Source organism: Marmota flaviventris, chromosome 3, assembly GCF_047511675.1.
Source record: "Marmota flaviventris isolate mMarFla1 chromosome 3, mMarFla1.hap1, whole genome shotgun sequence".
Taxonomy (NCBI): Eukaryota; Metazoa; Chordata; class Mammalia; order Rodentia; family Sciuridae; genus Marmota; species Marmota flaviventris.
This window is the reverse complement of record NC_092500.1, coordinates 177,879,614-178,020,089: the sequence shown is the minus strand read 5'-3', so window position 1 is coordinate 178,020,089 and position 140,476 is coordinate 177,879,614. Positions and strand designations below refer to the sequence as shown.

General features: G+C 55.5%; 2 protein-coding genes across 4 annotated transcripts in view; both read left to right on the top strand.

Annotated features, from left to right (window-relative positions):
• Positions 1-3,540, top strand: part of Kbtbd11 (kelch repeat and BTB domain containing 11) — a 7,875-nt gene extending 4,335 nt beyond the window's left edge. Inside the window, exons 1-3 of one of the 3 annotated variants that reach the window (XM_071610635.1) lie at positions 1-1,208; positions 2,505-2,648; positions 2,741-3,540. The exon at positions 1-1,208 is cut by the window's left edge and continues 4,335 nt beyond it. The gene's annotated coding sequence lies outside the window, so the exon portion shown is untranslated. Of the gene's footprint in view, positions 1,209-2,140; positions 2,381-2,504 lie in introns of those variants that run through there. The other 2 variants (XM_071610634.1, XM_071610636.1) reach the window with 2 other exon arrangements.
• A 19,130-nt stretch (positions 3,541-22,670) lies between these two features.
• Positions 22,671-84,958, top strand: Myom2 (myomesin 2). The gene is given in 36 exon segments (XM_027952120.2): positions 22,671-22,808; positions 24,014-24,163; positions 28,225-28,363; positions 28,482-28,639; positions 29,678-29,770; positions 39,397-39,485; positions 39,566-39,616; positions 40,409-40,573; positions 42,644-42,805; positions 44,783-44,924; positions 46,723-46,922; positions 47,524-47,577; positions 51,776-51,903; positions 54,290-54,473; positions 55,604-55,778; positions 57,210-57,331; positions 58,872-59,059; positions 60,584-60,710; positions 61,723-61,901; positions 62,938-63,052; positions 64,242-64,398; positions 64,486-64,592; positions 66,651-66,695; positions 67,120-67,256; positions 71,117-71,261; positions 71,356-71,415; positions 72,305-72,372; positions 75,026-75,139; positions 75,329-75,416; positions 75,925-75,963; positions 77,536-77,641; positions 81,077-81,240; positions 81,479-81,515; positions 82,474-82,496; positions 82,994-83,049; positions 84,641-84,958. Coding segments are annotated over 36 exon segments (4,392 nt in total). The 5' UTR covers positions 22,671-22,701.
• The last annotated feature ends 55,518 nt before the right edge of the window (positions 84,959-140,476 follow it).

Below are 140,476 nucleotides of genomic sequence, written 5' to 3'. Positions count from 1 at the left end.
GGCAGGTCCCCAAGGTGGAAGCAACGACTGCTTCCTTAGTAGTTAAGGGATCCTGGCCAACCCATGTTGGACCATCACGTGAGAACAAAGGCGGAGACCCTGACACCTGGAGAGCACCAGGCTGCTTGCCTTTGTGGGGCCGGGCCCTGCGGTGTGCAGCAAGGGTAGCACCCATCAAAGACCCGAAAGCCACGCCCTCTGACATTGCTGAGACTTGCCCCCGAGGCCTGAGGCCTGAGGAGGTTCCTGTTGCCTTCGTCAGGTGTCTAAGTCTTCGTCCCACACAGTTGAGGAAGGTAGTTGGTGTGAACAATTGCTGATCACTGGGGCGTGGAAAGAGGTTTCTAGGTTTAGGACACCCATGTTCTCCTAAGGTCAGCCTTCGCACACTGGCCTCTCCTGCTGGGAGGACAGTGCTGCTCTCAGGAAGTGTGCACACGAGGGCTCTGTCCTCTGGGTAGCTGGCAGGCATTGACTCTGGGTTGTCCGTCGAGGGCACGTCTCAGCGCAGCCCTGTCTTCCTTCTGTTTTGTGTTCTGGGGTGGGAACACCCCAACTCTAACTCTTGACAGATCTCTGGATCTGGGTCATGGTGATTTGATTTTTGAGGCTGTGGTGACTCCTGTTTCTTTTCCTCTTCAGAAAACGCTGTGCGGATTGAGTTGCCCTCAGTTAAAACTCTGACCTGTATTGGTCTTGCTGCAAATACTTAGGCAAGAAATGAGCCATCTGCTCCACTTTGGTTAATTCTGGGCCTTCAGTGATTCTGCTGGCAGCTGTGAACTCTCTGGGTCTCTTAGGAAACTTCCTATTGCTGTTGCTGTTGATGTCCGCAGCTCTGGGCTCTTTGCTGAAGTTGGGACAGTCGGCGCGCAGTTGCTCGTCACCTCTTGGCAGGGTGCTTGTTTGTGCTTAGTCAATGCCTCCCTGGCTGACGGGGGCTTTCCTTTGCGGTTCAGTGTCACTGTTTTAACCCCTTCTTCTGCAGTGTCATTATCCGCGAGGAGGCGGTGTCAGGGGCTCCAAGTGGAACAAGAGGTCGGAGCTGTGTCAGGGTTCCTTCCAGCAGCCACGACATTTGTGCTTTCTTCACGTCCACAAAGACGACCGGACTGGGGAGCCACGGGCCCTGCACGGGGGCCAGTGTGGAAGGTGCTCTGGGTGGCTGGTGCATGGATTCGGATTGAGTGAAAGCCCACAGTTGTACTGTGAGTTGAATACCTCGATGCTTGGCAGAGCCTACCTAGTCCCACTAACCAGTACTTACATGCTGCCCTTTACTAATGACCAGCTAGCTGTGCCTGTGTAAGGCAAGTTCAGAGCAGCTGTTACTGTGTCTGTTAATGTGTTTATCAGCGCTTGAGCATCAATGCTGTAAAACCCTTATGTGTGTCCATCTATGCAGAGGTGAAATAAACTATGTGGAACGCCAGTGCCCCACAAGTCTGTGTGTGCTTGCTTCTCCCCCGCTCGGCAGCAGGACGCCAGGCTGGGCGTCCCCCAGGGCTGGCATCCCCCATCTGTGAAGCAAGCTGTCCAGCTCAGAATGCCCGAGGCCAAGTTGCCCCTCACAGGTCCTCACGGGGTCCTGCTCCTTTGACCCCCTTCCTCTCCTTCCAGAGAGGCCCACTGATCTGAGGACCTGTCCGCGGCCTGTTGTGTGGTGGGGTCAGCTGGTTACAGGGGGAAACCAGTTGAGGCTTGGGAGGAAGAAGTTTATCACCTGCCGAGGTCTCATGGAGGGTCACTTCATCCAGGCAGGGTCAAGGGGAGAAACGCCAGGTGGTCAGGACAGGGGAGAGGACAAAGCCAGGCTGGGCCCTTACCTGTGCTTCTGTGAGAAACAGCCGGGCAGAGCAATCAGCTCAGGATTGGCTACTTTCAGTGGGGTGAGCCATGGGTGTCTCTGGTTGCCTGGTCCCTGGCTCGGGGGTTTTAGGCATGGAGCACCTTGGTTGGTGTCTGAGTGTCGGGGCAGAGGTAGGGTGTCTGAGGGGCATGCCCTGGGCAGGCCTGCGCTGGCTGGAGGAACCGGCTGATGCTGAAGGTGGCCGGATCTCCCCAGTGGCGAGCTCTGCAAGATGCCCAGACCTGGAGGGACCAGGGAGTGTCACAGGCTCCCCTGTCCCCTTCCCCCCAGGAGCACCTCCTCATCCCACTGGAATCCCAGAGGGCCTGGGGCTGGAGCCAAGGTGCCTCCCTGCCCCTGTGCACCCCAGCTCTTCAGAACAGACTGAGAAACAGGCTCAGTGGGGAGCAGAGGAGACCAGCTGCATGTGCACCCCCAGCGGCAGAGCAGCACTGGCCTCTGCAGATGGGCTGCGAAGCCCCATCAGGTGGGCCCCAGCGCACTGGGGTGCAGAGCCTCAGGAGCCTGAGGTGAGCCTCAGGACAGGCTGCATGTGAGGAAGGGGCAGTCCCAATATTTTCCCAGGGAGAAGGAGCAAGGAGAGTGAGTCTCAGCAAGGCCAGAACTGTGACAAACTCCCTACATTTTGGAACAGTTCCGTGAGTGGCCCTTCGGAAGGCTCGCCTGTCCTTGGGAGCAGCAGCTTTTCCTGTGTGTGACAGGAAGTGACCTCTGTGGCCCAGAGCCCTCTGAGCTCTCAGGTCACCGCACACTTGGACCTGAATTCCAGAGCTGGATGGTAGGTCATGAGGTCATATCTGGGGTCCCTGAAAACGAGGCTCTGGGTTTGCTAGGCCCAGAGCCCTTGGCCCCAGCCTGCGCCACCCACAGATCCCCACAGAAGGGGAGGTGCGGCTCCAGCCCAGCTCAGCGGGACGTGTGGACCCAGGCTGGCCATGCCCAGGAGGAGAGGGCTCCGTGACAAGGCGCAGCACTGCCTGGTGTCTGGAGATGGGTCGAAGCTGATGCACACGCTGGGGTTGGCCACACAGTCACTGCACCATGAGGTAAGTGTTCTCCTGGTCCAGTCTTCACCCTGGTCTGAGTGACAACCATCCTGTCACCACCCAGCTCCCCTCCAAGTCGGGGTCCACATCCCCTCCTCAGCCCCCAGCCCTGTCTCCACCTGTCAGTTCTCCTGTGAACGGGAAGTGAGCACTTGCAGACCCAGACCTCACTGCTCAGTGGGCACTGGAGGACCCAGAGCCACTGCTGATTGGTGGCAGTCGGTCCAGACAGTTTCCCTCATGGATCTCTCTTTACTCAGAGGGGACAGGAACGTTGCTGAAGGGCGGAGATGTGCTCAGTACCCCAACTGCTGTCTCTGTCTCTCTCCTGCATTTTCTTCTGCAAAGATATTATTCAATTTGAACTTCCCTGAGCCTCAGTGTTTTCCTTGCCAAGTTTTAGGATTTGGATAATAAATCAGAGTGGTTTTCTTTGCAGCCTTTGAAACTAGATATAATGACAAAAAACATACAGGCTTTTCAGACTGAGGTGATGAATCATCTAGCAGAAGTCGGGTGAACGAGATCCAGGAGAACAGTTCACATAACTCTAATAGTCTTGCTCAGTGAGAAGAAGGATTTTAAACCTCTTTAGATAAATGAAATAAAAGCTATTTGTGCAAAGAGGTGCATCCTGTGTGTTGTGTTGTGCTGAACAAGGCGCTAATGCGGCCTGTGGGCACTGAGGCTGTGCCAATCGCAATTGTGTGGCAAATACCTTAGAGCTATCACATGGTGACAGTGTCTCCACACACTGCAGTGGCAGAGATCAAGCCATCGACTTGTGGACAGGCTTGGTCTCCAGTTCTCAGGGAGGGTACAGGCTCATGGCCCTTGGAGTGAGAGGGACAATCCTGGCTGCTCATGTCCTAGATACCTGGTTCCTGATGCTGGGTGGCATTGCAGAGGACACAGCACCCCTTGAAGCAGCTCTGCAAGGCCGGTAGTTTATGAGGCATAGGTCTTGAAATGAAGCAGAAGTGACAGTCCTGCAAACATCCAGTGAGTGCCACTACCTGACTTCTGCATGGCACTGGGACGTAGCCGGCAGATGAGACTTGCTTTGCTCAGAGGACCTCAAGCGGCCGTGACACGTGCCGACAGCTGCTTGCTCAGTGCCAGCAGGTGTCCTGGAGTGCCGACAGGCCACGCCTGCTCCAGCACTGTGTTTGCACGTGGCAAGGCTGGAAGTCCAGAGCAGCCGCATGCCACACTCACCTCCTGTTCTCCTTTCTGGGCTGCACACTCATGTTCAAGGCAATGTCTGGCTGACAACTCCTGTGGCTTTGCTGTTACCATTGACCTCTCCAGTCCACAGTCTGGGGTCAAGGTCACTGTATCCACCACTGTGAAAGGAACTGTGGCTCCCAGATGGGACACCTCCCTTAGGAAGCTTCTGGTGAGTGTCAGAGCCAGGATAGCACATGGGTGACAGCAACGTGAGGCAGGGAGAAAGTCTTCTGGGTGGCACAGATGCAGCCAGGAGCCTGCCAGGAAACAGAATGGCGAGTCCTGGGATGTGAGAGCGGAGGCCCAGGGCTGGCTGCGCCCTCCCCCTCCCCCGTGTGACATTGACACCATCCTTCTGCACTCGGAGCAGACAGTTGAGAACAGGCATGGTGGCCTAGGGACCCTGCAGGCTGACTTGAGAGGAGCCCACCAAGGAGAGGGAGGACAGAGGGAGGGGCCCTGCGCCAGGCGGCCACAGGACCGGTAGTGCCGGGCGAGGCTCTGAAGGGGGACTGCAGAAGGGAGGGGACGGCAGAGGCTCCTCAGCTCGCTGTGAGGCACGAACCAAAGGTTCTTAAAAATACCCTGTCCCCCAGCTGAGCCCAGCCTCCAAAGCAGCACCCCTTAGAGCCGAGTGTTTGTTGGAGCTGGTGGGCTTGTGAGACCCCCTCCCCTAGAGCCCACAGCCGACGGGGGGCCACGTGGTGCTGGAGACGCCCTGGGTGTGGGCACATGTTTGCTGACTCGTGTCCCCTGCAGCACCAAGAGAGCCTCTCTGCCCTAAAGGCCTCTGTGGCCTTGTTCTCCTCCTCCACAACCCTGCTGACCACTGGGCCCAGTTTCACCTCTTCCAGCATGTCCTGTGTGAGACTCACAGGGCACCTCCTCCCCTGGCAGGCGTGGTCCTCAGGTATCTGTCCCTGGGGAGATCCCCCAGCCGCCTCCAAGCTGCCAACAGTGTGGCAGTGTCTTGATGGTATGAGCTGGAATACTGTTGGGCACGAGCCATGTTTCTGTTGTGTTTTTGCTCACACGGCACAGGTAAGACCAGCCATGCCAGTCCCTCCACGCTCTAAGGTTCCTCTCAAGTCAGGTACAGGACCAGGGCGAGGTTCTGGGACTTCCACTTAGCCACCGTGGAACACCTCCACATGCCTGGGTGGCCGTGCCCTCCCCCACCTGCCAGCATCCAGGAGCCCCCCTCCCTCGCACACAGCACCCCCTCGTTACGTGCCTTATTTTAGTCAGCCTGTCCTTCCCCTGGACAGGAGGTCATTAGCTTCACGTGCCTTTTCCTGCCTCCTCTAAGCCAAGAATCCCTGCATCTGTGGGAAACCACTCACTCTGGGACCTGCCAATTTAACTTCTTTGATCTTTTCATTAAGTGTTTCCTGTTGATTTGTCGAGCTCCTTGTAGACTTTAGAAAGATCACTTTATTCTGGATATTTTTAGATATATTCTCCCACCTACCAGTGGGCACTTTTGGTGGGGACCTTTTACTGAATAGCAATCCTTAACTTGAATGAATGTCGAATCTATTAACTTCCCCAGATGGCTTCTTATTTGGGGATCAATCTTTAATAGAAGAACAATGAAAATGTTTAATGTTTGTTAACAGAAGTGTGTAATATGTAAGCTGTCTAACTCTTGATTCATTGTCAGGATTTCCTATAAAAGGAAATAGTGTATTTTTTTTAAGAAACCCTTTTCTAAACATGTTCTCGTAACACACGGAGCGGTGGAATCCTACCATACAGCATGTCTCCTTACACTGACGTGGACTTAAGAAACCAGAACCAAACAGATGCCAGGAGGAGGAGTCGGGTTTGGACGAGCAGAATCCCCGAGATCTAAGGGAGAGTGGACAAGGCGTGCCTTGTGGATCTGACTGAGAAGCAGCAGGGGTGGACCACACCGTTCACACAGACACGGTGAGCACCAGGGGCCACAGAAGGTGCAGCAATCATGGTGAGCACGAGCCAAGATGGAGGTCCTACAACCCCCAAGCTGCAAGATGAGCTCAGTTTTCAAGCTTAGAGCCAAGTGTTCTAATTATGCCTGGGTGAAGCACAAGCCACCGTGGAAACATTTAAAGACTGGATGGCTTCTAGGTGGTGACGGACAGGCAACGGGTGCATCCTCCTGCAGAGCCAGTGTGATTGCCAGGCCCAGGAGCAGCCTGCCTGAGGGCAGGCACCAGCCCTTGCCCGAGGTCCCCTCATTGGGCCCCTGCCTCCTTGCCAAGGGGTCCCAACCATCCTCCCCCCACCCCGGGTCGAGGGCAGGTGAGCAGGTGAGTTTCTGAACTTCAGAGCAGACTGAGCAGCTCATTTGGAGCGAGGCTTGGAGACAAAGGGGTTGAAATTTAAATCTGTCCTTTGACCTACAAATTTGACCTTTGCAGCAGTCTTACACGGTCTGCTTCTGCTTCCAAGGTTTAATTTGGAACCTCTAAAGCGTGGAAGAGGACTGGCATAGCTGGTCTTGCCTATGCATTATAAGCAAAAATATAAGAAAAACATGGCTCGTGCCCACCAGCAGTATTCCACGTCCTATCGTCATTTAGGGGCATTGCTTGTGGCAAATGCGCAGTCATGTTTTCTCTTGGGTTTCAGACCCCTCTGGATTAATATGAGTGCCTTGGTACAGGTCTGCGGAATTAAAAATGCTCTTCCAGTCAGAGGATTTCCTGGGAATCATGAGGTCAAGCATTGGGTCCCACTTCCAGCAGACTTGCTTCCCAACAGCTGGGGCTAGTTAGATGTGTTTACATTTAGAGACTGACTGGCTCTGGGGTTCAAGTGGGAGTGGTCGGGCCGATGCACAAGGACTTTCTGAGGCCTGCTCCCACCTCCACCTCCCTGCAGTATGAAGGAGACCACGAACAGCAGAGCTGCGCCTTCTCGGAAACCCCTCTGTGCAGAGAGCCCTGTCCCAAGCCCAGCAACCTGGGCTGGTCCCAGTGAACCGTGTGACCAGGTTCCCACAGTGGCACCAGGGGTAAGGATTTGGGCACCCAGGGGCAGCTGGTCCAGGACTCCAACTGCATAAAAAGCACCCCAGGTTTTCTGCAGAAATGTGCCTTGGGAATTCCCATCTGTTTCCTCCTGCACTTTTCCTGCCTCCCCAGCCCCCTTCCCTTCTAAGGTCTCATGGACAGCGTCGATGGTTTCCTGGGCTGCATTGCTACACAAGATGCTTTCTTTCCTGCATCTTGCTGGTCACAGATTACCCTCCGTCCAAACGCAGAAGCGGAAAAACAGGGCAGAGAAGTGCCCATTGTCCTGCTGGGTGAGGGGAGGGACAGGCTGCAGGATGCAGCTGCAGACAAAGGCTCCTTCTCTCCCTCCCTGCCTGCCAATCGGATTTCCTCCCAAGACAGCGGCCCAGCACTGGCCTGCCTGGCGCGGTGGTCAGTTTGAGTCACGATAAAGCACCGTGGCCTTACTGCTTGTCCCACAGCTCTGGAGGCTGCAAGCCCAGGGACGTGGTGCCTGCAGGTTCTGTGCCTGGCCCACCTGGATTTTAGAGGGCACCTCCCGGTGTGACCGCTGGGAGGAAGCGCAGTGTCTTCCTCTGAGGATACCAGTCCTACCTACAGGCCCACCTATGACTTTCCTCTTTTCCTTCCTGTGGGCCCTGACACCAAACAGTCCTATGGTGGGGCTGCCACCTGTCTTGGCCCAGACAGGCTCCTGACGGGAGGAGACAAGGGCCACAGCGCCCCAGTCTTTGTAGGCTCCACTTTCTCACTTCCCACTGTGGGCCCCCAGCTGAACCACCCGCGGAGCCGCCTCCTGTGTGAAATAACCGTGGTAATGCGAGCAGAGGGAAGCCTGGGGTCCACTCGGACTGTAATATTCAGCCTTCATTGGATCGGCCAAGCGCTCAGCTGGTCCTCCGGGTTCTCCAATTAGGGCGCAGGGCCGCAGTGGTCAGGGTGTGAGCCTGCGGACTGGCCAGGTCCTGCTGCTGCCCCTGGGCGGGAGTCCGCGCTTGCCCACCCACTTCAGAGCAGGCACCTCAGTACTTCCAACAGGGAGCTGGGTGGCTCAAAAGGGCCACGTGGTCCCTGAGCGACCTTGGGAGCGCCTCCGGATACAGGTCTGAGGACCCCTTGAGGGAAGCAGCCGCCCGCTGCTGCTTTGCCTTCAGTGCCAGGTGGGACAGTTTCTCGAGGATCGGTGCCCTCCCCGCGGTGGCCGCGTGGCCTCCTGCTCACCCAGCAGACAGGTGCCCACGGTGCTTCCTTAAATCCGGGCCACCTTGCCAGACCACGTGTGGCTGTTGCCGTTCTGTCAATTTCGGTGCGTGATTCATGTACGTACGTGTGTGTGTTGACCTTTGAAAAGCTCGTGGGGTTTTGGTTCTGATACCTGCTCTCCTGTTCTTCAACTTCTCGGGTCTCCTTCTTGGGTTGTACTTTTGTTTTTTTTTTTTCCTTCATATTTTAACTTTCTCTGAAAAATCTCTTTTTTAAAATTTCTAGTTGCTTATGGACCTTTACTTTATTCAGTTATTTACATGCAGTGCTGAGACTTGAACCCAGTGCCTCTCACACGTGAGGCGAGCGCTCCACCGCCGAGCCACAACCCCAGCCCTCTTAAAACCCTTCTGTCTCCTCCTTGCCTTCTACAGCTTTCCCCCTCTCTTTGGCCTTCTATTTCCTTAGGGCGTTCTTTGCTGTTTTCAACCTTTTCTTGTATTCCTATGGCTTAGTCCTTATTTCTAAAATGATTTAATTTTTTCCCAATTCTTCCTTGTGCTGTTAACTTATTCTGACTTTTCTTTTATTTAATGATCTTCTATGAATCACATTTTTCTTAGTGTCTTTCACTTTCTTTTGAAATCTAGTCTACTTTTTTAAGTGTGATATGAACTGTAGGGTGGTCTATCTTCTATTTTCTTTACGTAAGAACTTTGGTGAGACATTCGGATTTCTCTTTTTTTTTTTTTTTTTTTTTTTGAGATATCCGGTGTTGCTGGTGACAATGGCCCCCCTGTGCTGTAGGATGGTGGGACCTGTTCTCTTCCTGCCATTCTGTACCCATTGTCCACTTCTCCTGTCCTGTCCCCTTCCCAGCTCAATTGAATTTTTTCTACATTGCCATATTGTTGGCGATCATTGTGACTAGCTACAGCCGAGTTACCATCACATGATCATTTTTTCAAAATCACAAAGTATTTTCGGTAATCACATTATTTAATTTTTTTTTTTCTTTCCTGGCTGCAGAACCAAGCTTTGGAGTTTTGGTTTGGAGCTCCCTCTCGTGGACACAGTGACTATCCACGGGGGCAAGGTTGGCAGGGCTTCTCAAGGTGTGGACCGGGCTCAGGACCAGCAGGGGTGGAAATGAGTGCCGTGACACCCAGGGGTCGGTGGCTGTGTTGAAAATGTGACTTCCCGAGTTCATGCTACTGCCCAGTGAAGGATGGACACTACCATTTCCCAAATGACCGGTGTCCTACATTACAAAATCGCCAATGGGAAAAAAAATGCGAAATGCATGAGAGTGTGAAGGATTTTAATGTGACCAAGTATGGGAAGGTCACTGGTGTGCTCGGACTGCAGGCGGCAGCTCCTCCTTCAGACACGCTTGCTCCTGTTGTTGGTGAGGTCACAGGTCAATGCACTGTTACCCGGCGAAGCGGGCATCCATGCAGGATGGATGTTTTCATGTTTCAACCAACAATTGCATGCGAAGCCATGTACCAAGTGTCTCTCCCAGAGCCAAGCACCAGAGAGATGTGTGAACAGGCAGGAGTTCCACATTCCCGACCTGCTTCCTGCTGCGGTGGGGTCTTGCTACGTGTTCAGGCCCGCCTCCAACACGTGTCCTCCTGCCTCAGCCTTCTGAGTCGTGGGTTACAGGAATGCACCACCTGCCCATCTTTCTTTTTGTTTATTTCTGTTTACAAAATATTTATTTTCAATGTATATGATGGCTTCATGCTTATTTTAATTTATTAATACTGAATAAACATCATCTTTTAATTTATTAATACTGAATAAACATCATCTTTTAATTTATTAATACTGAGTAATTTCGGGTCCCAGGTGTGATGGTAAGCATTTTGTGTGTAATGGAGTGAAATCAGAATTCCATGTGAATAACCTTTGCAATACCTCAGGCCAGTTTAATGGCTGGCATGCTGTTTCAGTCAGCCTCTTCACCACCTCGTCTAAAGGACCCGACCAGAACCATCGTAAAGGAGGAGAGGTTTATCAGGGGCTCAGGATTTCAGAGGTCTCCATTCATAGACAGCAGGCTCCATTCCTCGGGGCTCTGGGTGAGGCAGGGCATCATGGTGAAGAGTGTGGCAGAGGGAAGCCGCTCACATGGTGATCAGGAAGCAGAGACTCCACTGGCCAGATACAAATATATACCCCAAAGCTACCCCCAGTGTCCCCTCCTCCAGGCACACCCACCTGCCTCCAGTTACCACCCAGTTAATCCCATCAGGGGATTAGTTCACTGATTGGGTTAAGGCTCTTGCTACCCAATGATTTCCCCTCACAGTGAGCTCTTGGGGACACCTCACGTCCAACCCTGACACCTGCCGTCTGCCACTTCCTGTCCGACTCTCACTGAGGAAGCCTGGGACAGGAGCAATGACGGAGGGCCCCGCCCCCGCCCCCACCCCCGCCCTGCCCGTGAGCGGCTCCGTGAAAGGTCACCAGGCTGAGTTCAGTCTGGGACGGTGAAGACACACCAAGTCCCTGTTTACGGAGCTTTTACCCATGTTTACGGGAGGAAGAAGAATGGTCTTAGGGAAAAAGCCAACACAGAGAGGGAGAGAGAGGCCTCCAAGCGCTTCCTTTTTCAAATGTGTCCAGATTTCTAAATATCTACGGTTCTCCCAGGTGCGAATGCTCCGGCCTGTTTGGGCGGATAGAACAGAATGCACACAGAGGCCCCCTGAGCGGCAGGAGCTCGCTCTCACCACGCGGGGCTGGCAGTCCAGGGCTGAGGTGAGGCAGAGCCCTGTCAGAAGGCAGGATCCTAGGATGGAGGTGGGGTTCTCAGGTTGGGGGGTGGGCCGTGGCCCCTGAGACCTTTTTATGAGGCCACCCATCCCACCATGAGGGTGCCCACTGGCCTCAGCACCCCCAGCGCCCACCTCCCGGTGCCCTCCCCTGGGCTGAGGATGTCAACACACCCGGTCCCTGAGCGTGGGCACCGGCCCCTAGTGGAGAATCCCGGCTACCCTGGCTGCTCAGTGCTTGCCTTCTGTCGATCATGTGCTGTGACTAGGGACATTGCTCTGTGCCTGCTGTCCACTAGTTCTCGGCAGTTCCCCCTTTCACTCCAGAGTGGCCCCAGTTTGGATGATAAGCCGTGCAGCCTCCGATCATGGCAGAACCGTGGGCATCTGGGGCAGAGAGAGATCTCAGAGCTCTCTGTCCAACCTCTCACTTCCTCCCCGTCAGGAAGCTCCCTCAGGCCTCCTCGAGGGCCACACAGTGGGGTGCTGTCTGGCTGGGTCAGACCCCTGAGTCGGGGTTTGATCTGAGTCATGTGCTGGACTGCATGGGGGCCCTCTCCAGGACCCGGACCTGGCTTTGTTGTCCCCTTCCCTCCGTGGCAGGTCAGCCCTCCAGGAGGCTGAGTCACAGAGGCCTGGAAATCCAGGTGTGGGAATCTTAGTTCAGACCTGTGGGGCTCAGGCCCTGGCCCCTCTGGGCCCCAGTTTCCGCCCTCCTGGGGTGCAGCCAGGGTGTTGAGGGTGAGCTCCACTGCCCTGTGCCATCCTGGGTGCCGCCTCTCTTGGCCTTGCCCACCCCTCCCTCTTCTGGAACCCAGGGCACACAGCCTGCCTCAGGCTCTATGCAGGTCAGGCTGAGCCCGCTGCGCGAATGCCCACTTGCCAGAGTCCGTCCACCCCCCTCTGTAGCCACCCTCCTTGTAAGGACTGGCCTGATGTGCTATGTGGAATCTTTAAGCCTCTGGGCCCTTTCGGAACGGAATTCTCCTTAGCATGCTTGGTCTGTGCCCTGGATCCCATTTCCTGGATCTTCTTTGGGACCTTGCTGCTGGCCACTTGTTCCTGTGAGATAGGCTCTGTCCCTGTGCATGACGGTTCAGCACTGAACTGAGCGTCTGCTGGGGCTTAAACCAGCAGCATCTGTCTAAAATCACAAGACTCTGGGCGGTGGAAGAGCTCTGCAAAGGGCACACGACTCCAAGGACAGACTGACAGATACAGAGCCCTGCCCTTGACGGCCAGCTCAGGCCCCGTGGCCAGCACAGCCTCCTGCTTGGTGTGGTTATGAATGGCACTGTAGAGATCAAGTCCCCAGGAGCCCTGTGTGCAGAGCCCCCAGGAGAGTCTTCCACAGGGCAGAAGCTGGCTTCCACGCTTGGCGAAGACGCTCCTACTTGGCTTGCACAGCGTGCGAGGCATTCAGCTCCAGCTAAGGTGCAGATCTGGACCAACCATCATCTCCAAACGAGTCTTTGGCCCAGTGGCATGGATTTTAGGAGGGAGTCTTTACCCTTCAGCTTTAGAAGCAGCAAAGAATGCACCGCCGATCAGATGACAGCCCTGCGTCTCCAAATGTAGAAACGTGGGTCTGCCCAGCCTGCAGATGATCCACGCCTCCCGCCCCCGCCCCCGCCTCGTCACGCACCAGGCCAGCCTGTCCCCTTTGGTTTCCTGTCTGTTGAGAACATCTTTATCCTCTTCCTAGTCCAGAGGGACTGTGCTGTCTGGGGGAAACCTCCCCCTGCTCTGCTGGGTTCTGGGCTTCGTGCCGCCAAGGCCTGGGCACGTAGCACACAGTGACCACAAGGGAGGCCGTGCCAATGGCCACACACATGGTGCCTGAAGGGCGCAGAGCTAAGCCCTGCTGACAGGTTTCCTAGGATATGTTTTGATTTACAAAATATGGAAAAACCTTTGCACTATATCACAGAGTAACGCCAAACAACGAGCCATCTAGTGGCAGCAAAGTCGGGAAGAGCATGACCGTGTCACACGGAATTTCTGGCTGCCGTGGGCGGGGGCGTCTTGGCTAGTTTAAGTGGTTTGTTGTTTTACTCAACAAGGATTTGCTGGGCGGGTTTTGTGTGCCAGGTTTAAGGAAGGTCCTGGGACTCCACAGCATCCCATTGCAAGGTGGGCTGGACAGCCGCTGTGACGGACAATGCTTGGCATCCAGACGTGGGCCTGAAGGGAAGGAACTCGGCCCGTTGGTAACCGGGGAGCCTAAGCCAGGCTCAGCTGAGGCACCCCAAACCTGGTGCTTGTGCTGAAGTTTGAATGGAGGGGAAATGGGCGCAGAAGACCCTGGGGTGGGGGTGACAGTTCTGCAGCATGGTGGGGGCAGGCCATGCAGGGCCTCAGGCATTGATCCTGCTGGTGTTCTGGTCACAAGTGGCTTTAGAAGTGTGGGGGACTTGCTCTGGCCTACATTGTCCCGGAGGGGACAGGGAGCTGGAGCACACCTAGGGGTGGGATGTCCTGCATCTACAGGACGCTTCACACTGACTGAGAGGGACAGAGCTGGGAGCAGTGGCTACAAGTCACCTGGGCCTCCTGGTGTGCCATTCAGCAGCACTCTCTGATGGCCCTGCCTGGCAGGGCCACTGGACTCTGGGCAGGACGGTGCAGAGTGCCATGCCGCTCGTAAGCAAGAATGGGGTGGGCACGTGCAAGCCCCCCACGAGTGCTACTGGTGTTCTGTCTCGGGGACCCCTGGGGTGTGTCCCTGCCTGTGGGAGGGAGAGGCAGGCTGTGGACACTGTGGTCCCACAGTGCCATGGTGCCCGGGTGCCATGGAGCTCCCTGGTCACCACAACCCCATCAGGTCCTGGTGAATGCTGCCCACTCCCTCTGATTTCATCTCTTTCCCCGGCAGTCTCCCCTGGGAAACTCATTCCAGAGATGAGGAAACAGGCTGCTAGGTGTCCCTGAAACTGCCCCAATAACAGGTGACGGTCTCACTCTGAGCTTTTGGGACACTTCTGCAGCCCCAACACGTCTCCACCATGATGGTCCCACTCCCGCTCTTCTGCACCAAGAGGCTTCATCCTTGCGTTGGGAAGAGCTCTGAGCACTGGGCAGGTGAGTATCTTCTGAAACCCATAGGACCACGTTTTGTTTTCTGAGGCCAATGTGTGGAAGTTGTCAAAATATCTTCAATAATAATTTTATTTCTTGCAAATATTGAAAGTGATTCTCCTGATTTGAACATCAGTTTTGGCCTTGTGCTTTAAGAGCGTAATTCTCAGGACGCCACTTGGCCAACAACCCATAGGACCCCAGAGTCCTGCAGGATGAAGACACCTCCAATCCTGCTTTGTGGTCCCCTTTTCTAGGTCACATGACATTTCTCACCGACTGTTTAGCAAGTTGGAAATTCCAGCTGTGCATCAGGATGCACCTTACTGACTAGTCCTTTGTAGCAGTCAGGATTCTTCTTTTTTAAAATCTACAAACTGTTTTATTTACTCTCTCTACTTTTAACATAATTCGTGCACTTCTAAATATCGGATGTTCCAAATAGGACTCAAGTTTGTCCACTGTGTACCTAGTAGTGCTGGATCAACTACATACATGTAACCGTGGTTATATCTGAAAGGAACATTCTGGCCTAGAATACGCCGTTCTTCCACTCTGTGTCACATGTGACGTAGGCAATGTGTCACTCTGATGTGATGTCATAATTCCACTTCCAAAAGGCCTTTTCAGAAGGTTTCCTTTCTAGGAATTTTAGCACAGCCTCTGCCCTGCAGTTCACCCTCTGACCTGTCCTGCTGCCCCACAGCTCACCCTCTGGCGTGTGCCAGCTGCAGCCCACCCTCTGGCCCGTCCCCTGGCCCTGCAGCCCACCCTCTGGCCCGTCCCCTGGCCCTGCAGCCCACTCTCTGGTCTGGGTGGAGAACCCCAGAGGCCTGGGAGCAGCCACCTCCCTTTCCCACTGTGCTCTGCCACATCTTGCAGTTGGGATTCTTTGGCCACACATGACAGAAGCCCACCGAGTACCTTCAGCAGAGCAGGTGTGTCCACCCTGCAGGTGGAGACCTAGTGAGAGGGCCGCATCTCCGCGGAGCGTCATCTCTGGATTTGTCTCTCACTGTTCTGCTTCTGGGTTCCAGTCAGAGTTCAGGGCCACTCCACCCAGGGCTGACAGTGGGGTCCTGGGGAGTCACAGACCCGTGACCTTCACAGAGGGGAAGGCACAGCCTCTCCTGTCAGGAGCTGGCCTCTGTCCTTCTTCAGGGCCCTGCCCTGAGGTGGTGGCTGGAAAGGTCAGGGTTTCTTTAGAATCAGGCTTCCAGAAAACTGGCTTCCCATGTCACAGAAGAGCATGTGGCTCTGAGGCTCCCAGTGACAAGGGGTGCCCAGCCCTGGGTTCTCTCAGGAGGATGTCCCTGTGAGAGACTAGAGCTGGACCCACATGACTGGGATTCACCACACTGAGCAGCCCCCCTGTGGGTGGGGTACCATGGGTCAGGGAGGAGGGCAGGTTCGGGTTTTCCAAGGAAGGGACTGATTAACAGAAACAGCACGTCTGGCTGCTGTCAGGGTTTGGATGCTGTGTCCCTGGCCTCCATTCATATGTTCAAATCCTCAAACCCAAGGTGATGGCCTTAGGAGAGGGTTTTGGGAGGGGAAGAAGTTATGGAGGAACCTTGGGGAGTGGGACTGGTGCCCTCATAGGAGGCACCGAGGAGGGCTCCCTGGGCCTCCACCATGTGATAGGCCGTGGTCCGGGAAGCAGGACCTGCGTGGACCCTGGCTCTTCCGGGATCTTGGTCCTGGACATCCAGCCCCAGAACTGTGAACAGCTGCTATCTCGTTCATAAGCCACCCCACCGAGGTCCTCCACGCATCCTCCTGAAGTCACAGGAGGCGCTCAGCAGACACTTGCTGAGCTGAAGGTCAGGTGTTTGGGAAAACCCAGTCCTATTGTTGGAGAACTGCCCCAAGGTGCTATGAGACCAAAGACAGGGGTAGGCCCATCCAGAACCGGAGGAATGTGGTCCTGGTGGCAGCAAGACCAAGTGGATTCTGAAATTGGGGTCAGGAGGGCAAATGTATGGGGACAAGAAGGACTTCGTCCTCTCCAGGGTACTCCTGGTGCATCTCCAGCTAACCTGAGTCAGGCACACTCCAGGTGCAGTGCTGAAGTGCTGGTGGGTTGTGCATTTATAGTTTGCTGGGAAACTGCAGGAAAGACCAACGGGGCCGCCCTGGGGCAGTCGTGGTGGTCATGGCTGAAGGTAGCTGTTTTGTGTGAGGCGGGGTCCATACGTGAGGCCCCTGGGATACTGAGGGGAGTAAGGCCCAGAACACAAGAGCCCCTGGTCAGGGACCTGGGGAGAGGATGTGGAAGGCCTTCCCTCTCCAATGTTGCCTTTTCTGATTCGCCCACTGGCCTGGCTGGTTCCTGGTGCTCTTGGTAAACCAGAGGTGGAGCATGGAGGCATTTTTTTTTAAGGTTCTAGACACTTCTCATGTGTTATTTTCTCAACAAACTCACAGGAGAGTTGCTACTGCACACGTTTTCAGATGGGGAGCCAGCTCTGTGAGGCTGCTGGCTGAAGCTCACAAACCAGTCTGGATGCAGCTCTGCAGATCCTCAGGAGGCCCCTCTTCTTGGCCACAGCACTGTGCCAGGTGTGTGCTATTTATAATTGGACACACGCTGTGCAGAGTGACGGACACCAGTGATCATGGTGCAGCTCAGCGGCAGCACACGTCTGTGGTGGTGACTGAACAAGGCCTGGTCTGTGGAGAAGGCCTGCCCCTTGCAATGGCAAGGCAGCTCCTGCTGAGTTAGCCTGAGGTAGACCCAGGGCAAAGCGAGGTCGTTTCTGAAGTTAAAACACATGCACTACATACAAGGGCTGCCAGCTTCCCTTGTCCACCCTGGGGGAGGTGCCAGCGGACAGTGGAGCTCATCAGCCCCTGGGGGGAGGTGCCAGTGGACAGTGGGAGATCTCATCAGCCCCTGGGGGGAGGTGCCAGCGGACAGTGGAGCTCATCAGCCCCCGGGGGGAGGTGCCAGTGGACAGTGGGAGATCTCATCAGCCCCTGAGGGGAGGTGCCAGCGGACAGTGGAGCTCATCAGCCCCTGGAGGGAGGTGCCAGCGGACAGTGGAGCTCATCAGCCCCTGGGGGAGGTGCCAGCGGACAGTGGAGCTCATCAGCCCCTGGGGAGAGGTGCCAGTGGACAGTGGGAGATCATCAGCCCCTGGGGGGAGGTGCCAGTGGACAGTGGGAGATCATCAGCCCCCGGGGGGAGGTGCCAGTGGACAGTGGGAGATCATCAGCCCCTGGGGGGAGGTGCCAGTGGACAGTGGAGCTCATCAGCCCCCGGGGGGAGGTGCCAGTGGACAGTGGGAGATCATCAGCCCCTGGAGGGAGGTGCCAGCGGACAGTGGAGCTCATCAGCCCCTGGGGGAGGTGCCAGCGGACAGTGGAGCTCATCAGCCCCTGGAGGGAGGTGCCAGTGGACAGTGGGAGATCATCAGCCCCTGGGGGGAGGTGCCAGTGGACAGTGGAGCTCATCAGCCCCTGGGGGGAGGTGCCAGTGGACAGTGGGAGATCATCAGCCCCTGGAGGGAGGTGCCAGTGGACAGTGGGAGATCTCATCAGCCCCTGGGGGGAGGTGCCAGTGGACAGTGGGAGATCTCATCAGCCCCTGGGGGGAGGTGCCAGTGGATAGTGGGAGATCTCATCAGCCCCTGGGGGGAGGTGCCAGTGGACAGTGGGAGATCTCATCAGCCCCTAGGGGGAGGTGCCAGTGGACAGTGGAGCTCATCAGCCCCTGGGGGGAGGTGCCAGTGGACAGTGGGAGATCTCATCAGCCCCTGGGGGGAGGTGCCAGTGGACAGTGGAGCTCATCAGCCCCTGGGGGGAGGTGCCAGTGGACAGTGGAGCTCATCAGCCCCTGAGGGGAGGTGCCAGTGGACAGTGGGAGATCTCATCAGCCCCTGGGGGGAGGTGCCAGTGGACAGTGGAGCTCATCAGCCTCTGGGGGGAGGTGCCAGTGGACAGTGGGAGATCTCATCAGCCCCTGGGGGGAGGTGCCAGTGGACAGTGGAGCTCATCAGCCCCTGGGGGGAGGTGCCAGTGGACAGTGGAGCTCATCAGCCCCCGGGGGGAGGTGCCAGTGGACAGTGGGAGATCATCAGCCCCTGGGGGGGAGGTGCCAGTGGACAGTGGGAGATCTCATCAGCCCCTGGGGGGAGGTGCCAGTGGACAGTGGGAGATCATCAGCCCCTGGGGGGAGGTGCCAGTGGACAGTGGGAGATCATCAGCCCCTGGGGGGAGGTGCCAGTGGACAGTGGGAGATCTCATCAGCCCCTGGGGGGAGGTGCCAGTGGACAGTGGGAGATCTCATCAGCCCCTAGGGGGAGGTGCCAGTGGACAGTGGAGCTCATCAGCCCCTAGGGGGAGGTGCCAGTGGACAGTGGGAGATCTCATCAGCCCCTGGGGGGAGGTGCCAGTGGACAGTGGAGCTCATCAGCCCCTGGGGGAGGTGCCAGTGGACGGTGGGAGAGCTCATCAGGCCTGTACAGACTCACCCTGGGTTAGGGTGCACGTGCCAGGGAACCCCGCAGCACAAGAGGACTGAGCACTTAATCAGAGACAGGCGAGTGTGGACAGCCACCAGGAGGGAATCAGTGGCTGTCCTTTCTGGTCAGCAGCCGGATAGCCCCTCTGCTTCCTGGGAATGAAAGTGCATGCTGGGGCGCAGGATGGACACTTTAAACTTTCTAATTTGATTCCCCCTACAGCCGGACGTTTTCCCTCTTGAGACCAGGCCAGTGATTTATGATGCGGCTATCATTTGGGAGAGGCAGTCCCATGTGCCTAAATATAGCGCCTCCTCAGGCCATAAATGGGAGGAAGGACGGGGCTCCAGAGGGAAAACTGGGCTCTGCTGGCCAAGCCAGAGCCTAGGAAGCTAGGTGACCAGGCGGCAAGAGCCTCTCTCCTCTGTCACCTCCTGTAGTCGGGTAAGTGTCCCATCGTCTCACCTTTGCTTGGCCGTGGCTTTGGGGGAAGAGCCACACTGGGGCGGACCTAGTGCCGGGTGAGGTCTCCCAGGCTGCTCTGTCAAAGACTCACTTCAGGGAAGCAGAGCGTCAACTCGGGGGGTCTGGGTTTTGTGGCGAGGCTTTGTGCTCCACGAATCCTCTTCGCTCCCCAGTGCTGGCCTGTGTTGCCGTGCTGTTCTCCACCCCTCCGAGAAGCGGGGTCTCTTCTGCATTCTGCAGCATTGCACGGATGTCCCTCTGTTGACCAACACCTTTGGTTGTCATGAGGGTCTCAGAAATGAAAAGGAGGAGAGGGCAGATTTGCAGAAGGTATGAAGCAAAGGGGAGGTGTTCTTAGGAAGAAGGGAGAGGAGGGTCACTTGGTTTAGACCCAGGGGTGGCCGCTTCCCGGAGGGACTCGAGAGGCTCGCTCCAGATGAAGGTTTTCTCCAGGTCCTCTCGGCTGCCTGCTCAGCCCCGTGAGGAGCTGTGCATTCTGCAGGGCCAGTAGTTAGGCTTCCAGGAAAGGAGAGGGCTGGCAGCTGTGCTTGAGGCCAGGCAGGGCAGCCAGCAGGAGAGAGGCCGCTGACATGCCCTATCTCCCTGCCTCACATTCTTTCCTTACTGAGTACAAGGAAGATCGGAGCCTAGAGCCCGTGGCGTACACATCTTCAGAGGTGGTCTTCATAAACAGGGTCCTCAGATAAACCTCTCGGGAGCCTGGCACTGACTTGCTGGTTGCTGCCAACTCCCTGCACCAACCTGCCCCTTCCTCCCTCTGGAGGGGCTTTCAGTGCCCCTGCTCCCAGACCTTGACCTCTTGAGCTGTACAAGTGGCAGACTGGGCAAAGACTGGTAAGATGCCGAGTGCTCTGGAGGGGCGTAGAATGTCACTGTCAGCAGGTCAGCAGTGGATCTGTGTGGAATGCACATGCCGTTCTTGGTCACAGCAAGGGGACTCTGCATGTGGAACTGTGGAATTTTGAGAACTGTTGATTTAATTCTCATACCCGTGACAACACGGTGGCTCCCTGGTTGCTGGAGAGCCAGCTGGTGCAGGAGGCAGTGTGGGATCCAGTTTCTCTGACTCTGCCCTATTCAAGCATTAGGGTGAGATTAATCAGACTTCTCAGTAGCAGGAGGACTTTGTAGCTCTGAGGCTGGACTCCTTGAGCGCACGTTCTGGCTCTGGCAGGTTCCTGGAGGAGTTCTGGAAAATTTAGCTGCCAGAGATTAGACATCAAGCTATATTTGGTTGACCCCTATGTTTTTAAGGACTTTTGGCTGTCATAATTTTTGATAACCATTTTGGAAAAATCACTGGCCCACGTAACTCCCGGGGTGGAGGCACAGGAGAACGCCCGTCACGGGATCCCAGGGCTTAGTCACCAGGGCCTCTCCGAGTGCCAAACCCCTGCCTTTCTCCCCACTGAGTGGCCTTCCCTCTGGGTGTGTCTCTGGACTTCCACATCTTCAGCTGTAGAATCAATACTTTCTTTACCAAATGGAAATAAACGGCTCTGAACTTGAAATGTCTTTGCAAATTGAAGCGGTGCCTGGCTGCATGAAAGAGGAGTTCAACAGGGCTCTTCCCAGGAAGGGCTTAGGACCAGGCACTCCCCAGACCTCAGTCCCAGGCTCCAGCACAGGCTTGGGTTTCATGGTGATGTCAAAGTCCCCAGTTGTGTGGGGAGCACTTGTGCGTGGCCCCAGAGCTAGGCCATGAGTCGTAAAGTGGCCGGGAGTGGTCAGAAGACCAGCTGACGCCTGGGCTCTGCGGGACCTGGGTGGGTGGTGTTCCTGGGGACCTTCAGCTCACACAGGGCAGTGTTCCACCAGTGTTATTTAACATGGCTGTGGACACACACATGGCTGGGGGTTCAGGGATCTAGTTGCCACCTAGTGCAGCTCTCTGGCTTTACAGGGAACGGAGCAGGGCCCCAGAGTGACAGAGGGCTCCGCTCTCAGGTCCCGGGGGAGTCCGGGCTTCTCAACAGCCCTGCACCATGGGCTCCACCAAGACCTGCCCTTTGAGGAAAGGCTTCTCCTGTCCTTGGGGGGCACATGTGCGACACGTAGCACAGCTGAGACCTCTTCTGCAGGAAGGCCGGGTTCTCTGTAGGGTGGCGGGGGCCGAGGGCCCCTTCCCAGCCTGGCAGCACAGTGGCACCGGGCACGTTCTCTTGAGGACCCTCTGCTTTACGACACCTGCCCAGGCTGCACCACAGAGCCCACACGGAGCTCAGGAAGGTGCTTCCGGGTCTCGCCACACACAGTGCCGGGAGGGGAGGTATCCCAGCCTGGTCAGGGAAGCTGTGAGTTAGGAGGCGGCTGAGGAATGAGCCTCGGCAGCAGGGAAGTGCTCAGGCCTGGACATGGGCTTGACGTCCTGCTGCCATGTCTGGCTGGGCAGAAGCTTGAGGAGGAGTGGAGTCCAGGGCAGCTTGGCGCAGGGGTCAGCGCCTGGGCCAGGGATGCTGCAGGGCCCGAAGCTCTGAGAGGTCCCCCTTCAGGTCCAGTGGTTCCAGGACGTGGACAGCACGTGGCAGGTGCTCCCAGTGACCCGGGCGAGAGCACGTAGAGAGCACTTGGTGGCTCCTGATTTTGATGTCCTGATGAGGAGAAGGACGAATGGGAACAGATGCAGCGAAGCATGCATCACCTTTCTCCGTGTCGGGGGACCCCTGTAGCGAGTCTGTGCCTCACTGTGAAGTGAAGTGAGCAAGCTCGGCCCCAGCTGTGCCTTGTCACCACCAAGTGCCTGGTCTTTACTCCCGGAGCCTTTGGAGACTTCTAGGCCAGCGGACCACACGTCAGGTGGAGTCAGCCAGGTCGAGTGCTGAGGTTGAGGAGCCTTGACAGGCACCCCAACAGTTAGAGGGGAGCCGGTCCTCGCGCCCCAAAGACACGGGCATCTTCCCTCCTCAGAGCGTGGTGGAGCCAGTGGGCACTCCCTGTTGGGGACAGCACCTCCTCTCCTGTGATGTGGGCCACATTTGGGCAAACACACTGGAAGGTTAACACCAGGACGCCTCTTCCAGCCTGCCCTGCGTGGACACCACAGCTTCCCCACAGAGGCCTTCTGCACTGCCGTCCTGCCTGTGTGTGGCTCCCTCCTCCCCCAGATCCCCCCGCTGTCCGCTGTCCGGCCAGCCGCCCCTTATCCCTCGTAAGGCTCGGTGAGCGCTCCACGCGAGCCCCAGCCCAGCCCCTGTTTTAATCATTTTTATCCTCAGCACTCACGCTGCTCTTCACAGGGCCACGGACACACTAGGTGCTCTATAAACATGGAGTTCACAGTTGGACGAGGCCGACAGCCCAGTCCTCCAGTGTTCGGGGAGGAAAGCAAGAGAGGAGATGGGGCCCAGGGCGGTTAGCCGGGCTCCTGATGCCAGGCCCCCATGACTTGCACCTGTGTGGTCTGCCTTCACTCCCCCATGGGCTGTGGCCTAGAGTGCAGGTCCCATGATGCAGACGTGAATGCAGAAGTCTCAGCAGGCCGACTCCCCGGGAGACAGAGCTGGGCTGACTTTGCTCTCCTCCCCAGGAGCACGCACGATGTCGCTGGTGGCGCTGCCCTTCTACCAGAAGAGACACAGGCACTTTGACCAGTCCTACCGTAACATTCAGACCAGGTACCTGCTGGACGAGTATGCATCCAAAAGGTAAGTCACCGCAGGCTAGACTTGCCTGGTTCTGCCTGCGGGGCCCGTGTGTCAGGGTAGGCAGCATTCGTCTCCCAACTCCAGTGATGTCTGCTTCGTGGGAGAGCAGGGATGGCAGTGTCCCCTGGTGCACATGTCCTCTCCAGAGGCTGAGCCTCTGTGTGACTGCACGGTATCCTGCAGGTTCCTTGGGCCTGGTGCTAAGCCCCTGGTGGAGACCATGACCCCAGGGACTCTTGGTACAAGCTCATCAGTTTTGCTCTTCCTCTGTGTCTTCTAGAAGTAGGATCTAGAAAGTCACCCAGCTAGAGAGCAGAGGGACTGAAGTCAATGGAACAATACTGGCAGGTGGAGCCAACGTCAATGATTCTCTACATCGAGACAGTCCTGCGGCAGGAGACTGTACTCCTGCAGATGCAGCTGGCCCGAGCCTCTAGGACATCTCTGGGCAGTGGCACATGCCTGTCCCATGCTGTTTGATGGCAGCATCTCTGTGATTTTAATGGGCTGGCTAGAAGGGAGGAAGAGACCTCTGGCCTGGCACTTAGCTGTGGGTCCTGCCACATGTCACCAACACCCTATATTTAGATCACTTGTGGCACTCCTGTTGAGTTGCCATCCCCTGTAACAAAAGAAGTCAAACATTTGCAGCCCCTAAGGGCCTCAGGGAGATTCGGATCCTTGAGGTGTATATAATCAGGACTTTGATCCAGGAGGGACCCTGGGAGGCAGTGCAGGGAATGGCCTCAGACCCAGAGGGGCTCAGGCAAGTGTGTGAGGGTGTGTGTGAGGCAGTGACTGGCCCTGGACCCAGGGAGATGGGGAACCTGACTTGGGGGATGTGGAGGGAGAGAGGACGTGATACAGGTTAGGGTTTGTGCATGTGTGCAAGTACTCATGTGTAGGCATGTGGGAGAGCATATGTGTGCATGCGGGTGTGCACCAGATGTGCACTTGTGTATGAGTATGTGCATGTGTGGACATGTGTGTGTGTGTCCCTGTGAGCACACATGTCCATGTTTGTGAGCATGTATTAGTGTATGTGTACCGTGTGTGCATGTGAGTGCGTGCATGTGTGGGAGTGCGCTCTGTGTGCACATGCGTGTGTTTCCAGGACGGTTGGGGTGTATGAAAAGCACGTGGTGTCTGCTGGGATGCAGGTCAACGATTTCCTGGACAGGTAATTGTTACCAATGTCTCTTCAGGAGGGCGTCCTCCCGGTCATCCCAGAAGTCCCTGAAGCAGCAGTCATCCGCACAGAGCGCGTCTAGCCAGACCTCGACCGGGGGGACAACCTGCCAGCTCTGTGCGAAGCGGCTGAGCGCCTTGGAGGAGGAGCATAAGAATGAAAGAAGGTAACTGCCCAGCGGCCCCTTGGCTGCTCAGAGTGTGGTCAGAGCAGACTCAGCGAGCTGTAGGCTGGACGCCCAGGGCAGCGTGCAGAGAGGGCACCAGAGTGGACTGTCCTGGAGCCTTTGCTGCGTGAACTCTGTGAATCCCAGCAGGGGCTGCCTGGGGGGAGTCTCCTGCTCTGTAGCCTGGGGGCTGCAGCTCAGGTCCATGGGGGCTGGGAGGGCCTCTGCAGGAGCTGTCTGCTCACTCAGGGGCGTCCAAGCCAACCGCCGGAGATGGAGTGTGAATTTCCACTCACAGCCTCTCTGGCTAGTAAGGAACAGTGGCTGATCCCAGCAAGGTCATCTTCCAAAGAGGCAGCCAGGGCTTGAGCAGTTGTCCCAGTGGAAACTGGAGGCCACGAGGGGCTCTATAAATCGTCATACTTTGCATTTCTGTGGAGTTGGCTCAGCGGACAGAGTGCCATAGGAAAGAGAGGACGGAGTAGCAATGTCAGTCCTAAAACTAATCCCAGGTGTGGAAAAATGGCTGGTGGCATTGCTTTGGTCTTTAAAGAACAAAATAAACAGATGGATACATTACACCGTGATATTTCCCTCCAGCTCCCTACTCTTGCTTAAAGATCTTCTCTATGTCTGTGGACAACACCGAGCCTGAAGGAAAAACGAGACTGGGTCAACGTGGCTCCTTTTGAAAACGGTTTTGTGATGGAGTGACTTGTTCAATCAGCCAATCTGTAGCTGTAAGACAAGCTCCGATTTTCAAAGCTTGGAGTTACCTTTTAAGTGTCTTTGGCAAATTCGCCCTGTAAATGGATTTTATTGCCAAATGAAAACTTCTTTTATTAAGGAATCACTTCAAAATGTAGACACAAAAACAATCTGCATTTTTAAGTATTTAAAACTTAAACTTGCTTGGCTCGTTTTTAAAAGGGTTCTTCTATCTATATTTAAGTTCTCGGGACTGGACAGAGAAGACGTGAGCTGTACCATGTTATTTCATCAGTGGCTCTTCCGTGTGACCTTGAACATAGTGCATGACTCCTGTTCCTCAGGTTTCCCACTGGTAGCTCACCACGGGAAGGGCCATGGGTGAGCATATGGCCATGGGTGCTGTCCATGTGGACATGGTGGAGCTGGCCCTGAACTGACCCCCATCCTGCTGTTCTTCTTCCTGGCTGTGTAGCCTTCCACTCTCAGATCCCACATGCACTTTTCCACGTGAGGCACCTGGACAGTGATCCCGCCTCCTTAGGAGGCAAGTGTGTGCGGCGGGGGTTTGATGAGCTGCCGGGGCCTGGTGATTCCCCTCGGATGCTTGCTGTGCTCCTGTGTGAGGGGGGCTGAGAGGTGAAGTGAACTGTGCCCTGTTTTCACACTTCACCTCACACACTACCCCAAGTGTTATCCCAGCGCTGAATTCCTTACCTACACGCAGATAACAGTTCACCAGCCTGGACAAAGGTGGAATCAGGGGTCCTCAGGTTGTGCTGCTGCTCATGTGAAACAAATAGTGGGTCCCGTGGTGGCCTCTGATCCCAGCTGAGGTAGGAGGGTTGCCAGTTTGAGGCCAGCCTCAGAGACTTAGCAAGAGACGGTCTTGAAATTAAGAACAGGGCTGGGGAAGTAGCCCAGTGATGGGGCGGCAGCCCAGGGTGTCTGAGGCCCCGGGTTCCCCAGATGCTGAAGGGGCACTGTGCACGGTGTGGAGCTCAGGAGTCCCGGGGGATATGGCAGATCAGAAGTGCCCTCAGATGCCTTCGCTTCTGTGCTGATGAAGGGTGGCCCCCGAGTTCTGGCTGTTACGGGGCTCACCCTCTAGAGTGAACGCACAGGCCAGAGTCCAGCTCAGCTGGTGGCCGATGGGCAGAGACTTTCTCTACATGCCCAGCGGGGGCGGATGGGGGAGGAACTTCCAGACCCGCGTTCATCCTGACCCACAACTGTCAAGGCGGTGCCCTGGGTGGAGAGCCAGCCTGGGCTCTGTGCGTAGTCTGAAGAGCAGGGGCAGGGCTCACATCGCTTGGAGCCTGACCCCGGGCCTGCCCTGACCCTGGGAGGCAGGCAGGACTTCTGATCCTTCCCTGTCACTCAGGGACTCACTGGGACTGGAAGGGCGTGTGCTCCCTGCTCTGCAGACACACATTCCAGAGCTGGCACCGGGAGGGAGGAAGCCGGAGCCTCCTCTTGCCTGGGGGGGACTCAGGCACATGTGAAGCCAGTGCCCCCGACCCACACCCGTGGATGCTCAGGAGCGTGGCCGCGCTCTGCAGGGAGAGAGGGGGGCGGAAGGAAGCAGGCAGTGATGGGAGCCGACGGTGGGCCAGCCCCAGGAGAAGCAGGAGTCAGCGTGTAGGGTCCAGGAGAGGCCCTGGGAGCCGACGGTGGGCCAGCCCCAGGAGAAGCAGGAGTCAGCGTGTAGGGTCCAGGAGAGGCCCGCCTGGCGTGAGGAGATGTCCTCTGACTGGCCGAGAGGGGCCCAGCACATCTGGGCGAAACGGAGTTGGGCGGGGGACTCGGGGCCACGTGTCAGAAGTGACGAGGAAGGCCTGTCAACCTGGGCCGAGTGATGCTGGCCTTGTGTCACGCTCTGTGTGAAGAAGCTGTGGAATTTTCTGGAGTCCTGATCTCAAGTGCAGAGCACTCAGTCTGAGTTTTATTTGGGGTCTGGGCAGCTGCCAACCTGCAGTCAGGCCTGTGGGTTTGTGGGAAGGGCCCTGGACGGGAGCCCGGCACCTGGTTGCAGGACACCCATGGTCACCTCTGATCTGGATGACTTTCCCAACACCCTGGGCACAAGGCTCCTCCAGCTCTGGTAGCCTGGCTTTGGGGCCTGGTGTCCACCTCTGATGGCAAAGCACCAACTCTGCCTTCCACAGCTTCTCCTCCCCGGGCCTCCCACACAGCCTGCCCCACCCCACGGGCACCAGATCACCCCGAGTCCTAGTGCGGGCATTTACTGGGGACAGTAGTCCAGCCCTTTCCTCCTGAGGAGGACACAGGATGCAGGCTGTCGTCTTCATAAAGCCCACAGAGGGACTAGAAGAGCTCTGGGAGCCATGGGCAGTGCTGGGCGAGGAGGGGCTCCGTGGGAGGACAGAGTTTCAAGAGGAGGGTGCGGTGGGGAGACTTCTGTGAGTGGGGTGGAGTCCCCAGGGCAACGAGAGCAGCCGATTCTGGTGGGGCCAGTGCGGTGCCCGATGAGAGGCGGAGGAGGTTGGGACGCAGGGCCCGGTTCTGAGGACATCCCTGGCGCCGTGGGGTCTGGTGGAGTGGAGGGGCTCACCAAGGCGGGCTGTGAGCACTCAGCCATTTCTCCATCCTCACGGACTGGAGGCGCCACGTCTTTTGCTTTATCCTCTCTGGAACACAGACTTTTTCTTCACTGTTTATTCAAAGGCTTGCTGACTCTCACATTGGCTCAGAAACCACAGCCTGCACAGGAGACCAGGCTCCCCACACTGGTCCGCGTTCCCAGTCGCCAGGTCATGTCAGAGCCAACACAGAAGTGGCTCTCGTCCAGCAGCTTCTGACTGCTGGTCTCCGACCCAGAAGACAGCCGAGCCCTCTGTTTCGTCAAAGGAAGAGGCCACCTCTTGGCTTCAGTGGCACCGTCTTTATTAGGTGCCTGTGGGCACGAGTTCCGTGTCCATGAGAACAGGGGCTGGCCCTCCCTGAAGGACAGTCCCCCCACCCTCTGGCCCTGCAGCAGGCCTTGTTCTCTGGAGTCTCCAACCAGCACACACAGCTCCCCGGTGCCAAAGGCGGCCAGGGGTGAGTGTGGCGTTGGCCACGGCTGCTCCAGGTCTCTAGAACGTGGCCAGCTGTTACAGTCGGGTCTGTCATGGCCCAAGAAGACTGAGCACGTCCCTCCTGCCTTGTTCTCTTCACACATCACACACATGCTCTTCTTCACACTTCTTCCCCAAAATACACTCTAAAAGAAAGAGGTAGAGTAAGTGCAGGTGGCGCGTCCCACTCTGGGCGTCCAGGAGGGCCTGTGGCCGGTCAGCCCACCCGGTCTTCTCTGCACTTGACGTTAACACAGCCTCTTGGACCTGCAGGTACCAGTCCCTGGTGGCTTCCTATGGAGAGGCCAAGCGGGAGCGCTTCCTCAGTGAGCTGGCCCAGCTGGAGGAGAACGTGCACCTGGCGCGGTCCCAGGCCCGGGACAAGCTGGACAAGTACGCCCTGCAGCACATGGTAGGAGGAGCCGCCGTCTGGGATGGGGGTGGACGCGGTTCGCCTCCTCCCAGGTGGTGAGTGCCTGGTGCCCAGCCATGCCGCACTACACCTGACCACTCTTGCTCCTGTGTGGCAGGTAGAGGACAAGATGGCATGGGAGAGACACGCGTTTGAGGAGCATGCGAGCAGGGCCCCTGAGATCCTGGTGCGGCTGAGGTCCCACACCGTCTGGGAGAAGATGTCCGTGAGGCTCTGCTTCACCGTGCAGGGCTTCCCCACGCCCGTGGTACAATGGTGAGGGGCTCTGCTGTGGGGGGACCAGGTCCCACTGCGTCTCCTTCCAGGAAGGGCACTTGGAGAAGCAGGAGGTGGAGACAGGTTAATAGGAACTCACAAATCTCCATTTAACCGTGTGCTGGCGTTTAGTGACGTCGACTCAGCCCATCTTCCAGAGCACTTTGAAGGCAGTTCCCTGTAACGCCCTGTGTTTGCAAGCCCTGCTCTCCCCCAGTTGGCCTCAGCACCACTGCTGGTTCTGGGCGCCAAGCCCACGGGTCTGCCCTGTGGTAGGGAGCGCATGAGAACTGAAGAGCTGAATCTTCACCCCCCACAGACCCGGCTTGCTTCAGCATCTGCTGCAAAACCAAGTATCTGTGTGTACGTTCCCTGGTGGGTCGGTACCGCCAGGTGGCAGGCAGAGGCCCAGGGAGTTCTGCCCTTCAGCGGGGGCCCTCCTTGGCCATGGGTCAGTGCTGAGGGTTCGCCCCACGGGCTCCAGGGACACTTAGCCTGATCGGCCAGGCTGCAACCTAGCTAGCACCAGCTACAGTTTTTTGTTTTGTTTTTTTAATGAAATGAACTTCTGAACTTCTAACAAGGCTCAAGCAGATGTTTGGAGGTGGCCTTCTGCAGGTCAGAGGTTGCCTGGACAGCCCTAATGATGCAGCACAGCCTGTAAGAAAACCCCAAACAGCCAGGCTCAGTGGTGCAGGCCTGTGTTCCAGCTACTTGGGAGGCTGAGGCAGGAGGATCTCAAGTTCAAGGCCAGCCTGTGCAACTTAGTGAGACCCTGTCTCACAGTTAAGAATAAAAAGGGGGTTAACTCAAAGGCAGAGTGCACCTGGGTTCAATCCCAGTGCTGCAAAATAAATAAATAAAAATAAAAATATAAAATATATAAAAAGCAAACTAGAAATGGACCTCATGCCTTCTGCATCCCCTGTGTGGTGCTGAGGAAGGGGCCAGGCGTTGGCAGAGCAGATCTGCCTTAGAGGGCAGTGTGGGGGCTGGGAAAGTCTGCCTTTAAACTAAAATAGAGGTTTCCTTGACCAGGTACAAAGACGGCAGCCTGATCTGCCAGGCAGGTGAGCCAGGGAAGTACCGGATTGAGAGCAAGTATGGCGTGCACACTCTGGAGATCAACAGGTAAGGACCTGTGGGTGGTGGTGTGCGCTGGGACTGCATTCTGGAATCTGTTCAAACTCAAGAGAAGGCAGGGCCTCACCTTGGCCCTGGTGCCAGGGCTGAGCACACAGATTCTGGGAGCAAAGACAGAAGTGGTTTACAGAAAACGAGCAGAGCCTGTCTCCTAGCTGCACCAAAATGCAGGGTGATCCAGAGGACCCCTGCTCAGCAGACTGCCTCGCTGCCAGGCCTGAGACACGACCCTCAGCTCAGGCCTTGCCCAGTGGACTGGCCTTGGTCGCCTGCCCTCGCAACGCACTAAACAATTGTAGAAGGTGCAGACGATTATGTTAAAACTGTGCCCACGGCCAGCGTTCAGTCAGTGTTTCGCTGTGCATCTAGCTGTGTCTTTTCTCACATGACATAGCACACACAGACACAGCACACACAGACACAGAGACACACAGACTCAGAGACACACAGCAACAGATGGCATGTGCACACGGAAGCTCATGACACTTTGTTGTTCCAACGGCGAGCTGTGCCGTCCCTGTGCTGAGAACCTACAGTGTGCCGTCACTGAGAACCTACGGTGTGCCCTGTGCTATGCTAGAGGCTGGGGTACGCTGGCCACCAAAGCCCATCCTCCAGGCTTGACCTTTCACACAGCATCAGAATGTCACATGCCTCCTCTTCCACCCACAGCCCTCCAGGACACCATCTGATGGTGCAACTGTCACTTTTTAAACCAACGAGACGGCTTCATTACTGTAATCACAGTGCACACTTGCCCTGGAGGTGAAAGACCTCAGGTTCCCCGTGACTTGGATGAATCTTTAGCCCTTCCTGAGCACATTCTCTTCTGAAGGTGATGGTCAGGAGGCAGCAGAGCTTTGAACTTCCCCACAGCCCGGCAGTGACTGTGGGACTCAGGTCCAAGGTCACACATCACAAGTGTGTGAATGTCACACATGTGCATGATCTGTGGTGTGCGTGTGATTGTGTGCTTAGGGATTTATGCCTAATCCCTGTGGGGAAAGAGGAGGGAGTGGTCTTAGCAGTGGAAAGTGTGAGACGTTAGAACACAAGATGAACTGTAAGCAGCGTCGGGGTAGGCGTCCTCCGTAGTGCCCAGAGGCCTTGGAAGAGGCTCAGCCGGCTCACAGCTTCCCGTGGCCTTGCCCAGATTCGTGTTTACTATCAAAGTGTTTCCTACTGCTTTTAATGAAAAAGTGCATATATGGGATCTGTTAAAGAACAAGTTTTTCTGACACTGGTTGAAGACCGTAGGGAAAAAACTCAAGATGCCAACCCACAGAGCCTTGCTGAGGGAGAGGGTGCTCAGTGCCAGCACTACAAGACAGCCGGAGCCCGAGCACTGTAGGACAGCAGAAGCACAGTAGGACAGCAGGAGCAGGAGCACTGTAGGACAGCAGGAGCAGGAGCACTGTAGGATAGCATGAGCACTGTAGGACAGCAGGAGCAGGAGCACTGTGGGACAGCAGGAGCAGGAGCACTGTAGGACAGCAGGAGCACTGTAGGACAGCAGGAGCAGGAGCACTGTAGGACAGCAGGAGCAGGAGCACTGTGGGACAGCAGGAGCAGGAGCACTGTAGGACAGCAGGAGCACTGTAGGACAGCAGGAGCAGGAGCACTGTAGGACAGCAGGAGCACTGTAGGACAGCAGGAGCAGGAGCACTGTAGGCCAGCAGGAGCACTGTAGGACAGCAGGAGCAGGAGCACTGTAGGATAGCACGAGCACTGTAGGACAGCAGGAGCACTGTAGGACAGCAGGAGCACTGTAGGACAGCAGGAGCAGGAGCACTGTAGGACAGCAGGAGCACTGTAGGACAGCAGGAGCACTGTAGGACAGCAGGAGCAGGAGCACTGTAGGACAGCAGGAGCAGGAGCACTGTAGGACAGCAGGAGCACTGTAGGACAGCAGGAGCAGGAGCACTGTAGGACAGCAGGAGCACTGTAGGACAGCAGGAGCAGGAGCACTGTGGGACAGCAGGAGCAGGAGCACTGTAGGACAGCAGGAGCACTGTAGGACAGCAGGAGCACTGTAGGACAGCAGGAGCAGGAGCACTGTAGGACAGCAGGAGCACTGTAGGACAGCAGGAGCACTGTAGGACAGCAGGAGCACTGTAGGACAGCAGGAGCAGGAGCACTGTAGGACAGCAGGAGCACTGTAGGACAGCAGGAGCAGGAGCACTGTAGGACAGCAGGAGCACTGTAGGACAGCAGGAGCACTGTAGGACAGCAGGAGCAGGAGCACTGTAGGACAGCAGGAGCACTGTAGGACAGCAGGAGCAGGAGCACTGTGGGACAGCAGGAGCAGGAGCACTGTAGGATAGCACGAGCACTGTAGGACAGCAGGAGCAGGAGCACTGTAGGACAGCAGGAGCACTGTAGGACAGCAGGAGCAGGAGCACTGTGGGACAGCAGGAGCACTGTAGGACAGCAGGAGCAGGAGCACTGTAGGACAGCAGGAGCAGGAGCACTGTAGGACAGCAGGAGCACTGTAGGACAGCAGGAGCAGGAGCACTGTGGGACAGCAGGAGCAGGAGCACTGTAGGACAGCAGGAGCACTGTAGGACAGCAGGAGCAGGAGCACTGTGGGACAGCAGGAGCACTGTAGGACAGCAGGAGCAGGAGCACTGTGGGACAGCAGGAGCACTGTAGGACAGCAGGAGCAGGAGCACTGTAGGACAGCAGGAGCACTGTAGGACAGCAGGAGCACTGTAGGACAGCAGGAGCAGGAGCACTGTAGGACAGCAGGAGCAGGAGCACTGTAGGACAGCAGGAGCACTGTAGGACAGCAGGAGCAGGAGCACTGTAGGACAGCAGGAGCACTGTAGGACAGCAGGAGCAGGAGCACTGTAGGACAGCAGGAGCACTGTAGGACAGCAGGAGCAGGAGCACTGTGGGACAGCAGGAGCACTGTAGGACAGCAGGAGCACTGTAGGACAGCAGGAGCCCTGTAGGACAGCAGGAGCACAAGCAGGCGGGAAGCAGGGGCACTGTAGGACAGCAGGAGCACTGTAGGACAGCAGGAGCACTGTAGGACAGCAGGAGCAGGAGCACTGTAGGACAGCAGGAGCACTGTAGGACAGCAGGAGCACTGTAGGACAGCAGGAGCAGGAGCACTGTAGGACAGCAGGAGCAGGAGCACTGTAGGACAGCAGGAGCACTGTAGGACAGCAGGAGCAGGAGCACTGTAGGACAGCAGGAGCACTGTAGGACAGCAGGAGCAGGAGCACTGTAGGACAGCAGGAGCACTGTAGGACAGCAGGAGCACTGTAGGACAGCAGGAGCAGGAGCACTGTAGGACAGCAGGAGCACTGTAGGACAGCAGGAGCACTGTAGGACAGCAGGAGCCCTGTAGGACAGCAGGAGCACAAGCAGGCGGGAAGCAGGGGCACTGTAGGACAGCAGGAGCACTGTAGGACAGCAGGAGCACTGTAGGACAGCAGGAGCAGGAGCACTGTGGGACAGCAGGAGCACTGTAGGACAGCAGGAGCACTGTAGGACAGCAGGAGCACAAGCAGGCGGGAAGCAGGATGGGGCAGAGCCCGAGCAGGAGTGAGGAAGGCACTGGGGGTGAGGGCACCCGGCTAAGCCACCTAGAGGGCTCTTGCTGAGGCTTGCCAGTGTGACGAGGCCCCACATGGTGGGGAGCCGTGAGGAGCGAGATCAGGTATGAAGGAAGGACAGGTACAGAGGGGATAAGGTGTGGGGGAATCAGGTATGGAGGAGGTCAGCTATGAATGGATGGTGCATTGAGGGGGACCAGGATGTAGGGGGACCAGGGTGGAGGGGGACCAGGATGTAGGGGGACCAGGTTGGAGGGGGACCAGGATGGAGGGGGACCAGGATGGAGGGGGACCAGGGTGGAGGGGGACCAGGATGGAGGGGGACCAGGATGGAGGGGGACCAGGGCGGAGGGGGACCAGGATGCAGGGGGACCAGGATGAAGGGTACCAGGATGGAGGGGACCAGGGTGGAGACGGACCAGGATGGAGGGGGACCAGGATGGAGGGGTCCAGGATGGAGGGTGACCAGGATGGAGGGGGACCAGGGTGGAGGGTGACCAGGATGGAGGGGGACCAGGGTGGAGGGGGACCAGGATGGAGGGGGACCAGGATGGAGGGGGACCAGGGTGGAGGGGGACCAGGGTGGAGACGGACCAGGATGGAGGGAGACCACGATGGAGGGAGCTGCCAGAGCTAAGCATCGTGCCAGGTCTTGGGGACCTGTTGGGGGCTGATACTGGTGGAAAGGCTGGTGGAGCCTGGCTGGAGCTGGGTTCAGGGGCTTCTCTGCCAGTCCCTGTCTGTGCTGCGGAGGCCAGTGCACCTGGTTCACTCCTGTCCAGCACTCCCTTGCCTTCCCCTCACCAGCTCTTCTTGCTTCCTGTTTCTGCTGACTCCTGCCTTCCCACTCAGGCTGGGAAGAGAGCCTGTGCCTCTGCGGGGGTCCTGACCTTTAGGGGTGTCTGCTGTGACTGGCGGGGGCAGGTACCAAGCTGTATTTAATTATTGCTTTAAGCAGAAAAGTGACGTCCCTTCTCAAGCAGGAGGAACGTCACCCAGGGATGTTTGCAGCATTCACACTGGACACTGGGCACAACGTGGAGCAGAGTGGAGTAGAGTTCAGATCAAGCTGGCTGATGGCTGATGGGAGATCACAGCTCAGTCATCCACACGCCCAGGGGTCCTCCACGCCCTGCATTTTGAACAAACCTGCAAATATTTGGGAAATTTGGGGAAAGGAAACTTCTAAGACTGGCTTCTCTCTCAGTCTTCTTATCCCCATCGTTACGTTTTAGTAGGTGAAATACTAATGTTCTTCAGGAAAAGAGCAACAGGGAAGCCCACAAATTATAGCTCATCTCAGCTGTTCATTCCGAAGTGCTGAGCACACACCATCTGATCCGAGCTGATCGCAGGGTGTGGATGTGTTCTCCACCCCTCCCTGGGCTGGCACGGAGCTCCCCTCCGCCCAGGATGACATTTGCTCCTATGAATAGTCTTTGGCTACTGCAGCTGAATTTTTAAAGTGCCAAAGCAGCTCACCCTTTGGTACTCTTCGGATCTGAACTTGTGATTGACACTCTTTTATGTGCTCGTGAGTGTTCTCTAAGGACCCACACTGGCTTGAACGGAGACCCATTTCTTCACAGGGGCCCATGTGGTTCTTATATTTTGTGGGTGTTTAGGAGAACCTGCCTCTCCATTAGCAACGCCACCATTGCCCACTCCTTGCAGAATGTTTTTAGGACCAAAATTTTCTTGTACTTGATTTTTGGACTTTGGCATTTAGATTGTGATTTGAGTTAAATTTTAAGTCCAGTGTCCGTACCTCTTAGCACCTGAGGGCACTGGGCCTTGTCTACCCACAAGGGATTTACTGCCCATCTGGAAACACGAAGTAGCCTTAGTTTCTTAATTGCTGTTGTGTTGGGGACGCTTTGAACTGAGACCCTGGGAGGCAAAGTGCCCTGTGGAAGTTTCTAAAATTTGAGACCAAAGAAAACTCTCTCGATTCTGGGACTCTGTCCAAGTAGAAAATAAAACCCTTGCAAGTTCCTGCATCATGAAGTCAGGGCTGGAATTAGACCCCAGGCTTGCTGAGCACTGTCTCTGGTGTGGCCTGGGGAGGAGCAGAAGGCTGGGTCCTACTGAGGTAATGGGTGGGATCAACTCTTGCCTCTTCAGGTTAGCTGCAGACAGAGTCTGGCTGGGCCCCTCCCCCTCCTGGCCTCCTGGCCTCCCTGCTGCCTCCCGCCTCTGCCCCAGGCACTGTGCTTCCGCAGCCCTGAACAGTACCAGCCGTGGACACACCCCTTTGTGCCCTCTCCTCGTACGTGTGTGCTGGTCTGGGACTTGTCCACTTCTACTGCAGTATGTTTTCTGCTCTGTGAAACGTTCACTGGAGAGACCTGTGGAAAGAGTGAGAGGCACAGGAGCAGGTGGAGGTCCTCGCCGGTGGAGCCCTTCCTGGGAGTCCCCAGCTCTGGGGACCACTGCCATAAGTCAGTGGGTCTTGGTCACTTTACAGCCCACAGGCTCTCCTAAAAACCAGACGGAAGCCCGTGGACCTGCCCTGGGCGCGCCCCAGCCTGGAAGGTGCAAGCTCTGGGCACAGGGCTCTCTCCGCTTCCTGTGTCCTGCCCTGGGTGTGAGCACGAAGTGCTAATGGGTTACTTGACAGCTAATTGGTGCTAATGCGCTAGGTGGCTCTGGCCACCCTGTGCCTCCAGTCTGTCTGTGAGGACAAACTGGGAGCCCAGGGACAGGCTGCTGCCTCGGCCTCTTAGGCTCAGCCTGCTGTCCCCCTCCTTCCCGCAGGCTCCGCTGGACTCCATGTGTTCTATGTCCCTCCCGTTCCTCGAGCTCCTCCCTGCTCAGGAAAAGGAGGCAGCCACCATCCAGATCAGAACACGGAGAAGCTGTGTGTTCTGTAGGAAGGTGAGGGCCAGCAGGGCCCGTGTGGCGCAGAGCGTGCAGGGGACCTTTCCTGAGCTTCCGGTCCTGGTCCTGGAGTTCAGCTGAGACATCTTAATTGATGACATGTAGGCAACATTGTCTCCCAAATCACAAGGTTTTCCAAGTACGTTGTTTACCCAGTCATAGAGTTCCTCTCGGGAAGCGGGAAGCGTAGGTGCTGGATACATACATCCTAAGGGTTTATAGTATGCACGGTTTTTCATGATAGAGTGAACCGACGAGAATCATCAGTCAGGGTCATTACCCTTCCATTAAGCACAGAGTTGAAGCACAACTTGTGGCTGATGAACTCAAGTCTCATCCTCTACCTCCTGTGGGATCTGATGGCCCAACATAGAATAAAACCCTGATTCACAAGGATAGATAGTTGCAAAAGGAAGCAAGATTTACCCGGAAGTCTCAGGACATGATTCAGGTAGTAGGAACTCTCCCCAAGGCCCAAGCACATCAGATTTGACTGTCATGCAAAATTCGTGCTATTGCCCTTTGTCATGTACTGAGGATATGCTGGGCCTGAGCACAGGCTTTTACTACAGGCTTAAGAATCGCTAAAATACGTAATGAATAGGATGTTTTCAGCACAAGATTCAATTTGAAAACCCTGGAGTGCAATTTGGAGACCACCTTACTGACCGTGGCCCAAGGGTGTTGACAGGTAGAGACGCTGGTGAGATTTCTGGTGACTGATTCCAGTCTCTGGGCCATCATCTGCCTGCTCCCTGAGGTCCAGACAGATCCTCTCTTCCCTTGGCCGTCGGGAGCCAGGGTTTGCCCTGTTGACTGGCCACTCCTGGACATCTTGCGTGGGGCTGCCCCGTTGGCTCTGCTGTGTGGCTGGCTGGTTGCACTGGGCTTCTGGCTCCTCCTTTCCAAGGCTTGGCCTGTCCCTGTGTGACCCCCACATGGGCTTCAGTTTAGGGGATTTTGATTGGGCCGTTGGTGCAGGACGCTTTGCCTCTTGGCCAGGTGCTCTGGCCCCGAACACTTCCAGCCAGGTCTGTGGATGGGTCTCTGCTTTTTCTCTGTCTGTCGAGTTATTGCTAGCAGGGGTGGGATTGGAGAAAGGCTTAGGGCTTATCCCAGAAGGGCGTATTTCTATTTGGAGAATGCACTTAGGAAATTACAATGCTGTTTGAAAGAAGTACACAAACAGTGAGTGAATATGGATAAGGAGAGTAGTGACCCCCAGCCCAGCCCAGGTGTGCTCGGGCGGTCCTGGTGGGCGTGAGCATGTGCACTCCCCAGGCAGAGCCACCTAGGACGTGGGAAAGGCATCCACACGAGGACGGGACTTGTGTGCTGGCACCACACTGTAGCTGTGTGCCGGGCAGCACATTAGGAGGTGCAAGGGCAGAGTGGTTCCTAAGGAGCTGACACCAGAACCCTGGTTGAGCATGGCTCTGCAGTGGGCCTGTGGCTACAAGGTGAGCCAGAAACATGCACTCAGTCTCAGCTTGATTTCTCCCTTGAGCAATGGCACTTAAGGGAGCCAGGGGGCACAGCAGACTGAACGGAAGCTCAGGAGGAAGGGAAGGAGTACCGGAAGGGGGCCAGGCCTCCGAACCATCCCTCCCCTTCATGGGAGGTGGTGTATTGTCTGTTCAAAGAAAATATTTCTAGCTCCTAGATGAAGAGAGAAGAAAATAAAATTATTAACGACCCAGGGATGGGTTGTCATGTGGGCATCGGCTTCTTAGTGCACTTTAAATTCAGACTCTGGTAAATTCTTCTTTTTTCAACAGTGTGATTTTTGGGGTGTGGTTTCTTTTCTAGATGAAGATCTTACCACGGGTCTGGGAGGGAAAGTGCTCCAAGAGTGCAATGTCTGGGGTCTGTGGACCTCATTTCCCCAAGTCTTCCAAAGATTTGGGGAAAGATTCCTTCTCCCACAGGAGTGGGACAGTAGCACCTGTTTTCCAGGGTCCCTGAGAGGGTCCCTGTGACGTCACTAGCCGAGGGCCTGGACAGGGAAACCCCAGGTAGAACTGCTGCTCACACCCCCTGCTGCGACTCGGGTGGGGCGCGGTCTCAGCGGGACCGAGCTGGGCCTCTGCAGGACAGCTGGGGTTGTGTGGAAGTGCCGGCCCGAGGCCTGGGGCTCTGCGATTTTCAGGTCATGGTCTTCCCAGGTTCCCAGGGTGGACGTGCCTCAGGTAGGGTCCAGCTCAGGCTTTTTGATTTAGACGTTGATGGACCTTTATTCTATTTATTTATGTGCGGTGCTGAGGACCAACCCCCGGGCCTCACACGTGCCAGGGAGGCGCTCCACCACTGAGCCCCAGCCCAGCCCTCCAGCTCAGGCTTTTTAATATGTCCTGATGGAGGAATTTGCATGTGGGGGACCGTTTTGTTCGAGGTCCTGGGCATGACCCCCTAGGAACTGGAAATCCTGTTGAGGGGCGGGGTTGGGTTACGGCGTATGTTTTGCTGTCTAGCAGGGCGTTGCCCACTTGGGAGGTCAGTGGGTCTCTGCACACGTCTGGAACCCCCTTGCTTGTGCCGGACAAAACTCTGGTCCCTCTGGGCCTCCCTCAGTTCTCGTGCACCTATGCCGGCTGTCATCCTGGAGGGTTAGGGACGGTGCCAAGTGCAGGCACTGTCTGTCATGGTGGAGGTCATCAGGACCCGGAGACGGGGCTCCCTGTGCAAGTTCCTAGGCTCCCTGGACCCTCTTGTCATGGCTCCCAGGCCGGTGGCCCCGGCCATGCTGACCAGGGGCCTGGCTTTCCCTGCCGGAGTCCTTGCTCTCGGCAGAGCAGGGGCAGGCCCCGGTCTTGCCCCTTTAGTCCCCGCCCAGTGATTCTGCTGGAGGTGGGGGTCCAGGAGCCTGAGTGCCTGAGCAGAGTCGTAGGCCCAGGCGGAAGGGGCTTCCCAGGGTGAAACCAAGGCTCTCAACACCTGCGTCCTCTCTTTCTCAGTCAAAGCCCAGCTGTGGTCTGGGATCAGATGTTCTTCTGTCTATAATTAATTCCGCTGCCGTCCGCCGCCCCACGGTAGCGCTGGCATTGTTCTTGAACACACGCTCAGGAGCAGCCTATCTAGGTCACGGGGTTTGCTTTCGAGGGATGTCTTTGTTCAAGTTCAGGTCACCGGCTTTTCCAGAGCAGCTCCACAGACTCGCTTTTTCTATTCAAGGGTGGACTTTGATGACACTGCGACATACTCGGCAGTGGCCACCAATGGGCACGGTCAGGTGTCAACCAACGCTGCGGTGGTGGTGAGAAGTGCGTGCCCACCCCGGGGGGCGGCCAGCCTGGGCCCTGCTGGTCTCTTTCTTTGCCATGTTTACCTGATTGTCCTGCAGGGTTCCGAGGCGACGAGGAGCCACTCTACTCCGTGGGACTCCCAATCGGACGTGAGTGGGGCTGGGGTCTGGGAACACGTGTGCAGACAGCGTCCAAGGGAGAACTTGTTGCTAAGTCAGGTCAAATCTTAGTTTTGAAGTTATATTTTGTTAGACTCCTAGGTTTAAAACATATACAGTTGGTTTTCCTTGCACCCCTTACACCCCTGCCAAACGTACCTTTGAGATCTGGTCTGCCGACACTGCTGCGTCTAGTTAATTCGTTTGATGCACTAAAAATGACACTATTGATGAATGACCACTGTTCATTTTGAAACTAAGGAGCGACTTCTGAGGCCTCAGTTGGGTATGAGGTAGGGAGTCGGCCCTGTGCTTAAGTCCAAGACTCGGGTCCGAGCTGCGCCTGAGTGACCGGATCTGACTCCGGGATGCTCGTCTGCCTCCGACCTGGCTCAGCTCGGCTGCTCTAACAGTCCTGTGGCTTATGTGACTGAACAACAGATGCTAATTTCTCAGGGTTTTGGAGGCAGCAAGCCCAGGGCTAGGGCACTGGCAGGATGGGTTCCGGCAAGGGCCACCTCCTGGTTTGCAGATGGCATGTCCTTGCTGTGCCCACACCTGCAGAGACCAGTCCTCAGGACCTCACTCAGCCCTGCTCACCTCCAGAGCCGCTGTCTGCTAACCTGTGGGGGCTGGGCTGCAGCCTACGAATGTGCTGGACACACGTTTGGGCCGGCAGGGCTCCCGAGAGGGGGCACAGTTTGAGGTGGAGCTCTCTGCTGTGGTCAGGGCACCTCTGAGCGGAAGCCACCACGGCACTAACTGTCCCACTCGTTCCGGCAGTGCCCCTGTCCTCGGTGATCCCGTACACACACTTCGATGTTCAGTTCTTGGAGAAATTTGGAGTCACCTTCCGAAGAGAGGGTGAGACGCTCACACTCAAGTGCACGCTGCTGGTGACTCCAGACCTGAAGAGGGTGCAGCCACGGGCCGAGTGGTACAGGGACGGTGAGTGTCTGGCCGCCCGCGCTGAGAGTGCTGGGCAGCAGTGACCCTTGATGCTTGCTTGCATGGGTTGGCCTTGCCCCTGCCACTGGGCTTGCTGTGGTGGCAAAGCCACGCCAGGGACTGGGGGGGGGGGGCTTGGGCAGCCGACACTGACCTTGAACTTCATCTGGGAGAACCCTGGAGAGGTAGTGAGGAGCTTCCTGAATCCAGACGTGTCTGTGTGGTGTCCACAGCCCCATGCAAGGGCTGCCCACACTGAACCCAGAGGAGTCGTCCACACATGCCCCGCCCACCGTGGCTGGCCACTGTCAGGGCGAACTGTGAGCTGGCATGGCTCTCTGTGTGTTGAGGGACAGCCAGGTGGCTCTGTTTGTAGAGGAGGGGATGCCGTGACACCTGGCCAGCTTCCTCACTGGTGAGACACCCAAGACCATCCAGTGTGACCAGCCTGGGGGGCTGCGGCCATCCATGCAGACACCAAGGCTGTTCAAGGCCCGGATCCAGCCAGGTCTGCTGAGGTCCTATCCAGTGTCTTACGGTTGCTGCAGGCCTGCGACCACGGGAAGGCCTTCCCCGACAGGAAGCAGGCTCCAGGAGGCCTGCGGGAGGAGCCCTGGGAGTCCTGGGAGCCCGTTTCAGGCCGTGCTGCAGGCTGGTGCAGGACCCTGCCCACACGCTCAGTGTCTGGCAGGCCCTTGCCCTGACTAGACGGTGCCTTCCCGCCAAGCCCTCATGGGGGCTCTGGCTCTTCTCTTGGGCACTGTCATAGGCCCCCACTGCATGGTCTCACCCAGCCTACGCACCCAAAGGCGGCCTCCTAACACCACCACATGGGGTTAGGATCTCAACTTGACTTTTGGGCGGACCTAGGTCAGTCCCTAAGACAGTCCTTTTTTCCTCCCCAATTTTATTTATTTATTTATTTGCTCCTTTTAGTTATACATGATACTAGAATATTTTGACATACTGTACATACATGGAACATGACTTCCCGTTCTTGTGGTTGTAGGATGTGGAGTTACACCACTCAGGTATTCATATATAAACATAAGAAAGTTACGTCCAATTCATTCTACTGTGTTTCCCATTCACATCCCCCTTTCCTTCCCCCCCCCCCCCCCCGTCCAATCCCATGAACCAACACTTCCCCCACCCCAATTTGGCCTTTGTTTTTTTTGGATTGGCTTATTTCATTTAGCATGATAGTCTCTAGTTCCATCCATTTACTGGCAAATGCCATAATTTCATTCATCTTTATGGCTGAGTAATATTCCATTGTGTCTATGAGCCACATGTTCTTTGTCCATTCATCTATTGAAGGGCACCTAGGTGGGGTCCGTAGCTTCACTATTGTGAATTGAGCTGCTGTAAACATTGATATCCTAAATGTGGTCTTAGTTCAGAAATCCGTATCAAGGCTGGTTCTCCGCTGGTGTTTTCTGGCCTGTCATCTGTTGGACACTCGCAGCCACTGCTCATGGCCTTAGAGGGAATCCCTGCTTAGACAATGGGATTCTGGGCTTAGTAGGGCCCTCCTGGGCTGCTGGCCAGGCGGCCTGGGTTCTCTTGAGCACGGACACCCCTTCCTGCTACGTCTAGCACTTTGGTGGACATCCCTGTGACTGTCAGGCAATGCCACTCGATTGCCTGCATCCTCCAGGTCTGCCCCAGGCTAGGCGAGGCAGATACAGGGCGGCCGAGGGTGCTCTGCACGCAGGCCGGGGTGTGGCCAGCTGCGGGGCTCACATGCCCCGTCTGCGCTCTGGCCCACCGGAGCACCATCCAGTAGGCGCTCCTGAGTACCTGCTGGGTGCCGGAGGATGCGGGTGGGAGCCGGCTGTGTGCTGAGAAGCAGGACCCACAGGGAGCCTGGCTGGAGAGGGCGTGCTCAGGTCTTGGCTGTGGGGGCCTCTGCTCCCCCCAGGAGCTCTTCCCACTGCGCTTCTCTGCGCATGTGCTGTGCATGTGACTGGACTGTCCTGCCTCTGGGAGATGTCTCCAGCAGCCACTTGGTGTTCCTGTGCGTCGCTGGGTGGCTTCCGAGCCAACCTGAACTGGATGCTCTTTCAGATGTGCTGCTGAAAGAGTCAAAGTGGACCAAGATGTTCTTTGGAGAAGGCCAGGCGTCGCTGTCCTTCAGCCACCTGAACAAGGACGACGAGGGCCTGTACACCCTGAGAATTGTGTCCCGAGGCGGAGTCAGCGACCACAGCGCCTTCCTGTTCGTCAGAGGTGGGGCTGGGGCACGGCCTGAGCCTGCAGAGAAGGCGGCCCCACAGCGAGAGGGTCCGAGCAGGGGTGTGGAGGGGCGAGGAGGTGGCTTTCCTTGCAGACCTCCCTGACACAAGGCAGACACTGCCCGGGCCCGCTGGTCAGCTGCCCTGAGAGAGGAGGCCACGTAAGTCAGAAGAGATGTGGCGTGGCCTCCCACCCATCCCCATCTTCACCAGGGGTGGAGGGACCCTCGGAGTTAGTTTGGAGCGAGAGACGTGTCCAGCCTGGGGAAACCAGTCAGGCCCCCCTTCCCTGCCAGCTCACAGAGACGGGGACAGGGAGCACTGCAGTTCCCACGGCCCAACTTCAGCTGGACCCATGTCTAGGACATCCCAGCACAATGACCAGGAATCCCCGAAGCTCCGGGTCAGGCAGGGTCCTGGTGCATGTAACTCCCATAGTGGGTCAGGGCAGGGCTCTGAATCCTGTTTGTGGAAAGAAAAACAAGATTCAGGATGTGCCAGGCTCAGTATCGGCATTATACATGTGTTACCCCCATGCATTTATGACACAATGTGTGACGGGAGCGTGTGTCGGGTAACAGCACTCACAACACGTAGTACGTGACGTAATAACACATGCATAAAGTGTGCGCAGAACACATCACACTCCTCCAAGGCTCGAGGCACGGGGACCAGCCTTAATCATGCCGCAGCTGGAGACCAGTTCCCTCTGTGAAGCCACAGGCTCTGAACTCGGAAGGGGCTGTGTCCTTCCCCAGCATCTGCCCGTGGCCTCCCCTGCACCGCCCCGCTGCCGTCTGCAGGCTCCCGAGAGGCACAGTGGCTGCTGCCCAGTTATCCATCCTGATTGGCAGGCCTTACCTGGGCTCAGGGTTCATCACATCATGTGACGTCATCGTCATGGCACATGAGCAGGGCTGCAGCCCAGGTGTGGGGACCTGAGAGGCAGTCAGTGTGCTGTTTGTCCATGTGGCCGCCTTTGGGCCAGTGTTTAAGGGAGGGCTCCTTCATTAGAGAACAGCTCAACACCAGGACACCGACCTCACCTTCCACACTTCCCCCAGACCGTGAGGGTTGGCAAGGTGGCGACCTTAGACCCTTCAAGGTTTGGCAGGCTTTATTAGGATGGCATTAAATGTACCTGCATTCTCTTGCATTCTTCTGGAAAGATATTTCACCCCGTGACAGTGTGCTGGTGCGACCCAGCTTGGACTGCCTTGCTTATCCAGCAGGAGGGGAACGTGCCCACGTGGGCACTTCACCCACAGGTGACTTCTCGAGACAAACGTGAGGGAAAGTGTGGGCCAATGTCCTGAAGCCCTCAGCTCTTCAGATGCTGGGGAGAGCGTGTGGGCAGCCGTGAGCTTACACTGCTGCACGCGCTCCAGCCATGCCCGCCCTAAGCCCACCTCCAGACGAGGAAACGAGGTGCTCAGAGTGTAGCTGCCAACACCTCTGCTCCCTCAGCACAGCCAGAGTTAACACCTGAAGACAAGACCTAACTGCATTACGGTTGTAATGAGTCTGTAAAAAGAAAAGGTCGAGTAGTGACCCAGACTTTTGCTCACAACTTCCAGAAAAAAAAGTGTCTCCCAATTTTAGGGATTTTGAAATATGAACGTGTCTAAGGCAATATTTCTCAGGCATTAAAGTGCTGACTCATCAGATCTTTGACAACATGCCATTACGTGACCACATGACACTAAGAAAAGGTGAACCTTAACCTCAGATCCAATCAAAAAGTCACAGACTTGAGAGTCTTGCAGAGGGCTCAGTGTTCCGAGTTTTACAACAACTCCTAAGTGAGTTGTACTTCTTGGCACTGACCCGCCAGAGGATGGACGGGTCTGAGTGACCGAGACGGAGATGGCAGGTGGTCTAGCCCAGCAGGCAGATCTGAGTTTGGAGGAGCAGGGACCAGGCTTGCAGTGACCCTGACTTTAAGTGACAGTGATCATGTCTTCCCACTCAGACGCTGACCCGCTGGTCACAGGGGCTCCAGGAGCACCCATGGACTTGCAGTGTCATGATGCAAACCGAGACTATGTCATCGTCACGTGGAAGCCACCCAACACCACCACCGAAAGCCCTGTCCTCGGCTACTTCATTGACCGGTGAGTGGGCTCGGCTTTCTTCCTGTGACGGAAGCGCCTGAAATGAACGTCAGCCCAGACGGCGAATTCGGGTACATTTACAAAGGCAAGCCTCTGGTGCTCTTCCTGACTGGCTCGGGAACATCACTCCTTGGGCATCTAACGCTCTTGACTAGGTGGTTGGGAAATATCGCCTCCTGGTCTGAGCCCAGGGTAAGCCCAAGGCCACTTTGTGTTGATATTGGAGCCTTGTTGGCCGGTGGCACCCAGTAACAAATACGGGCATGCTCCACCCTGGCAGGCCATGTGCTGAGTGTCCCCCTGGGCCTAGGGCAGAAGGGGCGCCCATGTGGCAGGCGATGCTCGGCCCCCACCCTGAGTGTCAGCGCGGCAGGAGCCACACCAGGTCACAGTCTCCACAGCTCTGGCCTCTTGTTCTATTGAGTAAGAAGGGTTTCTCTGCTTTCCAGGTTTAGCTCAAAGGATAAATACTGGATTTGTCTTTGTATTAATAACTTAAATTTAGACCATCATTAGATCCCCTGGGGTTTTAGCTCTTTGATTTTCCTTTATTGGGTTTAATCCTCAGAGCCTGGGAGGAGTACTGAGCTGGCCCAGTGCATTTGTTAGATGGGGAGTCCTTGGTCATACGTTTCAGCCATTGGAAGAGATGGCTATTACAGAAAGTGAATTTAGAAGGGGGGCAGAAGGGGCAAACTCTGGGGCTACAAGGGGGGGTTCTGGCAGGGATTTAAGATACTATGGATATGACAGTAAAATTGGTGGTTTTTCGGGAAAGAAATCAGTTGGTGTGACTTTTTGGCTTAGGCAGATGGGCTTCTCTTCTCCAGCCCAGTGAAGGCCCCTGTTTAGCTAGGCATCCACCATCCAGAGACCTGGGAGCAGGCCGCAGACCTGAAGAGTGCCGTGTTCAGGGCTTCCCTGAATCAACAAGCCAGCCACCCCTGGGACGTCTGTGTTTCCACCCATGCCGTCACATTCCTTCACGCACCTCTCAGTCAACAATCCACGCTCCTGCCCCCACTGACACCTATCCAGAGCCACAGAAGGCACTTCCTTCCGGCGGTCTCCACCATGGACCTGCTGGCTGGGTTCTGAGTCAGTCTCCTGCAGACCCCCAGGGCTGACCATGCAGGACTCTGGCTGGCACAGGCCAGGGTGCATGGATCGGAGAACCTTCTGTCTGACATGAATGCACCCTCAGGCTGACGTTCTCGTGGGCATTTAACGGGAAGCTTTTATACTTAGATTTCTCGACCACTGAGAAATGGGGGCTAATCTTTCCTGCATTCCAGCTCTGGTCAGAACTTATTTCCAGGTATTTCTGGACAGAAATATCTTAATGTTATTCAGTGTACTGCAAGTCAGCGTCCTGGGAGAGTCTGTCCCCTGGCTCAGGTGGAGAAGGTGCATGTGGGGGCACTGAGGGAAAGGGGCTACTTTGGCATGTAAACTGGGAAAAAAACTATGGAGGTTAGAGCTGTAATAACTGCTTGCGGCTGATCTCACGCTGTAAAGTATGAAGACTCAGTAACTTTTCCATCTTCTGTCTATCTGCATATGATACCTATCTGCTGTAGGAGGTATTTATAAAGAGGTAGAGAAAGATACTGTGTTTCCCGAGTAGCGCTGTCTTCCAGTTTGTTATTCTTCTGTTTGTGGAAATCCGTATTTTCATGGCATGGCTTTTGCCCTGCGGGAATCTCCAGGAACAACTGAAATGTGTGGCTTCGCCTGTGAATATTTGGTAGTTGGCTGTGTGTGTTGTTTTCTACTTTCCCCCTGTTTTTATTTGAAGATGTGAAGTGGGAACTAACAACTGGGTTCAGTGCAACGACGCCCCAGTGAAGATCTGCAAGTACCCCGTGTCGGGACTTTTCGAAGGACGGTCTTACGTGTTCCGCGTGAGGGCCGTCAACAGCGCAGGCGTCAGCAGACCTTCCCGGGTCTCCGACGCTGTGGCTGCCCTTGACCCCGCTGACCTCAGAAGGTTACAAGGTAGGCTGGGGACATTTAAGTTAAAGGACGACTGGGTGATTTGTCCTTCCCCTTGGACCCTCCATGTGTGAGCCTCAGGAATGCTGTGAGAGCCGAGCATTCTGGGCTGTACTCCCGTCCCCATGTCTCTGTCAGGGTCCTGCAGAAGGCGGACAGCCAGGCTGACATCTACACTTTCTAACCAGTGCTTCCTGTTCATGGAGCTCTGTCCTGGAATCCCTTCTCAGTCCACAGATGACATAATCACAGCACATAAATATGTGCTAATGAGGGCACGGGGCCTTGAAGCCAAACTGCCCTGAATCTGCGTCTTCACTTCATGTAATACAGGTTCCTCTCCTTAACGGCATTGGACCCTTAATTGTGGCTTTAATCAAGCCAGGGTACTTTCCTTACCTGCCAGGTTCTTTGGGTCCACTGTGAGGAGCTGAGAGGTGCTAAAATGGCCAGGAACCTTCCAGAACACCGTCTCCGCCTATTCCCGGGGACTGGCTGTGTTGCAGGCAGATGCAGAGTGGCTCTAACCTTGCTGTGCATCAGGCCTGCCGACTCTTTTAGGCACCCTTGGGTGCCAGCTCAGCATCACCTTTTCTCTCTGCAGCGATTCACCTGGAGGGAGAGAAAGAGATGGTGATCTACAAGGACGACCTTGAAGGTGAGCAACTCTGGGGCACTCGGTTTCCGCTGTGCCTGCTCCGTGGTTTAGGATGCTGCTTAGTGATATGAGAGGACAAGACGTTCGCACGACGGGCGCAGTCTTTCCAAGTGGGAAGGAAACTGCAGTTGAGTCTGCAGGCTTAAGAACCACAGATGTTAAACAGGCAAGTGAGGCAGAATGAGGAGCAAGGGGTGAGGCCGCAGTGACCTGTCCAGCTGGGCTCTCAGAGCATGCTTCTGGGGACCACGAAGGGAGAGCAAACTGAGCTTGAGGTTCGACGGCACTGGCCTGGGTCAGTCTAAGAACTGGGTCCTGTCCTAGAACTCTGTTAATAGAAGTGTTCTATTCACCTTTTTTTAAAGCAAAAATTTCATTCCTAACATTTAAACTCAAATGGGCTGAGTCTTTTCTGTGGAATGATGTTCTGGTTGGAAAGTTCCTGTCTTTCCTTATATTTAATATTGTGAGCACTTCTCATTGATAACCTTCTCAGAGGCAGCTAGAAAAAGTAGCTAAGGAGATTCCAGTGTTAGTGATCATATCACAGAGCACAGGAGGTGAGACTCTGGATCAACCTGGAGCCACTGGCCCAGAGAGGTACTTCTTAGAGCTTCTTTATCAACTCTGTGTTGGAAGAGCTTCTTCCCTGAGACAGCCGCACATCTGGGTTTTGCTGATTCGCTTCCGTGTTTGACGTGTGCAGCCCCCACAGTGTGCATGCTTTGTTTCTTATGCCCGGGAAAGATGCCTTTCTAGGGCCCGGGGTGAAGGTGTGTCTCGGCTGCCCACAAGGGAAGTTAGGTGCTGAGGAATGCCCTTGAGGGCTGTGCACAGGTGCCGAGGCAGCACCCGAGCCCTGGGACACCTCCACTCCAGGACCTTAGACACCAGCAGGGGTGCTCCATAAATAGGAACAGAAGGCAGTGTCCTGCGCAGGCTGACTCCCAACTCCCAGTCTCCTTCCCCCAGCCAGCACCGCGCCCAGTGCACAGTCACGCTCTACCTTGCTTTGGTGGTTAGAATATAGAGGCTTGCATGATGGAGAAATGACTCCGGGCTATACTGGAGAGATTTCCTTGCCGCAGGCCAGCCTTGCAGGACAAGGGGTTCTGGTGTGCCCAAGGAAGGGCAGTTCTACCTCAGGGGAGATGGGGTCAGTGGAGAGATGCAGTCTGCCCACCAGGGCGGACACCTAGGAATTCAGACAACACAGCACAGGGAGAAGGTGTGACTTGCTTCGTACACGTCACTAATATGATGAAATCCTCTCTGCGTAAAGGTCCTTGTGATGAGCAGTGGAGACAGGAAGTGACACAGATTGACAAGTCTTTTGGGGGCAGGGACCTTTCTAGCTATGCCTCTTGGTGGAACAACTCTTACCTGTGGACGCTAAGTGCTGGTGTGCAAGGTGGGGCCAGCTCTCAGAGGCCCGCGTGCCTGGAGCAAAGCTTCAAGGACAGCTTCTCCTGTGCGGTGGGTGGGCAGCTCCTGGGCTGCCCTCCTCCTCTGCGAACTCCTGGGTGGGGTGGTGCTTTGTCCATGCCCTGGAGACATTTCCAAGGCTCTGTTTACACAGCCGGCCATGGAGGCAGAGGCCAGGACCCTTAGATGAGGGCTGACCTCCTGGGACATTGACACTGGCCGCAGTTCAGCCTCGCAGGGAAGGGGCTTTGCAAGCCCAGGACAGGGAACAGGCGGCTGCCGTGGTCTGAAGCCAGCCAGGTCGAAGGCTCTGGCTTGGCCATAGGAGCTGGAACACTTGTCTGCTCCCCGTGGTCACCTAAACAAGGGTGCCTCCCCTAACTAAAAGGTCCTCAGCGAGGAGGAAGCTCTACAGTGTTTCTAAGCAACTCGCGTGGGTCCGAGCATTTGCTGCCAGGGAGCTCCTTTTTCTACTCTTGTCTTTCCTTCACATAAGCTGATTTTTAAAACATGGCAGTAGCCATTCCCTTTAGTGAGGTCCCTCTGTTGGCAGAGAATGGCTGCCTGGCTGCTGTGGGCTGCTCCCTGATCATTTTGGTCTCAGTTGGTCAGTATCTCCTTCAGCCTGAGGTTAGAATGAACGCTCCTTCCTTGATGTCGTCCACCTTTTCCAGTATTTCTTCAACTGCCCTTTGGGAAGGCCAGGGCTGGCTCCTGCAGAAGGAAGTGAGATTGTCTGTGTTCTACTAATGGGCTTCCAAGCGTCCAGTGATCTGCCCTGGACTCGGCTGTGTGAAGCTCAAGTGCCTGCCAGCAGTTCACTCTGGGTTCTGCCATTGGCCTTCCTGGCTGGGCGTCCTCTTGAATTCTGGGTTCTACAGATGCCAGCTCAACTCAGGTTTCTGTGGCTGAGAAATGTCTCCTAGGTGGTCATGGTGTGCTCAGGTTAATGGAACAAAACTCGAAGACCCAGGCTTGGAGTCCAGTTCAGCGATGGTGGTTGTGGGCTCTGGAAAGATCCGGGCTCCATTTCTGCATTCTGACGTTGAACGTACGCTGACTCCTGTCTGAAATCCACTGTAATCTTGCTCCACGTCTAAGATGATGGCTGTGGAGGCTTTTCTAAGCAGCACCTGGATGAAACCTATATGCATACACACACGTATAATGCATGTATACACACACGTGTAGTAATGCACACATAGTGGTAGATATGTACGTGTGTAAATAAGTGTTTATATACATATGGGTATACATTCATATATATATATATATATATATATATATATATATTTAGTTTGCAAAACCACTTTCCCCTGAAAGCACAATCCCAGCGAGTGGGAGTAGCTAAGCAAGCTATGTCTTCTCCCACTCTCTCCTGTACTGCCCTGGGGCGCTGGACGGGGCTCCAGGGAGGCCTTCTGATAGGAAGCAGAGGCCAAGGGCAGCGTCATGAATTGCTGCTGGGAGGCATGTGCTTTTGCCTCCCTGGGTGACACAGAACGTCTTCCTGACTCAGGAGTCTCACCCCGCAGGGGCCTCCTGCTCACCAGGACTGGGTTCTTTTTCCCTGTCTTGGAGTCAGACAAGGCATTTCTCATTCCACTTCCTCTGGCTCTGGCTCTGCCTCTGCCCCCACACCCACTGGTCAGCTTTGTCTTCCCCTCTGTTCTTGGGAGCTGCTGAAACTCCCGAGGTTTAGCTTTGGGAGCTCAGCGTGGGGTTCCTGTGTCTCCCCCCTAGCTGAGTGTGGACATGTGTGGGTTTAGGGAGGCCACCCAGGGCCCTGGGCTGTCCCCCACTCCACTCCTCTGCCTCTGCTGCTGCACTCTCCTGGGACACGCCGACTCCTATTTGAAATTCAACCCACTCACCAGAATGATCCTAGATCAGACCTGCGCTCGGTCTACAGTGCACTGTGCTCATGAAATGAAACCCAATCTTGTTTTGTGCTGTTTCCATGTGGCTGTTCAATTCCTCGCCTGCAGCCGGGTCCCAGGGGAGCAACTGGATATTGTGAAGGGCACAGAGAGGTCCTGGGGACAGTTCAACCATTCTAATTATGTGCTAATCTAATTGGAAGCTCACAAGATTTTATTTCACAATTAAAGGGGCCACAAGTCTGGAAAACCTCCACCCTTCAAGAATCTCTTATAAATTCCAGTATAGATCTCTAACAGCTCACCTCGTTTTTAAAAAGATGACATCAGAAGGGAGGCGTGCCGATGTCTCTGGTTGCAAATACTCTGTCCTGGTCACCTGCTTATTAATGTCCCTGCAGAAGCTCAAGCACACAGGCGTAGCTCAGGGTCCTTGCGAATGTGCACAGACCCTGTGTGTGTGTGGGGGGGAGAAGCAGGTGTGTCAGGAGCTGACTTGTGAGTCGAGTGCTTGGAGGGCACAGGGAGGAAAGCATCAGGGAGGGTTGTTAGCTCCAGCACGGTGTCCACAGGCTGCCCGGTGCAGATGCAGCTGTCGGTCTTCCTGCACACGTTCCCACTGGGGTGGGAGCTCGTGCTGGGGAAACACTGATTCCTTTTTTGCAAATCCTTTCCCCTTCCAGCTTTCGGATGACACTCTTGTAAATTAGAGAGAAAAGTAGCTGGACTATCTCTAAGGTGCCTCATGCTCTGGCTCTGAAACCGTAGCCCTGGGTTGTTGGCCTTCCCGATGGCTCTGTGGCAGCGGCAGTGCCCAGGCTGCACCACCGGGCTGTGCCCAGGGAGCCTGGGGTTGGTGTTCACAGGGTTCATGCAGTTCCTTTCTCCTGCAGGTGACGTTCAGATCCCAGGCCCTCCCTCCAATGTGCACGCCTCGGAGGTCAGCAGAACTTACGTGGTCCTCAGCTGGGACCCGCCCACTCCCCGGGGCAAGGAGCCCTTAATGTATTTCATTGAGAAGGTAATCTCTTCAGACCCCAGCCAGCAGACCTCACCCTGTCCCTTTGCTGTGCTTGACAGAAGGGCTGGGTTCCACTGGTCTCCACAGACACTCACAGGATAATGGGGTGGGCAGAGTTGTGACTGTGGGGAGTGTCTTGGAGTGGGACCTGGCTCCAGGGGAAGGGGTCCTACCTGGGCTTTGCCACCCAGTGTGAGCAGAGCTGTGGCTCTCCTCTCTGGTTTCCATGCCCAGCTGAGCCCGAGGGATCTGCATACTTCCTCCAGCCCCCAGTGCTGCAGGTCCTGAGAAATGCAGATCGTCCTGCTCAGGCCTGTGCGCCAGCCTGTGCCCACTGGGTGGTGGTCTTATAGAGGGAACCACCTGGTGGAGCAGGCTTAGGTTAAGGATCAGACCAGTGCCTGAGGCCTTGATGACGGGGACACACTTAGAGAAGGCAGAGTGCACTGCAGCCCAGGATGCCCACATGCGGGTGCCGCCGTACACATGCACAGGTGCCCTGGATGCAGTATGCCTTCTCAATCAGCCCGTTCTGTTGCATTGGCAATGCAGGCTGTGGCACTCGACTGATCTGGAGACCCACTGTTGGGTTGTGGGCTATGGTTGAACAACACTGTAAAGTCCTACAAACCCTGCAGCTAAGGTTTGGGGATAGCAAATTTGCCTCACAATACAACGTAGAGCTCAGTGCATGGTGTGCACAAGTAGTGTGGGCGTAACTCTCAGTGTGAGCATGTGGCACACCACGCAGCAACGTGAGGAGGTGGATGGAGAGGAGTGAGGTATCAGACTGTGCCTGGCGACACCCGGCCCCCACTGGCCAGCAGGCCAGCCGCCCGGGCAGTGCTACTTACTCTGCATGAGCAGGTGGCACCACATTGGCACCACAAAAGCACACAGGGCACCCACTCGCGGCCTATCCCTGGTGGAGGCACCTCCTCCCCTCATGGCCCTGCTCTCTTCTGCCCGTGCAGTACCAAGAACCTGCAGACACGTTTTAGGAGGAGGGTCCACTTTTGGGCCAGGGAGTCGGGGCCTTAGTTCTTTCTGGCAGAGGCTAGGACGTGCAGACTAGGAGTGATGGGTGGGAGCTCCCAGGGCTCCTGCCTCCCGTGTTCACCTCCTCCGACAGGAAACGTGCCTCCCTCCACCATCCAGCTAGAGCCACAGGGGGCAGTCCTCAGGGCATCAGTGGGCCCTCCCTCCAGCAGCTGGTTCCACAAAACCTTCCTAAAAGCTGTGGCAGTGCACACCTGTGATCCCAGGGACATCGAAGGCTGAGGCAGGCAGATTGCAGGTTCAAGGCCACCTGTGCGATTCAGGGAGACCCTGACTCAAAATAAAAAAGGACTGGAGATGAGTAAGTGGTAGAGCATGCCCGGGTTCCATCCCCAGGACTGCAGGATCTCAAAAAATGACTTTCACTTCTGCCAAACCGAGAGTCGAGTTCCCTTTTCAGGTGAATGTCACTCCCAGGGCTGTGGCTGCTCCCCAAACACCTGCTCTTCCTGCAGGCTTCAGCAGGCCCCATGCACCCCGTCCCGGGCACCCCACCTTCAGAAGGCAGTTTCCCTCTGGAGGGAAAAATCGCGGGACATTTAATAGAGATTTGGAAAGCCGTGACCAAGGAGACACATTACCTATGCAGTACAGAAATGTGGAGACTCGGGAGCCCTGGTGATGTTCGACTCACCATGGTTCCAAGAGATGAAGTAGTGGTGTCACCCCGAGGGTCGTGTGGGCAGCCTGCCTCACGGCCTTTTATGTGTGGCACGTCACACACATGCCTCTTGTGCTATAGCAAGATGGCAGGACCCTGTCATCGGTCAGAGACCTTCATACCACCATGCAGGTGGCCACAGGCTCTTCAGTACACACACACCTGGCGGTGCTGGCAGCTCGGGTCACATGCCCAACACACCAGCACCCTCTAGGCAGCTGCATCAGGGTAAGAATCTTAACCGCAGTGTGAGCCACCAAGCGACAGTGGAGTTCCGTGAATATTCTCCTAATGTACCTTTAATCATATATAGGCCCTTCCGTTTTACGGAAATTGCAACCTGCGTATTGATTCCTTTATGCTCCTAAAATTCCTTCACTTTAACAGAATAATGTTTATTAATAAAATTTCCAACCTGCGCAATTTCTTACCCACTTCTCCAAATTGGCATCCCTTTCATATAATTAGCAAACGAGTCCTGTTGTCCTCTGTGTGGGACAGAGGCTCCCAGTGTCCTCTGTGCAGGACAGGGGTGTCTCACCGTCCACAGTGCAGGACGGGTACACCCTGTGGTCCTCCGTGCGGGATGCTATGGTGTGGCAGCTGGATGCTGTCTTCCTTTGCCCTCCCGGGGTCTCTGCTTTAATTCTGCCCTTCCCTCTGCAGTCTGTGGTTGGGAGTGGCAGCTGGCAGCGTGTCAATGCCCAGACGGCCGTGAGGTCCCCTCGGTAAGCGGTCTTTGACCTTGCAGAGGGGAAGTCGTATGTGTTCCGCGTTCTGTCAGCCAACAAGCATGGCCTGAGCGATCCGTCAGAAATAACACCCCCCATCCAAGCACAGGATGCCATTGGTAAGTGGTCATGGTGAGCAGCCAGGCTAGGGGACAGGCCAGCAGCAAGGTGACCTTGGAGACCAGTGGAAGAAGTCCCTAGTGTCGTGTGCACCACAGGGCACGTTGGTGTGGGGTCCCATTTTACCAGCAGGGCAGGGACTGAACCCAGTGGCACTGAACCACTGAGCTGAACCACCATCCTCAGCTCAACTCACCAGGTTCTGGTCAGTTCCCAACAGTCCTCCAAAGTTCTCTCTTGTCTCCATGAAATCAGCGAAGGGGCCGACAGTGGGTTCAGGCCAGGGTCCAGCCCTCAGCATGGTTCAGCCTCTTGTCCGTGTGGCTTGGAAGACCCTCTTGGAAGCTTTCAAAAGTGAACCTTGGGACGTTTGACTCGCAGTCCACGCTGAAGCCCAGCAGCTAGCAGGAGGCCTCCCTCCCCCGGGCCTCCCACGAGAGCTGGCTTAGGATTCCCACTCTGGCCCAGGTGTCTCCTCCCCCTTCAAGCCATATTTCATGGGAAGGCAGATACTAAATGAACAAGGCGGGGAGGCTGTGTGGGGAGTGGGGTCGCAGCCGCCCCAGGTCTTGGATGCCCGGGTTCAGTCACTCAGGCGTCTAGGGCTCAAGTCCAGACCCACAGGCTTGACACTCCCGCCACCTTGCAGAAGCAGCCCGGCCTGTTTGGCTTATTGGCACACATAGAAAGTGACAGTAAGTGGCCACACGGGGGCGTGTGGCTGAGGTGGTGAGCTAACTGGTTCTAGGGATGTTGGTGACACCAAGGCTGAAATGCTGGTGGCCACGGCCCCCGGGGGCCTGGCAGTGGGGAGAAGGTCAGAGGGTCAGACTGGTTTGATTCTGGCCCCTTCCTCCAGGCACCCTATTTGCTTAGATGGTGAGACTTGCGTTTGGAAAGCAGCCTGGCCCAGCCGGGCGAATCTGTCCTTCCCGTGATCTTTCTGTGGATTTGTGATGACAGTTCCTTTGGGGGGTCGTGTGGGGTGTGGGGAGAGCACCCTGCAGCCCCATCTCCCTTGCTCCTTGTCCACGTTCCACCTGCAGCTCCCACCAGCTCCCCATTCCCTGGGGAAAAGCCCAGCTCTCTGCAGCAACTCCTGTGTGCTGACCCTCTGTCTCCCCTGCAGTGGCCCCTTCTGCGCCTGGCCGAGTCCTTGCTTCGCGGAACACCAAGACATCCGTGGTGGTGCAGTGGGACAGGCCGAAGCACGAGGAGGCCCTGCTGGGCTACTACGTGGACTGCTGCGTGGCGGGGACTAACCAGTGGGAGCCGTGCAACCACAAGCCCATCGGATACAACAGGTGCCCCACCTGCTGCCCCTGAGCAACACACTGCCTCGGTGGGCAGGCAGAGCACACACCCCAGCTCCAGAGCAGGGCAGACTGCTGGGACACCCCTTAGACACCGTCTGTTAGGCTGGTCACAGAAAGGGGTGGGTAACTTAAAGCTCTGCCCACACAGTGAGCTGGCACCGTGCCAGCTGCTCTCCATGGAGTTGATGTCTGTCCATCAGACAGACTGCCCCCATCTGAGCTCTTCTTACTGCCACGGAGGACTTTGCAGGAAGCAGGAGGGTTAAGACGGTGCCTAAGACGTGCCAGGGGCTTTGTTTTTCCATACTGACATTTTGAACTTTGCCTCTATCTTTTCAATTATTATTGTAGTTGTACAAATTTATGGGGTTCAGTGGGACAATTGGGTTCACACCCACAGTGTGCAATGACCCTACCTAGGCAGTGGTGCGTGTTTCTGGGGTCTGCTGCGGCTTCTGTGCGTGCAGACCTCAGGCAGCCCTGCTTCACTCAGCCCCGACTGGGAAAGTGGGGAGTCAGTCTGTGGCAGGCCGCGCAGGCCGAAGCTAGCACCGTGACCTCCTGGAACTCACTGCACCCGGGTCGGGCCGAGTGCAGGGAGGGCCCGCGGTTGGTGGGCCTCTATGTAGGAAAATACAGGCAGCCAAACAATTGCCCTGTGGGTGGTTAGTAATGATGGGGTGGCAGTTTTCATTTTAAAATCTTTTTAAAAAGCATGCTATAAAAAGCTATGGTTAGCAAAGGCAGGAGGAATCGAGGAGAGCAAAGCTGGATGGTCCAAGAGTCCTTGGCCCCAAATGGAGAAAGACTGAGCAGAATAAGAGCATCAGTAGTGTTCTCACACGAATGTCCACTACATAAGCTAGATAGCAATCGCTGGGGTTCACTGGATGCTCGCCACACGCAGGCTGGCTGGCTGCGTGCTTTCTTGTAGTTTCCCCTTGAAAGCTCATAATGCCACCACAAGCAGGTCTCATCACACCCGCTGTACAGATAGGAGCACAGAGCCCTGTGGCGCCGGGTCTGGTGAGGACACACTGTCTGCCAAGGGTCAAGGCACGGTCAGCCTGTCCTGTCTGCAGTTTGGTTGCTTCTCTTTCAGTTCTAGATGCATGTGGTTCCCGAGTGCCAGGAACTGGATATTGATTTTCAAAAGGTCTTTGACCTGGACAAGACCCAGAAAATCAAAAGTAAAGGTAGAGGCTCAGAATCAGTGACTCTGGTGCGAGGTCGGCCGCTCCTGGTGTGTCTGATGCTGCGCTGCCAGGTGTTGAGTCAGTTAACGGAGACTGAAAATGAAGGCCGTGTGGCGCTCTTGTAGGAAAGCTGGCTGGGTCTTAGTCCAAGGGAGCGTCTCGTCTGAAGAGCTGGAGGAGAAGGACCTAGGTGAGCCTGTGCCATGACCCTGTGTCTTCCCAGGTTCGTGGTGCACGGTCTGACCACGGGCGAGCAGTACATCTTCCGGGTCAAAGCTGTCAACGCTGTGGGCATGAGTGAGAACTCCCAGGAGTCGGAAGTCATCAAGGTCCAGGCCGCCCTCAGTGAGTAACTTGTGGGTGGTCCTCGAGGGCGCCATGAGTTCTGCATGAATAAGCTCTCAGGGTGCCACTGCAGAGGGCCGGAGGACAGGGGTGGAGGCTGGCCCGGGAGCATATGCGTTGAGGCTGGCCGGTGGAGCCCAGGCCTTCTGCTGAATCCTCTGGTCAGCTGGCTGCTGTGTGGAAATGCCAGTGTGGGGGGAAGCAAGGGGGTGCCCCTAAATCCCCAACGGAAACAGACACCACTGCAGGCCAGCTTGATTCCCAAGGCCCCCATTCACACTAAAAGGAAGGCCACAGGGCAGGACTTTCTCCTTTCAAAGTGTGTGTGAAACAGAACCACCAATGGCCTTTAACTATTATTTTATTAATTTTTTTGGTACCAGGGACTGAACCCGGTGGCATCCTCAACCCTTTTTATTTTTTATTTTGAGCCAGGGTCTTGCTAAGTTGCTGAGGCTGCCTATGAACCTGAAATCCTCCTGCCTCAGCCTCCTGATCCACTGGGATTATAGTTGTGCACCACGGTACCTGGGCTTTCAGCTATTATGAGCTTAAGGAACTTTAGCAAGTCATTTTAGAAATCTTCATGTTTACGTCACCTTGTGACTGTATTCACGAATAGTGATGGTTAAAGATGTTTATTACTTGTGAGTCAGTGTTTGTGATTGCTGCTGTGGATCTTTCCTGTCGAACACACCATATCTTTGGACACATTCAGCGATGTTTCAAAACACAATTGTCACACATTTTGAATCAAGTATTTTCCTTTCACTTCTGAGAGACAGTTGTGGCTGTTTTATTGTTTTTCATCTGCAATTAAATTTACAAACATTTTTGGAAGTTAAGGTTTCCCTGCTGGGATCTCCAAGGAACGTCAGATCTGACCATGTGCAGGGCCCCAGGGCGAGGAGTTAGCCCCATTTTTGCTTAAGGTCCTGGTTCTTCCCAGCTTTCCCAGGAGGGACGTCCAAGCACGCCTGTCTGCCTTCTCACCCCATCCCTAGGGGATGTGGGCCATTGCTCCCATTTAGCAGCTGACCCTCCGTACTGGGGGTGGAGGCTCCAGGTGGCTCAGTCAGGGAAGCTGTTGAATTCTTGCCAACTTCCTAGGATGAGGTGGCCCTTTCCCGATGTGGGAAATGTGCGCTCATGAGCACCTGCATCGATCCAAGCCTCCACGGCTGCAGGAAGCCAAAAGGCACTGGGGCCACGCCCCGTGGTCGCTCTTCCCCACCACACGTGGGAAAGCTCCTCTGAGGTCTCCTTAGTGGGCCACGAAGGGAACCTTCTGTAGTCCACTGTCCAGACCGATTGACACAGTGCGGTGCCTTGCATCCTGTAAACACTGGTAGATGCATTTAGAAAGAGCAGCGCTGTCCATGAGAGAGGCTGTCTACCCATCCACTCATCACCTTTAAAGGGCCAGTGTCAGAGGCAGGAGGGAGAGCTGGAGTGGCATGGGTCCAGCCCTGCCCCACACCATGGGTGAGACGAGGGCCCGGAGCCAGGCTGGTCACTTGTGCACTGTGCTTTCCTGCAGCCGTCCCATCCCACCCATATGGGATCACACTTCTGAACTGTGATGGCCACACCATGACCCTGGGCTGGAAGGTGCCCAAGTTCAGCGGCGGCTCACCCATCCTGGGTTATTATATAGACAAGCGTGAAGCTCACCACAAGAACTGGCATGAGGTCAACTCCTCTCCTGTGCAGCAGAGGATCTTAACGGTGGGTTCCCCTTTTCTTTGGGCCTGGGAATGTTGGCACTCTCTGTTCAGTGTTCCAGAGCTTGATGACCTTAGGTGGTTTGATAAGGAAATAAGTGAGTGTAAAAATCCTAGCATCGTGAGGCCATGGAGTTTTGGATCTGAAAAGATCTTAGGTGACATTTGTTTTTTTTTTCTGAGAAGAAGTAAAGGAACAGAGGCAGTAATTGAGGGATCTGCAAACCGTGGGTGACCAGCTCGTCCCTTGTGGGAGCTCTGAGCCTCTGGAAGGCAGGCGCCCTCTCAGGTGCCCAGCTGGTGCAGAGCCCAGTGCCGGGGCCAGTGGTGCTGAGCAGGTGCTTGTTCAGCAATGTGCTGCACCTTTCCTATGAAATCCTGGGTGGTCCCTTGCCACAGTGCACGTTGTCCGCAGCGTGGAGAGAGGGGGACTGAGGGGGGGCCACAGGCAAAGCCAGGCAAACCCAGGCAGCCCTGGGCTTCACAGTCCACTTGCCCGAGCCTCTGGCTCCTCCTGGGCATGGGACGAACGACCGGAGCTGTCATTACCTTCTTGGATTGACGCATCTCACAGGGGCCACATATGCTGGGAGACAAGGGCTTTGGGGGCAAAGTCTACTCTCTGTCTTACAGAAAATTCTGCTTTGTGATGTTTTATCTTTATGGTCTGTCTTACATATGGAGCATGCCATGATACATGCATGCTATAATACATGTGGCCAAAACCCAGGTTTGATGTGACCCTGTTTATATTTGCTGTGTTCAGCCACAACCTCTAGATGTTCTCTATTGGGTCCTCTGTTCCTGAGAAAAATTCCTTCCTCTTTTTTGGGTGCAAGTAGCCTAAATGAGGATGGGCTCTGCTTTCCAGGGAGTGGGAACGTTTAACTGCCACGTCTTGTTCTGGGAGCTCTTTCCAGGGTTCTAGAGAGCATGTGCTGGACGTGGCTTTTGTTCTACCACCTGCGGGCCGAAGCCCGTGTCCTGGCTGAGGCCTTCCCCAGGTCTCACCCATAGCTGGCAAGTCTGCAGGCCCCACGTGGACATGGGCTTGTAGTGCCCCGGGAGCTGCCAGCGAGGCCCTCGCCTGGCAGAGCAGGTGGCCTGGTGGGGCGGGTGGCGGGCTGCCTGTGGCACTCAGCCAGGCCTGAGTGGGCTTCCTGCGCGTTCCGCAGCTCCGTCCCACAATGCCAGGACTAGGTCTGGGGTCTGCAGGGACCGGCAGGGTTCAGGGGCCCCTGCTCTGCTCACCTGTGTGTGCTCTTTGTGGGACCCCTCTCTCAGCCTCAGTTTCCGTACCACCCCAGGGCACGTCCTCTCATCCTTGTGGGAGTGTCAAGGGGTGAATGGGTCTGACCTGTGCCTGCAGCTTGCTGGGTCTGTCAACGGCTCTCTTTAGGTGATCTAGTCTAACTTTCCCACAAGCACCCTTCCCCGGGACTCACTGACAAACCACCATAATGCTCCTTTCCTCAGTGGACCGGCATGCACGTTATTTCCTGTAGTAACTGAGGCAAAATCTACGCAGGTGGAGGGCTTGGCGGAAGGCTCATTATATGAGTTCAAAATTGCTGCCGTCAACCTGGCGGGGATCGGACAGCCATCGGACCCCAGTGAGCTCTTCAAGTGTGAGGCGTGGACAGCACCGGAACCCGGTGAGACGCGTCCCTGAACACAGCACCCAGAGCTGGGCAGGCCAGAGGGCTTTCCAGGAGGTGTGTGGTGGGCAGCTGTGGTGGATGCCCTCCTCTCCCAGTGAGCAGACGTGGAGACGATGGCAAGACCCACGAGCCGTGCCTGGGAGTGGCTGAGCAGCCACAGTGTTGCAGCGCAGGCAGGGCGCTCAGGAGCAGGCAGGGCAGAGGGAGGGCCAACAGTGGGAGGGACGGATGGCTGACCAGGTCACTGGAGAGGGGACAGGGTTCCAGAGTCCATGTTCCCAGGGTGTGGCGCCAGCCACTGCTTCCTGGGGACAGAGAGGAGCCCAAGGCAGGAGAAGAGGGCGGGCAGGAGGGAAGCCGCCAGGCCCCCGGGAGTGGACACAGCAGGCATCTCTCCTCCCTCCTGCTCCTTTCTATCGCCCCTCCCCCTGCCCTGCTTCCTTCTCTCTGCCCTACCTGTTCTAGTGAAGCCGACTTTGGACCCTGAGGGAAGTCCATAGGAGAAGACCCTCTTCTTTCCAGGGCCTTCACGGGGCACCTGGCCCACTGGCTTAGACCCTGTGTGTTCTAATTAAGATGGCGCCTGCTGGGCAGCTTTCCCCCTCCTGTCCACAGCCCGCCTGGAGCTGGGAATCAGCAGCAGACAGCTTTAGGCTTACCTGGTGTTGGAGAGAGCAGAGAGGGGCCCTGCGCTAGCTGGCCTCGGGTTTCCATGCCAGTGGCTGCAGCACGCACCTGCCCATTTCTGCACTCCTCTCTCTGATGCCACCTGCTGGCCGGGAGAGCACCGTGGGCCCGTGGCTACACACCCACTATCTCCCTGAGGCCACGGGGTGCTGCAGGACCGAGCTGGGCTCTCCCCAGGCCCAGCATCAGGACAGTCCTTCCAGGAAGGGCGAGCCCTCAGTGTCATGAGGAGGACATGGGGATGTCCCGGCGCGTCTGCCTGTGGCACAGGTCAGGGTGTGCTGAGCTGGCTGAGCACAGGTCCAATTTGGCTCTGCAGGTCCTGCCTATGACTTGACATTCTGTGAGGTCCGGAACACCTCGCTGGTCATGCTGTGGAAGGCCCCAGTGTATGCAGGCAGCAGCCCTGTGTCTGGGTACTTGGTGGATTTTAAGGAAGAAGATTCTGGGGAATGGAAGACGGTGAATGAGGTGGCAACTCCAAATCGTTATTTGAAGGTGATTTGTTCATTGCTTCCTTTTACCTGAAGGTGTTTTTGCTCAAGCCCCTGAGGAACTTGTTCAGGTGGCTTGGATCTGACCCTGCTGGGCTCTGCACAGTGAGGGCAGGAGCACCTGGCCGGGGCAGGAAGAGCCCGGGAGGTGGCGGCAGGGGCTGTGTGGCCTGCCCTTTTCCCGGCCATGCCGCAGTCTAACAGAGTCCGGCACTGCCACAGTCCTCGTTGACCTCTGGACCCAGGAGCTCTCAGCAGGGGTGGCCTGTATGCTGTGTCATGCCCCTTCCACCCACAGCTCTCTACATAGCTCAGGTGACACGGTAGACGTCACTTGATGTGAGTGCACACAGTGAACGTGGCTCTGTCCTCTCTCCAAACATTCCTGTTTTAGCACTTGGGACGTCTGTCCCTGGGTGGCTATGACAGCTGTCCTCGGTCCCGCAGGCCCCTGTGCCTGGAGGCTTGCCAGCTGCCCAGTGGTCCCTCCTGGTGTGGGCCTGGGGTATGGTTAGATGCCTCGCTTGCATCAGGCACTGGGTGCTCACTCACGGCGCCCTCTGCTGCACCTCTGCACCCTGGGAAGAGCTTCTGGTGAATGAAGAGATGGGCTCTGAGAACCCCACTCTCCACCCAGGACGGCCCGCATGTCTGTGTACGGGAAGTCGCTAACTTCGTTTTGATGTGTCCAAGTGACCGTTTTGCAGTCACAGATCACGCTTAAGATAATATTTCGTCCCATAGCCCCGTGTTAAACATAGTTTAACATAGTTAAATCTGAACAGCAGATTGCAATCTAGTCAATATGATTTAATTGTGCTTTAAAATGTGCAGAAGAGAACGATAGATACCCTAACGTGTTTCTTCCTGAAGCGAGATGGGCCTGGTGTGCATCTCTTTCCCTCTCGGCTGCTCGGTCAGTACAGCTTTCCCAACCAGAAAAGCGTTTTAAAGGAAGGAAGGTGTGTTCACCTTAAAACGTGAACGATGGCAAAGTCTGTGTTTTCTACCGACACTTGACACTTCCCTGTCCTCTCAAGGTCTGTGACCTGCATCAAGGTAGGACGTATGTGTTCCGAGTGAGGGCAGTGAATGCCAGTGGGCCCGGGAAGCCCTCCGACACGTCAGAGCCGGTGCTGGTGGAGGCCAGGCCAGGTGAGAGCTGCCAAGGCCGCGGAGCAGCCGTAGGGGGCACGTGCAAGTGGGGGGCTTGCTCGGGTGTGCTGGGTGAGGGAAAGGGCGCCCCTGCAGTTTTTAGGCAGATTGGCGTTAGCACAAGAAATAAAGTCGCACTCCACCTCTGCTTATGCTGAGACCCAGGGCAGGAGGACAGTGCTTTTGGTCATCATGATGTTCAGGAAGAAAGGTGGCTTCTTGTAGAGCTGCTGAGTTTTGATCAGAAATTTATAAAGCTGTCTGATATTTTCTTGGTGGCAATGAGTTAAAGCCCCAGGAGTTATACAAAGGAAACCCCTGGGGCAGGACAGCTCCTGGGGTCTGCGTACAGGTGTGTGGCTGGTATTGTGGGAGGTGATGGAGCCACTCGCAGAGACCTGCTGTGCCCCCTGGGGCCTTCACTGTCCTGTGGACTCTTGTTCATTTCGTTCTGCTGTCTCTTTGTGACTTCTCCATCCTTCTGGAAGCTTGAGAGCATCTGTATCACGTGGCCTCAGTTCTGCTCTCCCGCAGAGGTCGAGCTGTGCCCCTCCCACCCAGTTTCTTTCTTTCTTTTTTTGTTTTGGTACCAGGGGTTGAACCCAGGGAAGCTGAATCGCTGTATTTTTGTATTTTATTTAGAGACAGGGTCTCACTGAGTTGCTTAGGGCCTTGCTAAATTGCGGAGGCTGGCTTTGAACTCACGATCCTCCTGCCTCAGCCTCCCGAGCTACTGGGATAACAGATGTGCACCACTGTGCCCTGGACAGTATCCCATCCTGATTTCTAAGAGCTGAATTCTGGCTGGCCACATGTTGGCCATGGATCCACCCCTGGGTGGACTCAGCAAACAAGCAGTACTCCCCAGAACCAAGATACTCACCTGTGTGGGTGAAGTTGACCAGCATAGGTGAGGGCAGGTTAGGCCTCAGGGAGAAAGGGATCAGGCCTGAGAGGCAGCCCCTGGCCTTCTAGATGGTACTGGACACAGAAAGGAAGTGGACAGAAATGTAGTGACCTGAAAGTGGCCAGTCAGGGCTCCCTTGAGCGCTCTGCTCCCTCTCCGCTGTCTGGGTCAGTGGACGTTAAGTGAAAGTGCTGATCAGACGTCAGATAAGCTCTTCACCTGTGCCACCACCCTCTGAAGACAGGACACTTGTTGCCAGGCTCAGTCACCCTTGCTCTGCAGGCACAAAGGAAATCAGCGCTGGCGTGGACGAGGAAGGCAACATCTACCTGAGCTTTGACTGCCAGGAGATGACGGACGCCTCTCAGTTCACCTGGTGCAAGTCCTACGAGGAGATAGCCGACGAGGAGCGATTCAGCGTGCACACGGAAGGCGACCAGTGAGGCCCCGGGAGGCGGGTGCTGGGAACCCTGGACATCCCGCAGACAGCAGCAGGAGCTCACCCCAGCTCTGTCTCTGTTTCCAGCTCGAAGCTGTACTTTAAGAATCCAGATAAAGTGGACGTGGGGACCTATTCTGTGTCCGTGAGTGACACGGATGGCGTGTCCTCCAGTTTTGTTCTGGATGAGGAAGGTAATGTCTAAATGATGCAGACTTGCTGTTTTGTTTTTATTCATGCTTTCAAAGAGCGATTCTGATACAGACTTCTGTATCCACCTGTTTGACTAGAGAAGGGGTGTTTGTTGGAGGCAAAAGGCGGCATATTCAAAGGAGTCAAAATTTACAATCAAGCAAATCCAGAGTGGGTGGTCTCTGCCACACAGAGCTGTGGGGGGCTCAGGTTTCACACAGTTCTTGGTGTGAGTGCAGACAGTGGAGGAGGGCTGGGGGTCGGGGAGAAGTCGGCCTGGGGCGGCCATCAAGGGGCAGGCTTTCCCAGGCGTCCACTGAGTTCATAGGCAAAGGCCTGAGGCGGGGGCGGGCGGCTCTGCGCTCCTGTCCAGCCCTCCCCTCCCCTGCTCCCTCAGCCCTGAGTGTTGTGCAGAGGTCAGCCGTGGGGCGGGCGCTCTGCAGCACCCCGAGTAGCATCACAGGACCTCTGAGGGCCTTGGAGGCCAAGGCGGCTTAGCCTGGTTCTGTAGGGTGCAGGCTCCCCCGGGTACTGTAAGGCACACAGGCAAGTCTTTGAGTTGTCAGTGGCTTCCTGGTCGTAGCAGACACCACAGACTGGGTGATTCCTAGTGAACAGAGCCTTATTTTCTTATGGTTTTGGAGATTGGAAGCCCAAGATCGGGGGCTGTGTCTGTGAGGACCTTCCTGCCTCTTATCCCCTGATGGGAGGTAAACCTGGGAAGCCCAGGTCCTCCTTAATTCAGCCCCTACTCTCTTGGTATCAAGCCCACCCCTGGGAACATGGCTTTCACACAGTCCCACTTCTCAGCACCACTGCAGTGGGACTAAATCCCCAGCACATGAACCTTGGGGGCACATTCAAGTCATAGCCGTGGGTAGGGAGGACAGGGAAGCATCCAGGGGAGGCAGCCGGAGACACATCAGGTGTGGCTCTGCAGTGGTTGAATCCAGGAGAACTTATACAGTGAGCCAGATGCAGCAAGAGCCGTGGGGGAGAGGGGCGCTGGCCTCGTGCTCTGGGTCCTCACTGTGCTGCACGTACACAGGCTTCCTGTGCCGGCCCTGGCTCAAACAATTCTGTCTGCAGAAAACACCCTTAAATCATTCTGAAAAGTGAACGTATTCCTCTGCACTTGTGAGTTTTCATATGACATTTTCCATTTTAATTTTAAATCAGCAAAGGGTGAAATTCCCACCTTGTTTTATACTATATTTGACGTGAGGCCTTGGAGTTGCAGGTGTACCTCATTCAGTGGAACATTCTCCCAGGAAATCTGAATGGGAGAGCCAGTCCTACAGTCAGACCAACAGCCAGATGGAGTTTGCTCTCGGTCAGGAAAAGACTGATTGCATTTTCCAGTTCAAATACACGTGCTCAGACATTGGTGGCCATCATCTCATTTCTGATTCCTGATTCTAGGAAGGAAGGAAGTAGAGGGGGAGTAGAGAAATGGCTCCGTGCTCTGGTGGCCCCGACTCTGCTCGGGTCTTTCTGAGAGCAGTGTGTCTGTCTGCTCTCTTGTGCTCATGGTAAAGCACAGGTCAGGGCTGGACGGCTGATCACATATACACTTTCTTGTTAATAAAATCCAAGAAGGAAGTTTTGAAGGGGAGGAAACAGCATATTCCCAGCCAGGTTAGGTCAGGGAGAGGGTTCCCTTGGAGTTAGGCCCCCTGTCTTCTCCCCGAGGCCTCCTCTAGCTCCCTGGGAGCTGCCTGCCTGCCCAGCTCCTCCTTCCCAAGATGCAGCTCGACCTTGCCCTCGGCTTCCCCTGAGCAAGTGCGTTCTTTTTTATTTTGTTTTATTTTTATTTTTTGGTGCTGCTGGGGATTGAACCCAGGGCCTTGTGCATGGGAGGCCAGCCCTCTACCAACTGAGCTATATCCCAGCCCAGCCTGCAAGCGTGTCCTCCCCATCTTCTCAATGTTAGTTCACATTTCTTCCATATCCTCACAGTAGATCATGGTGACACAGAGTCTCTGCTCTTGTTTAGCTATTGTGTACAGGCTTCTGAATGCTCGGTCAGAATTGATTAAAATCTGTTCTCTTCATTCTAGAACTTGAGCGTCTGATGGAGCTGAGCCATGAGATAAAGAATCCCAGTAAGTGATCTGCTGCCCTGCGGGCACACTTGTAAGCCCACGGGGCAGCTTCCCAGGGCAGGGCAGTCCCACCCTGGTCCCAGCCTGTGGGCTCCTAACGACCGTTGCAAGTGCCTCTTTATACTCTGGAGAGGTACAACAATGTGTCTGTCCGATGCCGTCTTCAGTCCCGAGTCCCACTGAGCACGGACGAACACAGGCAGCTGCAGTGGTAGACGGCACCCTGAAGGGGCCCCCAGAACAGGTGCAGGCGTCAGTGAAGCACAGGCTCCTTGCCGACTCACCCTCGAGTTCTGGTTCCAGTGCCCAGTGCAGCTCTCCAGGGCTGTGCCGCCCGTGTTTCAGGGCGGGTGTTTTCCTGCGATTGGCTGTGCTCTTCCTCACGAGGATGGGGCATTGACTTGAGGTTTCCTTCCTTCCGCAGCCATTCCTCTGAAATCAGAATTAGCTTATGAGATTTTCGACAAGGGCCAGGTCCGCTTCTGGCTCCAGGCTGAGCAATTGTCGCCAGACGCCCGCTTCCGATTCGTCATTAATGATAGAGAAGTCTCAGACAGCGAGGTGAGTTCCTGGAGCACGCTGCGGCCCTGGTGGAGCCGGGTTTGGTGGCCGTCCGCGGCTTCGGGTCAGCATTCTGTGTGTTCCCCTTCCTTTTGAGCTTTGGAAACTGGGGGTAGGCGGTTGACAAGAGGAGAGGAGATGGCGGGTCCTCGAGGTGCTCAGAGATTGCTCTGGGTTGGATGAGACTCAGTAGTCTTTGAAATCCAAGCCTGTTGGAATCCAAAAATGACAAATTAGCTTCTCGAGACTCGGAGCTCAGCCTTATGAAGAGGTTCTGGACCTGGGGAAATGTCCCCACTGAGCAGCTCCTCTGGGGGTGGCCTGGAGGGCTTGAATTCTGTCTCTGTCCTGAGAACCTTCCTGCATCCTGCCCCCGATGGCTTCCCATGGGAGACGCAGCACACGGGAGCTTGCACACTGCTGCCTTGCTGTTCTGCCTTAATTGCTAAGATGACCCTCACCATTACCATAGGCCCCTAGGAGTCCTCCTGTGTTCTCTGAGGTGTTGGTCCTGTGGGATACGTTTCCCCTTGCTGATACAGCACGCCAGCGCACCCCGTTAGGGGACCACCTATTTGAAGGGGTCTGTTTTATTCGGTGGTGGGGTCGGTGCCTCTCGGACCCCACCATTGTGAGCTCTTCTGACCCCTCTTCTCTTGACACCGAGTGACTGTCATTGATGCACTCAGCTGGCCTACCAAGTCCTGATGCCCTGGTCACGCTCGAGGTGCACGAGTCACCAGGCCATGTGGGCAGCCCAGTTCTCTTCTCCTGAGTGGCCGCCTCATCTTCAGTCCTGCTACTCTGCAAAGCCAAGAGGGGTCAACTGCAGTCCTTCAGATGGAAATCTCACATGGACCAGGATCGCATACTTATCACATGATCTGCTCAGTCTGTCCTGAGGGAATCACAGCATGCTTTAGGACTTGTCCGGGTGGCAGAGTTGGCTAGTGGAGAGCACGTAGATTCTTTGGGCTGCAGAAGAGCCAGCTGTACAGATGCCATCAGCAGGAGGCACTGCCTGATAGGTGGCCGGAGAAGTGTCTCTCTGAGCAGAGATCACGCCAAGAGATGAAGCGGAATTCAGTGTAATTGAGCTTCATTTGCAGAACATCTTTTAATTAGCTTTTCCTACAATCTTTAGAGATTGTGTCCTGGCTGCCCGGCTACTCTTTGGAATGTGGTGCACTATTTCACTTCTTAATTAGCAATCCACAGGAAGCCTTTACACTTGAAGACTGACGCTGCTTTGTGAAAGTCACATAAAATCCTGTGTTTTTGGCACTCACAGAATCATTGAACTTTATCTGCTGCATAATGGCGGTAGCAAGAAACCTAATTATTTTTCTGAAATCTGCCCAGATACTGCAGTGCAGAAAAGACTGTGGCACTGCTGAGAGTCGGGTGGGTGAGAATCCTGCCTTCACGCTCATCAGAGCTGAGGAGAGTCTGCTAGGCTGCAGACTCCAGGCCTAGGTGGGCCCCTCGCAGGGTCAGGGGTGGCCCTCCGGCTCAGGTGTGGTCTCACTGCTTCAGCTCCGAGGGGGGCTCAGTGTTGCTGTGTGCTTCTGTCATCCATTCCCTCCCCAACAGGCGGGACCACGCCTGCCCCTTGCCCCACCCCCCGTCACGTGGGCTGTAGATCCCCCTGCAGGTCACAGTAGAACACATGTCCTGCTCTCTCCCACATGTTGTGGTTTTCAATAGTGAGCATCGGGAACTCTCATTGTAGAGGTGATTTGGGGGTTTCGTGAAGATGAAGCGTGGGGTGGTGGGGGAGCAGGCTCTATTCTCTTAAAGCCTGAAGTCGCGCTGCAGATATTCAGAACAGCTGCATTGCAGTTAGCCCGGAGGACGGTGTGCACCCAGGGGCGGCTGGAAGTGTCCGGCTCGTCACTTGGTGGCTTTCTGCTGTGGCAACTCTCTTCTGCCACTGGAATTTGGATATAAAAACCAGAAGCAGCCTTAATGAGAAAGGGACCTTGTGGGAATAGATGGGCAGGTAGGGATTCCCTGCGGAGCCCTGCGGGAGGGCGGGAGGCGTGGCTCACACAGGTGGCTGGGCTTTCCTTCTGCTCATGCTTCCTGAGGGCCTCCCACTTTCATGCCTAAAACCAGGACATCCTTGACAAATGTGGCCTGTTTTTAGCTCAGGCCCCCGGGGTGTGGGGAGGTCAGGCAGAGGAGTCAGTCCTGCTGTGATCTACAGGAGGTGCCCTGGGCCCTGCCCTTTGAGTCTGGGCTCCCGCAGGTTCCTGCTGCATTTGGGAGGAGCTGTTCATTCATGTGGGTGTGGCTCTTCCTCCACGACCCCTGCTTAATTTCAGATGGTGCATTATCTGCGGGTGAATCAGACACAGCACATGAGCAACCATAAAACCTTCCCGTGTCTGTGGCTCATCACACAGCGAGAGGGCAGAGTCTCAGGGCACGTGAGGTGTGGCTAGGCTGGAGGCATTGAAGGTCACCACCCAGGGCCACCCAGATGGGCTGTGTGCTCAGGGCATGCTGGTGTGGTGACGGTGGTTGGGGAGTGGGTGGCTGTTGAAGGAATGGAAGTGTCAAGGACAGGGAGGGACTGAGAAGGGAGGTCCTGGTGCAACCTCCCAGTTGACCCTGATCCAGGACACTCGCCTGGTCTCTGGCAGCCCCGTGGCCCTCACCTACAGCCTGCCCCCTTCGGTCCCTGTTCCCCTCCATGCAGCGTGACTTTGCACCTGTTAGTCTCCCTGTTAGTGCGTATCCCTGAGGCCCGTGTCCTGCCTGGCTCGTCTTCAGGTGCTTGGTTGTCCCAGCCAGGCACTTAGAGGGAGCTACTTCCTTCTGCAGGGCCGTGGGCAGCTCAGAACTCACAGGTGGAGAGAGTAGGAAGGCTCAAGGACTGAGGATGCCCCCAAGGAAACCCCAGTGCCAGGCCACAGCTGCAGGAGGCCACAGGGAGAGCCCGCTGCCTCTCCACGGGGGGCTGACTGCCTTATAATGTCACTTTTATTGGTGATTTTTGCTGGCTAGGTGCAGTGCTAGGTGCTGGGAAAGTTTTCAGAGATAAGTAAGAGATGCCGGCTTCTCCAGGACCCATTGCTAGTGAGCCAGCAAGAGACATTTGGATGGGGGATACAGAGACCCACAGAGGGCATCCAGCCTCACCCAAAGGTGACTGGAGAGTCTCCCCTGGGGACTATCACAAGAAGTGGGGCTCGAGCAGGTCAAGGGCAAGAGGGCCACCAGATTGTCGTTGGGATACAGACACTGAGGCTCAGGAGCTGGGGGACAGGCTGCACTGGAAAATGTGAGGTGAGGCCCCGCTCTCCCGCACAGAGCAAAGGAGGCAGGGAGGCCAGACCTCCCTGAGGAGGTCCTCCCCTATCTGTATCCTGAGTGCGCTGGATGACGTCAGGTGGCAAGGTCACAAGCCTGCTGTGCTGCATCTGTGCTCAGCAGAGCCTGCTGTACCCACGTGGGTGGCACTGCGGAGGCTGTGGCTATGCACCCCAGGGACTGAGGACCACTGTGATGAGGGCCGTGCAATCGTAGCTCTGTGCATGGGGTCTCTTCTTTCTTCTTTCTCTGTTGGATTTTAACTGTTTGCACAGATGCTTGTTTTGGGTATGAGGTGTCCATGTTGGGCATGAGTGTGTGGGGGTGGCACTTCCAGGGACGTCCCCAGGGAACCTGGGCTTTGTCAGGATGCAGGCTCCTGGTCTTTGGTCCGTGGTCCACCAGAGGTTGAGTTGATGACACTTCATTCTGTGTTACTCTGCAGCACAAGCCCCTAAGTCACAATAGTCAATGCCACTTCTAAGTGCAGGGAGGGAGCCAGAGGGATTCCGTGGTGTGACTCCCTGTCCCTTTACTTGCAGACACACAGAATCAAGTGTGACAAATCAACTGGCGTCATTGAGATGGTGATGGATCGGTTCACCATTGAGAATGAAGGCACATACACTGTGCAGATTCAGGATGGAAAAGCCAAGAGTCAGTCTTCCCTGGTTCTTATTGGAGATGGTACGCTGTATTGCATTCTTTCCCGTGTCAAAGAAAATTCTTCAGTAGGGGAAAGCAAACCTGTTTATGTCTCTCTCTTGGATGTTGACCGTAGCCTTCAGGACCGTCCTAGAAGAGGCTGAGTTTCAAAGGAAGGAGTTTCTCAGGAAGCAAGGTAAGCTGGCTCCCCGAGGCGCAGCAGGGAGCCGGGACCGGGGTCTGAGCCCTCGCATCCTCTCAGGTCTCTGCGTCTTCAGTGGCAAAGCCACGCCCTTCCGTGGCCGAGGGAACCTGGATGCTTCTCTGTCCTCTGCTTTGTGCGCACCCTGCCTGTTCGTCTAACTTGGAACCCCAGGACTCTCTTGTTCCTGTGTCCTGTCACAGCCCATGGGGAAAGTGTCCATCTGGCCAGTCTCTGTGCCAACTTGCTGACTAACTGGTGTTCTGCACGCTGTCCTTCCCAACCACTCCCTGGCTTTGTAACACACGTTGGCAACTCAACACAGCGTGAGACACGCGGGCGCACTCCCACTCCGTGACCCCGGGTGTGACCACGTCGTGTCTCCCACCTCACCGGGTGCAACCCTCTGACCAATTAGCAGTCAGATGGACATCTGTAATGGCCTTCTTGGTCCAGGGCCTGTCATTTTCTGGCCCTGCTTCTCCTTCTTACCCCGTCTCCATCTGAGCCAAGTGTGTAGAATGTGATTTTATGAAAGGAGTTGACACTTACTTTCTAACCCTGCTTTGCATTTTTGTGTTGATGGGACAATCGCATTGTTAATATATTGCTTCTACATTTAAATGTACATAATCTATCCTTGATTTTAAAAGCCACACAAACCATGCATAACAAAACCTCTAGGTCAAGCTGTTGGCCAGGTCGACTTCGGGGCCGTGAAAGTACCTCAGTTTCACAGTGTACGGAAGTGCTGTATGTAAGCAGTACACACATGTGTATATCCACACACAGCTAGAAGCACACACCATACACATGTGTATTCAATATCTGTACAATACACACTTACTCATGGGTATAAGCTCTTTCCCTTTTTCCCCCCTAGGCCCTCACTTTGCTGAGTATCTGCACTGGGATGTCACGGAAGAATGTGAGGTTCGGCTGATCTGTAAGGTGAGGACCTCGTTCCAAGGTGGAGCAGACAGGGGCCACTCTTGGTCTTGGCAGAGGTTGAGGGTTGGGCCCTGTGGTCTGGCTCAGGTGTGTGCAGAGGGACGGCTTTGTTCTGGTGGCATTCAGGGCTTGCCCTTCCTTCTTTGTGAGAAGATGGCAGGATGGTAACCTGCAAGAGAAGGCTCAAGTGGGTGTTTAAGTCTTGGCAGGTGAGTTTGTGAGAGAGCCCCTGACGAAGTCCACCCATTGTGCACTGCTCTTGGAACTTCACGGGGCACATTTGGGAACGTGATGTTTTCCAAGTTTCAATAACTCAGCAGTTAACCAGCTTTAATTTTGGTTAGATTGCATTTTCCTCAGGAAACCTGTGGCTTGTTCGCCCACTCAGTGATTGCCACTGGGCTGGGTGGGGGGTAAGAGGTCCGTTATGCACGGTCTCTCTCCTCAACGTAATCGCAGTCTGAGGGGGCGGGAGACAAAAGCAAGCAGGGAGTTTCAGCAAGGGGAGGACTCCGGAGCCGAGTAGGGCAGCCCAGGACACAGGTCAGTAGGTGAAGGGTGGCCCGCAAGCCCAGGAGCAGGAGCTGCCAGGTACACAAAGCCCCCGGAGGGAGCACCGTACAGCACCAGTGTCCTAAACAACATCCAGACCTGAGCTGGGAGCCAGGAGGGCTGGACCCTGGCAGAGCAGGAGGGTGGGCGCCTGGAGGCTTGTCCAGGAGGAAGGAGTGTGGGGGGAGAGCTGGACGCACCCGGGAGCCACGCGCTCCCTGAAATCTGTGGGAAAATGTAACTGTCGATTTCCTGACCATCGTTAGTGTTGGTGATTGATTTTCAATGTCCTATCGACACATCTCTTCTTATTGAAAACTAGGGCTAAAGCCCTGACATTTAATATGCTTAAGGCCATCCTACATTTATTATAAAGAAATTACTTAGTGTTTTTGTAGTGAATTTCTTGCCCTAATATGTTTAATAGGAATATTCAAAGACAAATCATTTCTTTTTCTTTTTGTGCTTAGGATTGAACTCGGGGTGTTTTACCACTGAGCCACATCCCTAGAGAGTTTTACTGTTTATTTTGAGACAGGGTCTCACTAAGTTGCCTAGGGCCTTGCCTCCCCAGCCTCTGGGACTGCAGGTGTGCAGAAACACTTACAAAAGAAGTTTACTTGCAAAGAAGTGGCAAGAGAGCTGCCTCAGCAGGGCTCCCTCAACAAGTGAAAGCATTTCAGGTAGTTAAAGGAAGATGCCCCTGGATGGCCAAGGGTAGCTATTTACTTAGCTGTTCACGCTGGTAAAAGAGCAGTTTTCTCAAATGATTACCATGTGTGGAAAGGTGTGCATCTTCTAGACATCAGTCCACTAGGTGGTCAGTACTTAGCACACACGGGGGCAGGTGCTCGGTATGCTGGGTCTTCTCTTTCTTCTGACTCCTGGGGAACCCAGTGTCGTGCACAGCCCATGGGCAGCAGCAAAAATATGAGTTCTTCCATGGGGACTCTGATGTCACCTAAGTGGTGCATTACTCTCTGCAGATATTTCAAACTACCCTGTGTCCTTGACTAAAGGCTCTACCAACTTTTAAACTCAGATGTTGGAGAAACCAAATAAATATTGCTTGAGATTTGAGTATTTTTGCAATTTAATGCACCGACTTCACATGAGTAAAGTCAATTCTGAAATTCTGTGGACCAGTTTTCATCTAACGATACTGTGGCAGACGGCTATTTTAAACTTTATGTATGTGACAAAATATGGGGAGGATGATTTATGATGTTAGAGGAAGGTCCTGCCTCCCAGCCCCCTGTGTACTTGTCCCCAGGAGTTCCTCAGACACTGGGCCAGGCAGGCTCCCAAACTGGGGGCAAGTGTGACTGGGCAGGCGGAACCCCTGCTTTATGGGGACTGTATTTTGGCATTGCTGCTGATGACGGCAGTGCACGCGGCTGCTGTGGGAAGCCTTCACGTTTCCTAAGCATCTGTGCTTCCCAACCCTGCCTTTGTATCCTGGTCTGTGTGGGTTAGGGATGCAGACTGCCAGCCTGGATTGGGAGAGCACAGCTCCCCTGTGCAGAGAACGCTCTTCACCGCCCGCACCCTGGGGCCTGTGTGCAGAGCACCTGCCTGGGCTCCCCCAGCCTAGCTTCTCAGCCAGAGACAGGCTGGCGGGGCGTTCAGGAGAGGGAGAGTCCTCTTTCTGCATCCCACTCTGCACGGCAGCACCTGGAGCGTCACACTGCTCAGGAGCAGCCACTGGGTAGTTTCACACGCTCCAAGGACAGTCTAGCTGTTTATAAATAAGATGCACTGCTGATGACTAGTCCTGATTAGAGGCACTTCACATAAACCAAAAGGTCTGATTTCATGGTCCAAAATGACTTCCCATCTGTGAAGTGGGAATTTAGGAAAGTATTGTCATTAGAAGTGATAAGGGCCAGGGTGTAGCTCCGTGGTGGAGCACTTGCCTCACACCTGAGGGTCCTGAGAGGAGGGAAAGCTTATCCATGGGCCTCTATCTGAGAGAATGGTGTGTGTGTGTGTGTGTGTGTGTGTGTGTGTGTGTGTGTGTGAGATCTTTAATTTATAGTCCTAAAGTCTTTCTACAAGCCAGAGTGATTCATGTGCTACACTGAAGATTTCTGTTTTGTAGGTTGCAAACACCAAGAAAGAAACGGTTTTCAAGTGGCTCAAGGATGATGTTCTGTATGAGACTGAGACCATGCCTAACCTGGAGAAGGGGATCTGTGAGCTGCTCATACCAAAGGTATCGTATGCTCAGTAAAATCAGAGAACCCAAGCGAGTTAGGTTTTTTGATAACTCCTGAATTCTGCATTGTCTTCCAGTGTGTGTTCTGAAATTCCATAGTTTACAAGGAAATGGATTAGCATTTGCTACATTTTGTGCCCCACACATACTGATTGTACATACATATGGGGTGTGCTCTATTTGTAGTTGTCCAAGAAGGACCATGGTGAATACAAGGCGACCTTGAAAGATGACAGAGGTCAAGACGTGTCTACCCTTGACATAGCTGGCAAAGGTAAAAGGACCCTTCATCCTGCCAGGAATCGCCCTGTCCCCAGGGCAAGCTGGCTGAGACATGCATGCTCCTGTGTCCTCAGCGGGTACACACACTGTTTCTGCAGCAGAAACTTGTAGAAGGAAACATTCATTGCATTCAGAGCTGCTGAAGTGTTTTAGAGAAATGTATGATTCTACTGCAGCTTAGGGGAAATGTCATCTGGACCCTTCACGGGAAGCCAGCTCATCCCAACACCAACAGAGCTGAAATGCTGGCAGCTGTGATGGAGAGGTTCATTAAACCCACAGCTGGATTTGTGTTGAATGAAATGTTCTTGCCCATACTTTGAAAGAGACTAGGTTAGAAGGATTTATCGCCCTCTTGGGCCTTTTACGGATGGATATCACTATTTTCCTTCTTCATTTTTCAAATGAACGTCCTGGTTTCTGGCGTCTAACGCAATGTTGGAAAGGCTGCTTTCTGTGAGATAACACGTGGTCACCGTGCATTCCCTTTTCCCTTCCAGTGTACGAGGACATGATTCTGGCGATGAGTCGGGTCTGTGGTAAGCAAGTGCCCTCTACTTCTCCAGTCACTTTGCATGCTAAAGTCTATTGCCTGAAGTGGCCTTCGCCCCTCCAGGGACGGAGCTTGTGGGCCACAGTGCACGCAGCTCCATGATGCTCCCTTCAGTGCTTTTCCACGTTGGATCTGGAGTCTGTGTTTTGCTTTAAAATCAGAATTCATCACCTCCTCCCACATGCCTTGGTTAATCTGGACAGTTGCTTTATCCAAATTTGTTATCAGCATCTTTATTTCAAATGATAAATAGCAATAATGAAATTTTAAAACTCGGGCTTTGTGTCACATGCATTAGATTAATTTTAGATTGGCAAATAAATTCTCTCTCTTGATCTGCCTTCCTGTGGAAACTGTGAGAGCAAAAATATGGGTTAATAATTCAATAATAATATATTTACATGGTGGTTTATGCTGACAATCATGTGATTTTACTACGGTAGGCTCTTTAGAGAGGTCATAATCTGTATCTTCTGATGAGTAACCGAGACCTAGGCGTCAGGAGGTCTAACTGCATGGGCAGCCAGCTGCGGTCAGGACCCCAGCAGAAGCCCTAGGCTGAGCACAGGGTCCACTGCAGACACTCCGTCTCTGGCATTCCTGTGAGGTTGTCTGTTCCCACTGCTTACCCCAGGCAGTGGGGTAAGAGAGACTCTCTAGTTTTGCCAGCAAGCCTACCTGGTTGTGCATGGACCCATGTTCTTCACTCTGGGAAGGTAGACCAGGCCCGTGGAAGGCAGCCTCTCCTTGCCCTCTCAGGAAGCTTCTCGTGCACGTAGGGCACACAGCTGGGGGCCACCAGGGGTGATGCTTAGATTTTTCTTCTGTCCTCTCACCCAGGAACTCCTGGTGCTGGAGGACTGACCCCAGGCCCCCATCTCCTTGACCCCGTCACTCCTGCCGAGTGTCACTCCTTGGCTGACCTTCCACGACACCTAAGATGCAGGCCAATGAGTGTTTTCCATGCTGCATGTTTATGCCCTTCTGGCTCTCCCACTGAAGCGAAGCAGCTAGGGGCAGATGCCGATCCTCTTCCAAAGCCATGAGTCTCTGATGTGTTTAGCAAAGGGCTTTCCAAATCATCCTGGCATGGCCAATGCTCATGTAGAGAATGAACATTACACGGGAATGTGGAGCAAAAGTCTTTGACTGCATAGTTCACCACACTCAAATGAGAGGATGGGGTGCTGGTGGACACACCGGAGTGTCAGGATCAGAATGGACACGGGCGAGTGCAGAACAGGAGCGGGTGTGCCTGGGGAGGTGTGTGTTTGAAGTAGAGAGCGTCACTGAGAATGGGACCTGGGGCCTGGCACGCACTTAGGGCATCCCTCACTGGAAAAGAGTGCTGTGTGATCAGCAAAGATCAAGAGGGTGGTTACAACAGTGTGTGACGGCCTATGGCAAGTGCCTTACTCCTCTCTCACTACTGCCAAGCAGAGAGACTTGATATGTCGAATCTTTAAGATATGCACAGTACTCCACACACACTATCCAGTGTGCCGCTGTCGACGGCTCACGCTGCTCCCCCGACACCTGCGTGGCTCTGTGTCTGCAGGGGCGTCTGCCTCTCCACTGAAGATCCTGTGCACCGCGGACGGCATCCGGCTCCAGTGCTTCATGAAGTACTTCACAGAGGAAATGAAGGTCAACTGGTACCACAAGTGAGTACTGGGCAGCAGCCGTGGCCCAGGCGCACGGCCAGGATGGGGCTGGGTGCCACGGCATTGCCTGGTCCTTCCTGATTTCAGTTCTGAGCCATCGTGAGCCCTGGGCTGGGCTGGGGGCCCGCTGGCTGTGGGGAGGACCTGCAAAGGAGAAGGAGTGACTCCTGTGGTTGTCAGAGTTTCCCCGTGCACCGGGCTGCTGCTGGTGCGCCTCACTGGGAGCGAGCAGGGAGGGAAGAGGGAGCAGCCCCTGGAGGCCGGGGCGCACGTCCCCAGCAGCTCCATCAGGAACCCGGGGCCCAACGTGCCATAACTGAAGTAATGCAGAGGCCGCCATCCTGCCACACGAGCAGCATGGCCTCTGTCCCGCCTACCTGGGCGGGTCCCGTCACCGATAGAGCAACTGCGTGGAGCTGTCCCTCAGCCATGCACAGGGTTCCCTGCCACTGGGGTCTGGCCCTTCAGAACTGAGCTGCAGGCTCGCACCCGAGACCAGGCAGGTGGCATCTAGGTCCCAGGGTTTCTGTGTTGGGATCACCATCCCCAGAGCCACAGCTGCTGGTGCGCGGACTGAGGAGGGGCAGATGGAGCCAGTGCTGCTTTGCTGTCCCTCGTAACCCGAGAGAGGCCAGAGGGCAATGTCCACGGGCTGTGCTTCCAGGGTGTCCCAGCTCTGTCCTGGTGTCCATACTGTGCCTTTGGACATTGCATTTGCCTAATTTGGGTTTCAGAAGGGAAACAGTGGTCATAAACAGTATTATTTTGTCCAGGTGGGTCTAGCTATGAGCAACTCCTAGTTTTAAAGGGCTACATGTTCCTGTGTTTTTCTGTTGAGAGTCTGGCACACTACAGCCTTGTCTTGGATGCTGGGCTTAGAAACGGAATAGTATGGCCCTCAGAGCTTGGTGCCTCGTGCTTGGAACTGGTGCCTGCTGTGCTCTTGAGTGTGACAGCCAGCACCGGGCAGACTCCTTACACATCCGTGTGGAGGATCTTGGTGGAAAAGTGTATTGGAGGCAGGGGACTAACACTCGGGTACGCTTTGTGGTGTATTTGTTTATGGGACTTATTTGTTAAGACGATGAATCTCTCTCCAGCTGAATCAAACCCCCTGGAACCCAGGATCTATTACCTCTTCTCTGTTTCCTTCTGTTTTTTTTTTTTTTTTTTTAATCAGAAATTGAACCCAGGGGTGCTTAACCACTGAGCTGCATTCCCAGCCTGTTTTTAATTCTTTATTTTGAGACAGGGTCTTGCTGAGTTTCTTAGGGCTTCGCTAAGTTGCTGAGGCTGGCTTTGAACTTGCAATCCTCCTGCCTCGGCCTCCCAGGCCTCCTCTTTTATGGCAGTGTGATTCATGGAAAGCCGTACACAGGTGCAGCTGTGCCCTGCATCCGGCCATGGTGGGGCTGGTCATGGTGTCCATGCCTGGAGAGGCCACGCCCCTTCAGCTTGTCTGGCTTGTCCGAGGAGTGCACTCTGTGTTGGGTCTGGGGATTTGGAGACCACACTCGCCCAAACACACCTGCACGGGCACACACAGTCGTGTGGATGTGCGATGTCAGCCCTAGCTTGTGGCACTTGTGCCCAACACCTGACACATGGTTTCAGGTGGTGCTCACAGATGCCCGATGACTTGGGTATTGATGCCCCATTTTAGAGATGAGGAAGTTCAGGGTTAGTGAGAGAAATGTGTCCCTTGTTCAAGGCCACACAATTAGTAAGTGAAGAGCAGGGAACTGAATGGAGTTTGCAGTTACTACCAGGCATTCGTGAGTGACAGGGAGCCTCATGAGGGTGTTCATCCCAGACAGACAGGGGCACAGTGCACAGGTCTGACCACCACCATGCAGCATCCAGGGAAGAGTCACTAGATACACAGAGAGGCAGAAACACTGCAGCAAATTCCTGACTTGTTAAAGGGGCATTATTTCTGCTTGTTCTTCTCCAAACAGGATTTATTATACAATAGAGCTGGCACTTCTTTAGCAGTTTTATAACCCAAGTATAACCTTTGGGCCTCAAGGTATTATATAAACTGGAAAGGATGTACTTTTAGGTACGTTTTACTGTTTGACTATTAAACAGCATCTGCTCTGTGGTTGTAGTCCATCACTGAGATGCAAGGCTTGGCCATTAAAAGTAGATGCTCTACTTGGCTATTAAAAGAGCTATCAGGTGGCAACTGCAGACAGAGAGCACTGAGCAGGGCTACGGGGCCTGGGCTGTCCTTAGTAGCCCATTCCCTGAGATCAGTGTGGAAGCCCAGGAGCTGCCTCCTGGCCTGGCCCCTGCAGCCCCCTGAACCCCATCCTTGGCTGCTGCAAGGGTGATAAGACACACCGTGAGTTCCAGGGCCGGTTCTCTGCAGAACCCCTACTTGGCCAAAGTTACTGTGGCCTCTGCTTGAAGCTGGTGGGTGGAGAGAGACCTGCGTCCTAGTGTGTGTGTGGCCCTGGAGTCTGTTTCCTGAGCCCAGGACTGTGACTTCTGTGAATCTTTCCCTCACCCTCTAACTCTCAGTGACTGGGAGGTGGTCTCTGCAGGCCTGTCCAAACAGGCTGGCCTCACAGTGTGGCCTAGGGGTCGTGCTGGAAGGCAGGGCTGGCACCTAGTCCTTGGTCAAGCTTTAAACCCTGTGTAGGTCCACAAAGGTGGGGCTCAGCGCCTCGGCCGTTTGTAAGCAGACAGCACGACGACATGGAGCGCAGCTGCCACCGCGGTCCTCCTCGGAGCTCCTTCACCTTGTGGACTGAAGCTCTGTCCCTACGGAACACCGGCTCCCCGGCCCTCCCCAAGCCCCTGGCATGCACCAGCCTACCTCTGTCCCAGGGCCTCCTCTGAGTGGGGCCCCATGTGGCTGTCCCCTGTGTCTGCCGTTTCACTGAGCTGGCGTCCTCAGGGTTCACTCAGGCTATGCCGGGGCAGAAGCTCCTTACCCATTTGGGGCTGAGTAAATCCCGCCATCTGTAGAGACCACCTTGCCTTATCCTTCTTCTCTCAGCAGACACGAGTTGCACACATCTGGCTGTGTGTGCGGTGCTGCTGTGAGCTTGGTGCACATGTATCTGCCTGCACCCCTCCTTCCAGGTCTTTGGAGTGTACTCCCATAAGTGCAATTGCTGCGGCATATCAGAGTTTCATTTGCAGTTTTGTGAGGAGCTGCCATGCTGTATGAAGTATTTTGAAGTTTATCATGTGACAGGTGTATATTATATACTAATGCATCTTTAAAATTAAGTACAGTGTAATTTCAGGAAGCGTCAGGTTTGAGTTACCGATGTTCTTGGTGAAACTGTAGTAGCTAGAACATCTCCAGGCCATTGGCATCAGTGAGAAAGACCCCCCTCCCCCAGCGTACATAGTGTTGCCCCTGGTACTGTGCGTCGGACATGGAAACTGAATCGAAGTGTTGCTGTGGCTTCTTTAAAGAGATGCCAAGATCTCGTCCAGCGAGCACATGCGGATAGGGGGCAGTGAGGAGATGGCCTGGCTGCAGATCTGTGAACCCACGGAGAAGGACAAAGGCAAATACACTTTTGAGATTTTTGATGGCAAAGACAATCATCATCGCTCACTCGACCTCTCTGGACAAGGTGAGAGACCTGTGCATTATCTACCCATGCCTGGTACCCAGTGATCCATCCAGATCCCAAAACAGAGGAGATGTGCTGACCGTTCACCTGAGTGTGTGATTTCATTCAGAGAAAATCTCTTCTGGGCAGTGCATTACTCGTTTGGTCATTGATCATTTCTGTTGCTCAAACCTGCAACATCTGCAGACAGGAGCTGAGCTCTTCCACAGTTAGTAACGTGTGCACTGTTTCCTTGCAGCCTTCGATGAAGCCTTTGCGGAGTTCCAGCAACTCAAGTAAGACCTTCATACATGATTATTTTTCTATCAGATCGTGGTCTGGCTGGCTCAGGGCATTTTGCTATGTGAGGGAATGTCTATAGATGCCCAGGTGACCCCAGGAATGTGCTCTTCAGGTAGTTCACTCTGTAGCAGCGCAGCATTCTTCTAAACCAGAAACACATTTATGAGTTAGCTTTTCAGAGTTGTCACGACCCTGCGTACTTTAAATGATGAGATTTCTGAAATCATTGAAATCATGGTGACACATCATACAGAACAACCTTTAAACAAATGATTGGGGATTTCCGCATGCCTGTCTGAGTCTTAGAGGATTCAAATGAGCGCTTGCTAGTGATGTGTCACATCTGCACAAGTAAGATAAACCCAAACCATCAATTCAGAATCACTTTAAAAGTCTTCAATGTGATCTGGTGAATCTGGTGAAAGAAAGTAAGTTTCTCCACCTGGTGGGTCTGCCTGCGGCCTTCCCTCTGCGACCCAGTGTCTGGCTGGTGTGCTCCCCATCACAGAAAAGGCAGAGGAAGAGATCAGAAAAGTCAACTTTGGCCCTTGTGAGCAGAGGGTCCATATCCCTGGGTTCAGCCTACCGTGATAAAAAGCACTTGGAAAGAGATTGCATGTGTGCTGACCATGCACGACTTTTTCTCATCGTGATCCCTAAAACAATTCAGTGTAAGTGCGCTTTTCCAAGGGTCCACTTGGCATTAGGAGTTACAGGCAGTCTAGGGATGATTTAAAGGAAACCAGAGGCACTAGGTTCTATGCAAACACCAGTCCTCTTCATCTGAAGGGCTTGCGCAGAGTGGGGTTTGGTGTCTTTGGGGTCCTGGAACAGACCCTGGGGACTGAGGGAGACTGCACAGAGAAGCAGGTGTATTCTCTTCCTGTGCTTCTGTGTGGTGCGTTTTTGACAGCAGCATGTCTGTTCTCTCTCTCCTCCCCGTGGCGTTAGGGCTGCGGCCTTTGCAGAGAAGAGTAAGTACATGTGGGATGATAACGGGACGGCACGTGACCTGGGTGCAAAGGGTGCCCGTTTCCCATGACTAACTTGGTGTGCAGACGATAAGCGGCCAGCGTTGCTGCCCCCATTCAAGCATGTCCAGCCCCCTTCTAGATTCGCTTTTCTTAACCTGGACCTTTCTCCTTCCTGTCTTCCACCCCCCCTTGCAAAATCCTGCTCCCCATGCCACAACCCCTCTCCTCCTCCCGGGTCCTGGGTTGGCACTCTTCTGTCACCCTCAGGCACACATCCCACATTTCCTCTGGAGCCTGTCGCCTGCCCCTGAACAGGGTCTGCTATTCTGGTCTGCCTGCCCGTGGCCTGTGGTTCCTCTCCCACGGTGCATGTATCCTTCTCTTCCCTGTCGCCTCCCAGAGGGGCACATGCCCCTTCCCACTTCCACCTTGGTGCCACGAGGTGCCAGGGAACGTGCTGTCAGTGCCTTCCCAACACAGTGGCTTTCCTGTTGCAGATCGTGGCAAGGTGATTGGTGGCCTGCCTGATGTGGTGACCATAATGGAAGGCAAGGTGAGAGCAGGCTGCAGGGTGCAGAGCTGGGGCAGAGGGCGGCCGCGCACGAGTGTGCAACCCCATCCTCAGGACAGGGGGCGGCCACGCAGGGGTGTGCAACCCCATCCTCAGGACAGGGGGCGGCCACGCAGGGGTGTGCAACCCCATCCTCAGGACAGGGGGCGGCCACGCAGGGGTGTGCAACCCCATCCTCAGGACAGGGGGCGGCCACGCAGGGGTGTGCAACCCCATCCTCAGGACAGGGGGCGGCCACGCAGGGGTGTGCAACCCCATCCTCAGGACAGGGGGCGGCCGCGCAGTGGGGGCGCGGCCCCATCCTCAGGGCAGGCAGGGGAGCTCCAGAGAGCGTGTGAGGTGTCACCACTAGGCCTGCAGGTCACCGCAATCTCCCCCCGCCGCCTCTCTCTGGCCATTGTGACCATCTCTACAGTGTCGGAGGATGGAGTGGCCCCGGATCCTGGACACGACTCAGGCGTGCAGTGCCTGCCTCCTGTGTGCGAGGCTCGGGGTTCAATCCTCAGCACTGGAAACAAAACCAAAAGCTAAGCTCAGTATTCTGAATCCTCAGACGGCACCTCTGAGACACAGAGGGCGGTGACACTCAGGCACCGTCAGGGCCCACCAGGTGTGACGCCCCTGGTCCGTGGCCACTCAGGAATAGCTGAGCAAGGAGGAGGTGGGGCACTCCCCCACACTCCCCCCATGAAGGTGAAAGCCCCTTCGGCATCAGCAGTCACAGCTTTTATGAAACACATGAAAGAAGTTCTCCACTCCACTTCTCATTCTGGAATATATAATGAAAACCCCTGATTGGAGATTTAATTGGTTGCCTGTCAGTACAATTATTGATATTTAATTGGTAATTCTCTGGTTGCTCCAGTGATTCTAATGCAAGGTCACAGGGACATGGATACTTGAGAGGATTTTATCAGGCCAAAATGCAAAAATTTACAGACCTTCCCTTTAGCAGCTGACGAAGCCCAGAGAGCCTTGGGACAGAATAGAAATGGCTCTTGTTTAAAGATGTAATTGAGAAATCAGCAGCTGCGTTGTCAGAGGCTGAGAGTGTCTGCACGTGCACTGAGAGTGCAGTGCTGCATCCAGCTTGCTAGCTGTCAGAACACGTATTCTCTGGATGCGAAGAGGAACTGGTAAAAGGATTCATTTCTGAAATAGAGGGACTGTAGAAACGGTTGAGGCACCTGCTATGAAATGCAGAGCTCGACTGCCCACACATTCTTGACCCACCCAGGCGGCTCCCAGCTGGCGCTCACTGAACCACTCCTTTGGTTTCTGGGTGAGCTGCCATGAAACGGGCCCTCATACCTGCTCTTCCAGGACTGTGAGCGGGAAGGGCTGTCAGAGCCGTGTGGCGGGGATGCCAGGGCGTGCAGGGAGGGCTCTCCGAGGTGAGCAGGGAGGGCTCTCATGGCACGTGCAGTGCTCTCTGACGCGGTTTAGGGTGACTTGCTGCCCGGGTGTGGGACAGGCTCGCAGACTGGTCACTGTAACGATGACCGTGAGCACTGGGAGACGGCCTGACCTCCCTTTTCCCCTCTCCTTTCCCTCCCCACCGCTTCCCCCGAAGACCTTGAATCTGACCTGCACGGTGTTTGGAAATCCGGACCCTGAGGTGGTTTGGTTCAAGAACGACATGGACCTCGAGCTCAGCGAACACTTCTCAGTGAAGGTGGAGCAGGCCAAATACGTCAGCCTGACCATCAAGGGGGTGACCTCCGAGGACTCAGGGAAGTACAGCATGAACGTCAAGAACAAGTACGGGGGAGAGAAGATCGACGTCACCATCAGCGTGTACAAGCACGGGGAGAAGATCCCGGATGTCCCGCCGCCCCAGCAGGCCAAACCGAAGCTCATCCCAGCGTCCACCTCTGCAGCAGCTGAATAGGGGTCCCAGCCTGGGGTGGGCGGGGGGGGCTAGAGGTCGCGGGTGCCGTGTGCTGTGCGAGTGGGCTGCATGTGCGTCCAGAGTGGGCCACACGTTAGTTTCTGGTTTGGGCATTAGGTGCTTGTCTTCATTGGCTTTTCCCAAGGCTGGACGGTTTCTGTGCTCACGGGGCCAGGACAGGGAGCTGGTGGAGGATGGACACAGCTCTGTTCTCCTGGTTGTGGGTGGGGCCATGACCTGAGCGGCGGCCCAGGAGGTGGGTGCAGGCCGGGCCCAGCAGCTCTCACGTCCCACTGTTCCCTGGCCAGTTTTCTCTTGCTCTCGACTAATAAAACTTGAAAAGTCACCTTGTGTTTCTGTGCTGATCTTCCTGACTCATGACCCTCCTGACTTGATCAGGTCAGGATTTCCCTGCAGGGGCACAGCTTAGTCCAGAGGAGAGCCAGGTATGTGGGCGCCCCTCCCAGGAGGGCTCCATCTCACAGCTCCTCCCGTGGGGCTGGGCAGCCACCGCTGACACGGGCAGAGGGGCCCTGAGCGCCCAGGTCCCCAGGAGTGAGCCTGTGTGTGCGGCTGGAGAAGTTACACCAGGTCCAGATGCCTCCGTGGGGAGAGCACAACCCTGGGCGGCTGCCTGCCCTGTTTCAGAGCTCATTAAGTAGGAAGGGAGGGCCACCCACAGGACACTCACTGGAACAGACCCAGGGCACCCTGAGGGAGCAGAGACCCAGCCGACTTCGGGCCTCCTGAGAGGTTCCAAGACTTCACATGTGAGCTCACCCTTCCCTTGAAAAGTTCCTTTCTTTTTTTGGAAAGAGGCTGGGATTCCCTGGCAGAAGTGACCCTACCCAGTGGTTTAGTTTTGTTTGCTTTATTTGGGGTGTTTTTTTGTTTTATGTGGTGCTGGGGATGGAACCCAGAGCCTCACACGTGCTAGGCAGGTGCTTTTGGCCGCCCCAGCAGGCCAAACCGAAGCTCATCCCAGCGTCCACCTCGGCAACCGCTGAATAGGGGTCCCAGCCTAGGGTGGGTGGGAGGGGCTGGCGGTCGCGGGGTGCCGTGTGCTGTGCGAGCCCCCGCTGAGCCCCAGCCCGGCCTTCTGTCTGCCTTCCACATGAAGAGCCTTTTCTCTCTCGCTGATTCAGGCCGACACAGATCCACCGTTTTGGTTGTCTTTCCCTAAGGTGACACTAGCAACCCACATGTCCCCAGGAAGCCACAGCCTGCTAGGAGGTCCCATAGCTGCAGAACCAGGGCCAGCAAGAATTTTGGGGTGTCATTTTTGCTTCTCTGTCAGTGGGTGGCTGTTGCATTGAGTGGTGGCCAGCGGTCCTGGGAGCACCTTTGGTGAGGTGGGCGTAGGCAGAGTGTCCAGCACTTGACCTTTATTTTGTGACCAGCTTTCACTTATTTTCCAAGTTGCAGCAGTCGTTTTTGTTTAGCCATCGTGGTTTTTAGGAAAGAAGCAGATAAAGGAATGAGTACCTTAGACCACATCTTTGAAATCACAGGAGCAGTTTTAGGTTCACAGAAAAATGGAGAGGAAAGCTCACAGACTCTTCATACACCCTGCACCCAGTCATGCAGAGCCTCCTGCCAAAGGAGATCTTCTCAGAGTTGTGCACGTGTGTGGGCCTGCACAGACGTGTGTGTCACCACAGGCCACCGTGCTCACTAGGGTCCACTCTGGGCCTGGTTCATTGTGGGGGGGGGTGGTCTGTTTTCTGTAATGTTATGCAGTGACTGAGGCCTGGTGCCTTGGCTGACTTTGGAGGTTCAGGGCAGGTGCTGATGGCTGTCATCCCGGCTGTGGTGAGGACTCGCGGTAGGTGGCATCACAGCAGCAGAGGTGCACAGAGGGGAGCTCGCTCCACCAAACAGGAACCAGAGCTAGCGAGGGGCTCCTTCCTAACAGCTTGCCTTTGAGAGAACTAGCTGGGGCCCCACGAGGACTGTGCTGGTCCCTTTGAAGGCACACCAGTGGCCTTGGTGCCTCCTGCTAAGCCCCGCCTCTTCAATGCAGCCGCACTGCCACACTGGGCTCAATCTTCCAGTGCTGCACCCTGGGGACACGTTAACCTACCCAGCCCACGGGAGCAGGTGGGCAGGTGCAATGGCATGGGGGCCCTGGGGCCTGCACCCCTCAGCCCCCATGCTTCCCCGACCACTGGTCTCTCCACCAGCACCTTGGCTTAGACCTTCGACATTTCCTAAAGAGACAGCCTTTTGTTCTGAGTGACCCGAGCCACCCTGAGGCTGTACAGACAAGGCAGAGGCCCCGCAGCCCCGGGACAGGCTCCTGTCACCTCCTGCTTTCCCAGCCACTGGCACAGCTGAGAGCTGGGAGTGTGTGTGGCTGTTGTTCAGCCCCAGGGGAACTCTGCGTGCCTCTGTTTTACCAAGAGTGCCACCGCTCCTTGTCCCGGAGTCCCACCCACGGCTCAGCTCCGTTGGGTTGTCCCCTGTCCTCCCTCCTCGGGTCTGTGACCCCCTCTCCTCCCTGTCTTCCCAGGAGTGGGCCGGGTGTGGCTTGTCCTCTAGTCCAGGGTGTGGGGTGCTCTTCCATCATGTCGGGCGCCTGTCTCTGTCAACCTTCACGACTTGCTGAGGCGTGTCCTCTCCTCTTGCCCATCTCTACTGTGGCCGCGAGTCCAGCCCTCCCCTTCTTGGAGGGAGTGTCTGAACGTACTAATTGAAATTCTCTCCCAAGTAAGGCCCGCCTCCTCGCCTCATTTGCTCATTCATGGGGTCTGTGCTGTGCACCGGGGTCGGAGTCCACACCGCCCTCTGTTCTGTCCTTCACACTGCTCCAGCTCGGCCTCGTGCCCTTTCAGTGTAGCCTGTGTGCTCCCGGCTTGGTTTGCCGAGTGGCCCCGACCTTCTGGCACGATGCGACACCAGGGCCATCTTGTGCCATCTCTGCTCCCAGGGCCCGTGGGTGGAGAGTGGGGTTAGAAACCCAGACGGGTGGAGGGTCCTCCGGTGTCTGTCACACACCTTCACCCCACTGCTCTGGTGTAAGAGGAGGACGTGTGAGGGGGGAGACTGCTCTGACGGCCCGTTGCCCCTCAGAGGCCGGGGTGAAGAGCCAAGGACCTGGGGAGGATGTCCCGGCCGTCCACTAGCTTCCTGTGTGGCTGGAACTGTGGCCGAGAGCGGTGCTGGAGTCAGGAGGTGGGAGGTCAGCTGCCCCACCTCGCTGGTTCCCTCTCTGTCGGCCTCACATGGTAGCCAGGAGCTGTGCACGGGCCACCAGGCAAGGGACAGCTGGGGAAGTGCAGACAGCCCTTCTGGGCCGCTGATCTTGGGCCGGACAGAATCGGTTCTCCCAGGACCCCAGGGAGCCTCTGCCCAACGAGCCGTGCTCTGCCTTCTGGTCGGTAACGCTGTGGCCCACGCTTCCTAAGAGCAGAGGCCGTGGGGCTGTCTCACGTCACCATGGTACAGCCATCGCATCCAAGGAGCTCAGGCTTGGCGCTGTGCACCATGACCACACCCCAGTCTCACCAGTGGTCAGTATCGTCCTTCACGGGAGGGACCCGTCTGTGCGAGTCCAGGCCAGGGGAATCAGCCCTGTGATGTCAACACTTTACTTTGCAAAAAGATCTTTGTCTTTAATCCATTGATGATTTTGAAGGCAAGAAGGCAGCGACTCAAGGCCAGCCTCAGCAACTTAAGGGAGACCCTGTCTCAAAATCAAAAATAAAAGGAGCTGGGGTACAGCTCCGTGGCAGAGTGCCCTGGGCTCCATCCCCTACACCCGGAAGCCCAGGGTGAATGATGCCACTTATGATGAGGACGACACCCTCTGAGAGCTCTGTGGTAGCTGGAGTGAACTTGGGTCCTGTGACCTTGCCATGGGGTGTCGGGGCTTTGTACATGGGCAGCTGCCTGCTGAAGCCGTCCAGCAGTGCCACAGGTAGGTGTGGGTCCAGGAAGCTCGGCCATGGGCCGTGCTCACTCCAGCAGCCTGGAAAGGGACTTCTCCCCTGCTGCTCAATTCTTAGCCTAAATCCCAGATACCAGGCCCCGTGGGCCAGGGCCATGTGTGGCCAGCGTCCCACGGTGCTCTCAGGTGAGATGGCCCACCATGCGCCAGGCTCCAGGCAGCACCCACCACGTCAACACAGGCGACTTCTCTCCTGATTGCTTAAAAAGCTTTTCTTCGCCAGGACTTTCTTTCTTTCAATTATTCTTCTTTGTGATTTCATTAAATTTAAGTCTTTCTTTACGGAATCTCCCATTTTGTCCACTGAATCTATTTCTTAAATTTCACTTCAATTGACAAAACAGTTGCACATGTGGATGGTGCAAAGTTCCCATGCATGTTTGCAACCTGGAGTTGTCACACCGGAGCGACCAACGTATCTCTTGCTTCACATACTTGCTTCTCTTTAGTGGTGAGAAGTGCAAACTCGACTCAGGATCGTGAAGTGCAAGGTGCACTTTTGTGTGGCTGTTGTTCCTCCTGCATGGGTCGTAGCCTCCTGTCTTTGATCAGCCCCCGCCCCTCCCTGCCAGCCCCAGGTGGACACGATCGCTCTTCCTGGAGCTCACCGCTCAACATTCCACCGTGGGACGCCCTCCCTGGTCCCGCAGCTGCTCCCTCCGGAGGACGATGGCTGCAGGTTCCCCAGGTCACCCCGAAGAGCAGCACTCCCCCCCTTGGAGGCCGGGCTTCCCATCGCGTGCACCCTCTTGTCCTGAAGGTGCTTCTGTGGTGACGCCAGCCTGGCCTCTCAGGGTGGCCACTGCGTGGTGCTGGGTGCCCTGGGGGTGCGGGTGCCTCTGCTACATGGGCTTCATGCCCTTTGGAATTAGGCTCAGTGGTGGGGACCGCTGCATCCTGTGGTGACCCCCTGTCAGTGTCCTGAGGAGCCTCTGCAGCTTCCGGTGGCCCCACTAGGCACGTGCCCCTCTACCTGCCCTCTGTGTCTTTGTGACAGTCGCCTCCTAGTAGGTGTGGGGTGAGTCCCCCTGGGGTTGATTGGCCCTTCCCTGACGGTCACAGTGAGCAGCACTGCGAGGACCTTTGGCCGTCTCTGTTTCCTATGACCAGTGTTCATTTGGGCCCTTTGCCCATTTTGGGGCATTTTGAGCTATTGTGCCATGGAGTTGTGCCCTGGCATGTCCTGCGTATTAGTTCTTGCCCTGCATGGGGTTCACTAGGTTTTCCCAACCCCTCTTCTGACACCACACCGTGTTCACGTTTGCCGCCTGTCTCGGGGTGTATCCACGAAATCTGTGCAGACCAAGTCCTGGGGCGTTTCCCTGCAGGCCTCCTGGTGTTTCCAGGTGGGGCCTTCCGTTCCACTCCCTGATCCCTGTTGAGCGACTTTTCCCTGCGGTGGAAGTGAGCCTCCAGTTCCACTCCTCGGCATGTGGACTCACAGTTTCCAGCAGCATTTGGAAGAGACGACTCCGCCTTCCTCATGTGCCTTTGGCAACTTTGTCAGAAGTCAGGGCCGGGACCGCAGGTCCAGGTCTGCTCTCTGCCCTGTGCCGCTGTCCCTGTCTAGCTTGGTGAAGTGTCACATGGTGTCAGGGTCTCTCCCCACACCACTTGCACGTGGCCTTAGAGCCACGAGGAAGACTCTCTTTCTGTCTCTACAGTTAATTGGAAAAGCAGGGCAGTTGGGTGCCCCTCAGTGGTGCAGTGCCGGCCCAGCGTGCACGAGGCCCTGGGTTCTCTCCCAGGGCAGGGGGAAAAAAGAAAAGGCTGTTGGTAAGTTGGGTTGTGTCTCACTTCTTTCAAAATTGCTTTCCCCCCAGCAGTTCAAAATGGAATTTTGGATACAGCAGAGGCAATAATTACAATAAGACTTGTCAAATTTATAAGTATATGACCTAAGTTCAAATCAAATCACCGTTAACCCTCAGGGTTCTGCATGAAGAGAGTCGCCAATGCCGGTGACACCCGGCCTGACACTTGCTGCAGGAGCCCCACAGACACACACACGGCCATGTGGCTTTGCACAGCCTGGCGCCCTCTGTGCATTGGCCCGCCAGCCTCACAAGCTCTGAAATGCCCACGGGCCCCTGGCTGCTGCGCCCCCCACCATGTGGGCCTTGGTGGGTCAGCGGGATGTCGGCCAGTCACAGGCGGGGGACCCCTGAACTTCTGAGCCGGTCAAGCTGAGAGGAGGGGCTGCCCAGGAAATGTCTTTTCAAGTGTCTGCATCCCGTGTGTGGCTTGTTAGAAAAGCTCTCCTTTAAGGCTTCCAGGCTGAGCATCCCAGCAGTCTGCAGCTATCACAGTAAGCCTGGTGCACCCCGGGGCGCTCCGGGGCTCAGTGTGCCCCCGACCCAGCCTCAGTCCTTTCCTGGGACCTGTCCTCTTGGTTTCTTTCTGTCCTGGCATGTGACCGATGGAGTTGGAAGTTTCAGCCTTTTAAAGTTTTTAAAGGCCTGGCCTGCGGTCATGGTCCTGGGGGACCACTAGATGGCGCTCATGCAACAGACACTGGGGCCACGCACAGGCCAGCTGGTCCCTTGTGCAAAGGCGTCACTTGGGGAGTGAAGATGGGCCGAAGGCAGTAGGCTCACCCCAGTGACAAGGACGGGCTGGCCAATGTCCGTTTCCAGGAAATAGCAGGCCATTTTGAAGGTAGATAGAGCTTCTGAGTTGTCCCATGATTTGCACCTGGAGGAGGAAACACACCTGGTGAGGTGCAGGGCTCTGATTGCCTCAGCGCAGCCATGAAAGTGTGATCTACCTGGACAGCAGGTGTGGGGCGTGGATTCTGAGCACCCCCGTCAGGGAGTGTGTGAAAGGCAGCAGGTTCCCTCGTTTGTCAGAGCCATAAAGTAGGGCACTGACATTCCCCCTCGAGCGCAGGACGGCTGCGAGCTGTCACAGCAGGGCCTGACCAGGACCCAGGTCCCTGTCTTCCTCCGTCCAACATTTTCCCTGCCGTTGTGCTTCTTGATTGTATAGGACTCTCCGGGGCATCTGGGCGGAGCAGGGCCTGCAGGCGTTGGATTTCATGGTGACTAAACATGATTAACTTTTGTCATCTTTACTTTTTTGTTTTAATTGACTCTGTGAGGTTTAGTTAGGTAATGAATGGGATGAAAGATTACTTATGATAGTCTCATTTTTCACTGGCTTAACGTGGATTAATGTCTTATTTAGATCTTACCCGTGGAAACATGACCGTATTTTATAAACAAAGGGAGCATATTACAGAGGCACACTGGAGGAGGACGTTGGAGGAGTGTATGAAAAGCGTAGATGGCACTTGACACCGGGCAGAGAATCGGATCCATTTGCGCTGGACCCCAGTGGAGCACCCAGTGGCCTTGGGCTCCCTTTGTGGCTTCACTCCCCCAGCCCTGGCCAGCGTTCATCCAGCCACTTTCCGCTTTGGCGCTCTTGAGGGTCCACTGCTTCCCCAGCAGTACTACGCCTGTCCTTGGCTGAGTTGCTGAGAACTGGGGCCTTGAGGAGAGCGGGAGGGATTCCAGATCCACACCCGTCTGGGTTCCTTCAGCTGGCGGCAGCCTTGACACCCGTGTCCTTTCCTGTGCCTCCGTTTCCTGTGGCACCAGCATCCTCAGGCTCGGCGGTGTCTGTGTGTGCTCCTGGGTCCCCTGGCCACAGCGGGGCCTCCTCCCGGCCCACCAGGCTCAGCCTGTCTTGGCCTCGGGCTTTCCCATGATTCCCTCCAGCAGGCTCTCGGGATGCTCACTTCTCATTTAGGATCAGGTTCTTTCTCAGGTTCTTCTTGTGAGAGATAGAAAGTCCAGTGGTCCATTTTCAGGATGCACTATTTAGCCTTAAAAATCGGCTAAAATTGGGATGTAGGAAAGGCAGCCACATGGGAAATAGCAGAATGGAAAGCGCCACAGCCTACGGATGGGGCAGATCCAAAGTCCACCACCTGATCAGCCCCTGGACAAGCAGGTAGGGGAAGGGGTGGTCTGACCAACGAAGAAAAATCTCTCTGTTAAGGAAGAATAACTTAGAAGAGGAAGTAAGAGCTGCAGACATGTCAGAATGCATGCACCCCAGGAAGGCTTTCCCACCACGAGAGAACAGAGGGAGGGGGGCATAACTGAAGGGGTATTTCTTAAATAACCCAGTTAGCCAATTGTGTGGATTGTAATCCTGAGTTCTTCCTATCAGGTCAGGGGCACTTAGGGATAAGAGCGGGTGGACGCCCACCCGGGTGTCCTTGCTCTCCAGGCCTTGTTTGGTAGCACACCCTCTGCAGAAGTCCTTGGCCTTGCCTGGCGATTCCAAGCACCTGTCTAATTCCTCATGACACCCCGGCACACCTAACAGCCTCAGGTCTGAGAGGTGGGGTGTCGTCATTCCTGTCTTTTTCTGATGACTCTAAATACAGAACCACAGTTCCTGGCCTCGATGAGCTGAATGTGGCTGTGCTGACCAGAGGTGGGCGCCAGGGAATAGGCACTGCTCCCCTTCCTGGCCTTCTCGGCTACGTCCAGGCTCCTGCCCAGGCAGCCTGCAGGAATCTGAGGTCCACTGGGGAAATCCTGGATCCGTGGTGCCCACTGCGACAGCAGACAGCCTGCTCTTTCTTCCTTTGACATTCTTCACAGGTCCTAGTCAGACTGTTAGGAACTCATCAGTCACTGTGAAGCGAGAGGGCAGCTGGTCCCTGAGCTCCCAGGCAGAGGGACAAGCATCTCCAGGGCTCACCTGCAGCCTGCAGGAAGCAATCTCAGGCCCGTGTAGCACAGAGGAGCCCAGCAAGGCAGGAAGGGCATCTTCAGCAGGTGCAGAGAGAGGCCAGTTGGGGCATTAGGAAAGAGGGGTCAGCTCATGGGGTACGCACAGGTTAGAATCCAGTAGCAAAGTAAGACTAAGTCTTTCCAGGATTCTGGTGCCAAGGAGCGTGCAGCTCCCTGTAGGTGCAGAATCCTGCTGAGGCCCAGGCAGGGCCTGTGGCTGAGAGCGAGTGGGTCCTGGTTGTGCAAGGCCAGGGAGGCTGCTTTGAAGGGTTGGGGGACCTGCTGACTGGCCAGCAGGGTAGAGGTGCAGACCCTCCCTGCCACCCAAGGATGGCATCTCCTGCCAGAGTGATTGTTTTCAAGGTGCTCCACATTTTTTCTTGAACACAGAAGTTCCAGGCACATGTCTCCACATTTCCCCTTCTAAAGATTAAGAGAAAGAAACAGAAAATGAAAAAAGAGACGAGTTCTTCTGTTCATCCCTCTGCTAGGCAACCTGAGTCGGCAATGGAAACCTCCCACCTGGCCCCAGCCCCCTGCCTTGCAGACTTGAGAAGTGTCCTTTCCCTGGCCAAGTGGTGGAGCCTCTGCTTCATCCCACTGCTGCCCAGGGCAGTGAGACCAGGCAGCAGGGCTCTGCTGGCCCACTGAGCCCGCGGTGCATGCTCAGCTCTCACAGGGTGTTAGAGGAGGGCAGTAGGTCAGGGAGGATGTGTTTCTTCCAGCAAGAATCCACTTCATCAGCCGGTGAAATGGTGCTTGAAGGGCACCCTGAGATCACTCAGTTCGGTACCCACGTAAGTCTCAATCAGAATCACCCATGAGCAGAGGATTTACCCAGCATGATGACGAGTACGAACGAGGTCACAGGTCTCCTCGTTCATACGAAGATGTTTCCCTGTCACCTTCAAGCACTATTACATCAGGCAGTGAGTCTGTGGCTTCTTTGCGCCACGGCTCCCCCAGGGCAGACACGGTGCTGCTCCCTGCTGCATCTCTGCTCTGAGAGTCATGCAGCAAGAACCAGCAAGGGCCTTCCGTTCACCTCCGACAGAGCTCGCGGCAGGTGCTCCGTGGCTGTCCCGCCACGTGGGACCACCGGGCTAGCCAGGGGGGTCCCCGCTGGGCACTCCGGGCTGGTCCACTTTGCATTGCTAGAGGGAGCTGAGGAAGCACCAGGAATAGGAACTTTGAAACTCAGCCCTGCACACGTCAAAGGGAGCATCGTTGTATAAGTCATGATCTGTCACCCAGACTCAACTGGTCGTCTGTCTGTGCATGACCAACTCAAGGACAATTGTGCTTTGTGAATATTAAAGGCTGATGGTGGTGACTTCTGGACGGGTCACCATCCTCTGTGGGTTTTCTCCTCTCTCCTTTCCAGGTATGTGTACTGGGCTGCTTCTGTTTGTAATGTAAAACCTAAGATAGAACGCTTTAGGAAACTGTGGATAAAGGGCACACACACACACAAACGTGTGCACACACACACACAAACGTGTGCACACACCCTTGGATTCTGGATGCAGCTCAACCTCCTTCCCTCCCCTCTCCTTCCTTGCATCCAGAATTGCCACTGAGGGCCCAAGGCTGAGCAGAACTCCCTTACCTCTCTGGTTCTTAACTACCTGTCAGTTCTACCTGCTCCTGTTGAGAAACAACTGGCCTGTTTCCAATTTTTTATGTCGTCACCAGTATTAGATGAACGTCCTTATTGATGACTTTTGTGCATTTATGAGCCTTTCCTAGGGTACAGATGCAGAAGCCGGAGGAGCCACGTGCCACCGACCGTCGGGGCACTGCCAGGCTGCTCTCTGGAAGGGCTGTTACACTCATGCTGCAGCCAACTGAGTGTGACGTTCCCGTTACTCTGCGTTCTTGTGCACACCTGTCCTGATGGCGCACGGCTGCGGCTGCAGAATGGTGTGTAGTTGGAGACAGTTCCCTCTGGGGTTGGTTCTCATGGCTTGCAGATCCACTTTGGTTTTCTCAGCTGACAACTGTGTGGCTTACAAATGCCCAGTTCTTTTCTTTCTTTATGATTCTCATGAGCTTTACTTTTCTTATTGGGTCTGCAAACTCCACCTTGGGGACCCTGTGAATAGGCACTGGTGTAGGAGGTGGCAAGTGCACTGGCCACTGTTTCTAGGTCCGCAGGTGCTTTTGTGGACACCACGTGTGGGTTAGTGAAGCCCCTTCCCACTCCTCCTTGCTGGCATGGCTGGTGTTTGATTTCACGTCACAGGATTCTTCAGTGCTCATCATGTCTGCTCGGTGCTCTTTAGCAGGTTGAATCAAACACAACACGTTCTAGGGTTCAGCCATCCTTGAAGTCCGGATTATTTACAAATAACTGCTGCTGGGTTATTTGCAGCTGTGTAATTGGGGACATTGCACTGGTGTTCCTGTGACCAGCCCTGTCACTGCTCCTGGTCTGGGTGTCAACCACAGGTCTAGCAGAAATCTCCTGTGGTGTCCTCTGGATCCGGTGCTCTTTGTGATCTGCCCTACAGTATCACGGGTTGATGGTGCCCTTCTGTGAATTCTGAGGCGACCAGAGCAGTGTAGTCTTACTTTCAGGGTTCATTTTGTGCACACATGGCAGGCTCACGACGGCAGAGTCCTGCAGCCTGTCTTGTGACTTAAAACCCCTGTTGTTGCTGGAGTTGGCCCCCCACGTCCATTGAGTCTATGCTGCACTCTTCAGTCGACGGGCGAGAGCCTTGGGTTCGGCTGTGCACGGCTCAGGCGCAGCCTGTTTCTGACGGCCTCCCTGCGGTCTCTGCTCACAAGGTCCTGCTCTATTTTGCCATGGTGACTCTGCCGCCGTCTCCCCTCGGGGATGGGTGCCTAGTTCATTGATCTCCAATCTGCTTCCCTCACTGAGGCAGGCGTCTGAGACACACTTTCCACCCACCTGCTGTAGCTCGTCTCCCTCTTGTGCCCTGGGGCCTGGCCGGTCCCCACCGCGGGCTGGGGCTGTCGCTCCCAGCGGCTGGCAGTTGGCCAGTGCTGAGCATGGCAGCTCAGGTAGGGCTGTCACTCCCTGTAGGTCTGCAGCCTTAAGAGAGTGCCTGCGCACTGGAGCAGGGACACTGAGGGGAAGCACCGCCCCGGGCATGGCGTCTCTCAGTCAGCCCCATGGACGCATCATCGTCTCCCGGGGCCCACAGCTGATGGACCTGGGGCTGCTGCGGGGCTGCGCATGTGCCCACTGTTTCCACAGCGCCCCCTTCCCCCAGGTGTGATGCAGCTGCCCCCTCAGATTGGCGGGTCTCTCTTCCCCGGCACCCAGGCTCCTCCTGGTCCTCGCCGTTGGCGAGTGGGTCTCTACTGCTGACAGTGCCTCTGTCTGCGTGTGCCACCCCCCACTGGGGGCACCTGGGCAGCGAGTGTGCGTGGCAGTCACGGTGAAGCCGCTCTCCACATCTGCGTGCAGGCCTTAGTGTGACCCGAGTTTTCACCCCATCAGTAAATCCTGAAGAGTGCGATTGTGGGTCACGGGGCAAGAGTGTGCAGCTTGGAAGAAACTTCCAGATTGTCTCCCAAAGTGGCTGAGCCCTTCAGCACTCCACAGCAGTGAGTGAGACGACGGGCTGCTCCTTGCCCTCTCCCCTGTCTGTGCCGTCCGTGTCTGCGTCTCGCCTGTTCTCATTGGCCCCAGGAGCTGACCTTTGGCTCTGTGGCCCGAGCCTAGCTTCAGTGAATCTTGGCTGTCCACCCAGGTCCAGCGAACCCCGCCTGGCCAGCAGCCCAGCTCTGCCTCTTCCCGTCCTCTCTCCTCCTGCTGCAGGGCTTCCTGGTCCTTCAGGAGCCACGGACGTCACAGTGACAACGTTGTTGGGGATTTGCTCCCTCGTCTCTGTCTGCCACGTCTCTCAAGCGGGGAGCCCCGGGATGGTGCTGGGAAGGAGGTTGGGGACTGTGCTCTAATTACACAGCGGCTTTCAAAGGCAGAGCCGTGCACGCCTTCCTCGGGGGTTCAGATGGACACAGGGACGAGGCGTTTGTGGCCACTGTTAATTCTAGTTTATTCCCAGGCTGTCACCAGGACCTCCAGAGGTGCTGCCTGCTCTGTGCGGTCTGCCCTGGGGACGAGCCCAGCTCTGTGTGTCGGGCCTCAGCTGCTCGCTTCAGTGGTTTCTTTCCCTTGTTTGTAGTTACCCCTGTCGATAGGCCACTTCTCCGTTGTGACCGCTGCCCTTCCGCAGACTCACTGCCTGATGTAATAGTGCTTGAAGGTGACAGGGAAACATCTTCGTATGAACGAGGAGACCTGTGACCTCGTTCGTACTCGTACTGGATCAGAGGGAACCTGCCTGTGCAGTCCCCTCAGGAGTGACCTGGATCAGATGGGACCTGCCTGTCCAGTCCCCCAGAGTGACCTGGATCAGAGGTGACCTTCCTGTGCACTCCCCCCAGGAGTGACCTGGATCAGATGGGACCTGCCTGTCCAGTCCCCCAGAGTGACCTGGATCAGAGGGGACCTGCCTGTGCAGTCCCCCCAGGAGTGACCTGGATCAGAGGTGACCTGCCTGTGCAGTCCCCCAGGAGTGACCTGGTCAGAGGGGACCTGCCTGTGCACTCCCCCCAGGAGTGACCTGGTCAGAGGGGGCCTGCCTGTGCACTCCCCCCAGGAGTGACCTGGATCAGAGGGGACCTTCCTGTGCAGTCCCCCCAGGAGTGACCTGATCAGAGGGGACCTGCCTGTCCAGTCCCCCCAGGAGTGACCTGGTCAGAGGGGGCCTGCCTGTGCACTCCCCCCAGGAGTGACCTGGATCAGAGGGGACCTGCCTGTGCACTCCCCCCAGGAGTGACCTGGATCAGAGGTGACCTGCCTGTGCAGTCCCCCAGGAGTGACCTGGTCAGAGGGGGCCTTCCTGTGCAGTCCCCCAGGAGTGACCTGGTCAGAGGGAACCTGCCTGTGCACTCCCCCCAGGAGTGACCTGGATCAGAGGGGACCTGCCTGTGCACTCCCCCCAGGAGTGACCTGGATCAGAGGGAACCTGCCTGTGCAGTCCCCTCAGGAGTGACCTGGATCAGATGGGACCTGCCTGTCCAGCCTGGTTCCAAGGCCGTGGTGTTCTCTAGGAAGCAGAGCTGGTGTTCTGTAAGGACAGGTGATTCCCAGGAGCCCGGAACGCTCTTCACACATGATCAGCGTCTCTTCTTGCACAGTCCAGGCCAAGCCCTCGAGGGCATCTGGTCTCCCACCACCTGACCACCCAGCTGCCCCGCTGGCCTTCCTAAAGCAGAGCCCCCATAGGGACCCCTTCCAAAGCCTTCCAGTGACCCCCTGCTGCCTACAGACGGAGTCTCATCCAGTATACCTTCCTTGAACCTCTTCTTTTTAAAAAATATTAATTAATTAATACATTTGTTCTAATTTGTTATACATGAGAGCAGTCCCACCATCTGTCTCTTCATCCACGTACCTAGGGTAAGATGTCCATCCCATCCCACCGTCTTTCCTGCCCCGTGCCCCTCCCTCCCCTTTGCCCTATCCATGGAGGCATTCCTCCATGCCCCCCCCCCCCACCCCGTTATGGATCAGCATCCACTTGTCAGAGAGAACACCCAGCCCTTGGTTTTTGGGATTGGCTAACTTCACTTAGCATGGTATTCTCCAGCTCCATCCACTTACCTGCAAATGTAGAACAGAGGCTGAATAACACAGGTCACTTGCTGAGTACTTACATGGATTGAAAACTGAAGTCCTGCGGTGCCTGGTGCCCCAGGAACTGGCTGCCACCTGGGGTCATGTGACAGTTTGGGTCATTCAGATGGATTTCTGCAGCCGCCTCCTCAGGATCGAACCCTGTCTTGAACCACCTGCCATCCTCTGCCTGTGGCGAGCTCTCTTGGTTGAATTGTCACATCTTTTTTGAACATTTAGTGAGTGTGTTTGCCAGACACATTGGTATTTATGATGTACGTGAAAACACCACTACTCAAAAGGACCCTACGGCATAAGAGACTTCTTCAAGTTTCTCATCTTGACTATAGGGGGCTTTCAGATTCTCCCCATCTAGGACAGGTGACATCTAGGTTTGTGGCATTTAGTTAAAGCATCACGCAGCATGTTCCGTGACTAGAAGCATGCACCTCACCTGTCCCGATCAAGACCCTATAGTCATCCCGTCATGCTCACAGTATTCTCTCCGAGATGCTAGTTTGCCCTGTGTCTTCCACCTCATGCCGTCAGAACCCCCGAGCAGAGCTGTCGGGTCGAGCAGTCACCAGGAGGGAACGCAACCTTTTGGTTGAGAAGAGTAACTCCACCATCAGCAGGGGCTGAGCACAAAGGCGAGGGGTCACTGCGTGGCCTCTGGAGCTGGGCTGTGTGCAGTGAGGTCTGGCTTTTCCCCACACAGAGCTGCCCCTGAGTCCTGTGCTGCTAGCACCCATGCTGGCTCCCACCCACAGCTGCTGCTTTCCCAGGTGCACCTGCTCCGCTTCGCCCTCAGGTGCAGCCAGGGTGGCTTCAGGACGCGCCCTCCTGCCCTAAGCCAGGGCCCATGCTCCATACCAGGAGAAGCAACATGAGCAAAGTGTCTTTGTAGCTGGCCATGTTTTCCCCTCCTTTCTTCCTCCTGGCCTGGGAGGGAGGGCAGAGGGTGACCAGCGTGCCCACGCTTCCTCAGGCCAGGGCGCCCAGCCTCAGTGCACGGCGCCCCGCCTCGCTCCTCCTCCAGGCGCAGGCTTACTGGAGTCCGCCCAGAGTGGGCACAGTGGCTCCTGGTGCATCCAGCCTTCCCCATGCACCAGGCTGCAGCAGGTGAGGGACTTCATCATCTGTCTGCAGTGACGTCCTCCCGTCCTTGCAGGAGGGAGCTGAAGAAACTGGCGAGGAGGTGAAGTCACAGGCTGCAGCAGAGGGGAGGCCCAGCACCCTGGGGTCACGGCTAAGGCAGAGACCTCGACCAGCTCTCAGTGGGGCTCGACAAGCAGGCCCCCTCTGACCAGGTCACTCCTGGGGGACTGCACAGGAAGGCCCCCTCTGACCAGGTCACTCCTGGGGGACTGCACAGGCAGGTCCCCTCTGATCCAGGTCACTCCTGGGGGGACTGCACAGGCAGGTCCCCTCTGACCAGGTCACTCCTGGGGGACTGCACAGGAAGGCCCCCTCTGACCAGGTCACTCCTGGGGGACTGCACAGGCAGGTCACCTCTGATCCAGGTCACTCCTGGGGGGAGTGCACAGGCAGGTCCCCTCTGACCAGGTCACTCTGGGGGACTGGACAGGCAGGTCCCCTCTGATCCAGGTCACTCCTGGGGGACTGCACAGGCAGGTCACCTCTGATCCAGGTCACTCCTGGGGGGAGTGCACAGGCAGGCCCCCTCTGACCAGGTCACTCCTGGGGGGGGAGTGCACAGGCAGGTCCCCTCTGATCCAGGTCACTCCTGGGGCGGGAGTGCACAGGCAGGTCCCCTCTGACCAGGTCACTCTGGGGGACTGGACAGGCAGGTCCCCTCTGATCCAGGTCACTCCTGGGGGGAGTGCACAGGCAGGTCCCCTCTGATCCAGGTCACTCTGGGGGACTGGACAGGCAGGTCCCCTCTGATCCAGGTCACTCTGGGGGACTGGACAGGCAGGTCCCATCTGATCCAGGTCACTCCTGGGGGGAGTGCACAGGAAGGTCACCTCTGATCCAGGTCACTCCTGGGGGGAGTGCACAGGCAGGTCCCCTCTGATCCAGGTCACTCTGGGGGACTGGACAGGCAGGTCCCCTCTGACCAGGTCACTCCTGGGGGACTGCACAGGCAGGTCACCTCTGATCCAGGTCACTCCAGGGGGGAGTGCACAGGCAGGTCCCCTCTGATCCAGGTCACTCCTGGGGGGAGTGCACAGGCAGGTCCCCTCTGATCCAGGTCACTCTGGGGGACTGGACAGGCAGGTCCCCTCTGATCCAGGTCACTCTGGGGGACTGGACAGGCAGGTCCCATCTGATCCAGGTCACTCCTGGGGGGAGTGCACAGGAAGGTCACCTCTGATCCAGGTCACTCTGGGGGACTGCACAGGCAGGTCCCCTCTGATCCAGGTCACTCCTGAGGGGACTGCACAGGCAGGTCCCCTCTGATCCAGGTCACTCCTGGGGGGAGTGCACAGGCAGGTCCCCTCTGATCCAGGTCACTCCTGGGGGGAGTGCACAGGCAGGTCCCCTCTGATCAGGTCATTCTGGGGGACTGGACAGGCAGGTCCTATCTGATCCAGGTCACTCCTGAGGGGACTGCACAGGCAGGTTCCTCTGATCAGGTCACTCCTGGGGGGATTACACAGGCAGGTCCCCTCTGATCAGGTCACTCCTGGGGTGACTGGACAGACAGGTCCCCTCTGATCCAGGTCACTCCTGGGGGACTGGACAGACAGGTCCCTCTGATCAGGTCACTCCTGGGGGGAGTGCACAGGCAGGTCCCCTCTGATCCAGGTCACTCCTGGGGGGACTGGACAGGCAGGTCCCCTCTGATCCAGGTCACTCCTGGGGGGAATGGACAGGCAGGTCTCCTCTGATCCAGGTCACTCCCGGGGTGACTGGACAGACAGGTCCCTCTGATCAGGTCACTCCTGGGGGGACTAGACAGGCAGGTCCCCTCTAATCAGGTCACTCCTGGGGTGACTGGACAGAAAGGTCCCCTCTGATCCAGGTCACTCCTGGGGGGATTGGACAAGCAGGTCCCCTCTGATCCAGGTCACTCCTGGGGGGATTGGACAAGCAGGTCCCCTCTGATCCAGGTCACTCCTGGGGGGACTGGACAGGCAGGTCCCCTCTGATCCAGGTCACTCCTGGGGGACTGGACAGGCAGGTCCCCTCTGACCAAGTCACTCCTGGGGGGAGTGCACAGGCAGGTCCCCTCTGACCAAGTCACTCCTGGGGGGAGTGCACAGGCAGGTCCCTCTGATCCAGGTCACTCCTGGGGGGAGTGCACAGGCAGGTCCCTCTGATCAGGTCACTCCTGGCAGACTGGACAGCGAGGTCCCTCTGATCAGGTCACTCTGGGGGGCACTGGAAAGGCAGCCCCTCTTTGATTCAGTTGGTCACAGATGGCGAGTTCCCAGGCAGTGCTGGGCAGGGTTCCGTGGAGTGGAAATGGCGGTGAGCAGGAGAGATTGGGCAGGAGCTGAGTCCTCAGGAACCACCTTGAAAATCACGGAGAGGGCGGGGTTGTGGTCCACTCAGTTTGGATGTGAAGTGTCCTCCAAAGGCCCGCGTGTTACGCGCTCTGTCCCCGGCCCTGTGCCACGGAGACGTGGTGGAGTCTCGTGGAGGGAAGGCAGGTCCTCAGGGACGTGCCCTGGGGTGGGGCCAGGGACCCCAGCCCTTCCTCTCTCTGCCTCCTGCTGCCATGGGTGCAGCGACCCCACTGCCACAAGCCTCCGCCCTGATGAGCTGCCTCACCAGGGACGGCCAAGTGACCACGGACTGAACCCTCTGAAGCCCACAGAACCCTCGTCCTCTGAGGTGTCCGTCTCGGGCATTTGTTAGAGATGGGAGCTAAGCACCACCCACAAGGAAAGGCTGCCTCCTAAGGCGTGTTTTTAGCTGTGGGTGGACTGATACCTCTGTTCTATGTGGCGCTGGGGATCGGAGCCAGTGCCTCACCTGTGCTAGGCGAGTGCTCTCCTGCGGAGCCCCAGCCCCAGCCCAGGTTGCCTTTTTCTAAGCAAAATGAAACCAGAGCTGAACCCCTTGTTGTGAAAGCTGACAGGATGCTTGCTTCATCAATGGCAGCCCCGGGAGGGTCCCCCGACTGGTGACTGCCTGTTCCCCCTCCAGGGGGGCTCACGGCTCCTTGCCTTCTCTGATGGACTCAGCCGTGGTGACGTGATAGAAAGAGGCCACGTGTGGACACTGCGGGGAGGGGGAGCTCCTCGTTCCCTCCTGGTCAGTGTGGGCTGACCTAGAGTACCTCGGCATCGCCTTCCCTCTCCTCTTGGTTGGTCTTTCTGGCTGGTGGAGGGACAGATCTCCAGTGGATGGATGTATTCTCATCTGCTGCTTTTATGTACCTTAAATGCACAGAGAGTTCAGCATAAGACGTTAAACCTGTTGCTTTTCAGCACAGTATGCTCTGCATGGATCTGGGCTCTGACCACCATTTGCTATGATCACTGTCCTCTCAGGCTGCTGCGTGTCCACCTGTGGTGCTTACAGAGGGACTCTCCTGGGGGCAGTAGGAGAGTGAAGGGCCCAGAGGGGCCAGTGTGACCCTGAAGTCCCAGGATCCCACTGCCTGAGGACTCCGAGATCTCACTGCTCAGCGTCAGGCTTCACGGGACTGGGCTTCCCCTCTCTCCCTGGGCTCCACCCAGGCACCTTGGGGAACTGTGACGCAGCTCACAGCAGGCTGACATCTTCCCTCTGTTACCAATGGGCAGAAATATTTGTGTGCAAACAAACATTGTGAGGAACGCGATTTCTGTCTCCGAAAATGTCGGAGAATCTGAGAGATTATTCCTTATCTGGTGTTGTCCCGGCGAATTTGAGAAAGCAAAGAAAGGCTTCTTTACTTTTGGAGCCGTAAGAGCCCAGGGTTGTGAGGATGAGGATGGCCTTGCTGTCTCTGGGGACTTTGTGCCAGCCCCTGGCCAGGAGAGAAGCTGTGGCCGAGGCTCCAGCAGGAGCTCAGGAGGGGCAGCCCAGGGGCCACCCCAGCAGGGGTCCTGCCAGAGGCAGCGCCAGCCCCCTGGGGACACTCCCATCCAGAGTTTGAGGTACTGGATGTCCCACGTCCAGCAGTGATTCCCAGGAGCCAGGGCCTTCGAGGTGCCTTGGCCAGCACTGGGACCAGCATCTTTGAAAGGCCCTTTCTTGGACTTGGTTCTTTTCATCTAGTAAGGTCCTCATCCCATGGGGAAGGAAAGTCCTGTCTTTGTTTAGTTGCTGTAAAACATATTTTCTTTAAAATAGCATTTAAGATTTTATCAATACAATTTTTGTCAAAGTATGCAAAAGTAGGGAAATTAGGAGAAAATAAGAAGGAAGTAGGAAATGTGTATTTGTGTTTGTGTTAGAGTCAATGGTTTACTTGTGTGAATCAAAAATTTTCTATATATTTCTGTATCTTTCATTATTGGAAATAAATCCAATCACCTGTAAAATATGCAAACATACCTATATTATATTTTATTTAGAAAATCTCTAGGGTTTTACTTATTTACTACCACTTGTACCTAGTAAGCAGGCAGATATAGAATAATGTAATATGACAGTTAATGAATACACCATTGAGTACTGCTCTGACTTTACCAGAACCTACGCACCATCTTGTTCTTCCTCCCTCCGGGTCAGGTACTTCACTTGGGTAACAGAGGCACTTCTAACGCATCAGAAAGGAGGTGACCGTTGATACCGATGGATGTGGTCCTGTTGGAACCCTGGGTCTGGCTAAAACTGAAGTCAGTGTCAGGATGTCCTGGGGGTGAGGACTTGAGAATGGCTATTATCATTCTGTCCCCAGAGCTGGAGAGACTACTGAAGAATGCACTAGAATGGAATTAGGTTCTTCTCAATTCTACATCATCAAACACGTCACGCACCCTCTGTGATTGCAAGGTATTAATGTGTTCCATGACATTTTATATGTAAGATTAAAGGATATGTCAATCTTAGGTTTGCTTTATATTTATTTTTATGTCTAATATTTCATACATCTAACATTTATTTTTATAAAATATGTATATATTTTTTATAAGAAGTCTTATTGCAGGAAATTACCAGAGAGGTCAAAAGGAAGGCTTTCTTGTTCAATTTTATCTCTGTTTTCTCTCTTATATCCTCATCTTCAAACTGGGTGACAATGGTAGGAAATTGGTTGACACCCTTCTGCGCAGGTGTGGAGGACTAATGACATCTTTAATCATTCTATTTGCTTACCTGTCAATCGTCTGTCTATCTCACCTATTTTAAAACCAGACAGTCATCTTATCCCTCCCCTCATTTCAAAACTGGAGGTGCTCTTACAAAGTCGCTTGCAGGACGGGGACAGAAAGTGCAGGGAAATTGGGCTGAAGAGAAGAGAGAGACGGAAAGCTCAGGGGGAAGTAGCTCGTGGGACCGAACACCACTCAATGACTGTTGTTCATAGTTCACTTGGACTCAGTGATGAAACATGGAGATAATCTTATCTTTCAAGCTCAGTAGCTCGTAAGACAATGAAAACTGTAACAAGTCTTAAGAAAACACACGAGTCTGTGTAGCCAAGGACTGGGATGAAGAGGGAAGCTGCTTCCATCTCAGCAGGTTTAGAATGTTTAACTATATTAAAGACCCAATAAAACCAGTGGGCTATCATTCCCCCGAAGCCAGTGTCCAAAATACGTATTGAATGAACTGTCAACTACAGAAACATGAAATAAGAACGTGGGTGACACTGGGCACACCACCAGTGCAGACCCTTCCTTTAGCTCTCTCGTAGATACCTGCTAGTTTCTTCTTTGTTCTTGTAGATGACCTTTTTTAGGCTGGTGCTCAATCCTGGGAAACTGGTCACAGTGCAGATGGGGACTTCTGTGCAGAACCCAGGTTGCTGGTGGGTGAGCAAGGTCCCTGCAGAGGTACTGAAGGGCTTAGTGCCGGGCAAGCAGGTAAGGTGCCCCAGGGTGCAGAGAGCCCTCGTTCTCAAATGTTAAGAAACAGAGCAACACACAGGAAAACCCGACCTCCCAAACACAGTGCCCAGCTCAGGAGAACCTACACTCAGCACACACGTCCTCGAGGTCAGTTACGACTTGACTGATGTTGAGCAGAATTTGAGCCTTTGATGAAACTTTATGCGAGGAGTGATTTCCTGCCAGTTTTTACCATGAAAGAATTGATGTTTCATCATAAAAACTGGCAATGGCTATACATTTTGACACAATGACAAAACAACAACAACAACAACAAAAACGCACAGAGGTGGGATAATTGTCCCATGGAGGCGTGCTCTGTGTCATTACCTGCTCTCGGGGACAAGCAGGGGTCAGCCCATTGTGGCTGACCTCTTCTATCCCATCTGTCAGGCCGCACTGTGGGACAGATGGTGGGCTTCCTGGGCTTAACCTGGCTTAGAATTCACAGTCTCAAGGAGAAGTGTGTATTTATTCCCCTGATAAGGTATATTCACCCCAATACGTGTTTAATTTACTCACTTTCTCTTGAATTTAAACGACATCCCTTCAGCCAAAGGAACATAAAAATACGGTGTCCTTTTAGCACGCGGTGGCCACCCTTGTCCTGTTGGAGTGCGGGTGCTGAGTGCTGTTCAGCAGACTCAAGACACAGAGAAAGGCTGGATTGCGTTCTGCTCCGGGTGGGTGCAGGCGGCTGGGAACTAGAGGGAGCTGCCACACTCCTGCTGCCAGTCGCTGCTTCAGGCTGGAGACGTCGGAGCGCCAGGCTCTCCTCCTCCAGCCCTTAGGAAGGGCTCCCTGCCTCTCTCAAGGAGGAGGAACACCAGTGTCCCCACCTGTCACTTTCCCCAGCCCCCTCCTCTCCCACCGTGGGAGGGAGGGCAGGGGTGTGGGCGGTGGGGCCATGCATCTTCTCCTGCCTCGTGGTCTAGCCCCCTGTAGCTGCCCTGGGAACTGTCCTTGGTACCTCCACCTGTAGTCATTTAAATGCTGCTGGTATCTCTATGAATTAATATGCTGAATCAAAAACCAGAATGAAACGATTAAATATTTTATTTGAAGGCAGTATTTTATTTGAAGAAAGGGCAGCACAGACACAACACGATCCTCACAAAGCCAGGGGGATAATTAGCCGGGCTCCAGTTAAAGATGGAGTCGTGTGCGTGTTTCTCTTGGTGTGAAGGGAAAGACCACAGAAGGCAAAGCTCCCTGGGAAGGAAGCCCCCCCCACTGCTCTCCTGAGGCTCTGCCCCCGAGGCTCCCTCCCACGGGCGCGTGCCCCCGAGGGCGACTGTGACTCAACACTGGCACACAGGAGCATTGGTCCTGATGCTCTGGCTGTGGTGTGGCCGCTCGGTGCTGGTCAGAGGAGCATCTGTGAGTTCTCTGGAGCCAAGGGCAGTTTGGTTGGTGGCTCTTCACCGTTTTCCACCTGCTTCCGCTGTCTGCAGTGACTCTGGACAGTACTCTGCAGGGCTCACGACGACCCAGTCACAGGACCTGGAGAAAGAGCCTCACTCTGCAGCCGTGCCGTGGAGAGGGAAGTCGTGGTCCTTGCTGGAGCTGCTGAGGGGCTGCACAGCAGGAATTCTGGCCTGGGGCCCGGTGGGCGGGACCTGGAGTGGGGCAGGCTGGGGGACAGGACTAGGTGGCTCAGGCAGGCAGCGTCCGCGGGCATTTCTCAGTTTCTCCTGAGTAACGCGAGAGTCGATAGCCACACCAGCCTGAGGATCAGTTCCAGCCTGTCTGCCGGGTGGAGAGCTGTGCCAGTTCCCTACTGTCCTGCTGGCCTGAATCAGGGCGTGGCCCGTTTGTGTTCAGCCATCTGCCTCTCTGTGATGTGGCACAGGAAGTCTTCACTGAGGGAGAGTCAAACACCAGACATGGAGATCTACCTACAGGCTAAATCAACTTAATGACTACCTGATTAAATGTGTGTGAGGGGACTTACAAAGGGCCCAGCTCATTCTGCTAGAGACGAAAGTTAAAATTCACAGAGAAGTGGTTGCAGTTTTGCATGGTTTGTTTTTCCTAAATCTGACAGTCCTTGATGTGAAGAGCAACAGGAAATTCTTGACCTTAGCTGCGCCTGTGATTCAGTGTTTCTTTGCATGGAGTGAACAGTAAGCGAGTGCAGCCAAGATGTATATGGTGAGAATCCCGAGGCAGTTTTTTATGCACAAACAACTGTCTTGATCTCACCATGCATTCACCTGCTTGTGCTTCTAAATGCCTCTCCACTGAAAGCCCCCGCGGCCTAGGGAGGAAGCTGCCTTGGATCCCAGTCCTCAGTTCTTCTGTACAGGTTGGCACTTGGAGAGGGTCGTCCATGTTCAAAAACCACAAGTCGACAGGAAATTTCAGCTAAAACCACAAGGGAGATCATTTAACATGCGCATGGTTGTTCTGCAGCGAACCGACTTGCAGTGTCTTCATGACGGAAGGCTGAACGGAGCTGGTCAACCCACTCACGCCTCACGTACTCGCTTATAAAAACTCTACTCTCAGCAAGTTTCCTCTTCTCTTTGAATTTTATAATTTCACTGAGTATTTTTAAATTTTATTTTTTACTGTGACTTTTATTTTTCACTTGTGTATATTTAGGGGTCTGCCCTAGGTTGGATCTTTGGAGGCCCATGTTTAAAGGTGTGGTCCCAGGGAGGCTCTGTTGGGAGCTGGTGGAACCTCTGAGAGGTGGCCCCCCCCCCCCCCCCCCCCCCCCCCCCCCCCCCCCCCGTGCAGCTTGTCAAGTCCTGGGGACACGCCCTAGGAGGGGAGAGCAGGATGGCTTCTTCCTCTTCCACTTTCTGCTTCCTGCCATGAGGAGAGTGGTTTTATTCTGCTGTACAAACCCACCATGATGTGCTGCCTCACACAATGCAATGCAGTCAACTGATCATGGACCAGATCCTCCCAAACCATTTGACAAAAACAAACCTTTTCTCTGTGTAAGTTGATTATCTCAGGTGTTTTATCACAGTGATGGCAGCTGACTGATACAGGGGTACCACGTGATGCTTTGATGTGTGTTTCAATGTGACATGATTAAACCACGTATTCATCTCTAGATGAATGGTGGAGAAGGTGTGGTGTCTCTTCCTCTGTGAGGACACCAGTGCTGCTGAGTCAGGACCCCCATTGGGCCCTCAACCTTCACCACCTCTGAGAGCCATCTCAAAAAATGCAGCCAAGTGGGGTATGAGAATGACAGCAGACAGGGACAAAATTCAGTCCACGGCATCAGGAAAAGAGTCACTAAGCACAGAAAGAGAGAAGCAGGGACCTGGGACCCAGGGCTCCAAGAGATGGCTCTTTCAAGGAGGAGACCCGAGCATGGGACAGGGGACCCATTGCTGCTGCCAGCTGCTGCCAAGACACTGTGCTGGCTGCTACTCTGAATGTGGTGTCAGCAAGTTGTGCAGTTAACTAAAGGCCTACGTGAACGGGTGGGAGAGGTCGTCCATGTTTGAAAACCGCAAGTCGATAGGGACATTTCAGCTAAAACCACATGGGAGATCATTTAATGTACACCAGATTGGCAAAGTGTCCAGCAGCGACTTCAGGCAGGAAAGTGAGCGTGGGGACACTCGTGCAAGTGAGCCTGGGGACACTTGTGTAAGTGAGCGCAGGGACTCGCGTGTGAGTGAGCACAGAGACATGCATGTGAGTGAGCCTGGGGAACTCGTGTGCACTGTTGCTGGAAATAGAACAGTTGCAAGCTGTGTTGGAACAAGTTAGAACAAATCTACCTGAGTTGGACACCCACGTGCCTGTGGCAGAGCCTCTGCTTCTGAGCCTGTCTCCCAGAAACACGAGGACTCCAGAGGCCTGCGTAAACAAGGACGCTCATTCTTAGTGACCAAGAGAGCCCTCATGGGCTGTGGGTGCTCACGAGGAAGGGCGGAGGTGCAGGGTGATGGCAGGCAGCCTTGGAGCGAGTGTTGACCCAGAGCACTGAAGTCAGTGGGTTCTGCACAGCGCTGAGAGTGAGATGGATCAAGGATAGAAACATGAGCCCGTTTCTGTATGGCAGACACTCACCTTAGAGGTCATGTAGCGAGGATGGACGTGTGCATGCTCAGAATCACGTTAGTGGGGGAGTCGTGCCTGCCCCTTGCCGGTGGCCCTCTGGGCTTGCCGTGGCCTGGGCATCTGCAGGATAGTGGGTGGTGGTGACGGTGAGGAGGCCAGCCTGGGAGCATGCGTAGGAAGGTACTGCACATGCAATGTGAATCATTAGCAAAAAGCTGCCACAGGGATTCAGACCAAGAAAGACAAGATTGTGGCGGTCTGTTAAAGTGAACGCAAACTTGCTGCACGGTGTCACAGCAGGACTGGGCTGTGTTGACAGGAAAAGGAACAGGCCGCGGTTGTAGTCAGTGGTAGAGCGCTTGCCTAGCACGTGTGAGGCACTGGGTTCCATCCTCAGCACCATATAAAAAAACAAAGACCAAGAAACAAAACAAAACAAAAACAAAAACAAAAGAACACAAAGTGATCCTGTTCATCTACAATTAAAAATGTTTTTAAAAAAATTAAAGGAAGAAAGCCCCGTGCATGCAGACAGGTGGGAGATGGCCCGTGTCCCAGGTCCCTGCCGCGTGGATAAGCTGCACTTCATTGTCCTTGTTCATCCTGCAGAAATCATCTAGCAAACAAGGAAAGGCGAGCAAACAAGCAGAGCCCAAACGCTGTTGTAAGGAGCACAGTGGGCAGGCGAGGGGTCAAGGTGAGGGACTGGCCTGCGGCTGCAGGAGAAGGGCTGCGTCCTGAGCCCTGTCCCCAGCTCGCGGGACCCTTTCCTGGCCTCTCCCTCTATGAACGTGCACCTTTCTGCTCTGGCACACCAGCTGACCTAAGTGTATCCACTCCTGAGATTTATGCTCTTTTTTGGAGCATGGGGCTGAGCACAGTCTCTAAGCAAGAAATCACGATTCACAGGTGGGACAGATGACAGCCGCAAATCACCTCCTGTGACTTGCAAGCCATAATGTCAGCCAGATTTAAGCAGAATCACATCTGTTATTTACAGAAATAACCATGAATCAACTCTCGAAAATTCTGAAGACATTCTGAACCACACCACTACTTTTCAGATTTATAGGCTAGGTTTGCAATGAAATATTGAAATACAGTGCTGGGGAGCTGGGTTAATGAAGGAAAGGAAGGTTTTTAAAAATCCAGTTGAACACCATGGATTGAGCCCTACTCTGTGCGAGACACATGCTGGGTGTGCAGGAAACGTGTGAGGCGTTCTCCTCCCTGTCGAGGGCGAGGCGGACCCCAGAGCCGCGAGTCCTTGTTGCTGGGATTTGGAAGGATGAGCCCACTTTCCTGTGAGGAGGACGACGAGGAGACCAGAGTCCTGGGCTCTGCTGCAGCCTCAGCCGCACTGGGACCGCCTGACGGCCCAGCTCTCCCCGGGTGGCCCTTCCTCAGTGACCCTCCCAGGCCGTCTCTCTGTGCAGACGCGTACTGGGGATCTCCCACTCTGCTCTCCAGCGTCCTCCAAGCTAACTGCAGGTGGCCCTGTCCTGGACACTCAGACCCCCACGGCCACCTGGGCCCAGTTGCCATGCTCCCAACCCGTTGCCCCGGTTTCTCTCCGTCGGCACTGTCTACACCGTCCCCATCAGTTAGCAAAGTGTGCTGCTGTTACCCGTGGAGTGAGGCAAGGGGGCCGTGGAGTCTGGCACATCCCAGGTGTGAACAGAAGTGAGTGTGGCTCTGACCTGGTGTCTCCCGTTGGCCTTCTTCAGAGGGCAGATCCTCTAGCTCCAAGGGCCCTGCTCTCGGTGCTTCATCTGCTGCCCGTGGAGGAGCAGAGGCAGTCGCCTGGCGCCCCCTCTTACCTCCCACACGTGCCGTACGCTAGGCAGACACAAGGCCCCTGGAAACTTCTGGAGCCCTTTTCTTTCTGGTTCCCGTCCTTCCTCCCCTTTCCTCCCGGCCTTTCCCGAGGCCAGGCCTCTGGTCTTCTTCGACTCCTCCCTTGGTCAGAAGGACTTCCTGCACTCGGGGACCCTTCCTCCTTTGGATGTGAGCGAGCCTCTGGGAGGAACTGGGAGCAGCCAGGACTCAGCTGCTAAGTTCTCCTGCTCTCAGTTCACAGACTCTGCTGCCAGTTTCCCTGGATCTAACACCTGGCTCCGCTGGTCTCAGCCGTAGGTAGTCCCACTTCAAGGCAAAGGCAAATCCGGAGCCTTTCACTCTAGCACAGCCCAAGTGGAAGCCTTCACTCTGCCTTCCTGAATGTCCCTCTGAGCTGTGACACCTGTGGATAACTGATCCTCAAGTCTCCTCAGATACACAGGTGCATCCTCACTGGGAGAATACCCACCTCTTTCCCAACCTTTAGTCCGTCCCTGTTCACCTGTGGCAGGCGTCAAGTGGTCAGTCTTCCTGCAGAGACAGGACGAGCAGCTGCCCTGCCCTCTGCCAGCCTTGCTCAGCTCAGAGGGATGCAGACCGACCTCTGCAGGCCCAGCAGCAAGCAGCAGCCTCCCCCCAGGTGCCTCCCGACACCAAGGCAGAGCTTGAAAGTCCCAGATCACATTACAGTCTGGATTCACTGAGTTATGGGAATGAAGCCACACAGGGACAGCCCACCAGGCCCACGGAAACTCACAGCAGGGGTCCTGTGGGCACTGGGTGTGCGGGAAATCCCACCCAGTTCATTCAGACATTCCAAATTTACAACACAAAAAGTGCAATCTACTCTCCTACTTTACACCAGTTCTGTTTTTGTCGTTTCTCCCTTGAAATTGTGGATATTTTCCTGCACTGCTCTGCTTTTCAAAGAACCAGAGATGCTGCTATTGTCTTTGTGCCTTCCAGGTCATGCATACCTGCTTCTATTGCACGGCTTTGTTCTCTCTGCATTCTGTATTGTTGTTACTTCTTTTTTGTTTTCTAATGGTGAATGCTGAAAATATCTTGTGTTTCCCGTGGTTGGGAGTAAAATGTTCTAGACGACTAGTATTCACAGAATCACAATTTTGTCCAGATATCCCTCATGCCTGCTTCCTTTGACCCAGGATTGCCTTTCTTGAGCTTCTCGCTGCTGTGTTGAGTGTAAGTGCTGCTTCTCCAGGGAGCAGGCAGGCTCTGGGCAGGGCGTGGCCAGCAGTTCAGAGGTGGTGCTGGGAGGAGAGGCAGTTCAGACACACACGGCCTTCACATGTGCAGATGGTCATTATTATGGTGATTTTCTCCATGACAGTGATTGTAGGACCAATGGCATAATTAAGGTGTTTTGCCCTAATTCAATTATTTAATGTTCAAAAAGTCCTTCATATTTGGGCTGGGACCTCAGGGGCTGGACTGTCAAAGCGATGTCAAGGAAACTCACAGGTGCTACCCAGCGTCAGTCTCCACTGAGCAGAGCAAAGAGTCAGAAGCGAGAGCAGGGCACACAGCGTCTGTGCTGGTCAGACGCAGTGCAGGACATCAGCACTGATGACTTGGGCCTGGTGGGCAAAGGGCAGGGGCTGACACAGCGTCCCTTAGCTTTCCTTCCTCTCTGGTGACCTGCTGAGGACTGGCTGCATTCTTCAGAGCAGTTCACAGGTCGCAGCCTGGTTTCGATGACCAATCAGGCCACGGAGCTGCTGCCAGGGCACTGCCGCTTCAGTGACCCCCACAGAGCAAGCCGGCAGACAGCCGTGGTCTTGCGATGTGTGCACCACTGGAAAGCCATGCAGGGGTCTAGGCCGGGTGTCCAGGTTCCTATGGGTGCCTGAAGCAGGTGACCTGGTGACACGTCCTGCCCTGTGGGAGTCAGGATCAGTATTTAGACAACATCGGGAGGTTTGGGTCTTTGAGTGGCAAGTCCCAGCCATCAAGCATCCTAGCCCACCTTCCCATTCTGGGGTTCAGGGCATTTCAAGATCTTTGTTAAGATAAAAATGGATTCAGATGCATTTGGAAAATGGACCTAGATGTCGGCCGTGGCCTGCCTGTGGCCATGACCCTGCCTTTGCAGGTCAGCAGGCCACACGGCCCCCGGCAGCCCACTCTGGGCCAGCTCTGCGCTGCCGTGCGGCAGCCCTCACTGGCACGGCACGAGGAGACTTGCTCAGCTTCCAGCTTCCCCTGCTGACCAGCTGAAGTCTTGCATGGGGGACCATCTCTCCTGCAGAGACCTGTCTCCCCTTAGATTTGGGCTAATGGGGAGCCCTAAACCTCAGCTCTCCTCTGGTTGAAACTGTTTTGATTTGGTAGTTTTTCCAGTTTTCTCTTTTGTTCCCTGTTTCCTGAGGAAAAGGGGAAATCCCTCCAGAGTGGAGTGATGAGCCCATCCAGGTGACCATGGTGGGCAACCGCGCAGGCTCCCACTGAGGTGGCTGCAGCCGGCTTCAGAGCAGTGGAGATACCCGGGGTGACACGGCAGGCTCCCAGAATCCAGGAGGAAACCTGAAGTAAGTGCAGCGGCAACGGGGTCCCTCTCCTGTTGGCCGAGGGAGGAAGTGACGTGGAGCACTTCTAAAACTCGAGTGCATCTGCATACCATGCTCACTCACACACGGACATAAGACATAAGACATCAGTCTGTAAGGTCCGAGTTTAAGGCCGATGCTTACAAAACTGGTCGGTCTCACTCTTCACGAGCAGTCGATGAGCTGCCTTCCAAGGAGTGCCTTTGTGACTTCCAGTTTGTTCGTGGTCTCTCTGGGCCTTCACGTCTTATTGTTCTGCCCCTGGGCTTGGATTCCTCCCAGACTTCAGAATTCCAGCCCAACAGACAAGTGTAGAAAGCCAGCGACAAGTTGGGATGTTTGTGATGAAATATTCGGAGTCCTCCAGGAAGCTTGGCCTCAGCCTCACACTTCTGCCACGTGGCTGGAGGCTTGGCTGTGAAGCCATGGTCCACTACGTCACCAGTGATCAGAGCTGACCTGTCCTGCGCGAGGACCTGTGCTGCGGGAACTGTGGAGCTGACGATGAAAGGCGCCCAGTTCTCCGGCTCAGGAAGGGACCTTCTAGCCCCTGGCCACGTGTTCACAGGAGGCAGGTAAGATCACAACAGCCTCATCCTGTGTGTTTCCTGACTATAAATCAGATTTTTCTTCACAATATATCTCATAAAAGTGGAAGTTCATGTTATATCTTTTAATTTTTATATTTTTTAAATAAGAGAACTTGTGCTTTTTAGGATGGTTTCACAGAATGTGTGACGCTCAAGTAGGGCACATGCTGTCACCTGATGTCCCCTGCTCTTCTTCACTTGAGGCTTCCCTGGGGTCCAGAACTTGCTGGCCACAGGAAGCCCGCCACACGTACAAAGACCTAAAGGGACTGCAAAGCAAGAGAAGTCACAGCCAGGTCCTGGGACTTCGGTACGCCGCGTGCTGGCTCAAGTCTGTCCCCTCTCCCTGTAAAGCTGTGAGAGTTGTCGTGGGCCCACCCTCAGGACCCCACCTGACCTCATCACCTCCCAAAGGCCCGGCCTCCAAGTTCAGCCATCGTGTGGACTTGGGGTGACGTGTCTGGCACATGAGCTTTGGGGGTCACACACAGGCAGACGTCCTTGGAGCCCCCTCGCTGCGGCAAGTGGTGGCCCAAGAGAATGCCCTTGGCGTGGGTTCCCGCTGTGATCTCATCAGCTGGGGAAGCCTGGTTCACAGGGGAGACGGGAGGTCGGAGCCACACCACACAGACTGCTGGGCCACACTGCACTACAATGTTAGGTGGACCCTGTCTAGAGTCCCGTGGGAAGTGGGACTGCCAATGTGAATGAATTCCCACCTGGGCTGGCCCCAGGGGAGGTGAGTGCAGGTGAGGGACGCTGTCTCCCACTGCTGACCTGCTGGGCCTGACCTGGCGGGGGCCGCTCCTGGAGTCTCTCTCCTTAGCAGGGGAGAACATCAGGCTCAAATTGAGCTGCTTTGTTCAGATTCCCCAGAGCACTGAGGGACAGGTGTGAGGCCAGGGCCGTAGGGCGGGGAACAGACTCTTCCAGCAAGGAAGTCTGCCGGCATCCTGGTGGAAAGATACCAGGGGAACGAGCAAGGAGGACCTCTTGTCTTGAGAGGCAGGGGTCCTGCCGGAACACCAGGCCCAGTGCCCACCTAGCTCTGCCACGGCTTTGGATCTCCTCCAACCCTGAGCCAGATGCTGGGTCAGCCACTAATAGTGACAAGAGCATGAGAAAGACCTGGAGCTCACACTTCCCGTGTTCTCAGGGAGTGGTAAGAATGTCCCCGAGAAAGGGAGAGGCACCCCGGACCCCTCGCAGTGCAAGTGCACATGTGGGGTCAGCCTCACGGGCAGCCGTCCAGCTGAGAGCAGGCTCTCTGGCTTGGCCTTAGCAGTTCCTTCTGCAGTAAGACCAGCAAGCCCCGTGTGGACGGAAGTCCCTGCACCTGTGACCTGTGGCTGCACTGCTGCAAAACCACCTGGAGACAACACCTCTGTAGGGGTGACCGGAACCCCTGAGTCACGTTAGTTCCTGCTCCTGGGTGGGACTGGAGATGAAGGCAGCCTGGAGCCAATAAACAGAGACTGATCAGCACCAGACTGGCAGTGAGGGCCACTCAGCCTGACTGTGAGATGATAAACCCAGGCAGTTAGATGATAATGAGGCAGATTAATGAAGCTGCCTTGTTTTGGGTCTCTTTGGAGTCGTTAATGGGATGCAATTTTTCATCTAGCATTAGATATCACAGCATTATAATTGATAAATACCAGCCTTATTATCTAGTCTGACAAGAAGTCATGAAATCCCCTTGCTGCCTAGAACAAGGTTCATGTTTTGTTTCCAGGCAGAAGCCAGTTGTCCCTGTGGAAGGGGGCGTGGCACTGAGACCCTCTCCAGCTCCTAAGTACCTTCCTTCCTCTTCTGCCAAAGTGCTGGAGTCTCCAGACAGAGCAGAGGGGCGGTGGCTTCCTTTTGGATTGGCCACAGGTTCTGCACTTCCTTAGTGTGACCCTAGCCACTCCTGGACTCCTGTTGCTGGTCCCACTGCATAGCTCTAGCACTGCGTCCCTAACAACAGGACCAAGCAGGACATGGGGCCCCAACAGAAAGGAGGACCACCAAGGTCTCTGCAAGACCACCAGGGAAGCTGACCCCTGGATCTGAGTGGGCTGCTCGTCCACCTTTGTTCTGCAACACTTTGTAGACTTGCGTGCTTCTGACTCGAGCATGCGTTTATTTGTTTTAAAGGACTTTATTATTCAGAATCATTTTGGGTTCACAACAAAACTGAGCAGAAGTCGCAGAGATCCCCCACTCACCCTGTACCCAGAAGATGCACACCTTCCCAGGAGTCACAGAGATCCCCCGCTCACCCTGTGCCCTGCAGATGCACACCTTCCCAGGAGTCACAGAATCCCCCGCTCACCCTGTGCCCTGCAGATGCACGTCCTTCCCCAGGAGTCACAGAATCCCCCGCTCACCCTGTGCCCTGCAGATGCACACCTTCCCAGGAGTCACAGAGATCCCCCACTCACCCTGTGCCCTGCAGATGCACACCTTCCTTAGGATCTCTGAGATCCTCTGCTCACCCTGTGCCCTGCAGATGCACGTCCTTCCCCAGGAGTCACAGAATCCCCCGCTCACCCTGTGCCCTGCAGATGCACACCTTCCCAGGAGTCACAGAGATCCCCCGCTCACCCTGTGCCCTGCAGATGCACACCTTCCTTAGGATCTCTGAGATCCTCTGCTCACCCTGTGCCCTGCAGATGCACACCTTCCTTAGGATCTCTGAGATCCCCCGCTCACCCTGTGCCCTGCAGATGCACACCTTCCTTAGGATCTCTGAGATCCTCTGCTCACCCTGTGCCCTGCAGATGCACACCTTCCCAGGAGTCACAGAGATCCTCTGCTCACCTTGTGCCCCGCAGATGCACACCTTCCCAGGAGTCACAGAGATCCCCTGCTCACCCTGTGGCCCCGCAGATGCACACCTTCCCAGGAGTCACAGAGATCCCCTGCTCACCCTGTGCCCTGCAGGTGCATACACTTTCCCATTCCAACCATCAGGGGTTTAGCACGTCCTGCTCATAAGTGTGGGCCAGTGCTTCTTCAGGAAGCCCCTTCCCAACGTGAGCAAGCTTGCCATTAGCAGAGCTGAGCCACATTTGTGTCTTTCCACAATGCCACATTGTGAATACCAATACATTCACAGGCAACATCACTTTTATAGGCTTTCGTTCACTATGACTGAATTACTCCATGGGGTAGTTTGCGTTACCTGGTAGTTAATGCTGAGTCACACTTAACCCTTTTCCCAGTGATATCTGCTCAGAAAGGCTGCACAGGGCTGAAGTGGCCACAGGGCTTCAGCAACTGCACTCAGAAAAGGCAGGGACAGATTTGAATGCCAACCAGGAGGGAGCAGCTGTGTCCAACCTGTCCAGCTGAAGATCTTCTTCAGTGCACAGAGCATACACTAGGCCAGGGTCCAGAGGCAGGCAGTTTCCAAGCAGGCCACGCTAAACAGGGGTGGGGCCAAGCAGAGATCGGGGTTCAGAGGTGGGAGGTGGTCACCTGTCAACCTTGTGCCATCTTCACGGGATGGTCTGCTGTCGGATGGGTCAGGGGATGCGGTGGTACCCTTAGGCAACTCTCCTTTTTAGTGTGCCGGTGGAGATTGCATGGGGTGAGGCTGATAAATTGGTTTCTCTCCCATGAGTTTGATTCACTGATGCGCATCCATGAGCTTCGTGATTCAATTCGGTAGTTTCATAGGGGGTCCTTATTTATTAACATGCTTAGTTTACTTTCCAGTGTGTGCCTCATGGTTGTGCTAGGCAAATGGGGGTTATTTACTTATATAAACAAGGTGGGAAGGCATTTCACCTCACCACTAGTGCTGAAAATGGAGTAGCTACTGGTAAATTACTGTTTTATAAAATAAAGTAACTCAGGGTAGGCGCAGCCTGAGGACTGCTGTCCTACACACCATGGAGTCACTATGGCAGGCACAGCCTGAGGACTGCTGTTCTACACACCATGGAGTCACTAGGGCAGGCGCAGCCTGAGGACTGCTGTTCCGCACACCATGGAGTCACCAGGGCAGGCGCAGCCTGAGGACTGCTGTTCTGCACACCATGGAGTCACTAGGGCAGGCGCAGCCTGAGGACTGCTGTCCTACACACCATGGAGTCACCAGGGCAGGTGCAGCCTGAGGACTGCTGTCCTACACACCATGGAGTCACTAGGGCAGGCACAGCCTGAGGACTGCTGTCCTACACACCATGGAGTCACTAGGCCAGGCACAGCCTGAGGACTGCTGTTCTACACACCATGGAGTCACTAGGGCAGGTGCAGCCTGAGGACTGCTCTCCTACACACCATGGAGTCACCAGGGCAGGTGCAGCCTGAGGACTGCTCTCCTACACACCATGGAGTCACCCAGGGCAGGCACAGCCTGAGGACTGCTGTTCTGCACACCATGGAGTCACTAGGGCAGGCGCAGCCTGAGGACTGCTGTCCTACACACCATGGAGTCACCAGGGCAGGCGCAGCCTGAGGACTGCTGTTCTGCACACCATGGAGTCACTAGGGCAGGCGCAGCCTGAGGACTGCTGTCCTACACACCATGGAGTCACCAGGGCAGGTGCAGCCTGAGGACTGCTGTCCTACACACCATGGAGTCACTAGGGCAGGCACAGCCTGAGGACTGCTGTCCTACACACCATGGAGTCACTAGGCCAGGCACAGCCTGAGGACTGCTGTTCTACACACCATGGAGTCACTAGGGCAGGTGCAGCCTGAGGACTGCTCTCCTACACACCATGGAGTCACCAGGGCAGGTGCAGCCTGAGGACTGCTCTCCTACACACCATGGAGTCACCCAGGGCAGGCACAGCTTGCTCTCTGTAACAGAACTTAAGTTCTTCTGTCCAGCTTCTGCCTGTGACTCTGTCATTCTCACTCAGGGGTTCCAGATAATGGATAGGCAAGAGGGAGTCAAGGGCATACTTTCTCACTTCCTCCCTTTGAAGATGGAGGAGGAAAGTGGGAATGAGGTGTTGTAGGAAGCCTAGCCTGGTGGACGCCCGGCTGTGGCAGAGCTGCAGGTCCTTATTAAGCACCTTCAAAACTCAACCTTTCCAGGGAAATGGGCTTCCAGCTGTTTCCCTGTTCCTCCCCCTTGTTAAAGCTGTCCGAGTGAGTTGTGTTCCTATCGTCTGGGTAGATTGGTGACAAGCCTGCAGGGGTGGTGGTGACCAGCTTCCACTATACACAGGTGTCCTCAGTGCCTTAGATGTCTTCATTCTCAGCTCCACCAGCATTCTGGGTATCGGTGGGCCTGTTGCATTCTGGGCTCTGGTAGGTCTGTTGCATTCTGGGCTGGTGGGCCTATTGTATGCTGGGCTGGTGGGCCTGTTGCATTCTGGGCTGGTGGGCCTGTTGCATTCTGGGTGCTAGTGGGCCTGTTGCATTCTGGGCACCTGTGGACCTGTTACATTCTGGGCTGGTGGGCCTGTTGCATTCTGGGCACTGGTGGGCCTGTTGCATTCTGGGCTGGTGGGCCTGTTGCATTCTGGGCTGGTGGGCCTGTTGCATTCTGGGCACTGGTGGGCCTGTTGCATTCTGGGCTGGTGGGCCTGTTGCATTCTGGGCGCTGGTGGGCCTGTTGCATTCTGGGCTGGTGGGCCTGTTGCATTCTGGGCGCTGGTAGGTCTGTTGCATTCTGGGCACTGGTGGGCCTGTTGCATTCTGGGCTGGTGGCCCTGTTGCATTCTGGGTGCTAGTGGGCCTGTTGCATTCTGGGCACTGGTGGGCCTGTTGCATTCTGGGCTGGTGGCCCTGTTGCATTCTGGGCTCTGGTGGGCCTGTTGCATTCTGGGCTGGTGGCCCTGTTGCATTTTGGGCTGGTGGGCCTGTTGCATTCTGGGCTGGTGGGCCTGTTGTATGCTGGGCACTGGTGGGCCTGTTGCATTCTGGGTGCTAGTGGGCCTGTTGCATTCTGGGCACTGGTGGGCCTGTTGCATTCTGGGTGCTGGTAGGTCTGTTGCATTCTGGGCTGGTGGCCCTGTTGCATTCTGGGCACTGGTGGGCCTGTTGCATTCTGGGCTGGTGGCCCTGTTGCATTCTGGGCTCTGGTGGGCCTGTTGCATTCTGGGCTGGTGGCCCTGTTGCATTTTGGGCTGGTGGGCCTGTTGCATTCTGGGCTGGTGGGCCTGTTGTATGCTGGGCACTGGTGGGCCTGTTGCATTCTGGGTGCTAGTGGGCCTGTTGCATTCTGGGCACTGGTGGGCCTGTTGCATTCTGGGTGCTGGTAGGTCTGTTGCATTCTGGGCTGGTGGCCCTGTTGCATTCTGGGTGCTAGTGGGCCTGTTGCATTCTGGGCACTGGTGGGCCTGTTGCATTCTGGGCTGGTGGCCCTGTTGCATTCTGGGTGCTAGTGGGCCTGTTGCATTCTGGGCTGGTGGCCCTGTTGCATTTTGGGCTGGTGGGCCTGTTGCATTCTGGGTGCTGGTGGGTCTTCTGCGTTCTCTTGTGGGGAGACCCCGAGCAGGCCTGTTCCTGCAGCTGGGAGCAGGGTGTTTGTGTCTCTGCATGCCCTCAGTGCTTGGGGCACTGTTCCCAGGGGTGTGCTGGGCCGGCGGCAGAAGAGTGCCAGGGGCACTGAAGGAAGACCTGTCTGCCTGAGAGGTGCGGAACCTCACAGAGCAGGGAAGGAGGGAGCTGAGCCCTGAGGGCAGGGCCTGGGGAAGGGGAGCAGGGGAGGAGGGCTGCCGGCCGAGAGGAGGCCTCAGCCCAGAGGGCTGTGGGCAGCTTCCCCTGGGCTGCAGGCCACTCTGGCTGGACTTTATCTGGTTGCTTCCAGTGGCTGGACTGATAATTCATGTTCCGAGACTAAATTTCATGAGTTCTCATAAAAGCCCTTCGTTGTAGGTCACTGTCATTACAGTGCCCCTCACGCTGGCGGAGCTCTGTCCCCAGGTCTGTTCTACACCTGGTGCTCACCAGAATGCAAGACCCACAAGGATCCTAAAGGGCTTGGTCTGCTGGGAGCTCGCACAGCCCCCGGAACATGAGAAGTGCCAGAGATGCGCAGGATGAGTGGAAACATGCCCACGGTGTTCAGTGAGGGACACTTGGCTTCTGGGACAGCTTCCTCTGACCGCCCTCCAGGGGTCAGATTAGATCAGTGTTTTTCAATCTGCCCAGGGAGTCGTTAACTCAGAATGAAACCCCCACAGGGTGAGAGGAGCTCTCCTCTCCTTCCAGGGTCCCAACGCTGAGGACAGCATGGCATAGAGTCATCAAGCTGCTGTTGGACTGTCCCAGGGAGCAGGGTGGACGCTTTGGTGGACAGGGGCCAGCAGGGTCTCACCGTGAGGACAGGGGAGGTGCCCATGACTTCCAGCTTGTGCTCCCTAACTGACCAGGTGGGATAAACAGCTGTTCTCAAGGACATGGTGGGGGGTGTCCTGGTGTCTGATGCAGGATTTACTATAGAAGTTGGAAACACACAGGTGACTGTGGACAAACGGGAGGTCACTTACCTCGAGCAGCGAGCACACTGTGTGCTGAGGCCAGTGGCTTGGTGAGTTATTCACTCCACAGTTCATCGAGAGCCCTCTCATATCCTCTTTTGACTTTAAGGATGGTGGTTTGGGAGCTAAGTGACCCAGAAGAAGATGAAATTAAAATAGATTTATAGCGGGAGTACCTGACAGTTTGGAGTTTGATAGCCTATAAACACTCGAAAATTTCTCTCTTTTTATTTGGCCCTGGGGCATAAGTTATTGATTGAGCTGACAAACTGGAGCTGATGTAGTGCAAGAGCATTTCATCCATAATGTCTCTGTTGCTTATCCAGTAAGCACCCTCCGCACGAAGGAGGAGGAAAAGAACCGCGTGGTGAAAATACCACGTGCCAGCTGCCCGGGCGGGAAAGGCCAACAACCAAGTGGCCCGACCTTCTAAGCAGGGCGTCTTCCTGGCATGGCTGACTGCTCTCTGCAGCTCCAGGCCACCCTTCTGCCATGAGCAGCCCAGCAAGGGCCACCACCCACAGGCTGCACCCCCAGGGGCCAGCGAGGCTGTGGAGGGGAGCTGTGCCTACTCCAGGCTGGCCACCGTGCAGGACCAGGGGCTGGCCACCTGTGGGCAATGCTCAGGCAGTCACCTGAAAGGTGGTGTCTTGCCTTGTGACAGGTCTGATCTCTGTCCCTGGTCACCAGTTCACTACAATGTCGTCTGCAGATGACTGTGTGCACTGTGTTTCCAGAAGCTAGATGAGGGGACAGTGAGTGGTTTCACCACAGGGAGGTGATAAGGCTTGAGGAGCCGCCGTCCCCTGACCTGAACCTCGCATGCTGTCTCGTGTCTCCAGATGTCGCTCGGCCCTCCATGAACATGTGCTATTTCTATGTTTTTATGTATCAGCTATACATCCCTTAAATTTATGATATTTCAACCTGAGCTAATCTTTTTCCAATTTAAATGATTTAATCTTACTAGTGCTGTGTAAAATGGGAATAGTGAGTCCTTCTTAACATGCATTTTATGCCATGGTAGGGATCACGTAAGATGACTTGGAGAGACCCCCCCACAGCCTCCAAGTCCCACTCGGGACATGCTGTGTGTGGGTCCTGCCCGGCAGCAGGGGGAGCATTGTGTGGTCTTTAGTTTCTCTCCCTGTAGATGGAGACAGGCGCAGCCCACAGTCCCTGGCAGCTCAGAGGAGCCACAGGTGCTGGGGCGCTGCTCCTCTGCCCAGGACAGGCGTCTCTGCCTTCCGCCCCCTTGTGTACGCCGCAAGGTGGAGTCCCACAGGAAGCTGGTTTCAGTGCACCTCACAGCCCCCCTCCCAGTGCCTCTGGAGTGCCTCTGGAGTTGGGGTACTGGGAGCCTTTCCTCTGCATACGTGTGTGCAGAATCAGAATCACAGTGATGTTTTCCGAGTTTTGTATTTTCTTTCCATTTCACTTTGTGAGGGTTTTTAAAATCTGTAGTACCTAGAAATAAGGCTTGCACTGGATTTTTCTTGGTGTTTTATCACAGGAAACCGGACGTGGATGCCCTTGGGTGTGAAAGCTGCATCTCCTTTACAGTGTTAGTCGTTTCTCATCCACCTGTCCCGCTCTTCATGTGTTCTTGGTCCTACCACAGGACATTTGCATGTATGCCCTGTGTGCCTTTTAAGTACTATGGGTCCCTGTGCTCTCACTGGTGTTCCCTGAGTTATGCACATGGCTTTTCCCTAGTGAGGCAGACGCGCTTGTCCCCACCATGCAGGGGACAGCCTGCGCAGGCTTCCTGAGCACTCAGCACAGTGAGTAGCGGATTGGAGGCTGCTGGAGGTCCCTGGGGCCTCCCAGGTGACAGACGCACACCTTAGGTCTCCACCAACCCCTGTGGGTCAAGTGCAATGAGAGAGAAGGACCTGGCGCGCCCCCTGTGGCTCCCACACTGACAGTCCTAGGACCTCATGGATACTCCTCTGAGTGGAAAGCTCTCAGAGTAGCTGGCTGGTTCTGAAGTCCACCTTGCAGTTCATATTTCCTAAAACTGTAAACAAACCAACGAGAAGGCGAGCACTTAACTGGAGAGAAAAGAGTAATCTGAGTGATTGTGCACGCCGACACACCCTCTGGGTATGGGTGGCAGGAGCATGACTGCTCCGTTTGGCCCTCTGGATAGGACATGGCTGTCCAGCTCAGGTGCACTGAGGTGTTTTTCCTAAAAGCAATTGGAAAGCCTTTACCTACCACCCAGACTGACTGGTTATGGAAATGGAGACGTTCCGGCGTGTTCCTCAGGTACCCATGTGCTCGGGCCAGGCACAGGTGCATGCTCCTCCTGTGCTTGCAGGTGCATGCATCTGTGGCTCCTCTGCGGTCGCGTTGCTGCACTCGGGTGCTGCCGAGGGGACTCCGTGCCATCAGGCATCCCCCGCTCCATCACCAAGGGCTCAGTCGTCTCCAGATAGTTCTTGAAAGTGACGGTCACGGGGTTCAGAAGTGAAAGCTGTGCTTCTCATTAGGGCTTGTTTAAGGGTCAAAACCCAGACACCTAGAAAACGGCACCTTGCAGGCAGTGTCCTCTGGGCTCTCGTCACGTGTCTCAGAAAACAGGCTCTGCCTCGGTCTGTGCTTCTGTGTGATCTGCTTTGAAACAAAAATGCATTCAGAATTGGTTTTTCAGATCTCTGGAAGGTGGGCAGGCTCTGGGGGAGGCGCTCTTGGGGAGCAGGCCAGGAGGGTGGTGCTCTCTTGGAGCTGCCTCCTCGGGGTAATGGATGGACCCTGTCCCATGGACCCCTAACTCTATCATTTTTTTTTTTGGTACTGAGGATAGAACCCAGGGACACTCAGCCACTGAGACACCCCAGCCCTATTTTGTATTTTACTTAGAGATGAGGTCTCTCTGAGTTGCTTAGCGCCTCGCTGTTGCTGAGGCTGGCTTTGAACTTGTGATCTTCCTGCCTACACTTCCCCAGCCACCATTTTAAAAAATCATACACCATGAGCTCTGAAACCTCTAAATGATCTACTGAGGGAGTTTCCTAACTCACTCATCGTTTTTGTTCAGTGGGGTCAGTGTCTGAGTCAATCTTTCTCCATCCAAACTGGGTCCCCTAAACCAGACTAGTCTCAGGCCCAGGACAGCGTCTCCAAAGCTACCCCTGAATGTGCAACTAAGCTGAGGCCTTTGGCACCAGGGGCTGCTGTGCACACCCCGTTTCCCAGCCCCCTTTGGGCACTCCTGCCCATCAGGCAGCGAGAGCTGGACACAGGGTCGTGTGCCACACTGCTCCTTTCACGGGAGAACCCAAGTTCCCTGCAGTGGTCAGCGGGACCCTGGCCTGACAGCCTCATATGACCTCAATCCTGGACAGCGAACCAAGGCAGGGCAGGGTGCATGGCCACCAGCAGGCTGTCAGGCCAGGTGTGGTTTACACCAGCCCAGCAGGGGTAGGCTGTGCCGCTCTGGGGAAGCTGCCCGTGCCCCCTGTCCGCACCTCCCCAGCTTCAGTATGTGGGGCAGGTGGTGCAGCTGTCTCCTGACCACTCTAGCAGTCTGCTCCCTTCAGCCATCACTGGGTGCCAGGAAGAAACACTGGGGTTGTCCCAGGTGCAGAGAGGGAGGTGGCCGCTTGTCTCGGGGCCTGGCGGAGAGCACTGGAGTCAAGGTTCTCGTGTGTTTTGTTGAAGAAGGGTCATGGCACGGGAGGTCCCTCTGTTTATTCCCCTCCATGGGGTCCTGCGGTGCTCTGAGAGACACACTGTGAGCTGGTGGCTGCTCTTGAGGTCTTTGTGGCCTAAAGGGACAAAATGTCGTCACGATGCATCCACTAAAATAAAACCGAGTCACATTAATAAGGCTCACCGTGCGTAAGCAGTTTGTATGGATTTCTCAGCTTTTAGTCCCTGACAACCACCTCAGACAGGGCTTGTGTGGACAGGGAACCTGGTGGGCAGGGCCGGACCCAGGTCTCCAACCCCCAGGTGCCTCCGTCCCCGCTTCATGCAGTCCCCTCATGCGAGGGGGCTTCTGTGAGGGGGGCTGTCAGCCAGGGTCCCGCTGACCACTGCCCCTGGGTGGGCTTCTCCCACGCACAGGGAGGCCCTGATGGATGAGCTCCTGGACTCAGCTGGGCAGGTGGGCAGCCAGGCGGGTGTGCGGGTGGGAGGGGCTCAGGCCTCTGACCGTCTCTTGTTTTCCTGATGGTCAGTCCACGCCACGGCTCCATGGGAACTCGCCACTCTGCTCTAAAGCACTGACCTGTGCACACGCCTTCCCATTTCACTCTCACTATTTGTAAGTCCACAGACTTGCGTGTGGGCGGCTGAGTAGACGGTGGCTTGCTTGACATCTGCCAGGTTGGCTGTTCCTTCTCTCTTCCTTTCTCTCCTGGTGGGAAGCGCCCCTCACTGACTCGGGGCTCTGACGGGCTGCCTGTTCCAGATCTGCACCCTGAGGTCCCACTATGTGCTGAGTTGGCCTTGAGAGTGTGGCCTCCAGGAGGGACAACCACCGTCTTCTTGGGGGGTTGGTGGGGCGTCTGGGAGGAAGCAGGGTGGCAGCCCTTGGGGGTGTCTGGAGGGCTCTGGGAGCCTCCCCAGTGCTTCCGAGGAGGGCCCCACACCTGGGGGATGGTGCTGTGTGCGTTCGAGGTCCTCGGGCTGCGCCATTGGCTGGAGAACAGAGAGCGCGTTTCAGGACTCCAGTGTGTGAGTTGTCGGCCTGGGGCAGCTCCCTGTCCCGCAGGTGGACTGGGAGATCCTCACGAAGCCCACAACACAGGGCACCGTGTGTCGTTGCCTGATTCCTGTGAGGTGGGGAAGCTCGGATTCCTATCATGTTGAACGTCACGAGGAGGCTGTAAACGCATCTGTACTTAATTTATGCTTTTAATGCTTCTAAATGCATTTTTTTTTCTCTTCTGGGGTCTTCCCCGAGACGAGGGAAATTGGCTGTTTCAATTCCCTGATAGCTGAGCTTTCCCCGTCATGCACTAACTAAGGAAATATCTCCGTTGGTACTGAGGATTTCTGCTTCTGGCTGGCTTGGAGTTAAGCAGTGCCCTGCTTCTGAGGGTGCTCTCTCTCAGCACCTCAGCAGAGACACGCAGGAATCCAGTTCTCACCTCCCTGCAGAGCACCTGATCCCACAGGGCCACAGGGAGCTCCTCCCATGGTCTATGTGGCAGGAGGGGTGACTGGGAAATTGAGACCCCCAGAGCCCAGCAGCCTCCCTGTGCACGTCCCCTTTCCACCCCACCAGCGTCAGATGAGCTCTGCTAACAAGCAGAAGCATCCGCCGCTCGGATTCCACCCCCTGCCTCGTTTCACACCAGTGCTCCCGGACATGGGGGGCTGGAAGAGGCCAGACGTGAAGCTCACTGCCCTAGAGGAGCACCCACCCCCAGTCCCTGGCTCCATGGAACATGCACAGGTTGGATTTAAAATCTCTTAGAAGCTTTCTCAGGGGGAGCACACTGGGGTCACCAGCACAGAGCTGTGATGTTTCAGTGTTTGAAATGCACATAGGCACACAGACCCCTGCCCATGGCTCACCGCGACCCCTGTGTTGTAGATTGTGCTGTGCGACTGTGCATGTCTCATTATCATGACTCGCTGTCACGACCCAACAGAGGCAGAAACAGGGGCTCCTGTTATTCCTGCTGCACCCTGGGTTGGGAAATGGAGGGAAATCATGTATGGGCATGTTTCCACGTCACGATACATGTAGTGTTTGGCGTATAGGGTGCCACATACCATTCTCTATTGTGCAAGAGGCTCCCGTTATCATATTTTTAAAGGAGAGGCCCTCACAAGCTTGGCACACAAAGCACACGTGGAGTTTCGTGAGCCCGGTGGCAGGAGAAGCACCCATCAGCTTGACTGTAAACCTCTAGGAACTGCCCATCTTACTCAGAGAAGCTGAAATGAGATTCTTTTGGAGAACAAGTCACACACCAATCAGTGACGCCTGTCCTTCCCTGGCCTGAGCACGCTGGACGGCTCCCGGCCCTCTGCACACTCTACCCTTGCTCTCGGTCCCCCAGGGTTTAACCGCAGTGACGGGGACCTAGGGTGCTGCATGGTGGTTCTTCTGTGTCAGGGCACTTTCACGTGTGGTGCACACACTGGTTTGGTAAACGGGGCAGGAAAGAGCTGTCACAGACCTGGCCTCAAGGCTCTGAGATACGCCACTGCTTAGATTTGGTCTCTAGGTCATCCATTATTAGTGTGAAACAGGACGTCAGGTGGCATTTATTCCCTACGTAAATGTCACTGTTGCCTATGACTTTCCTGATAGCAAAATTTGGCATAAACTATGGGGAATCTCGTGATGGTATTTATAGTAAAGTGTTTTAAAAATGGATGACCTGCGTTGCTAAACCATCCCTTACACGGCCATATGTTTTCCTTGAAATTTCTAGTCTTAACTCTCCCCTGCAGATCATGCAGGATGCCCAGAGTGCGTTTCCCAGGTGGGGTCACCTGACTCTCCTCTGCGTTTGCCCTGCCCTACCCCTCCCTAACAGGGGGCACTCCCCGGAGACCTCCCTGTGGCCCACCTGCAGCTGTTTCCAGAGACTGTCTCGGCTCAGCCGCTTTGTGGCATGTGGAATTTCTCATGAAATGCGAGATTCTGACTGAACGTCCACCTCTCCTGTCACTGGCCAGCTGATGCAGTGAGGGCAGTCGTCCTTGTGTTGGACACACGACTCCAGGAGAAGCCATGGCACCTCAGAAGCCCAGGGAAGCAGACAGTTGACTACAAGATGCAAACAGCTTCCAACTGCACCATACGCTCCAGAACACGGCTGGGGGTAGACTGGGGGTCGCCCTTCAGACGCCTATCCTGCTCCTCGTCGGTGGGACACCAACGTCACAGCAGCACTGAGCACACCGAGACCAGAGAGGGAGGGCACACCAGGACGACCAGCATAAAGCCTCCAAGGGGAACCTCCTGGGACTCGGCTGAGGCACTTGGGTCTCCAGGGCATCTCCGGGACTTCACCCTCCTGAGTCTTGTTACCGCTGCGGAGGAGGAGCCCTGGGAGGAGGCCATCCATCACGGGCCTGTGGAATCAACGCAGCAGTTCCTTCTAGATGCCCAAACTGCTCCCCTTCTGTGAAGGAGGGGAGGTCCCTGCTGTCTTGGGGGTTGACCTTCAGGTGGCCAGGCTGAACTCTGTGAAGAAAGAGCACTGAGCCTACTGGAGATGGCTACCAGGTGGGTCAGATTCCTGGGCCCCGAATGACCACGTGCTTCCCTGTGACGAGGGGCCTGGCAGGAAGTGGTGAAGGAGCACTCTGGGTCACAGGCCTCCCTAAGGTAAGTTTGTGCCAGAAAACACCGTCAATCAGCAGGTGCAGGAGGTGCATGCGGCTCTGGGGAAGGCTGGCGGGAGGGCGGGAGGCAGGGCTGCCAGGGCTCCTCCCGGACAGTCTGCAAACTCCAGTTTGGTGTGTGAAGAGCTTTAGGTGCAAACTGTTGGGAAGCTACGTTCTGAAGACACTAGGAGGTGCCCCCATGTCAAGGTCTAGGGACACTTAGGGGAAGTGATAGAAGCCATTTTCTGTTCACAGCTGCTGTTCACGCCCAGTTTGTGAAAGGCAGGACAGAAACCTAAGGACTTTGCTGGGCGGCAGGGATGGGGCTCAGCCCTCTGGTCACAGCCTTTGTACGTCTGCTCCCCACAGCCAGGGTGCTCACCGTGCCATCACAGAGGGGCTGCGGACACACAGGCATGATTTGAAGCTCACCCACCTCCCCCTCCCCCTCGCCCACTCAGCCCCACTGGTCCCAGACGGACTGGAGCAGGCTGCACCTAAATGATGCAAGCTCGTTTCCTCTGCGTCCTGTGTCCCTGCACACGCGTGGAAGCAGCCACACCCTAAGCAGGTGTTGGCACCGTACGGCAGGGCCTGGCTGCAGAGGGCCTCTCATGTGGTATGTCCGCATGGGGACTGTCCGTCCCAGGGGAGCAACGTGCTCCCTCTGTTGTTTTGATCCCTGTTTATCACCCCCCCCAAGTGCAAGCTGTCATTGAAACAGTGCAAGCCCAGAGCTGGGAGGAAGACTGAGATAAGAAGGGTGTTCCCTTGCCTTAGACACAGAGAAGCCTCGGGCGAGGAAGTCGGAGCAGGAAGCCAGAGGAGGAGGGGTTAATTAACCCTGGAGGCTGGGCGGGATCAGAGTGGTCCTTCCTCGCCTCCTCCTCCTCCTTCTTTAAAGTGATCACTAAGAGGCAACGAAGCAGAAGGAAAAGTGTGCCTCCAGTGAACCCCTCTCTAGACGGACCTGACCACGCTGCCTGCTCCCGGGGCCCACCGTGGGGAAGACCCGGCTGGTATTTCACAAGGGAGTTTGAATGTATTTTCAAATCAGGGGACTGGGGACTTTAGAAATGGTCTGGTGAAGGGCGTGGATGGAATCGCAGACGCGGCACCCACTCGCACAGCCTCCCTGGGAGGAGGTTCCAGCAGGGTCACACGCTGCCTGCGTCTGCACAGCCCACACATGGCCCGCTCGTCTTTTCTATGAAGATCTTTTCTAGCTGGCTGATGGGATGTTTAAGTTGCGTGGCCAACTGAGCAGGACAGCGTTGGTCAGACGGCAGACCGGGGGGGCAGCACCAGCCATGGCCAGGCGTCTCTGGCTTCTGACAGTGGCCACCATGCAGTGTCACTTTCCCCTTTCCTCTGCGGCCTGCTGGGGATGAGTCACAAGGAGGCAGAGCCAGTTCTTCTGTTTCCCCAGGTCCGACTTCGGGAGTTCCTTGGTGGCTGACCCTGGTTTACAGGAAGCAACCCCGACGGAGAGCTCTGTTCAGTCATGACCTCCAGCTGCGTCAAGCTGGCCGTAGGACTGACCTGGTGTGAATTACACGCTGGTTCTCTAGCTGGGTCACAGGAGCGAGAGGTCTGACCCGCTCTGCCCCCTGCGATCACTGTGAACTGAACAGCCGCACGACTTTTTTTATTTTTTCTAGTTCAGAAATCATCAGATATTTAAAGGAAAGTTGACTCATTTTCTTTCGAGTCCTCTGTGTTGTGAGCCATTCCAATTTGAGCAGAATTCTAAGCTAGGAAAAGAATTCAATTTTTTAAAATTTTATTTTGGGTTCTGCCATTTCTGCAAAGACTCTCCATTCTTGGATTGTCTTACTGTTAATAAATACTGTAGTTCTTAGGAGACGCCCCAGGTCCCTTGCTGCCTGAGTGGCACTGTAGATGTGTGGACTTTACCTCTCAGTGTGCCGTTTCGAATGGCGGGGGTAGGGGAGTGGCAGTGGATCACAGCATCCTGAGTCCTTCACTAGTTCTTGTTCTTTCTGGACGGGGGACTGACCCCAGGAACCCTTTACCCCTGAGCTACACCCAGCCCTTTTGTTTTTGAGACAGGACCTCACTAGTTTACCCAGGCTGGCCTCAAGCTTGTGATCCCCCTGCCTCAGTTTCCTGATGGCCACCCTGCCCGGCCGATGAGATTCTCACTCAGAAAGCCAAGTGCTTCCTACCTCTGCTTCCTGTCACCTCGTCTGGGTCATCGAGCCCCTCAAGGTTAAAAGTGAGGGATTGTTCTATACTGTGAACTCTGAAAGGTCTGTCCAGGGGACAATTTAAAGAGCAGCCAGCTGTGTTAATGATTTGGCCACTTAGGAATGGCTTGATGCTAACAGTTTGCCACATGGTACACGAGGAGGCGTTTACCTTGTTTGTCATGAAGGGAGTGGCCGGCCGTTAGATGACAGCCTGCTTCGCTCCAGCTGACCGCTCTGTTGTACACCATGCTTCTCTGCTTTCTTTAATCTCCCTTATTTATCTTCCATTCTTAATTGGTTGGTGCTACCTGTTTTCTGTATTCCCTATTAACTGAGATAGATCTGGATGCCTTGGTTGACAGAATGAACCATTTCTTGGCTGTACTGGGGACATAATGTGACAGTGGAGGCCTTGTGTATTTTAATTAAAACTCACTCTACAGCACAGATTCACTCCCAGGCAGACCCTCTTTCTGAGCCTCACTCTGTGTCCAGGGAGGCTGTCCATTCCAGGGAGGTGAAGACCCGCAAGCAGTCTTCTGACACCCGTGTGGTGTGAATCCTGGGTAACTCCATCTCCATCGTGACGAAGCCCCCAGGTGTGCTCCTGAAATCGGGGAGACGGAGGGACTGTTGGCCTGGTGGAACCTCACACTGACAACCTGCTTCCACTTCCCTGGGTGAGGGTCTCACTGTTGAGTGATGGGGCCGGGGACCTGCAGGGCAGCTGGGTCAGGTCCGGTTCCTCCTTGGCTCTTCAGCTGGGGAATCGGGAGGCGACACGGGGAGCCCTGCTCTGGGGGGCCTGCCTCCCCACTGGGCGCCCAGCTGCAGTGTCTGTGCCTCAGACACTCTCCCTGAGGTGCCCTGGGAGGCGGCCTGGGGTGGAGATTGGGCCACTCAGAGTGAACGGGTTCCAGCGCCATGTGAGCTGGCATGCGGGGCAGCTTCCTGGGCTTTGCGTTCTCACCAGCAAAATTAAGATTGTGCACGTAATCCGTGGCCTTCAAGGTCACTCCCAGGGGTGCTGAGGGTGACAGAGGCCTCTCTGGTCTGCGGGGCGGGTGGTGGTGGTACATGGCAGTTGTGCCCAATTGCATCTGCATTTAGCCCCTCGGTGTTTGTGCTCCCAGCAAGTTGTGATTTGAAGACAGTGATCTGCTGCTAAGAAGGAACGGTGTCTGAGGAGGGCCTCACAGCCGTGGCAAGGCTTGGGCGTCCCAGGATGTGCCTGGGCCTCGGCTCTCTCTGCCTTGACACGTGAGAGGACAAGACACGGCAGACATGTGGCCTGCATGGGCCATGTCTGCGCTGTTCATGGAGGAGACAGGCGGTCCATGTCGACCCTGCACTTTGTAGCACTGAAGATGAGCGAGCGGGACTCTAGGAAAAGTCGGAGCATAGGCTGTGGCACTATTTCAGACTCTGCAGCTTGAAATTTCTAGTATGACGTGAAACCTCTCCTTTGGGAAATGTGGAGCCTGTGGCCATTTCACAAGAGAGACATTGGGATCCCACCTGCCATGACAATGACCAACACACGACCTGAATCTGATGGGAACCCCTTCTGCTCCCTTTCAGGCTGTCCCGGGGCATTCAGAGAAACCTTTTGATAAAGAAAAGAACGTGGGAGTTCCAGCAGGCTCCGCCATTACTCCTAATGAGAACCTCGAGATGAAGAAACATGGCTTAATTGGTTAAAAATGATTGATCGTCATTTGCTTGGGAAAAAATAACTTAAATAAAAGCACTGTGCTGCCCATCAAGAGCAGAGTGTGCGAGAACGTGGCTGCCCTGGGCTGAGGTGCTGCAGACGGTCCTGGCACCTCAGTGGCCTGCCCCAAGCTACCTCGCCACAGAGCAATGTGGTTGGCCGGAGGCTCCGCAGGTGCCTAGTGTTTTATGAGTCTGGGCTTCACAGGTTTTCCCTGAACTGCCACCAATCCTTGCCACCAATCCTTCCAACCAACAGGGAGGAGGGGGCATCAAGGAGCCCTGGTGCACGATCACGATCTGCTTATTTATACTCTGTGAGGGACAGGGCCATGTTGGCCTGCTGTGTCCAGAGATGACCCTTAAACCCTGTTAAGCCCACTGCATGCAGCTGACTCTGGCCCTCAAGGTTGTCCCTGAAGTCCTGCCCTAAGCCTGAAGCCCAGCCGAGAGAGGGATGCATGGCCTGATGATCCCAGCCCCCATGGGACAGGGATGGCGGGGACTCAGAATGCGCACGTCCAGGGAACAGCCGAGAGCTGCCACCTACAGAGCCGGTGGGGAGGCTGGGTGGGTGCGTGGGCACTCTGGGCGCGGTGCTGTGGTGCAGAGCCCCGAGGACCAGGAAGCACCGCAGCCCCTCTGCGTGCGGCTGTGTCAGACTCCAGCTCCACTCGCGGCCGTAACCCTGGAGGATGTGCTCTGTGGGCAAGTGTGTGATGCACGGAAGACAGAAATGACTGTCCTGGAGAGACGTCTGAAAGTGACGCCCTCCACGACCAGCAGGCGTGAAGAACGCTGTGTGGTAGAGCTCCGCCTGAGCAACCCGGCTCCTCCACGGCGCTCAGCGGTGAGGCCAGAGTGCACGCGCTCACACGCACACACACATGTACACATGTATACACGCACATGCATACACACATGCACACACACATGCATACACACATGCACACACACGTGCACACACACATGCATGCAGAGGGAGACGGTGGTGAGAAAGGTGTTTTACCAGGAGCTGGCGCAGGTTACTGGAGGCTGGCAGGACTCAAGCTGCACTGTCCAACAGCTGGGACCCTGGAGATCCGTCAGTGTGGCTCCTGGTTAGTTCAAGTCCTCAGGCTCAGTCAGGCAGGTGGGAGGATCCACCCTTCTGTACCACCCCTTCAACTGCTTGTGTGAGTTGTGCGAAGCCCACCTACAGGGGAGACGTCTGCTGAGCTCAGTCCACTGATCAGCTGAGCATCTCATCCCTCACAGACACACCCAGAATGAGTGGGCCATTGCGTGGACACGGGCTCACCACCACACATCTAGGCTGGGGCCTAAGCTCTGTAGAGAGTCCTGCTGTGAATGTCCTCCCCCACGGGGAAGCTGAAGGATCCTGGCAGTCAGATCCCACACTCCTTGGCCTGGCGCGGCCTCTCCTAGGGAGTGCAGGGCGGGTACACTGTGAGTCCCTCTGGAAACCTGCCCTGGGGACCAGGGTTCCTGCTGATTCCATGAGTGGCTCTGCAGATGGGACCTGCTGTGACTGTCAGTGAGCCAGGGACTGCCTCAGAGCGCACGGAACTCCGCCCATCCTCAGTAGGAGTCGTGGTTCATAATGACCTGCTGCACCTTGAAGAGAACACAGAAGAACGGCACCTCCACGTCCTCAGAGCCCTCGGGGACCTCCACTGTTCAGAGCCTCTACTTCACAGGACTGGCTGGAGCAGAACCACCTGGATGTGTCTGTTCTAATTCTGTATCCATAGTCATAACTGTGTCTGAGTCTGTCTAACCTGTGTCACGCCATGCCTACGTCTATAACAGTGACTGCAACCATATCTACTTACCTCCACCTCCACCTGCATCTCCATCTCACCTCCACCTCCATCTTCCCTCCCCCTCCATTTCCACTTCCATCTCTACCTCTATCTCTGCTTCTACCTCCACTTCAATCTCTCCATCTCCATCTCCACCACCACATCCCTCTGTACCTCTACCTTCTCCTTCACCTCCATCTGCATCTCCTCCTCTATCTCTATCTCCTCCTCCACCTCCACCTTCATCTCTACCACGTCCTCCACTTCCTCCTCCATCTCTACTTTCACTTCCATCTCTGTCTCCACCTCCACCTCAACTCCACCTCCATCTCTTCCTCCACCTCCACCTCCACCTTCACCTTTCCATCTTCATCTCCATCTCTACCTCCTCCTTCATCTCCCCTCCCCCTCCATTTCCACCTCCACCTCCACTTCCATCTCCATCTGCACTGCCACCTCTATCTGCATCTCCACCTTCTCCACTTCCATCTGCACCTGCACTTCCATCTCCACCTCCATCTCTACCTCCTCCTCCACTTCCATCTCCTCCACCACCTCCTCTTCCTCCTCCATATCTACCTCCACCTCCATCTCTTCCCCACCTCCACCTGCACCTCCACCTTTTCCACCTGAATCTCCACTTTCTCTTCCACCTCCACCTCCATCTCCACCTCCACCTCCAACCCCATCTCTACCCTTACCCTTCTTCTATGGATCCCCCGTCTTCTGTGGTCTTCCGTGGATCCCCAGAGTTCCAATGTCCCTGGCAACCCTTCACTGCTTACCTAAATGGCTGTCAAGCTCTGGTGAACTGGAAGTGAGTTGGAGGGTTTCACCTTCAGCCCAAGGGTGGGCAGTGCAAGGACATAGGATACCCTGTACCTCACCCCGTAGGGGAAAGAGGTCTTAAAATCTCCTGTCCAAGCATTTCCAAGTTCTCATAGTGAAAATAAGCCAAGGTCTGATCTCATTCCCTGGCCCAATATCCTGGAGGTGGAGGCCCCAGGATTGCTGGGCATTGTGTGAACCTCTTCCATTCCTCATCTCTCAAACGAGAGAATGGCTCCAAATTTTGTGGTCACTTTTTTAACTTCCCATTTTCTTTGAATTTTATTTGTCTCATTTTCTCAAAAACATTTTTTTGGGGGGCATTTACCTTAAGCCCTGGGATTGGACATTTAGGTTGCTTTTCATGTATTAATTTCTGTTTTATGGATGGATAAAGGAATTTCCCTATTCATAGATCTTGGTAGGTGAGCCTTGTGGGCTACTTGAGGGACTTGCCTTGAGATATAGAGAGAGGGGAGTGGGGAGCAGCTAAGCCAGTGCTGGTGTAACGACCTCTTGGTCTCTGTGACTGTGGAGAAGGACCATGTGTCATGCCCTCCTGCAGACTGTGAAGCTCTCCTCCTTTTAGTCAGTGGGGTGGAAGCTGGAGGAGGCCAGTGCCATGGCTGTGTGTCCAGTGCTGAGCCTGCCTGGTGCCTGTCCGGCTCCTGGTTGCATGCAGTGGTGTGAACTGGACATTGCCTTGGTCTGCCTGGCTGTGACCTTTCCTCTGAACTTCACATGTTCCTTTCTTATTCCTGTGGTCACAGGACATGGGACTTCCCCTCCTCTCTCTCCTGACTGTGCAAGGCACTGAGGTCGCAGTCCAGAGCTTTGATGTGACCCATGAGGCAAGTCCACCTTTTCTTGTATTCACATTTTTTTGCCAATGCCTTAGGCAATTTGCCTCGCCCCGTGAGGTGTGGTGTTCTGTCTTGGACCTGGGTGGCCCCTGTGTCTTGCATGTGTCAACAGGGCCACCACCTTCCATCTCCAAGTTGGCTTTCAGCTGTCCCCAGTCACCAAGGGAAGGCTTGTGCCCTGTGTGACATTAGGGCATCAGTGATCTCCATTTTATGGCTCACTGCACTTGCTCTCATCATCCGACGTTCAGTCAAACCAGCCAGACTTCCAGTGGTGGGAGGGGACCTCCTAACACCTGCCACCTGGGCCTCAGGGTCGATGGGGAGCGAAGTCTGAATTTGTTTTCTCCTTTTCCCACGTACACCACGAGTGTCCCTGGATGTAGCCCTCAGCTGCAATTCCAACTAATGGGCCTATAGTTCAACACTGTTGTGAGTTTCTGACACATAGCTTTCCATTCTGGCCATCTTAAGGTGTCTGGTGTCCAAGGATGGAGACCACAGGGACAGCACTAGGGGGGACGACTGGCCTGTTCCTCGAGAGCCCACACAGCAGCACCAGGCCCTCTGCTGGCAGCTCTTCCCCGAGCCTTGGCCCTTCTCTCCAACCCAACCCATTCTTCAGCTGGAGGGAAATCGGAACCCTGGATGGATGCTACAGTCTGGACACAGTAGGCAGTGGAGGGCAGTGGCCTGGGGGAAGGTGCCTCCTCTGCTTCTCAGAGCACACTCTCAGGCTATGGGTGGTGGGCTAGGCTACAGGAGCCCCGGATCCCCTCACAGTGGGCAGAGCCCCAGGTGTCCCTGGGAGGTGGGGTGGAGGGACAGCAGATCCCCTCTCAGTGGACAGAGCCCCAGGTGTCCCTGGGAGGTGGGGTGGAGGGACAGCAGATCCCCTCACAGTGGGCAGAGCCCCAGGTGTCCCTGGGAGGTGGCACTACAGGGGCAGCAGATCCCCTCTCAGTGGGCAGAGCCCCAGGTGTCCCTGGGAGGTGGGGTGGAGGGGCAGCAGATCCCCTCTCAGTGGGCAGAGCCCCAGCTGTCCCTGGGAGGTAAGTCGGAGGGGCAGCAGATCCCCTCACAGTGGGCAGAGCCCCAGCTGTCCCTGGGAGGTGGGGTGGAGGGGCAGCAGATCCCCTCTCAGTGGGCAGAGCCCCAGCTGTCCCTGGGAGGTAAGTCGGAGGGGCAGCAGATCCCCTCACAGTGGGCAGAGCCCCAGCTGTCCCTGGGAGGTGGGGTGGAGGGGCAGCAGATCCCCTCTCAGTGGGCAGAGCCCCAGCTGTCCCTGGGAGGTAAGTCGGAGGGGCAGCAGATCCCCTCACAGTGGGCAGAGCCCCAGCTGTCCCTGGGAGGTGGGGTGGAGGGGCAGCAGATCCCCTCTCAGTGGGCAGAGCCCCAGCTGTCCCTGGGAGGTAAGTCGGAGGGGCAGCAGATCCCCTCACAGTGGGCAGAGCCCCAGCTGTCCCTGGGAGGTGGGGTGGAGGGGCAGCAGATCCCCTCTCAGTGGGCAGAGCCCCAGCTGTCCCTGGGAGGTAAGTCGGAGGGGCAGCAGATCCCCTCACAGTGGGCAGAGCCCCAGCTGTCCCTGGGAGGTGGGGTGGAGGGGCAGCAGATCCCCTCTCAGTGGGCAGAGCCCCAGCTGTCCCTGGGAGGTAAGTCGGAGGGGCAGCAGATCCCCTCACAGTGGGCAGAGCCCCAGCTGTCCCTGGGAGGTAAGTCGGAGGGGCAGCAGATCCCCTCACAGTGGGCAGAGCCCCAGGTGTCCCTGGGAGGTAGGGTGGAGGGACAGCAGATCCCCTCTCAGTGGGCAGAGCCCCAGGTGTCCCTGGGAGGTGGCACTACAGGGGCAGCAGATCCCCTCTCAGTGCCTTGGCTGCATTTCTGGGGCCTTGGCAGGATGGCCTGGTGAAGGGTGGCAGTGGCCTAGTGAGGGTGAGTGTAGACAGGCCACTCTCGGGTCTGAGTGGGTGGTGAGTGCTGTGCCTGGGGGACCTTGGCTGCCTCTGTCCCCAGCTCTTGACAGTCAGAGGTTGGAGGGACATGGCTGTCCGTCACCAGGGCTGCTCTCAGGCCCTTTCCTGGGAGCCTGCCGCTTCCTGGCAGGAAGGGTCCAGGTGAGTGGGCAGTGTGCTTGCGCGGCCAGGAAGCCTTGTCTCAGGGGGAGCCACTCAAGATGACGCCTCCCTCCCTTGGGTTCTGGGCTCCCTCAGCTGACTTCCTGGTGGGCTTGGCGGTGGTGGAGTCAATGTCCTGCCGCCCTCAGTGTGACGAAGCCAAGGCTGGCCTCAAGAGCGAGGCAGCTGGGGGCTGGGCCCAGCGAGCTGCGTGTGGTGGAGCCCTGGTCCTCCCATAGGCCCCTCCACCACGAGGGACCAGCTGGCTCCTGCAGCCACGGGACGGCCTCCCGAGACCAGGGCACATGGTGGCACGACCCATGGGAAGTGTCATGGCAGGATATGACTCCCGCTCTGAACCAGTGACCGATGCGGGGCACTGTCCTCCAGGGAAGGAGTAGGTAGGCCTGAGGACCCAGAGGGAGGGCAGGGTTTCACCCCTTTCTGATTTGCCCAATGTCCACGTGACCTGCTCGCTTCCAGCTTGGGACCCAGGTGGGCTGTGGTCGGCGCTCACGGGGCCTCTTGGCTCAAGGGAGTCTCCTCAGGGGCTCTGGTTCTTGGGATTCCAAATCCCACATCAGTGTGACCCTAGTCCCTCCTAGTTTAGGGCCACTCCCTCCAACTGGCCCCTGCACATCCAGGCCCCCTGTTCTCAGGGCTTAGTGCTCAGACTGGGTCACACCACTGCTGTCCAGGTCCTTCAGCCTGCAGGTGACAGGGGGACTTACTGCCTTCCAGGGCCATATGAGCCATCTGTGTCTGTATCTACATTTGTGTCTGTAGCTGTATCTTTCTATATCACCCATATCTTTCTGTTATCTCCACCTACCTGGATCATGTATACCCACATCATCTGTATGTCTCCGTATCATTCTATCTTTCTATACCTCTAGATCTATGTAGATAT